Source organism: Theropithecus gelada, chromosome 10 (assembly GCF_003255815.1).
Source record: "Theropithecus gelada isolate Dixy chromosome 10, Tgel_1.0, whole genome shotgun sequence".
Classification (NCBI taxonomy): Eukaryota; Metazoa; Chordata; class Mammalia; order Primates; family Cercopithecidae; genus Theropithecus; species Theropithecus gelada.
The window spans coordinates 65183101-65323734 of NC_037678.1; the positions used below are offsets into that span (position 1 = coordinate 65183101).

The following is a 140634-nucleotide window of genomic DNA, read 5'->3' on the forward strand; positions in this document are numbered from 1 at the left end:
TGCACCAAGGCAAGCATTGGCTGTAGGATTTGGGGTGCATTGTGGGGTTGGGAAGTAAAACATAAATACCCATGTACTTTCAGCTCTCGAAACCTGTGGGAAAAGAAGCTCCTGGAAACTTAGACCAGAAAACAACTTGCAAGTGCTAGTCGTGGGAAACTAACATACCAAAGATAGGGTTCAGGGGCATAAAACACTGCTAAGCAGTGTCTGAAGGGATCTAGCAGAGCCTCAACACAGCCCACCGCAAACGCAGCATCGTAGCACCTAGAACAGGGTCTGGCGCCTGGTAGGTGCCCAGTAAATACTTGTTGTTGAAATCACGGAATGAATGAAGCGCTGAAGGCATGGCAGATGCCAGGGAGATGGGACACTCAGGAAGGAGGACTGGTTCCGAGGAAAGATAGAGTTTGAATCTTTGAATCTTTGCTCAAAAAGTATCTCTTAATTTTAGCAAAGAGGCTAAGACTTTTCAAAACCATCAAGTTCCGGCTTCTTCATATTTTCAATAGTTATTGACTTAGTTCACCTCTTTCATCTTGCATTTACCATAAACATCAAAAATAGCGTTTGGTTTGGGGCCTGATGACTTCGAGGTGATGATATATCATCAGCAGTGTTAGCCAAGGATCCAGCACGAGGAAGAGTGTAAGGAGGCCAGAACAGCAGTCAGAGAGATGATGGCCCCGGACGAGGGTGTCGAGAGAGGACAGAAGAGAAGGAAGGAGGTGGATAGTGGCTCACACCTGTAATCCCAGCAATCTGAGAGAGTGAGGCTGGAGGATCGCTTGAGCCCAGGAGCTTAAGGCTGTAGTGAGCCATGATCGTGCCACTGTACTCCAACCCAAGTGACAGACAAGACCCTGTCTCTCAAAAAGAAAAAAGAAAAGGAAGAGGAGAAAGAAGGAAGTCTTAGAGGCTTAGCAAGCCAGGGAAGAGGAGCTACAAAGGGTGAGGAGGGGACAAAGTGGCCAGAGAGTGGGCAAGAAAACCAGGAAAGAAGTGGATGCTGGGGTCACATATTTGAGGAAAAAGAGGTGGTTGATGGTCTCAGATGCTGCCAAGCTAACACCACTGGCTGTGCCCTCATGGAAGACCCTGATGACATTGGCCGGGGAGGTTTTGGTTGCCCACAGGGTCTGGAGCAGCCCAGAAGGGGCAGCAGGCCTGAGAAGGAGGGGGGCTGTTGGTAGAGGGGTGGAGGAAAAAGACAGGGTATATTAAGAAGGAAGAAGCGGGCTGGGAGGCCCCACGTTGATGAGATCCAGGCCTGGTGGAAGGCTCAGATTTAAGCCATCCCTCAGTGTTGGGCTGAGCTGCCGAGGTGAACACGTGAAGCCCTCAATGGGTAACTTTATCCCCATGTCCTAGGTGAACTTTGTGGGGTCCCAGATCCTCCCAGGCAGGAGGGCAGTGTTCCATCATGCCCGGGCCCCCAGCAGTTGTCCCACTTGACTGGGGCTGATGGTGAAATTCCCGAAGAGGGCAGGCGGGCAGGTGAGCCCGTGGGAGCCTCGTGGCATCCCGGGAAAAAAACATGGGGGTAGTGAGGATTATGACAAGAAGGAGAGACGCAGGGAGGGGTGCCCAGGAAGGAGGGGGACTTTGATGAAGGCAGAGGCATGGATGGGAGCTTTTGAGAATTTATGGGTGGAGAGAAAAGAGCCAGCAGAGAGGGAGAAATTGGAGAAAGGAAAAGACAGATGTAAGGCCTGGGAGGAGACAGGCAAAGGACAGCTGGCCTTGGACACAGGAAGGTGCAGGCAGAGGCATGAGGGAGGGGAGTGGCAGCGACCGGTGCCTCCACAAACGCCTCTGTTTTCTCCATTCAGCAGGAGCTGGGGTTGTCTGTAGGGCCCAGGGGAACAAGGGGGGATGGGGGCCCAGGCGGAACAACTGCTGCGGGAATGGAAAGGAGTTTGGGGACCAGTTGAGGGGTTGCTGAGCTGCACTTAAGACCCAGCCAAGGTTGGAGAAAATTAATCTGTGCTGGCGCCAAGCGGCCTGATGATGTGCTTTGTGCCTGCGGCACTTGGCAGCCTGGGGTGAATGGAGAAAACAGGCGGGTTTCTAAGCTCCTGCTCTTCCGCCATCTCATTGAATCTGCCTGGCAACCCCCACTGCCTCCGCTTTACAGATGAGGAAACTGAGGCTCGGGGAGAGGAGGCCACATGCCTGGAGTGTTGCAACAAGTGAGTGGGGACACAGGACCCAGTCCAGGGCCATGGACTCCCTGCTTGGGGCAGCCCCCATGGTCTTGCTACCTGCTGCTGGCACACACTGTGAAGAGCATTATGGCAGCCCCTGTCCTCACCATTGAAACACACAGGGAGCCTGTTCCCTTGTGTGCCCAGAACTGTGTTCGGCTCAGCTTTGCCTGCTCACTAGAACCTGTCAGGGAGGGACCAGGAGGGAGCTGCGGTTCAGAGGAGGCATGTAACTGACCTGGGGTCACATAGTATTCAGATATCAATTCTCCCCAAATTGATCTATATATTCAGTGCAATTGCAATCAAAATCCTAGCAGACTTTTGGTAGAAACTGATAAACTGATTGTAAAACTGATACAGAAATGCAAAAAACCAGCCGGGAGAGGTGGCTCACGCCTGTAACCCCAGCACTTTGGGAGGCGGAGGCGGGCGGATCACCTGAGGTCAGGAGTTCAAGACCAGCCTGGCCAACATGGTGAAACCCTGTCTCTAATAAAAATACAACAATTAGCCAGGCATGTTGGCGGGCGCCTATAATCCCAGCTACTCTGGAGGCTGAGGCAGGAGAATCGCTTGAACCCAGGAGGCAGAGGTTGCAGTGAGCTGAGATCATGCCCTTGCACTCCAGCCTGGGCAATGAGAGCCAGACTCTGTCCCCACTTCATGAAAAAAAAAAAAGAAAAGAAATGCAAAGGACCTAGAATAACCAAAACAATCTTGACAAAGAAGAACACATTAGGAGGTCTTATACTACCTAATTTCAGGACTTACTATAAACCGACAGTAATCTAGATAAAGTGGTATTGCCTGCAGTTAAATGGAACCTAATAGACAGTCCAGATGTAAAACCACACATACACAGTCAATTAATTGACTTTTGACAAGGGTGCCAAAGCAATTCAACAAGGAAAGGATAATTTTCCTCAAATGCTGCTGGAACAATCGAAAAACCACATGGAAAAATAACAAGGCTTAATTCTTATCTCACATCATATCCAGAATTTATAAAGAACGTTCTGGCCAGGTACAGTGGCTCATGCCTGTAATTCCAGCACTGTGAAAGGCCAAGGCGGGTGGAAACCCACCTTTTTTGTAGAGATGGCAAAACCCATCTCTACAAAAAAATACAAAAATGAGCCAGATGTGGTGGCACACATCTGTAGTCCCAGCTACTCAGGAGGTTGAGGTAGGAGGATCCTCTGAGCCGACTGCAGAGGTTGAAGCCAAGGATCACCTTGACCAGGGAGGTGGAGGCCAAGAGCATGCCACTCCACTCCAGCCTTGGCGACAGAGAGAGACCCTGTCTCAAAAACAAAACAAAACAAGAATGCTTATAACTCAATAATCACAAGATGCTCAAACTGATTTTTTTTAATTAGCAAGAATCTGAACAGATACTTCACCAAAGAAGATATATGAGTGACAGATAAGCACATGAAAAGATTCTCAACATTATTATTCAGAAGATGCAAATCAAAGCCACAATGAGATGCCACTGCACACTCACTAGAATGGCTCAAATAACAGACTGACCACATCACATCTTAGCATGAATATGGAGCACCTGAAACTCTCATACATTGCTGGTGGGAGTTCATAATGGTGCAATTACTTTGGGAAACATTTTGGCAATTTCTTATAAAGTTAAACACGCACCAGCCATTCAACCCAGCAATTCCTCTTCTATATGCTTACCTAAGAGAAACGAAAACATATGTCCACACAAAGACCAGCCCTCAAACAGCATAGCAGCTTTATTCATAATAGCCTAAAACTGGGAAAAAGAAAAAAAATGTTTGGCTGGGTGCAGTGGCTCACGCCTGTAATCCCAGCACTTTGGGAGGCCAAGGTGGGTGAATCATGTGAGGTCAGGAATTTGAGACCAGCCTGGCCAACATGGTGAAACCCCATCTCTACTAAAAATACGAAAATTAGCTGGGTGTAGTGGCGGGCACCTGTAGTCCCAGCAACTCAGGAGGCTGAGGCAGGAGAATTGCTTGAACCTGGGAGGCAGAGGTTGCAGTGAGCCGAGGTCACACCACTGCACTCCAGCCTGGGTAACAGAATGAGACTCCCTCTCAAAAACAAATAAAAATAAAAATAAACCGGGCAAAAAATAAATGTTCATCAGCATGCAAAAAGGTAAATAAATATGTATATAGTTATATAATGAAATACTACTCAAGAATGAAAGGAGAAAACTACTGATACATGGATTAATCTCCAAAACATTATGCTGAATAAAATAAGCCAGAAGCAAAAAGGTGCTTCCTGCATGATTCCACTATGTGCAACTCAGGAAAATGTAAATCTGATCTACATTGATGGAAAGCAGCTTATTGGTTGCCTGAGGCAAAGAGTGGTAAGAGATTTCCCCAGCTAGATTTCAGAATTACTATGGACCACTGTCTTATTTGTGCTTCCCATTTCCCCACTTTCTGAACGATTATCCTATACCTATTCCACCATTGTATATTGGGTGCAGAGTGGGGTTGAGGGGTAACTCATCTCTTGGGATTCACAGGTTTACTCATTGAGAGGGACTGTACTGGCAGGGATATGCTTAGGGAACCACTTCCAAGGAGCCTCACCCACACCTGCATATGGTTTAGATGACAAAAGTCTTGAGTTCAAGCTCGTACTGTACCAGCATGAGACTTCAGGGTCCTTCAGAGGGTGCACTGTATTTTGCATGTTAGAAGAATGTAAATAATTTGTGGTCAGAGGGAAGACTATAGTGCTTTTAAGATATGTCCACACATTTTTTCTTTTTTCTTTTTGAGACAGAGTCTCACTCTTTTGCCCAGGCTGGAGTGCAGTGGCACAATCTCAGTTCACTGCAGCCTCCACCTCCCGGGTTCAAGCCATTCTCCTACCTCAGCCTCCCGAGTAGCTAGGTATGTCCACAAATTCTTTGATACTCTTCTGTTTAAGAGGTAGAGCTTAATTCCTTTCCCCTGAGTGTAGGCTGGACTTAGTGAGTCACTAGTGAATAAAATAAAGTGGACGTGACAATGTACAGCCTCAGAAACTAGGTCATAAAAGTCACTGCGGCTCCCCAGTGTCCCCTCTCCCTCCCCACCCCCTTCCCCTCCCTACCTTTCTTTGTCATCATTCTCTCTGGGGGAATCCAGCTGCCATGTAAGAACACTCAGGCAACCCTGTGGAAAGTCCATGTGGTAAGGAAATGAGGCCTCCTGCCAACAGCCCTGGGAGGGAGCCATCTTGGAAGCAGATCCTTAGCCCCAGTTGAAGCCTTCAGGATGCAGCAGCCCCAGCTGTCAGCCTGACTACACCTCTTGAGAAAACCTGAGCCAGGAACACTCAGCCAGGCTGCTCGAAGAATTTGACCTCAGAAACTGTGAGAAAATGGTATTTGTCATGTTAAGCTGATTGCATGGGGGTAATTTTTTGTTACGTTGTAAAAGATGATACACTAAGTTAAGGGCATGGGGATAATTTTTGTTATGTTGTAAAAGATGATACACTAAGTTAGGAATTTGAATTTTCTCGCAGGAGCAACGGGGTGTAGTGGAAGGTGTTAGAGAAAGGAAATGACATAAAAAGTTCTGGGATTAGTGCTATGGTCTGAATGTTTATGTCCCCCCATAAAATTCATACTTTGAAATCCTAACCCCCGGTGATGGTATTAGGAGGTGGGGCCTTTGGGGGATGATTAAGTCATGAGGACTCTACTCTTATGAATGGGATTAGTGCCCTTATAAAAGGGGCCTGAGGAAAAAAACAAACAACTCCATTTAAAAATGGGCAAAGGATATGAACAGGTACGTCTTAAAAGAAGACATACATGTGGCCAACAAGCATATGAAAAAATGTTCCACATCACTGATCGTTAGAGAAATGGAAATCAAAACCATAGCGAGATACCATCTCACACTGGGCAGAATGGCTATTATTAAAAAGTCAAAAAATAACAGATGTTCCTGAGGTTGCTGAGAAAAGTGAATGCTTCTACACTGCTGGTGAGAATGTAAACTAGTTCAGCCACTGTGGAAAGCAGTTTGGAGATTTCTCAAAGAACTTAAAATAGAACTAACATCTGACCTAACAATCCCATTACTGGGTATATACCCAAAGGAATAAAATCATTCTACCATAAAGACACATGCACATGTATGTTCATCACAGCACTATTCACAATACCAAAGACCTGGAATCAACCTCAATGCCCATCAACAGTGGACTAGATAAAGAAAAATGTGGTAAATATACACTGTGGAATACTATGCAGCCATAAAAAAGAACAATATCATGTCCTTTGCAGCAACATACATGGGGCTGGAGGCCATTATCCTAAGTGAATTAATGCATGAGCAGAAAACCAAATACTGCATGTTCTCACTTATAAGTGGGAGCTAAACATTGAGTACACATGGACACAAAGAAGGGAGCAATAACATAGAGGCCTACTTGAGGGTGGAGGGTGGGAAGAAGGTGATGATGGAAAAACTACCTATCAGGTACTATGCTTATTACCTGGGTAATAAAATAATTTGCACACTAATGCCTCGAGACATGCAATTTCCCTATATGCCAAATCTGCACATGTACCCCATGAACGTAAAATAAAAGTTGGAGGCTGGGCGCAGTGGCTCATGCCTGTAATCCCAGCACTTTGGGAGGCTGAGGCGGGCGGATCACAAGGTCAGGAGATCGAGACCACGGTGAAACCCCGTCTCTACTAAAAATACAAAAAATTAGCTGGGTGCGGTGGTGGGCGCCTGTAGTCCCAGCTACTCAGGAGGCTGAGGCAGAAGAATGGCATGAACCCGGGAGGCAGAGCTTGCAGTGAGCCGAGATCGCACCACTGCACTCCAGCCTGGGTGACAGAGCGAGACTCCGTCTCAAAAATAAAATAAAATAAAAGTTGGAAAGAAAAATGAATGATTTTCTTCAAAAGCAGCCTGAGAGAGACTCCTCATCCCTTGCACCATGTAAGGACACAGCTGAAAGTCACTGTCTATGGACCAGGGAGCCTTCATCAGACACCAGATCTGCTGGTGCTGTGACCTTGGACTTCCCAGCCTCCAGAACTTTCAGAAATAACTATTTGTTGCTTGTAAACCACCCAGTCTATGGTAATTTGTTATAGAAGCCTGAATAGAATAAGTCATCTAGAAAGAATTTTCTTGGTCCCAAAGTGAAGAAGGGATTGGAAGTCACGAGATTCACAGAACACTGCATAGAGGTGGAGACTCTGAAACTAGGTGTCTGTGCCACACAGCTGAGTCAGGGAGTTGCACTCTGGGCAGAGGAAGAAGCCTGTGCTGGGGCAAGGAGGCCAGACATTGCCTTGTGTCAGAGGTGGTAGGTATAGGTAGAGAATGAGATTCTGAGCACAAGTGTGAATGAATGGTGAGTTGCTTAGGCCCTGGACAGGCCTTTCTACCCCTTCTGCGTCCTAACCTCAGCCAGCACCAGCAGTTGCTCCAGGATGTGTTGAGCACCTACGGAAATGCTGCTCAACTTAAATCCCCACAGTCAAGCCGGCCTATCCCCACTTGCACTGGGGATGCAGCAGTGAATAAACAGACAAAATTCTCTGCCCTCATCAAGCTTCCATGTTAATGGAAAAAGACAGGTAAAGAGCAGAAGGAGGTTAGGGGACGAAGACAGGCAATTAATTTTATAGGCAGTAAATATATACGTAGAGAGAAATACACAAGGTAATGGGGCATTACAAGTTGAGGCAGTTGCAGTTCTAAGTACTGTGATATCTCAGGCTGCTATAACAAAATACCATCTACTGGATGGTTTAAGCAATATTTATTTCTCATCATTCTGGAGACTGGGAAGTCCAAGATCAAGGTGCCAGCGTATTTGGTGTCTGGTGAGGGCCCTTTTCCTAGTTTGCAGATGAATGATTTCTTGCTGTATCCTCACATGACACAGAGAGAGGGATATGCTCCTCTCTTCCTCTTCTTGTAAGGGAACGAATCCCATTATGGAGGCTTAACCCTCATGACCTCATCAAAACCTAATCACTTCCCAAAGGCCCACCTCCAAATACTACTACACTGGGCATTAAGGCTTCAACACCTGGATTTTGGGAAAACACAAACATTTAGTCCACAGCAGGTGGTTAGGGAAAGGTTCACCGAGAGGGTAACATGTGAGCACTTGTGAAGTGAGCAAGTTGTCTACGTGGATATATGGGGGAAGCATTCCTGGTAGAGGGAACCAAGCGCAAAAGCTGTAAGGTGGGGTCATGACTTCCAGTGCCTCCACTAACCAATAAAGAGTTTTATGAAAATTAGAAAAAACAAAACAAAACACCAGCCTGGACTTGCACTTCCAGCCATGAAGAAGTAATAAGGACTGGAGTCACCCTCCTGCCATAAACTAGACAAAACACTGGAAACAATTGTTTACAGACATTGAACAACAGGCAGTAGCATAAGACAGTGATCCCTGAAGAACGGTAAGCAAATCAGGTTAGCTCTACAGTTCACCCAGCTTTCTGCCCGGAGGCATCTTAGGTGTAGGGAGGGGAAATTCAAATAGAGTCCAGCAGTATTGATGAGTTGATCTTTGAGACAAAGAACAAAGTTCAGGTAGGCTTAGGTGGCTATAAGTTGAGGGGCAGAGTACCTGACTGAAGGAAGAAAAATAGCTCCAGAAATCTACATGTGTCCTCTTGAATCACTGCCATGTGCAAGGCTTCACGTGTGTAGGGTGAAACTCCCTGAGGCCAGGCAAAGAAAGACTGAAGCATTGTAATTTGAACAATTCCCAGAATTCACACAGGTTAGGAACTATCCCATGAGTAACAGTTTTAACGGCTACCGTGGACCCACTCTAAAAGAGCTTAAACATAAGCCTTGGCCGGGCACGGTGGCTCACACCTGTAATCCCAGCACTCTGGGAGGCCAAGGCGGGCAGATCACGAGGTCAGGAGATCGAAACCCCGTTTCTACTAGCTAGCTACCAGTATAATTCACATCAATCTAATAACTGAGGATATATGTGGGAAAATAAGTAAAAAATCAGGATTTGGGAAGAGATTTCAAAGGAGACTTTAGTCCTTCCTTCCTGAAATTTAATGTTTTTTCAACTTGAAGTTCCTCCAGCTGCAGACATTCCTCAGCCCTCCTCTGTGCTGACGCTCAGAGGGAACTCAGATGCAGGCTCTCAAGATGCCCACGGTATGGTGGGAAATGTCCCCCCAAACACACACATGTGCCTGGCTGTTCCCAGGGGTGTGATCCTGTGAAGCTATGGGGGCTCTCAGGGGAGAGGCCCTGGGGCTTCATCAGGGAGGGTGAAGTGCCTGAGCCAAGAGAAGCCTTGCTGTGTGCCAGGCAGACCAGGTGAGAGGCGTTCCTGCGAAGGGCAGATTGAGCAAAGGCCAGGAGGCGGGGAGAGGCTGAGTCTTTCTGCACTGCAAGAGCTTCCTTGTGTCTGGAGACGGGGCAGAAGGAGAAGTCACCAAGAGTGTGAGGGTGTGGCCTGATCCAGAGCTTTGAAGCGGGACCAATTAACTTGAAGTTTATCAGGAGGGTGGGGAGGTGGGGAAGCTGGCTTAGTGGGGTTAGGCCAGCGAAGGGTGAGCTGCCAGGTGGGAGATTTAGCAAGGTGGCTTGGGTGGCCTCTCCAAGTGTAGACAGGAAGGGGGCAAGGCTGGAGATGGGACACTGGGAGGCCCAGGGAGCTGACACCCAGATGGGATTGTGGTGGTGTGCTGGAGGCACAGCCCTATGGTGGAACTGGATGTGGTCAGGAGTCAAGAAAGTGCCTGAGACTTGGTCTACTTGTGTTGAGGATGGGGAGCTGGGCAGGTGAGGAGGTCGGAGAAAAGAAGAGCAGTGTGGGAAGGGCAGGGAAGTGTCTAGTCCTGTGCTCAGGTACATGGATGTGCAAGTCCCAGTTCAGGAGAGAGCTCTATGCCCAAGAAGGACAATGAGTGGCCACAGATGTCCTGGGGTTGGAGGAAGCTGTCCTTGGGGAATGGGCAGGTCAGGAAGGGGTGGAGGACTGAGCCCTGGGAAGCATCAGTACTGAGAGGTGGATGGAGGAGAGAAACTGCCCAAGGGGTGGGAGAAAAGCCAGGAGCACCCAGTGTTCTGAGGGAGGAGAGAGTGGCCTCCCAAGCAAGGATGGGCACCCAATCAGGACCCCAATGGGCCAGGAGAAATGAGGAAGCAAAAGGGACCATGGGCTTTAGCAAGAAGGAGGTCTAGGGAGAGCTCTTTTGAGAACCATGGTGGGCTCAAAGTGGCTGGTGTCCCTTGCCAAGGATGGGGTATGTGTGGACTGGGAATGGAAACAAGTAAAGCCAAAGGTCCCTTTCCCAGAGTTTCTGCGGATGGACAGAGAGAGAAGACGGAGCATGGGAGGAACAGGTCACCAGAACACATCTCTCGTGCTGGAAAGCAGACTCAGGAGGGAAGAGGATGACTGTCACCAGGGCAACCATGCTGGCCATGGGATGTAAGGAGCAAAGGAGGAGATGAGAGATTTGGGAGGAAGAGTTGGCACAAGTTTAAAGGAAGGAGGTGGGGAGAAGGGGAAGCCTGGATTTCTGTCCCTGGAGATGGAGGATGAGAGCATGAGATGAAGCCTGGAGAGGAGGGAGGTTGGTTGGAGCTTGGGGAGTCTATGATGCTGGGAGTATGACTGAGTGGGGCTGAGGACAGGACAGTGAGTAGACAGGTCTGGGACAGGGGAGATGAGCACAGAAATGCAGAGGAGTTTGTGTGAGGGGACCTCTGAAGACCTGGGGTGGATCATGTGGCCCAGAAGCCCATGGAAGGAGAAGGGCAGAGGGGTGAGGATACAGCCCTGGGGAGCACTGATAGCAGAGATCAGGAGGAAAGAGAAGGGTCTGAGGAAGTGGCCAAGACAGAGCACACACGCGCACATATGCACATGCAGGAGCACACACACGGTGATTCTTGGAGACTTCCAAAGTCCCTATCACCCCACTTTCCCATGGGTAGTAAATGGTCCTCTCTCCCCCTGGACTCCTTAGAACACAACCTGGGGTTTTGGAGCCTTTGTCTTCAACAGAGCACTCAGGTGCTCAACGTATGTCAGGTGGTGTGAGGGAGGGAGGGAGGGATGGGTGGATGGATGGATGGATGAGAGAGTAGGTGGATGAATGGGTGGGTGGACATATGTATGGATGGGTGGATGGCTAGGTGAGTGAATGGGTGGATGGCTGAATGAATGGATGAATGAATAGATGAATGGAGAAATGGGTGGATGGATGGAGGCATGTATGGATGGGTGGGTAGATGTATGTATGGGTGGATGAATGGATGGATGGATGGATGGATGGATGAATGGATGGACAAAGGAAGACAATTATCCTCTCATCTTCACACGATGCCGCAGCAGAGACTGAGAGAGTGGGGGCCTTTAGCAGCCCCTCAGAGAAAGAGTTGGCAGGGAAGGGGAACAGATGGGCCGTGGGTGGCTCAGTAGGAGTAGTCAGAGACGATGCAGGGCTCCTGGCTGTAGCACCACACCAAGGAAGGCACTGACATTCAGTGTTAATGAGAACAGGAAAGAGGCCAGTTTGTAGTGTAGAGATGATTAGATGAGTTTGAGGTACCTCTGGAGGGGCCCAGTCAACACTGGCTCCAAATCTGTGGCATGCAACAGAGAATGGAGGTGGGGTGATTTTCAGATGCAGGAGGAAATTGGGGGGTGTCCTTACAGAGACCTCTATGCCCAAGGTGCATGGGGGCACCTCTTATGCAGAGGACAGTGCAGCACAAGACGAGGGAAAGAAGAGGACAGGAGAGGACAGGTGGACAAACCTTGGTCCAGAGCTCACCAGGCATGTTGTGGATAGATGGAGTTCATGAGAGTGACAGGGAGGGTGGGACCCAGCCCTGACCATGCCTTGGAGAGAAGTGACTCACACACATGTGCACCTGTGCCCACACGCAAAGAGTAAAACTCTCCAAGCCCCAGAGAGAGAGAGAGAGGGAGCTGACGGGGAAAGTGGCAGGCACACACACGCACGAGCATGTGCGCACACATGCACAGAGCAGCAATGACGCACAAACTTGAAGCAAAATCCAATAAGGCTCCTCTGGAGAGCGGGAGGGAGTGAGGCTGAGCAAGATGCAGGAAGAGGCAGTGTTGGCGGGGCACATCAATAATAAAGTTAAAAAATGAAATGAAGAGGGGGCGGCAGGACCCTCGGGGAGTGGAGAGGCAGGCAGATGCAGAGATGCATGCACACAGAAGAGGAGGGAAAGACGGGGGAGGACAAGCCTGACAAAGGGCCTAAGTACAGGGGTGCACAGTGGGACCCACACCTCCACACAGAGGCAGCCACAAATCGTGACCCTTGGGGCAAGGGCCAAATCTGGAGAGGAGGAGAATAAACGAGGGAGAGGATGAGGAAGGATGAAGGAAGGAGAGAGACAGACTCCCAGAGACCCGAAAAGGCAACACGTTCCACGGACAGACAGAAAAGAACCCACGTACTGTAGACGAATTCTGAGCACCACCCCCCGCCAAAACCCAGGAGAGGGCAAGGCAGAAGGGCAGTCCATGACAGATAAGGTTGTGGCGACCTTATCGTCATGTTGAAAAGGAGAAAACACCCATGTCCATCCACAGGACGGCTGGTCACCCACAGTGCAGCTCTATCCCGAAAGACCCAGATCTGTGAAACAGGGTGCATTCTGGGGTACGCTGGTACACTGGACCTCTGGGGAGAACGTTCCCCAAGGGTTGCTTGTCCCGCTTCTGTGGTGTAAATACTACCACCATGGCCAATTTCAGGCTACCATCATGCCATTGCTGAGCAGGACGAGGAAGAGGTGCCCACCTCGGCTCTTGCACACCAGTGACGGTGCACTCACATGTTCGTGGAAAGAACTCGAAGACTTATCACTGGGCAGACAAAGCTATTGGCAAAACTTACACAGGGTAAATGGTATTTATATTTTAAACAACATCCCACCACCACCAAATGCAGCTCTATTTTATTTAGATGAGAGGACTCATATAGGCTGTGTGGACAGGGTCACACAGAACTGGCCACAGAGGTTCCCCTTTTTGGGGGAGTTGGAGGTGGCATGCTGGAGGGAGAGAAAAGAGACTTCAGCCTTTTGTCATGCTTTAATTTTGTGAAAGCATAAAAAAATTTAAAAATTGTGTGCAAAGACAATTTCTTCACGTACCACACATAATTAAAAACTAATTTTTTAATTAGGAGAGGAAGAAAATGGAAGGAAAAAAAGGGAGCATGAGAGTGAGGAGGAGGGAGTTCTCTCCTCAGTCCGTCTGTCCTCAGTTCATCTGTTCCTCCCACCTCTGCCATAGTCACAGCCATTCAGCAAAGATAAATCGGATGCAGGTCCTGCCCTCAAGGTACTCACGGCCTGGTGGGGAAAGTTGCCCAACACACATATATCTGGGTGCTCCAGACACAGAATCCTCATCCAGTAAGTCAGGGGCCCCCAGGAAGAGCTTGGCAAGGACTCCTTTGAGGAGGACATGGGGCTTCCCAGGGCCTCCCATGACCCTGCTCAGCAGAGCTGCAGGATGAGAAGGGAGATGCTGGACGGGGTCAGCAAGAGGACGGTCACCCAGGCTCTAGGGGAGGCTGCCTGGGGGGCAGAGCACAGGGAAAGGGAGGATGGGGCCCTGGGGACATGGATATAGAGGACTGATGGACGCCAAGCAGGCTGCAGAGGAAACAGGAGAGGGGAGGCCCCAGAGGTAGAATCGAGGAAAGAAAGGGGGTGAGAAGCCAGGAGAGACTCCCAGCATCAGAGGCCATCAATGGAGAGAAAATGAGCTGTGGGGTTTGGAGGCCTCATTTCTCCCCACTGGCAGGTACAGAGCAGCTGCAGGGATGAGCAGGATGGGAGGGAGGGAGTGGCCACAGCCAGGGATGAAAGTTCCCACCTGCTGGTCTGAGATGAAAGAAGGCATAGGAGGAAGAAGGGAACAGGTCAAGGGAGAAGGAAGGACTCCTGGGTGGGCATGGGATGAGCTTGCCCACGTACTGAGACAGCCCAAAGGAGGGCGTAGGGGAGGGGACAGCTGTTGCCAGGGCAATGGCACTGCCTGGGAGCACACAGGATCAGAGGAGAAGACGGGAGAGGCTGCTTAGAGGAGGAAGTGGCCCTGGGCTGGAAGTGGGAGGCAGGCAGAGGGCATGGGGCCTGCCTGTTTTCAGTACTGGATTTGGGAAAATGGGGGAAACACAGGGCCTGTGGAGGACTTGGTGAGTCAATGCTTCTGGCAGGGTCTTCAGTGGGGTGCATGGTTGAATGCGTGCTGCTTCAGTAGAGGGATCTAGCGTGGGCCCAGAGATGTGGGCATGTGGGCATCTCTCCCTTTCACACACCACACACACTGTAAGGCACAGTGACACAAACACATGGGCTGCACCTATCACCCCATATTTTCATTGCAGATGATGAGTCTGCTTCCTCATGGACACAGATCCACCAGGATGTCTCCTAGGCTCTGGGAGCTGTGCGTTTTGTTCAGCAGAACATCCAGTAGGTGTTCAGTATATGCTTGTTGGATGGATGGATGGATGGATGGATGGATGAATGGGTGGGTGATGGATGGACAGATGATGGATGGGTAGATGAATGGGTGGATGATGGATGGGTGGGTAGATGAATGGGTGGATAGATGGGTAGATGGATAAGTAAAAAATGGATGGGAGGAAGGAAGGATGGAAAGAAAGGAGGGAAGAAGGAAGGAAGGAAGGAAGGAAGGAAGGAAGGAAGGAAGGAAGGAAGGAAGGAAGGAAGGAAGGAAGGCAGATGGATGCGTGGGTGGATGAATGGCCTATGGTCCAGGCATGGGATGCTAAGGCCTGCTGTGGCCAGGGCTGAGGAGTTGGGCTAGGGTCTTGAACAGTCCCTTGGAGGGAGAGTCAGCAGCACGAAGGGGAGACAGATGTGCCATGGGTGACAGGAGAGGGAGGTGTCAGGGATAACTCCTGGCAGCTGAGATAACTCCTGGCAGGTGGTGATGCTCAGTGCTGAGACTAGGAAGTGTGTGGCTGGCCCTGGGAGGTGACAGGTTGGAATGTGAAGATGACTTAGGGGTGAGAAGCTCTGGGTCCATATTGGTTCCAGGTCCGATTCTGCATTTCAGGGCAGAGTTCGGATGGCAAGTTAGGGATAGGGGTGTCAGCCAGAAGAGTGGGACCAGAACAAGGAGTGGGGCCTGACCTTGGAGGGCAGGAGGAGGAGGTGGAGTCGAGAAGGAGAGGGGAGGACATAACAGATCACAGCCTGGAGCTCAGCTTGCAGAGGGATGGGGGCAGGCTGGGCTGGAGTGTTTGCAGCTAGCTCGTCTGTAATAGTGATCATGGGGAAGCAGCTGCATGCCCATCCACTGAGTGGCATCAACCACCATGCACCTGGCCTCTGCACTACCACGCAGCAGAGCGCCTGAGACCTGGAAGCCATCTGTGACCCGCTGTTGTGTAGAGAAGCCCACCACAGAGCAGGCGTGCCTGGTTCAATATGACTCTCATTGAACGTCAAAGCCAAAGCCAGCACCACCCACAGGACTTGCCTTTTTTCGTGAGAAGATAACATATACAGAGAGTGGAATGATCTTCCCAAATCAATACTGTGATTACTTCGGGGGAGCAGTATTTGTACCCTGGGCTAGATGGGATGGAAAGTGGACTAGAACACCAGTCTTATGTACAACGCTTTGATTTTTATTTTTTACAAAGACAGTGGGTCCATGAATGACTTGTGTAATTAAAAGTTAATTTTACAGCCAGGTGCCGTGGCTCATGCTCCTGTGGTCCCAGCACTTTGGGAGGCTGAGGCAGGAGGATCGCTTGAGGGTTCAAGACCAGCCTGGACAACATAGCACGACTTCGTCTCTACGAAAAGATTTTAAAAAATCAGCTGGGTGTACTCTCTCCTCCTGCCGCCCAATATGCCGAAAGGAAAGAAGGCCAAGGGGACGAAGGTGGCTCCGGCCCCTGCTGTCGTGAAGAAGCAGGAGGCCAAGAAAGTGGTGAATCCCCTGTTTGAGAAAAGGCCTAAGAATTTTGGCATCGGACAGGACATCCAGCCCAAAAGAGACCTCACCTGCTTTGTGAAATGGCCCCGCTCTATCAGGTTGCAGCGGCAGACAGCCATCCTCTATAAGCGACTGAAAGTGCCTCCTGCAATTAACCAGCTCACCCAGGCCCTGGACCGCCAGACAGCTACACAGCTGCTTAAGCTGGCCCACAAGTACAGGCCAGAGACGAAGCAAGAGAAGAAGCAGAGGCTGTTGGCCTGGGCCGAGAAGAAAGCTGCTGGCAAAGGGGACGTCCCCACTAAGAGACCACCTGTTCTTCGAGCAGGAGTTAACACCCTGTCACCACTTTGGTGGAGACCAAGAAAGCTCAGCTGGCGGTGACTGCACACCACGTGGATCCCATGGAGCTGGTTGTCTTCTTGCCTGCCCTGTGTCAAAACATGGGGGTCCCTTACTGCATTATCAAGGGGAAGGCAAGACTGGGGTGTCTAGTCCACAGGAAGACCTGTGCCACTGTCGCCTTCACACAGGTGAACTCGGAAAACAAAAGCGCTTTGGCTAAACTGGTAGAAGCTATCCGGACTAATGATAATGACAGATACGACGAGATCCGCCGTCACTAGGGAGGCAATGTCCTGGGTCCCAAGTCTGTGGCTCGCATCGCCAAGCTCAAAAAGGCAAAGGCTAAAGAACTTGCCACTAAACTGGGTTAAATATACACTGTTGAGTTTTCTGTACATAAACATAATTACAATAACAGAAACTTTGCTTCAAAAAAAATGAGCTGGGCATAGTGGCACACACCTGTAGTCCCAGTTACTCAGGAGGCTGAAGTGGGAGGATCGCTTGAGCCCAGGAGTTAGAGGCTGCGGTGAGCTATGATTGTGCCACTGTTCTCCAGCCTGGGCAACACAGCAAGACCCTGTCTCAAAAGAAAATTAATGTTATAAAGGGTAAGAGGAGAGGCGGCAAAGGAGGAAGAGACTAGTAGAAAGACACGCCTTCCATTTGTCCATCCTCCTCTCCAACCTGAGACCCAAAAGGAAGCCAGGTGCAGGTCCTCTTCCCAGGAAGCTCCATGTCTGAGTGAAGAGAAAGATGCCCTGATACTCATGCCCAGGGGCTCCTGGAGGACAGGAGTCAGCCAGCAAAGGCCTCTGTGGGGAGGACCCAGGGCCTCATTGTCATCATTGCACCTGCCAGTTGCACACTGTCCTCTCACCCCGTTTCCTCACTCTTATCTAGTTTGGATTCCACAATCTCCTCTCTTTGTTGTTGAACTTGCAAAGCCTCAGCTCTTCAACTGCACAGACTTTGATTCTCCACATATTCTCAGCCTTCTTTGTTTTTTCAATGATGCCTTATTCTTAATACATGGAGGAGGAAGGAAGAAGAAGGAGGCCAGAGGTGGAGTAGGAGGACGTACCTGTAGGTTGTTCATAGGGAGACCCTGTCTCCACCCCAGGCAGATGGGAGCTCATGTCTGGACTTTACTGTGTGCAAAAAGGCATGGACAGCAAGCCACCCTGTTTCCCAGAGAAAACTGCCCCAGCAGAAAAGGCAGAGCAGGAGGAAGCGGCAGGAAGCTCAGGCCTGTGGTTCTGCGATATTCCAAGCAGGGTGAACAGAAACTCCCATAAAGGAAGCAGAGAATGATCACCCGGGGAAGTGGGAGAAAAACCAAGAGCCATCGGCAGCCTCAGGGACAGAGGAGAAGAGAACGGCCCACATCAGGGGCGGCCCGGTGGTGAGGTGGGACCAGAAAGAGCTGGTTGGGTTTGGCCAACGGGAAGCTGGTGGGGGCCTTGCCTGAGCCTGGTGGTGAGTTCAGGGTCAGCCACAGGCAACCACAGGTAGCCACATAGTGGGGCTGTGGAGGGAACAGCAGAACTCAGGGTTCCCTCCCCAGCACTTCTGTGGACAGGAGTTGGGGGGTGGCAGGCAGTAAGGAGACGTTAACAGAAGGCCAAGAACTCAAGAGAATTTCTCCCTGGACTGTGGGTTTCTGCAGGGCATAGCCTGGGGGTTGTGTCATAATCAGAGCACCTAGGAACTGTCCAACTGATGTTTGGTGGTGGAGGGATGGATGGTGAATGGATGGATGGATGTTGTCCAGGCACTAGATTCTGACATCTGGGCTGAGGCAGGGGATGAGGGGATGGAGAGGGATTATCTACCTGCCCTTTCGAGGGATATCTGGCAGGAAGAGGGGACAGACGGACCGTGAAGACAGGGATAAGAGCAGCCAGAGGTGACTTGGTGCTCCTGGCTGCTGAGCCCTGGGTGGCAGAGATGCTCAGTGCCTATGAGAATGAAGATAGAGCACCTCTAGTGGGTACAAAAACAATGCGATGGCTTGAGCTGGGCAGGGCTTCCTCAAGCTTGAGCCTGTGGCTTAAGGGGAAGGGAAAGGATCTGGGCTGCATGAGGGGCCAGGGGAGTGGCGTCAGCACAGAAAGCTGTGGGTGAGCACATCCAGGGAATGTATACAGAGTGAGCAGAAGACTCCAGATAGGTCTTGGGGCCCCATGGTGTGAGAACAGATGGAGGGGGAGTTAGGGAAGTAGAGAAGGAGAGATAGGACAGACAGACCACCCTTGGCACTGAACTAACTAAGCAGTTTATAGACAAATAAAAGAGCAGGAGACAAACAGCAAGGAGAGTGACAGAGAGGGTGGGGGCAACTCTAGTCACACCTCAGAGCAAGAGATGAGACCCACATGCATGTTCACAACAGTGAGACTGGAGAGGAAAAAGGACATGGGTCCTGGCACTCAGTAGCTGCTATGTGTTTGTGGACAGATGATGGATGGAGGGAGGGAGGGAAGATTGGATGGATGGATGGGAGAATGGATGGATGGATGGATGGATGGATGGATGAATAGATGGAGAGATGATGGATGGATGAATGGATGAATGAATGGATGGGAGAATAGATGGAGAGATGGATGGATGGATGGATGGATGGATGGATGGATGGATGGAAGGATGGATGGATGGAGAGATGGATGGATGGATGGGAGGATGGATGGATGGATGGATGATGAATGAATGGATGAGAGATGGATGGATGGATGGATGGATGAATGGATGGGAGAATAGATGGAGAGATGGATGGATGGGAGAATAGATGGAGAGATGGATGGATGAATGGGTGATGAATGGATGGATGGATGGGTGATAGATAATGGATAAATGAATGGATGAAGAGATGGAGTGGAAGGATGGGTGGATGGATGGAGTAATTCAAGGAGTAAGGATAAAATCAGATAAAAGAGCCAGAAAGAGAAATACTCCTATGTGACCACTTTGCTGGTCATCATTGTGATAATCAAAATTTCCTCTGGGAAAGGGGATGGAAACTAGGATCAGGAAAATCAATAAGAAATTTAGAACTTTAGAGCAAAACTCCACAAGCCTCAGAAAAGAGAGAGCTGCAGGGGAAAGTCAGCCAGCACACACACACAGCACACACACACACATACACACACACACACACAGATACACTGCAAGAATGACGCACAGCCTCAGAGCAAAATTCAATAACTCTCCTCTAGAGAGAGGGAAAGAGCAGAGATGAGCAAGACAAAGTCAGATACAGGAAGAGAAGGGGGAGTAGATGTCAATAAGAAAGTTGAAAACAAGAGGGGGCGCGAGCCATGCCAGCAGGCAGTGGGGGTGGTAGGCAGAGGCCCAGCACGGGCTCACAGGGGCACCAAACCCTCCAAAAGGTGCACCACTCCACACATGGCACCTGGGAGGGGCTCCATATACATTGGCTGGGTGGATGTGTGGATGGGGGTGATGGGTGGATGAAGTAACCCAGAGACTGGAAACAAAACCCGATAGAGGGCTTGGAAAGAGAAAGTTCTGGATGCCCTCTACTTCCCTTGTCCCTTTCACCCTTCTCTTTTTCTCTAGGAGGCTGATGACACCCATCAGGGAGGTGCCCTGCCCTCTGGCTTCCAGCTGGGCTTGGCCAGTGAGATGGCCAGCAGGAGATGATGGGGGAGGAGAATGAGATAAGGATGTTCATTCCCCTGGGTCACCTCAGGCTGGGTGGTCCCTCTCCTAGAGGTCTCAGCTCCCGGCAAGGCAGCCCCTCTAGGTGACAGTTTGTCTCTGGCGCCTGGTCATTCATTACTTCCACCCTTCACCCCTTAGGGAGTAGGGGGTGGTCACAGCCTCACAACTATTAGCTCTAGGTTTCTGCAAAATCCACATCCTGCAATATAGCACCTTTGTAAACAAACTCGCTTCAGATTTTCGTACATTTAAGTGTTCCATCCCTTTCCTGTTAGGACCCTGACTAACACAAGCCCACAGTGAAAAAAATAGACAGCAGACACACACACACCCCCTCTGCTGGGACCCATAAAGTGACAGCTACATCTAGAAAGAACAGGGAGGAATGAGAAGCTGAGAGGGAACAGGAAGGAAAGGAGACAGAAAGAGCAACTCAGGGCCCCGGGAGGCGGAAGGGAGAATGCACTGATAGGAAGGGGAAGCAGGGACACAGGTGTTCCTGGCAACCTCATTTTAATGACAAAAGAGTAGAAACCATCTAAATGCCCATTACTAGGAGAACAGCCAATAAACCATGACAGCTCTGTCTGCTGGAATACTATGCAGCTGACAAAAAGGCAGATGGACAGCTTTGTGTATTGAGATGGAAGGAGATCCCCAAAATATGCCAGGTCAAAGTCCCGCTGAAGAGCTCAATGCAATTTATATGGGAAAAAAATGCCCTGAGCCAAAACCTACCAAAAAAATCAGATTCTATCGGGGAAAAATATACATTTTTATGTTTAAAAATATGTATATAGCCGGGCGCAGTGGCTCACGCCTGTAATCCCAGCACTTTGGGAGGCCGAGGCGGGTGGATCACCTGAGGTCGGGAGTTCGAGACCAGCCTGACCAACATGGAGAAACCCCGTCTCTACTAAAAATACAAAATTAGCTGGGCGTGGTGGCGCATGCCTATAATCCCAGCTACTAGGGAGGCTGAGGCAGGAGAATTGCTCGAGCCTGGGAGGCGGAGGTTGTGGTGAGCCGAGATCGTGCCATTGCACTCCAGCCTCGGCAACAAGAGTGAAACTCCGCCTCAAAAAAAAAAAATGTATATAGTATAGAACGATTCCTGATAAAGTAAGAACTGGTTTTCCCCAGAGGAAATGGTTAGAGAACAGGATGGGAAGAGTGAGTGTCAAAGGAGACCTTTAGCCTTATTTGTAATACTTTGCTCTTTCTGCAAAGATGATGTGGTCATGTGTCACTTAAGTAATTAAACATTAATTTTTTTTCAAGACAGGCTCTTGCTCTGTCACCCAGGCTGGAGTGCAGTGGTGACATCACAGCTCACTGCAGCCACCTCAAACTCCTGGGCTCTGGTGATCCTCCTGCCTCAGCCTCCCTAGTAGCTGGGACTATAGGCACATACCACCATACCCAGCAAATTTTCTGATTGTTTTGTAGAGACGAGGTTTCACCATAAGTGTTAATTTTTTAAAAGAGAAAGAGAACAAGAGAGTTAAAGGAAAAGAAGAGATCCTCTAGAAAGACACAACTTTCATCCGTCTGTCTGTCTGTCCTGCCCTCCAGCCAGCCCCTTCTCCATGCTGAGCACCAGACATGCAGACTCTTTTCAAGAAGCTCAAAGAAAGATGTCCAAACCTAGCTGTTCCTGAGGGTCCCGGTGCCCTTGGCGGGCAGGGGAGCTTCTCCAGGGGAAGGGTCAGCAGGGCTGTCTGTGGGGAGGACACAGGAAGGAGGCCTGTGGAGGCCACAGCCAGGGGAACAGTCCCTCAGGGCAATGGATGTGGGGGTCCCAGCTCAGCAGGAAGAGCTGGCCGCAGACACAGTCAAGGTGTGAATGGACCCTATGGCCTGAGAGGGGTGGAAATGGCCCACAGAGTTTGTGGAGCAGGTTGGGGAAGGCAGGGCCTGGCCTGGGGAGCTCTACGATGCAGCAGATCACGGAGCAAGAGAATCCGCCAAAGCAAACCGGAGAGGTGGCCCAAGAGGTGGCAGGAACCGAGACCCTCACTGTCCCAGGAGCTTAGGGAGGAGAGGGAGAGGAGGAGATAATGAATGAGGGAATGAATGAGGGGAGAGGAGGAGACAAAAGATCCTCTTCCATTTGGCAAACAGGTCAGTGGAGGCCCCAGGTGAGCCCCGTGGTAGGCTCAAGGTCGAGGCAGGTGGTGGTCACAGAGGGCCATGGGAAGAGGAGAAAGAGACCAAAGTTCCATCCCAAACTCTTCTGTGGACGCAGGAGGAGAGAGCAGATGAGAGGGAGATGGAAACAAAAGGTCAGCAGAGGGAGGTGAACAAGTTTGCCTCCAAAAACCTGGGAGAGGGGAACATGGCGTTGCCAGGGCAACCACACGAATGGGTTAATGGAGCAGAGCGAAGGGAAGATGGGGTGGGAGTGTGGCTCAGAGGAGGCAAACCTGAAAGCTGGGGGCAGTAGAGGGGAGGAGTGCCCAGGGATGGTGAAGGGGAGCACAGGGGAAGGATTGGGAAGTCAAGGATTTCTCGCTGGGCTTAGAGAGTTTGCGATGCTGGAGGGGTGAGGGGGGGACGGGTGTGGAGAAGTGGACAATGCAGAAAGACACCACACGCAACACACAACACACAACAAAACACACAACACACACATGCATACACACAACTCACACACAACACACATAACACAATATACACAACACACACACCCACATGCACACACACATTACACACACACCCTGAGCGTGATGCTCGGTGACCCAACCCAGTCTTCTTGTGATATAACAACTGGTCCGTCTGCCCTGGACTCCAAGTTTCTTCAGGACACAGCCTGGGTGGGACTCTGGACTCTTCGCCCTCAGCACCGCACACACAGATGTTCAATTCACATTTGTTGAATGGGTACTGGGTAGATGGGTGGCCAGACACAGACAGATGAAGCAGGACAGGAAAGGTGGGAACCAACCTTGACCGTGTACACACACTCACGCACACACTGCAGGAATGATGCACAAGCAGCACCATTCAACAAGCTCCCCTGGAAAGCTGGAGGAGCAAGGCTGGGGGAGCGGGAGACAGAGGCACCGAGAGAGGGGGTGGTGCATCAAAGAAAAGTTTGAAAAGTCAAGGAAGGGGAGCAGAAGCCTGAGGAGGCAGACAGGCGGAGGAGCAGGCGTGCAGCCCACCTGCCGGCTCCCAGGAGGCGCTCACGTGCGTTTGTTAGGTGGGTGGTGAACCCCGCAGCACAGAGAGGGCAGCCAAGCCTGAGAAACGCCCCAAGGGAGAAAGCCCCCAGGGCGACACAGGTGCCTGATGACTCCCACACCTGCCCTTCCCGCCCCACCGGTCCCCCTCCTCCTCCCTGCTCCGGGCTGGGGAGACTGAGCCCTGTGGATGAGCCGTGGGCCTTCCAGCTTCGAGCTGGACCTGGCCAGTGGGGACCTCCAGCAGGAGAGTGGAGGGAGGAGGGAGGGAGATCAGCATGTCTGCTCCCATGCAGCTCAGGCTGCTATGCCCTCTGCTCTCAGCTGCCCTCTCAGCTGCCTTCTGGAAACTTCTCCTCCCTCGTTCCTTCGGATTCACTGGAAATCACAAGTTTGCTGCTCTCCTGGCTCCTGCGCCCCCTCCCTCGGCACCTTTGTAAACAGACCCTCCTGAGGCTTCCTGGATTGGAGGGAGACATCTGTTTCCTGTTGGGGCCTGAATGAAGATAGGAGCAGGGGCCAAAGGGCACCTCAGTCCTCCATGGAAGGCTTTGTGTTTTTTACAAATACAGTGCATCCTTAGAGCATGTATGGAGTTAAAAAATGATTTTCCAAAAGGAGACAGGAAGCAACAAGGGGAGAAAGAGTAAGAGGGTAGAAGAGCAGAGCTCGCAGATGCTCCGTCTGTCCTCATCTCCACATTCCCCTCGGTGCCAAGACCCTGACAGAGGTCACACCCAGGCCCCACAGAGCCCGTGGCCTGGAGGGGACAAGGACGACCACGAGCCTGGTGCTGGGTGCTCCCAGGGTAGTGCTCCCTGCATCCAGGAGGGCCCAAGGGAAGGCTCAGCAGGGAGTTCTCTGGGGAGGACAAGAGCCCAGGCCTTCTTTACAATGGTGGGGTGTGGGAGAAGGGGACGGAACCTGGTGGCCACTCCACCTGGAGCCTCTCCATCAGGCTGATGACATCTGGACTCTGCAGAGAGGGCCAGAGTGGAGCCTGGCCTGGATCAGCCTTGGAAGGGCAGGAAAGTGGCAGGGAGCAGGCAGGGCAGGGCCCTGGAGCACCGGAGTCCCACGCAGGCTGGAGGGAGAAACCCTCCAAAGGAATGGAGGAGGCCCAACTGAGAGGTGCAGGAAAGCCTGGCCTTGGTATCTGGGGTCCAGGGAGAGGCTGCTGTCCAGAAGCCAGCACTGGTCTCCAAGGGGCAGGGGAGCAAGAATGGACGGGCTGCAGGTTTGTCAAGGAGCAGGTAGGCAGCCTTGAGGGGCGCTATGAGGGGCTTAGGGCAGGGGTCCTCAGTTGCAGAGGGGAAGGGAGAGAAACCACCAGGTCTAATACTTCCTCCCCAGCTCATCTGTGGCCAAACAAGAGGAAGCCTATGAGGGCACACAGTCTCACCCCCACCTCTACCACCTCATCTACCTGCTGAGAGGGCCAGGGGGAGGGGAGAGGACAGCGGGGGGAGGGGGTGGGAGTGAGATTATGTGGAAAAGATTGTGAAGACCTGAGGCAGATTAGAGGTGGAGCAGGGAGAGGGGAGAGGTATCCAGACAGCTGGGTCTGGGAGTGGGGTGGGGGTAGGAGGGTGGAGAGTTTCATCCTGGCTCAGGGAGTCTGTGAAGCTGGTGGCACCAGTGAACAGACCCAGGGAGAGAACAGTGAACATGCAATGTCTGGGACTTGAGCTGAAGAGCCATAATGGAGGGGACACTGAGGTGAGGCAGTTTGTGGCAGGACCTTTGAATTCCTAGGAGTGGACAAGGAGGGAGATCTCAGGGAGGGAGAGAAGCAGAAGGGGGAAGCGCAGCTGCAGAGGTGTCTCTGCTGGAAAGCAAGGAAGAGGCAAAGGGGCTGGAGAAGCAGCCAGGAGTGACCCCACCCATGCACGCATGCACTCATACACATACACACACACACATACACACATGCACACACAGGTGCACACTCGTATGTATACACATATGCACACACGCACACATGTGCACGTGCACACACACTGTGATTTGCAGAGTGACATAAAGTCTTAGGAAGCCTCCATCAGCCATTTTGTAGTGCAGGCATAACTGCTCTGTATTCTCCCTGGACTCTGAGCTCCCACAGGCCATGGCTAAGGCTTTGTGACCTGTGACCATAGCAAATACCCCGTGGGTGCTCAGTGCAAATCTGTTAATAGATGAACAAAGGGATGGATGATGAGGGGAATGGATGATGAGTGGGCAGATGATGGGGGGATGAACAATGGGACAATGGATGATAGGAGATGGATAGGTAATGGGGGAGATGAATGACAGGGGATGGATGGATGATTGGGGATGGATGGATGATGGGGAATGTATGGATGATGGGAACATGGATGGATGATGGGGAATGAATGGATAATGGGGGGATAGATGGATGGATACTACTGGCATCAAAAACCTGACAACTGGGCTATGTCAGGGACTGAAGTGATTGGAGTGGGGAGGGGGCTGCTTAGCCACCCCATGGAGAGAGACTTGAAAGGAAAAGAGGACAGATGGGTAGTGGGCAGCAGGAGTGAGTGGAATCAGAGATGACTCGTGCTCCTGGCTGTGAAACCCCAGGTGGTGGTGAAGCCCGGTGCCAATGAGAACTGGGTGAGAAACGCATTTGGAGGATGGGGACAGGAAGTGCTGGGCTTGAGTGAAAGAGCTCAGTCTGTGTGAGCCACGATTCAGTGACAGGATGGGGAGAGAACAAGTAGGGTCTGGGCTGCAGGGGATGCTGGGGTGTCAATGCAAAGAATGACTCTGTGAACCTTGGGGAGCTGGTGAAAAGCTGGGGAGGGAATGATCCAGGACAGGAACCTGGGGCCCCAAGATGTGAGGGTGTGTAAAGCAGGAGGAGTCAGGAAGGCAAGAAAGAGACAGGAACAACAGGCAGCCCCTGGTCCCAGCTCAACAAGTATGGTGTGTTGGATGGATGGACTGGCAAATGGATGCAGAATCACTGAGAACAACAGAGAGGGTGGAATCCAGTGAAGACCAACATGTGTACACATGCGCATGCACACACAGCAAGACCTGGAGAAAGTGGGAAACTTCATGAGCTTGAGAAAAAGAGGGAGCTAAGGGGAAGCTGTGCGCGCATGTACGTGTGCACACACATACACACACACACAGCAGGAAGGATGCACCAACTCAAAGCAAAATTAAATAACACTTCTCGAGAGAGTGGGAAAAAAACACACTGAGCCAGAAGATCAAGACAGAAGCTGGATGAGCAAGATGATGTGTACATTCAAAAAATTAGAGCATGGGAAAGAGAGTGAGGTGGGGTCTTCAGAGAGACGGCCAGGCAGGCAGGTAAGACCCGGGCACGGACATGCACACAGACACCCTGACACACACATGGCCAAGCTTAAACCCCAGCTCCTGGAACAGGCTCAGTGCGTTTTTGTGAATGGGTACATTCACAAAAATGTGGGTGGGAGGATGGGTGGGGTAGCCCAGAGAGTGAGAACAAAAACCTGAGAAAGGCCCCAGAGAGAAGGAGTCGCCTGAAATTATCCTAATTTGGTTGTGATATCACTTTCCTGATGGGACCCTTTATGGTTACATAAACAGAATGGGGAACAGACAACACACACATGCCCCACACACAAACTCAAGAACTAGGGCCAAGTCCAGGGGAACTGGGAAAGATGAGGGAGAAATGAAGGGCAAATGAGGCCAAGGAGGGGAGTGACCGAGCACTCGGAGACCCCAAGAGACAGATGAATGCCCAGACAAGGTTTGCGGTGCCCTGGAGCCTGAGAGAGAGAGAGAGAGAGAGAGAGAGAGAGATGAATTTTTTTCCCATTAATTTGATAACTTAGTTTCCTCTCAGGAAAGAGAGGACTGGGGACCAGCAGGTAGCGTGGTGGGTACAGTGGAAGAGGCTTTAGTCTCATATGTAATGTTTTAATCTTTTAAGAAGAAAATGTGTTTGTATATCACTGATGAGATTGGAAAGTAAAGGTAATTTTGGTTAAAAAAAAAAAAAATAGAGGAATGACAGGAAGGGGAGAAAGGGACTGATAAAGAAGAGGATGAGGCCAGGCGCAGTGGCTCATGCCTGTAATCCCAGCACTTTGGGAGGCCGAGGTGGGCAGATCAGTTGAGGCCAGAAGTTTGAGACCAGCCTGGGCAAAATGGTGAAACCCCATCTGTACAAAAAAAAAAAAAAAATTAGCCAGGCGTATGCCTGTAGTCCCAGCTACTCTGGAGGCTGAGGTGGGAGGATCACTTGAGCCCGGGAGGTCGAGGCTACAGTGAGCTGTGATTGTGCCACTGCACTCCAGCCTGGGTGACAGGCTGAGACCCTGTCTCAAAAAAAAAAAAAAAAAAGAAGACAAAGAGGAAACCCACAGACATACATGCCTTCCATCTGTCTGTCCATCCCCTTCCCCACGCAGCCACACACATCCCTAGCCTTCCTCTGTGCTGACATCCACAGAAGACCTTGACATTAAGGTTCACACTCTGGTAGGGGAGAAAGGTGCCCAAACCAAGGAATGCCTGGCTGTTCCTTGGGGGAGCTCTTATTGGGGGTCCCAGGAGGAAAGAAGCCAGCAGAGGCTTCATCAAAGGGGACACACAGTGTCTTATTCTTGAAAGATGGGTTTGCGAAGGGAAGGAAAAGTGGTCCTTGTAGCCAACGGTGAAGACACCCACAGGGACCTCTCACATTGGGCAGATGAACGTGCGAAGGACAAGAGCCTGAAGATCTGGCACACAGGAGGTGGGTAGAGGGCCCTGCCTGAGCACCTTGGCTGGCACAGAGGAAGCAGGGGTGGCAACACTGAAGCCAGGGGCTCCCTCCACAGCTCTTCTGATGATGGAAGGAGAGGACAGAAGGGAGACAGATCAAGATGAGAGTTTCTCTACAAGTTAGAGAGAAGTGGGCACACTCCCCAGCTGAGAGCAGCCAGGAGAGAAGGGAGAATGGCCGTTGCCAGGGCAACAATACTGGCCATGAGGATGGAGAGGACCAAAGGGGAAGACAGGGGAGAGATGTTAGAGGAAGAATCGGCAAGAAATTAGAGTCAAATTGGAGATGGATATCTCTCTCTTCCCTGTCCAAGGGGGAAGAGAAGGTGTCTGGGTTTCTGGTCTCAGAGATGCGGGTGGGAACAAGGAGGGAGGGTGGGGATGTTGAGAGGTTTGATGCTATCTTGGCAAGTCTGTTGTGTTGCTGGGCATCTGAGTGGATTTGTCTAGCATAGCATCCACCACAAAATACTTAAAAATGGAATAACTGAATAAAGTAATAAGTTAATAAATGAATGAATGAATGAGGCAAACTAGAAGTTATATCGAAGCCCACTATGCGAGAGAGAAACAAATATGACCCACAGTGACACAGACAGGCACAGACATGGGTGTGCATTCACACACCCACACACACACACACAAAATGATGCACTCACAAAGGGGGCGTCAAACCTGCGTGGGCTCAGAGAGAGAACCCTGAAGCCAAGAGACAAGGAGGACAGGAGCTCGGAGCAAGGCAGGGAGGCAGAGAGGTGAGTGGAGGGCACAGAGGTGAGAGCTGTTAAGGAACCAACCTGAAAGGACATGTGCCACGCCTGCCACCCACAAGAATTTACAGAGCTCCTGCGTGCCAGACACTGCTGAATGACCAAATTACAGCAGGGAGCAGCCTAGACCCAGCCCCTGCTGGGTGGACATACATGAGTACCGTCTGCGTGAAGGGCATCTCTGCAGAGTGGACGTACATGAGCAGCATCTGCATGAAGGGCATCTCTGCAGCCCTGGGCAGGGATGACATGGAGCAGGCACTCACCATGGAAGGACCTGGGCCAAAGCGGGAGGACACAGTCCTGGTAGAGGGTTGGATGTAGGAAGGAGGTATGAAAAAGTGATACGTAAGACAGATGCTGGCTAGGTGCAATGGCTCACGCCTGTAATCACAGCACTTTGGGAGGCTGAGGTGGGAGGATTGCTTGAGCTCAGGAGTTCAAGACCAGCCTGGGCAACATGGCAAAACCCTGTCTCTACCAAAAATACAAAAATTAGCTGGGCATGGTGGCATGTGCCTGTAGTCTTAGCTACTCGGGAGGCTTAGATGGGAGGACTCTTGAGCTGGGGAGGCTTAGATGGGAGGACTCTTGAGCTGGGGAGGCAGAGGTTCCAGTGAGTCGTGATTATGCCACTGCACTCAAGCCTGGGTGACAGAGCCAGACTCTGTCTAAAAAAGAGAGAGAGAGATCACTCCCCCAAACACACTTTTGTGTGATGACAAAAGGGACATAAAGTCTTGGGAAGTCTCCATCACCCATCTTGAAGGGCAGTGACAACTCTTCTGTCTCCCCTCTGGACTCTGAGCTCCTGCCTTTGGGGCCTGTGTCCTCAGCAGAGACCCACTGTGTACTCAGTGCAAGTCTATTAATGGATGGGTGGGTGATGAGTGGATGGACAGATGGATGGATGCGTACAGTGGTCCAGGCTTCAATTTTCCAGGCCCAGGCTGAGGCAGGGGCTGATAAGATGGTGGGGGCTGGGGGGTGCTGAGCAGCTTTTGGGGAAAGATTACACAGGAAGAACAGATGGGATGTGGGCGGCAGGAGAGTGAGGACTCATAGATGACTTGGGGCTTCTGGCTGTGGACCCAGGCAGGCAATGACACTCAGCGCTAACGAGAACAGGGAGAGAAACACATCAGGGGTGCGGAAATGATGTGGTGAGTTTGTCATCCACTGAGTTTGTGATACCAAAGACAGCTGAGGATTGGCTTTGAGTATCCAACTTGTGAGCATGAGGGCAGCCTGGCCTGTGGGGCCATCAGCACCAAGGACTGGTGCAGAGGAGGAGGGTGGGGCTCAGGACATGCCCTGGGGCCCCAAGATGTGAAGGCAGGTGGAAGAAGAGGAAGAGAAGGAGACAAAGGCAGGGATGGCAGACAGCGTGCATTCACACATGCACACACATACACAATGGAACAGCCCAGGTCCTGACATGAAGCAGGTGTTTAATCAACCTCTTGTGGATGAATCAACAAATAGATGGAAAAGGTGTAAATGACAGTGACCCAGAGACCAGGAACCGCCCATCCCAAGTCCTAGGGGGAAAGAAGTGAGAGACTGACAGATGTACACACACACACACACACACACACACACACCGTGAATGGCTTGCAGACTCAAAGCAAAAATCCAACAAGGCTTCTCTGTAGAGAGAAAGGGAATGTGGCTTTGGAAGGAGATGAAAACCCAGGCATTGAGGGAAGGGAGATGGGACCCTCAGACACACAGCAGGGACATGGATACTGGCACCCTACAGATACAGGCACAAACTCACCTCTCACTGATTGGCACAGAGTATTTTAGATGGATGGATGGGCAGATGGATGGAAGAGTGGATGAATGGATAGGTGAATGGATGAGTGGATAGGTGAATGGACGAGTGGATGGGTGGGTGGATGGATGAATGGATGAGTGAGTGGGTGGGTGGATGGATGGAAGGATGGATACATGAAAGTGAATGAATGGATGGGTGGATGAATGAGTGGGTGGAGAGATGGATAGATGGATAAATGGAGGAGTGAATGAATGGATGGGTGAATGGATGAGTTGATGGGTTGATGAATGAGTGGATGAGTGAGTGGGTGGATGGATGGATGAATAAATGGAAGTGAATGAATGGTTGGGTGGATGGATGAGTGAGTGGAGAGATGGATAGATGGATAAATGGAGGAGTGAATGAATGGATGAGTGGATGTGTTGATGGATGAGTGGGTGAGTGAGTGTGTGGATGGATGGATGAATAAATGGAAGTGAATGAATGGATAGGTGGATGGATGAGTGGATGGGTGGATGGATAGGTGGGTGAGTAGGTGGAGAGGAGGAGGGGTGGATGGATAGGGGGTGGGAGTGTGGATGGATGGATGGAATATCCAGAGATGAGAACAAAACCTGATTGCTTCTCGGCCTTTTGGCTAATATCGAGTGAGAACAACACACGATAAGGGTCCAGAATATGAGAGATTCACAGATGTGCCCACACACATATCACACATCTACACTGTCTAGCATAGCATCCACAATAGGATATTTAAAGATGGAATAACTGAATAAAGTAATAAATTAACAAATGAATGAATGAATGAATGAGGCAAACCAGAAGTTACATCAAAGCCCACTATGTGAGAGAGAAACAGAAATATGACCCACAGTTACACAGACAGGCACAGACATAGGTGTGCATTCACACACTCACACACACACACACATGATGATGCACTCACAAAGGGGAGGCCAAACCTGTGCTGGCTCAGAGTGAGAACCCTGAAGCCAAGAGACAAGGAAGAAGGGAGCTCAGAGAACAAGGCAGGGAGGCAGAGAGGTGAGTGGAGGGCACAGAGGTGAGAGCTGTTAAGGAACCAACTTGAAAGGACCTGAGCCATGCCTGTAACCCACAAGAATTTATAGAACTCCTGCATGCCAGATAGCGCTGAATGACCAAATTACACCAGGGAGCAGACCAGACCCAGCCCTGGCCATCCTGGAACTGACCCTCTAGTACAGAAGACAGAAAGAAAGGAGGAGTAAATTAATGAGATCATTTCAGATAATGATAAGAGCAAAGAAGAGGATAAAGTAGGTTGGTGAGACTGAGTCCAGGGGTATGGTCAGGAAAGGCCTCCCTGAGGAGGTGGCATCTGAACCTAGCACTGAGTGACAAGAAGGAAGGACATAGCCTTGTGGATTACTGGGAGGAGAATCTTCCAGTCTGAAGGAACTGCAGGCTCAGCCCTAAGACAGGAATCAGCTCTGTGTGTCTGGGGGAGAGCAAGCAGGTCAGCAGGGCTGGAACCAAGCAAGTGGGAGGGAGGCAATGCAGGAAATGAAGCCAGAGCTGGGATCAGGGTCACATCATGTCAGATTTTGTGGAATATGACACAAAACTTGGATTTTATGAGCAGGAGGTGGCATGATCCTATTTACAAGATCCCTCTGGTTCTAGATGGAGAATGAGTTGGAAACAGGAGTGAAAACAGGGAGCCCACAGAGGAGGCTGGACTGGTGTCCCAGAGGAATGATGGGGGCTTGAGTTAACATGGGGCAGTGAAAAACATGGAATGGACGTGGGGAGCTTTGGGAGTTAAGTCAGTACTTACCAGTGGATTAAACATGGATATGAGTGATGAAAGAATAGGGGGCTCCAGAATGACTTCTAAGGTCTTAGAGTGGTGTCAGTTACTGATGTGGGAAAGACTGGAGAAGGAGCAAGTTTTGGGGAAGATGGAATGAGTTCCACTTTGGACACAGTGAGTTTGAGATGCCTCTGGGACATCCAAGTTGAGATGTGGAATGGGCAGTGGAGTCGAGTTCAGGGAGAGCTGGAGTTAGGAAGTCGTCAGCAAATAGATGGTGTCTCAACCCAGTGAGCTGATGGAGATCAGGAGAGGGTGTGGGTACAAAAGAGAAGGGGGCCATTTAGAGGTTGGGGAAGCAGCAGGATCCAACAACAGAGGCTGAGAGGAAAAGTACAAGAGTGTCGTATCATGAAGGCCAAGACAAGTGAATGTTTTGAGACTGAAGGAGTGATCAACCCCACAGGCACTGCTGATGGGACAAAGAAGATGAGGGCTGAGGAGTGACCACTGGATAGGACAAGATGGAGGTCACTGGTGATCCTGCCAAGAGCAATGCCAGCAGCAAAGTGGGGATGGAAGGCTAATTAGAGGGGCTAAAGAAAGAATAGTTGGGGATTGACTTCCAAGGTCTTGTTTTGATCAAAGACTTGCTCAAGTAAATGAGGTGGAATGGCAGCAGATGACTGCTGGGGAGTGGGATGGCTCAAAATTGAGATTTCAGAGCTGGCGCTGTCATTGTGTGGCAAGACCAAAGATGTGGTCATAGCTGAGGCCGAGCAAAGGACAATATTTTGGGCACCTGGGAGGTCCAGACCACAGTGTGGGCTACGCCATCCATGTTGGCATTGAAGTCATTCTTGATGAAGAATGGCCACAGAATTCAGAATAGAGAAGACAGAGAACCAAGAAACAAACAGTGATGGAGGGGGCACAAGAAGGGCTTTGGCAAATGACCACACCAGTGAGAAATACTAGTGGAAGTAAACAATGCAGAATTAAGGGTGATGTGGGGTGCCCTCCATGGTAAGGCACATGGTGGTCTTCTTTGCCAACACAAGGGCCCCAGAGAGAGAAGGAGTATGTGTAAGGGATGACGCTGAGTCCACATGGTCCAGATGGAGCAGCAGGTGCCTGAGGGACTTCGGGGTAGAAGCCTCCAGGAAATGGCTAATCACAGGCTCAGAATAAAGGTTAGGCAAGAGACAAAGACTCCGGAATCATCAGTATTTGTGTGGTTATTGAAACAGTGAGCAAAAGACGAGAAAGGGGGTCATGAGGAGGGCTGGGGATACAACCCTGAGGATGAGGGAGAGTGGCATGTCAGGAGAGGCCCTTGTTTTAGATTGTGTGTGTGTGTGTGTGTGTGTGTGTGTGTGAGAGAGAGAGAGAGAGAGAGAGGGTCTTGCTTTGTTGCCCAGGAGCACAGTGGCATGATCTTGGCTCACTGCAACCTCCGCCTCTTCACCTCAAGTGATCCTCCCACTTCAGCCTCCCGAGTAGCTGGCATTACAGGTGCCTACCACCATGCCCAGCTATTATTTTAGACTTGAGTGGTGACTGTGCCAGGTCCTGAAGTGAGGGCAGCCAGGCAGAGGCCCAGCTTGGAATATCGAAGTCAGGGGCTCATCTGGATCATGTGATGTTTGAGTGGCCACAGACTGACACATGGAGATGGCCACGGGGCAGCTGGACATCCATGCCTGGAGCTCAGGCCCAAGCTAGGAATCATCAACATAAGTCTTGCTGGGTTTTCAAGTCATAGGACTGGGTGAATCAGGATTCCCAAGGAAGTGAGAGAGAAACAGAGACAGAGAAAGAGAAGATAAGCAGACATTGAGCCAAGGGCTCACCAACATTTCAACAACCTCTAGAAGGAGTTGGTCATGCCCTCCAACTCCAGGGGCTGGTCATCGGAGGACATGAGGAGAGATGTGGAAGGGGCATCCCAGAAAGTGCTGAAATGCCACAGAGAGTCAGAGGAAGAGAAAAACTAGCATTTAAAATGTCCATGAAATTTGGCAGCATGGGGGCCACCTATGAGCTTGACCAGGGCAGAGGCGTCTGGGGAAGGGGCTGATGGGAGTGGGTAGAGGAAATGGGGCTAGTGGCGGGGGGAAGTGCAATTCTTTCCCAGAGCTTTTCTAAGAAGAAAGGAAAGGAAAGGAAAGGGGCTGTAGCTGGAAGAGAGGTGGAGTCACGGGAAGGATCTTTTCTAAGACCGGAGAGGCTTGCAGGCTGGCTCAGGAGACCCAGGGCATTTCCAAAAGGCAGCCATCACTCAAAAATGATAAAAATCCTGCCCTAGAGACAAGGAGTGTAGGGGTCGGGGAATCTGAGAGGAATATAAGGAAGAGAAACTGGCACACCCATGGGGCTGTTCACTCATTCATTCATTCAGAAAATCTTTAGTCACAGCTACCCGTTTAATCTTTAATAACAGCTACGGATTGCATACCTGGCTCTGCTGCAACAGCTTTTCCGTATTTGCCTAATCCTCGAGATACCCCATGAGGAACATGTCATCACCAGCTTCGTTAACGGACACGGGGACTTAGGAAGGTAACAGGTGTCTGAGTAAGAAGTGGAGGGTGAGAGCGGAGGTGGTGGGCCAGGGAGGACAGTCAGCAGGAAGTGGGGACAGATGGGTGGTGGGCGGCAGGCACTGGAAGAGTCAGAGATGACTCTGGGCTCCTGACTGCAGCCCCAGTGGGTGGTGACGCCCAACACTAATGAAAACAGGAGAAAAACACATTTGGGGACTGTAGCGACAGGCGGTGGGCTTGAGGCATCGGTGCAGGGACTAGCAAGTGCCAGCCTTGTGCCTTCATCCAGGCGAACTGCAGGGAGGGACTCCAGGGTCAGCACAGTGGGTAGGGGATGGGCTGCCCAGGGAGAAGGTGCAGAAGGTGGACAGGGGACAGGGAGCCCAGGGCAGGGCAGAAACTGCAGCAAAGAGAAAGACTCCAGGGCCCTTTACCCTGAGAGAGAAGTGCTTGATACCTACCACCTCACACCACCTTACAGGGTGATTCTGGAGCCAGACAGCCTGGGTTCAAATCCTATCGTCACTACTTACTTGCCGTGTGACCTGGGACAAGTCTTTTCACCTCTCTGGGCCTTGGTTTCACCATCTGTAAATGGCAATAATCATAGGATCTATACTTGTACTGTAAGGATTAAATGAAAAGCCCACGGAAGGCGCTTAGGACAGTTTCCAGCGTGTGGTGAGCACTGTGTAAGGATTCGTGGCTGCTGCTGTTCTATTCTGTCTTGTTTTGTCCTTGAGGACCAACAGCCTTGAGAAAGGCAGACAGACACAAGAGACCCATGATGTGACTGAGGCTTGTTATCAGAGAGACCAGGGTGGAAGCCACTTTCTAAAGGGGAAGCAGGAAAGGCTTCAGAAGGAAGGGCTATTTGAGCAGGGCCTCGAAGGATGCATAGAAGTTATCCAGGTGGAGAAAGAAGGAGTGTTCCTTCTTCCAGCTGCTCCCCGGGATCCCCTGAGTGCCTCAAGCGCACTCAGCTCTGTGCTAGGCAGGCGAGGAAAATCTCCAGAGAGAACTTGAGTGCCAGGCCTGCCCTCCGCCACGCCTAGCCTGGGTACCAGGCAGGTACAGAGAGACAGATAATTACAAGAGAAGGTGGGAACAGCAGCAACAATGGGGCGGTGCCCAGGGGTCATGGGAGCCCCAAGGCAGGATGACCACTTGCGGGATGACAGGAAGGGGTGCTGTGAGATGGAGGGAGCTGGGTAAAGGGTAGGAGGAGGGAAGAAGGGTGCATCCCAGGCCGAGGGGACAGCCATAGCAAAGTGTCAAAGCTGGGGAAGGCCACTTGTGCCCCCAGTGATCCTAACCAGCCTTCCCTCCCACATCCTCACCGCCTGCAGGCCTCCATAATTTCTCTCCCGTGCTTATTCCCTGAGTATCTGTTAAACATCTCGGGGGAGCCGCACCTGCGTGGACCAACCTCTTTCCTTCTTCCCCACTGCCACCCCAGCCCCTCACAGCCTCTGCACCTTCCTTCTTCTTTAATTGCTGCCAGAGAGCACGTTACCAAACTCCGCCACTGTGACAGATCACCCCCTTGCTCTATAACCTTCATTAGCTCCCTACAGCCCATGTAGTAAAGCCCAGAATTCCCAATGTCTGCTAAAATGGGGCAACAGCAGCTTTCCTGGCATTGGCCCAGGCTCTCCCCACAGCCAAGACCTCCTGTCAGGGCACTTTCTCACCCCTCAGTCCCCAGTGGACACGCCTCCCTCCTCAGCTCCCTCTCCCCGTTGGCTCCCTCTACCTCCCATGTCACCCCTCATTCTGCATCCTTCTGGACTCTCGCTGTCTCTGTGGGCATCTCTGTCTCTCCCTGGGTGTCTCTGCCATTTTGCCCCCCTTTGTCTCTCCCTCTGTCTCTCTCTGTCTCTCTATATCTCTCTCTGTCTCTCTGTCTCTCTCCGGGTTACTGTTACCCTCTGGGTTTCTGCATCTCTTCCTCTGTTTCCCCCGTGTCTCTTCATCTCTGTCTCTGTCTTTCTCCCTCCCTCTCTCTGTGTGTCTCTCTCTCTGTGGCTGTCGCCCTCTCCATTTCTCTCTCCCCCCTCTCTCCCTCCCTCTCTCTCTCCTCCCCTCGCCCCCATCTCTGTCTCTCTCCCTCCCTCTCTGTCTCTCCCTCCCTCCCATTCTCTCTCTGTGCCTCTTTGTCTCCCTCTCCATTTCTTTGTTTCTCTCTCCCTCTCTCTCTCCCCGACTCTGTCCTCCTGGAGTCTGTTCTATTCTGCTCACGCTCTGCAGCCAGTGGCCAGCACTTTGGTGCAGACCCTAAAGGCCCCCCAGGGCAGGCTGTGTGTCCCAGTCTTTGTGTTGGGCTCCAGGTCAGCCCCTGGAGGGTCTTTGTCCTGGCCCCCAACCCTGCGACTTTTGTCTTCTGTTTCTCAGTGCCTGTCTCTAGAATTAAATTCCATTTCCTTCCAATCCGTGGGTCAGTGCTGCTGTGCGTGTGGTGCCCGCACGCCTGTGTGTGTTCACACATCTGTCCTTCTGTCCACCCGCCTCGGTCAGGCCTGCTCTCCAAGTCTCTCTGAGTCACTCATTCAAATGCCAGCCAGGGAGCCCTCCCGTGTGCCAGGAGAGGGGCTGGGGGCACGATCGCCAGTGATACGAATGACCATAGTGCCATTGGAGAAAACGCTCCTGGCACTGGCCAGGTGCACAGCGTTTGGAAGAGGCGCTAGTGGCAGCTCCACGTCAGAGAGGAGGAAACTGACGCTCAAGGGTGAGGATGAAAGCAGTGACCCTGGAGGGAGACTCAGACCTACCTGCTCCAAATCCACACTCCATGCCCCTCTCTGATGTCCTCCTGCCCTCTACTGAGCTGGAAGGCTTGGGGAGAAACCGAGGCAGAGATGGGGCAGAGCTGGTTCGGGGTCAGAGTGTAGGTTGGGAGCCTCAGGAGAGTGCGGGGCTCTTACGGGTCACCCATCCCTCTGCTCACCATTCCCACCCCCACTCCCCGGAGCCTCTCAGCCATACTGTGAAGTCGCCACAGGCCAGCGGAGGGGCCCCAGGCAGAGTCCAGGCCTGCAGTGACAAAGCCCAGGCCAGGGCAAGGGGGCAGGGAGGACACAGGACTTCAGGGAGATGTTTGGGGTTCAGAATGGCAGGAAGCAGGACACTCCGGCTTGGGTGGCAGAAGCCAGGGGTCAAGCAGGGGTCTGTCCCACTGCGTGCTGACAACAGGTAATTGGTGCTCCCACGACACGGCCCACTTCCCAGCCCCTACGAGGGTAGAGCAAAGGGGAAGCTCCTCCATGGCCAGTCCCCTGGTCCCCTGCCCCCTCATCTCCCAGGCCACACGAGGAAAGCTCCCGGAAACAACCGTTTCCTGCTTCCACTCGCTGCTGGGAGCTACGTCCTCTGCCTACACTGCCCCCCTCCGCTCCTTAAGGCTCTGTGCCATTCTTTAGGAACCCAAAGACAAAGGGATGGGGACAGGAAAAGGGACTGGGGGCCACAGGCATGCACCTAGCACAGTCATCCCTGCATCCCAAAGCGGGCAGAGGAGGAAGGAGAGGGGAGGGAGGGCGGAGAACGCGGGGTCTCTTTCTGTCTCTCTCTCTCCCCGCAACTATTTCTTTCTAGCTTCCCCCACCCCGACACACACACACACTCACACCCACACGAAGGCAGAGAGGTAAGAGACCCTCAAACACACAGACCTTCCCGACAAAGACACTCAGATGCGCTGACAGACATACAGGGGCGTCCCAAGTGGGGACACTCAAGTGTTTCTGAAGGAATGAATAAGAGAGTAGCGAGTGGGATAGAATCTGCAAAGAAAGAGCGAGGGAAACAGTGCACAGACACAAGGCAGAGATCATGAAAAGCCCCCCAAAATGTCGGCGGCAGCTCCTCTCTCCCTGGTTGGTGGGAGCACCGGGGATTTTTATTTGTCTTCCTCTCCACGTTCTTTTTGGTATTTTCCACCTTTTCTACAGGGAACACATATGACATCTGAAACCAAAGGAAAACAATAAATGTCATTTCTGAAAGAGAGGAAATGTTCACGGAGGGGAACAAAGGCTGGCAGGGCTGCAGAGAAGCGGCGAGGGGAGGCGGGAGCACGTGCAGCCTGGCTCACACCCACCCACCGCACACACACACCCCTCAGCACCCACACTCACACACACACCACACACACACACACCACACACACACACCACACACACACCACACACACACTCACACACACACACATACAGCCCATTCTTCAGGCTCACAGCAGGAGCAGCGAGAGTGAAATTCCAGAAATCTCCAGGAAAAAGGGTGGAGAAGAGGAAGAAGGAGAGGCAGCCAGGAAGGCTGGAGGTGCAAGGACAGACAGACACACTCGCCCACCCCGGCACAGGCACACCTCAGAGGGACACCAGCAACAGGCACCAGCACCCCTGTTACTCCTGTGGTGCTGGGTGCAGTGTTCATGGTTTTTCTTTTTTTTAATGATTCCAAAGATAATAAAGCTTTCTGTGCTCATGGCAGATAATGAAAGACATGATGCTCCATTTTTGAATGAGCAAAAGAACTTATGAATGGGGGTGACCCGGGGGAATAGAGGGAGAGCGAGCTATGAGGAAACCGCAGAGAGGAAGCAAGGGAGACAAAAGTCAGTGGAGGGCCACACACACACACACACACGCACACACACACACACACGAGGATGCAGTGAAGGGCGAGATGGCAGTTCACAAAGGCGCAGAGAAAGGGAGGTGGCAGAAAGACAAGCTCACACACAGGCAGAAGGTGTCCAGGGAGCCAGATGTGTGGACACCCCGCCCCCCATATGCACCCCAGGATCTCCGGCAGAGCAGGGACAAAATCCAAGGAACCTTGAGAGACAGCAGGAAGCACGCTCTCCCACAGACACACACGGCCCGGCCCGGCATCTGCAGAGTGGGGTTTGTGAATAAATGAAAGTGGATGTGTGTGGGAACCCCCAGGGTGAGGGCAGCATGGTGACAAGAAAGGTGCCCAGAGACAGAGGGGTTCAGAGACAGACCAGAGAAACGGTGACAGCCTGAGAAAGGCAGAGTCCCTGAGAGGAACAGAGAGAGGGCCAGGCAGAGCCCAAGGGAAGAAGGGGTGGGCAAGAGTGTGCAAGGTACACACACCTGTGCACAGGAGCCTGGGCTACAGACCGACCTGGGGCCTACTTCCCGGCCTATACCCAGGGGCCCCTCCTCTCGGAAAATGGAACCCATGGAGGCTTCTATTGTTTTCTCTGTATTTTCTAAACATCCTGTCATGACGATGGAGCGTTACCTTTGCAATTGGGAAAAAAAACGCGTGCCTGGGAAGAAGAAAGAAGATAAAGAAACAAAAATGTCGCAGAGAGTGAATGGAGATGAAGCTACAGAGAACAAGTGAGGGGAGGCCATCAGACACACACGCACACAATACGCACACATGCACATATATACACACAAAAACATACACACATACGCTTACATACACATGCACACATACAATACACACATGTATACACACATACACACATGCATACACCTACATACACACATATACATACACATGTGTTTGCACACGGGGAAGGAGAAGCAGGGAGGCTGTGGGCAAGGAACAAGGAAGTGCCGGCAAGGTGGGGTAGGCCTCCAAGGCGCTGAACCCCAAACCCCAAATAGGCTGGCACCCACTCAGAAGGAGACTGGGGTGCGTTTGGGAAGACCTGCTGCTGTGTGCAGGCTTCCGGGGTTAGGTTGGGCTGCAGCCGGTTCCCCTTGAACCTACCTCGATCTGGGGGCAAGTCTGGGCTGAGCTGGAGGCCGGGCAGGGAAAGGGTCTCCTAGAGGAAGGTCCCAGAGCCCAGGAGCACAAAGCGGGGCCCCTGGGGGAGGAGGAGGAGTTTGCAGAGGGGGAAGAGGGCACGGGGTACACGGGGGCCCAGTCACCAGGCAGAGGACAAAGGCTGAACACAAGGACAAAGCCTTGGAGGAGCAGAAGATCCTGGTTTGAGACACAGAGACAGATAGTGGTAGAGACAGAGGACAGAGGAGGCAGAGGCCAGGCGGGGCCTGGGCGTGGGCACCTGGAGTACTTGGGATGAGCGCCGCTCTGGGTTTCTGACCCTGATGGGAGCAGAAGCAGCGGCCACAAAGGAAGCCAGCAGGGTCCTTACAGACAGTTGGGGTGGCCGTAGAGAGGGAGGTGGGGATTGAGAGCTGTCGGGGGTGTGGAGGGTGGAGGGGGAGTTCAGGAGTCCTCATGATGGTTTGTGGATGGGGGAGGGACAAGCCAGCCCTGGCCTGGGCAAGTGGGGTGAGGGTGGGACTCTCCAGCTCTGGGACCACAGACCAGGTGTGATGAGAGGGTGGGTTTAGCTCTGTGGTCTCCTGGGGGACATGGGGGATGTGGGGATCCCTCAGGGTGGAGTCCCAGGAGCAGTGAGACCACAGCGGGAGGCACAAGTGAGAGGACACGACCCCAGGATGGAGCCCCCCAGGCCCCCAGCAGGGTAGGAGCAGAGGGAGGGGAAAGAGACACACTCACAGACACACATAGACACACACACTCAGAGACACACAGACACACACACATTCAGGGACACACAGACACACATAGACACACACTCAGAGACACACAGACACACAAACACACTCAGACACACAGACACACATAGACACACACACTCAGGGACACACAGACACGCACACACTCAGAGACACACAGACACACACTCAGAGACACACACACATAAACAGACACACACAAACACACTCAGAGACACACACAGACACACTCAGAGACACACAGACACACACACATACACACAGACACACTTAGAGACACACACAGACACACATAGACACATTCGCAGACACACATAGACACACACAGATACAGACATACACTCAGAGACACACGACACACAGACACACACTCAGAGACACAGACACATAGACATACACACAGTCACAAACACACACACAGACACATAAAGACACACTCACACACAGACACACACAGAAACAGACACACAGAGACACAGACCACAGAGACACATACTCCAGAACACACACAGACACAGACACACTCCCAGACACAGAGATACACAGACACACACACACTCACAGACACACAGATACTCAGAGACATACATAGAGACACACACATACACAGAGATACACACAGACACACACACTCAGACACACAGATACACACTCAGAGACACACAGAAATACAGACACACACAGAGATACACACTCGGAGACACACAGAAATACACACACACTCACACACACAGAGATACACACACATTCAGACACACAGATACACACTCAGAGACACACAGAAATACACAGACACACACAGAAATACACACTCGGAGACACACAGAAATACATGCACACTCACAGACACACACAGAGATACACATTTGGAGACACACAGAAATACACACACACTCACAGACACACACAGAGATACACACTCAGAGACACATACTCACAAATACACACAGACACACAAAGATACACACTCAGAGACATACACAGAGACACAGACACACAGACACAGAGATACACACTCACAGACACACAAACACACATGCTCACAGACACACACAGAGATATGCACTCAGAGACACACACACAGACACACACAGATGCACAGGAGGCCAGAAGAAGGGGGAGAAGACAGCCTGAGAGAGGAGGAGGAGGAAGGGAAATACGTGGCATGAGCAGAGTCAGACATGGCACATCTGGAAAAATTGAGAAGGGAGGAGAGAGGCCAAGAGATGGAGAGAGAGGGAGAGAAGAGCAGGAGCCGAGAGAGACAGAGAGAGAGAGGTTGAGAGACAGAGAGAGATGCTGAGAGATGGAGAGGGAGAGACTAAGAGATGGAGAGAGACAGAAAGAGACTGACAGATGGAGAGAGACTGAGAGATGGAGACAGGCTGAGAGATGGAGAGAGATAGAGAGAGGCTGAGAGATGGAGAGAGACAGAGAGAGACTGAGAAGTGGAGAGAGACACTAAGAGCTGGAGAGAGACAGAGAGAGAGGCTGAGAGATGGAGAGAGACAGAAAGAGGGGGTGAGAGATGGGGAGAGAAAGAGAGGCTGAGAGATGGAGAGAGACAGAGACTGAGAGATGGAGAGAGACAGAGAGAGACACTGAGAGATGGAGAGAGACAGAGATGCTGAGACATGGAGAGAGACAGAGAGAGGCTGAGAGATGGAGAGACACAGCCGGAGAAGAACGGGAGCGGGCAGTGAGTAGCAGGCACTGGGAAGCTGCCCACCACCTCCCTTCCCTCCCTCCCAACCTCTGTCTCTCTGACAGCCAGGGCAGATTTCAGCAACGCCTTAGAGACACAGAACAGGCTGGAGGCAGGGGAAGAGCCAGAGAAACACACGCACACACACACACACACGCGCACACACACTCATACATGCATGCACATACACGTGCCCGGCCAGCACACAGGAGCGACTCGAGGGCTGCTGCCTGAAGGAGGGAGTGAATGCAGTGACTCACAGAATGAGCACAAAAGCAAGACCCTACAGAGAGGGGGCAGGCGGGGGTTCTGGTGTGTTGTGTGTGTGTGCCTGTGCGTGTGTGTGTGTGTGTCTCACATGCTCAAAGAATGACAATGACCTCCAGGGCTAGAGCAGAGAGAAAGTAAAGAGTACAGTGTGGTGAGACAGACGGACGGACAGACAGACTGAGAGAGGGTGCTGGCTGGCACTGTGGCACACACACAGGGCAAAGTATTTGATGCTCCAAAGGAGCAATGAAGCACCTAATGCTCCAGTGGAGGAAGGTGTGGCGGAAAGACAGTCAGACAGACACACACAGTGGGCAGGAAACTGGCCGCGGGACACTCAGAAGAGGAGGGGGAAGACAGAGAGGGAGAGGAGGAGGGGCCGAGGGGCCAGGACACACGGCCCCTTCTCTCATCCCCCACGAGTCCCTGTCTACAGCCGCCTGGGGGGAAGCTGTTCCTGGGTACAGGGGACCCAGAGCCGAGTGACTCACGACCTGACCTGACGGACAGATGGACACCATCAGCACACAGTGGGGCAGAAGCGCTCCTGGAAGCCCCTTCCCTCAGGAAGCCACGGTGGCAGGGGAGACACTAACTCTGCTTAGGGGTGGGAGGGATGGGGAGGGGCAGGCGGGAACAGTCCCCCAATCTGCAGGGGAGGTGACTTGGAGCCAGATGCCCGATCACCAGGGCAGGTTGGGAAGGGACACCTCACGCAGAGAAAATGATGGCTGCAAGGGCCAGGAGGGGTGAGAATGTGTGTGGGGGCGGGATGCTGTCCGAGATGACAGGCCATCTGGGCGGCTGGTGACAGAGAAGGGGTAAGGCTTGAGAGGCAATGGGGGTTGAGGCGTGCAAGGGTTTGACGCCCAGGCTAAGGCCTGGGATGGAGGGAGCCCAGGAGGGGTTGAAGCAGCCAGGGACACATGGCCAGACATGCTGGAGAGGCAGCCACAGGCTCCATGTGCACACCGGGAAGGGGAGGACAGAGCTAGGCATGGCCTCCCTGGGGACTGGGTGAACGAGGGGAAGGATTTCCGCTGCATCCTGGCCAGATAGAGCTCAGAGATTAGATTGTTCATTCAGTCGAGCCCCTTCTACATGCCAGGCACTGTTCCAGGAGCTGGAGACGCAGCACTGGACAAGACAGACATGGGCCTGCCCTCATGGGGCTCACAGCATAGTGACAGAGACAATAGCGTGAGAGACTGAAAGTAAGCCAAAAATCAACGTGTAAGAGGATGGCAGGGAGTGATCAGTGTTATGAGGACAAACAGCAGCGTAGGGGGAAAGAGAGTGCCAGAGGCCCATTCAAACAGTGTGGCCAGGTAGGACCTCTCTGGGGATGGGCAGTTCAGGCAGCAGGAACGGCCTGTGTATCGAAGGCACGGCAAGGGCAGGGTGACTGCAGCACAAGGAGTGGTGGGGTCTGCGGGCTGCCGAGGAGGGCGCAGGCTAGAGCCAAAGGGCCTTCCCTGAAGGTCGAGTGAGGGCCTTGGATCCACTTCCGAAAGGTGGGGCTCCTGGAGGAAGCTCCTGGAGGGTGAGGACTGAGGAGCATATCAGGACCCTGCCCAGCTCTGCCCAGCCCTGCCCCGTAGGAGTTTGTGGGTGCAGGGCTCAGGTACATCTCAAAAGTTCCAGACAAACTCTCTCAGTGGCAGGACGGCCACCAGAGGGGTAAGGGTGGGAGCTCCATGGCACAGACACGGGCCTGACGCATGCAGGAAGGGGAAGAAAGCTCCAGAAAAGCTCAGAGGGAGAGAGGGAGGGGCTGGAGAGCTCGGAGCAGCGAGGCAAGGCCCCCCACACCACCAGGGGCTCCCAGATGACGCACACACCAGCCCCACGCGGGGAGAGGGTCTCAGCTGTGCTCTGTGATGCAGGCCGCGCGCCAGGCAAGGCAGTGACAAGCAGACCCCGACAAAGCCCCCAAGAGGGGTCTCAGGGAAGAGGAGGGGGAGACGGACAGAGAGAGGGGAGTCGTGATGCCTCCAGAGCCCCCAGAGAGGGAAAGAAGGACACATGGATGGGATCACCCAGACAGACCCTTGCACTCAGGGAACTCCCCCAGCTCATCTCTGCACCCAGGAAGGACTGGCCGGCAGCCCCACACACTGAGACAGACACACAGACAGCCCCCCACAAACAGCTGCCATGCTGCAGGCCTCCCTCCACACGGGCAAAACCGGCCAGCCAGAAACCCACTCCAGGACACACAGACCACCACACACACCCCAACACAGAGAAACACACACACACAAATCAGATGCCAGGACTGCCCGACAGCAGAATGCATACACACACACATCCCTCGCGGACACAAAGACAGACGAACAGGCAGACCAGATACTCAGCGCCAGCACTCAGAGACAGACAGACAGACAGGCACAGGCCTGCAGCCCCTCTCTCAGACAGGCTGAAACACCCCCCTGCTGTGGAAAGAGTTGGGCGGAACAACAGGAGGCAGGAGGAAGGAGAGGGGGTCACTAGAAGAGAGAAGTCACAGCTGAGGAGGAGCGTATGAGCCTACGACCTGCAGCCCAGCGGACTCCACTGGCGCCTCCCCACCAGACCAGGGACCGGGGCCGCGGATCTGCCTCTGTATCCCTAAGTCTGCCCCCTGGGGGTGCTGGGTCGTGAGCATCTACCAAAGCCACGACCAAATTTGCCTGCTGTGAGCCAAGTGCAGGCCAGAGCACTGCACGGGCTGCTGCACTGCAGAAAGTGGCAGGTGACAGAGACTCCAAGGAGGGGACTAGAGCACACAGCCCAGGAGGGGACATGAACCCCAAGGCAAGGTACTGGGGTGGAGAGGAAGGGATGGAGCGAGACCCACTGGGAGACCACATGGACAGGACGTGGGCGAGGAGGGAAAGGGGACCAGCCCGGGCTCTGGGCTGGGTGCTGCCAGGTAGTGGGCACATGAGGCAGGACACCCCAGGCTTTGGAGAAAAAGGGGTGGGTGAGTCCATTGTGAGCTGCCCATGGAATGTCCGGAAGGTTGTATGCAGGGAGGCCTGGAACTCAGGGGATGGAGGTGGGGTGGTCCCTACAAAGGGGGAGCTGACGCCCAGAGTGGGGACAGTCACCAGGCGTGATGGGAAGGGAGAAAAGGACGAGGAACAACAGCATGTTAGGAGTCCTCCGGAAGCAGGGCAGGCTCAGGGGACCAATGTCAGATGCTGGAGAAGTCGAGGAAGATGAGAGCAAGGTCATGTCTGCAGGGAGGTAGGCGAGGTGCTGGTGTCAGCCATGTGGGAGGTCCAGCACAAATCGCAGCTGGAGTGAGTGAGAAGGAGGTGTGGACAGGAAGACAGCTCAGGATGGGGAGGGGAGGGATGGGGTGGGGGCTTGAAGCGGGTAAGGGGTTGCTCTGCAGTGGGAGAGATGGACCATGATGAGTGGACAGGTCTGGGCTCAGCTCAGAGATCCTGGCTAGAGACCCGATGTTGGCAGCTTATGTGTGGAGCAAAGGGAGTTGGCAGAAGGGAATGGGGGTGATGCCAGGGGCAGGAGGAGGTAGCCAGAGCTGGCATGGAAGCGGACAGGCCGGCACATGCCCAGGGTGAGAGCCAGCCTGCGCCCACCCCTCAGAGACAGTGAGGGGAGGAAGGAGGGGTGGGAGAGCCAGAGAGAGACACAGGGCTGGGCTCCCCTGGAACAATCTCGATGAAGCCCCCAGGAGTGGGAGAGAAAGGGAGGAAGGCAGAGGTGGGGGGAAGGAGAACGAGCGGGGAGGTGGTGGGTGAGCAGGGAGGTGGTGGGCAATCGGGGAGACACACACACACACACACACACACACACCACACACTCCTACAGGGACGCACAGAATAGAAGCAGAATTCAATAACAACTTGGAGAGGGAGCGGAGCGGGAGAGAGCAGGCAGGGAGGGTGGCGGGGAGGGAGGTAGGCACACGCGGAGCCGTCTTAGGAGGTGTTCAATAACCGCTGATGGAGTGCAGGAACAAAGACGAGGGGCTCCCAGAGGGAAGCAGCAGCTGAGAAAGTGGCAAGATAGACAGACAACATGTCACGCATACACACAGTGAGAAACACCCCGAGCCTCGAGCGGCGGGCGGGAGGGAGCCCGCCCTGGGGCCCGGACAGTCTGTTTCTTGCTCAGGGTGCTGGAGCCACAGGTGCAGACACAGGTGAAATTCATCAAAGCTTTCCATTTCAGATTTATGCGTCTTACGATATGTAAGTGAGATCCCAATTCTTTAAAATGAGAGGAAGAGGATAAAAGGTGGAGGGAAAGATGAATGCGTCAGACAGGGACAGGAACACACACACACACAGAGGTACCAATGATGCCCAGGGAAGAACAAAACCCGACCAAGTCAGAGGAAAAAGGAAATAAAATGGAACCTGACCAGGAGAGAAAGACCGACTCCTAGACCCCCACGTGGAAAAGGAGAGGCCCCTGGGAGACCTGAAATGCAGGTAGGGGATTTACAGGGCAGGAAGGAAATCGCCTTGAGCTAGAAGGGGGCAGAGGAGAGTGGCCGGGGGAATGGCCCGGCAGCGGTGATCTGCTGAGGTGGAGTGAGGCGGCAGGAGGCCCCCTGATAAGAAAAGGAGCCAAGCAAGATGCGGAGCCCAGAATGGGCCTTGAAGGGTTTGGGGCCGGGTGATGGGTGAGGGGCCCAGGAGGCAGCTTTGTTCTCAGGTCTCAGTCCAGAACCCTCAAGAGGGGAGAGATGGAGAGGAAGGGGAGAAGAGGGTGGGCGCTGAAATGGCCCCGCAGGAGGGTGCAGGGGGGCGGGTGAGAAGAGTGCAGGTCCAGGAAAGGGGTGGGGAGGTAGAAAAGGGCCCACAAATAACCCTTGGACAGACAGATAGATGGTTAGATGGATGGATGGACAGAGCACCCTCTCTTATCCGCAGAGCGAAAGCAAAGCCTCAGAGATGATGCAGAAAGAGACAAGGAGAGGTTTAGGGGAAGTGGAGAGAGAGACGGATCCTGGCAGGTGTGCAAGGGTCAAGATGGAGCCAGAGAGAGCAAAGGGGAGAGGAGATCTGTCTCTCTCTCTCCCCTCTACACCAGACACACACACATCACACACCACACACACACCCCACACACCACACACACACACCACATACAGCACACACACACCACACACACACCACACACACACCACACATCCACACACACACCACACACACACACCCCCCACACACACACCACATACACCACACACACACCACACCACACACATACCACACACCACACACACACACCACACACCACACACACACCACACACACACCACACACACCACACCACACACCACCCACACCACACACACCACATACACCACACACACACACCACATACACCACACACACACCACACACACACCACACACACACCACACATCCACACACACACCACACACACACACCACACACACACCACACACACCATACACACCATACACACACACCACACATGCCACACACCACACACACACAACACACACCACACACACACCCCACACACACCCCACACACACCCCACACACACCATACACACACACCACACACACACAACACACACCACACACACACCACACACACCCCACACACACCACACACACCACACACACCATACACACCACACACACACACCCCACACACACACACCTGTGTGCACAACTCACAGGAGCTGTTCTGTATGTGTGGACCCAACGAAAATGTAAAGGAAATGACCCCAGGGTGGGAGTGAAGGATCAGGTACGGTGGCAGAGACGATGCCCTGACAGCTTGTCACATACTGGTTCACGTGCACAGACCTATGAGCTCACACACATACAGCCAGGGCAGATTTCAGAGCGCCTTAGAGACTGGCGAGAACAGGTGGGAAGGAGGGAGAAGTGGAGACACGCGCACACACACACACACATACACACACACACACACACACACACACACACAGGCCAGTACACGGGAGAGATGAAGGGGTGTTGATCGAACTGAGGGACAAGTGCAAGGGAGTCAGAATGAACACAAAACCCAAGGCCTGCAGAAAGGGGGTCAGGCAGGGGCTGCTCTGACCCTCCACACACACACACACACACACACAGGTATGCACATTCTCTCACACACACACACACAGAGGCAGGAGCAGCTGCTCCGAGATAAGTGTTTTGGGAAGAGCTGTGAAACTGAAAGAAACAAACCCCCAGCCGATGGCAGCGACCCCCACACTGGAGCAAGGGGAGGCAGCTGCTGCCCACGCCAGAATCCCACCGACCTGCAGCCACAATGGGCAGGAGCCTCGGGGAACAATGAGGAGCCAGACCTGTTAGCTGCACATACACATGCGCACGCCTGGGAGGACCCTACGAGTATGTGTGTGTAGGGGGTGCTTAGGAAACGAATGGGAGATGGAGTCATGGCCAAACCTGTTGGAAAGAGAACAAGAACACAGACACACTCATTCATACACATTCACACGCACACACTCACTCACACACACTCATACACACAGTCACACACACACACTTATGTACACACATACACATGCACTTACACGCACACTCAGGCACATACACTCACATGCACACATACACACACACATACACACGTATACTCACACAGGCACATACACTCACATGCACACATATACACATATACACACATACATACACACATCCACATACACACGTATACTCACACACGCACATACACTCACATGCACACTTTCACACACCCCACACACACATACACGACTTTTCAGCCACTTCCTAATGGGAACAACTAATTAGTGCCTGAATGGGTTTGGCTAAAACCAAGAGGCAAAGATAGAAACAAAGAGACAAAGACTCAGACAACAGAGAGAACAAAATAAAAGACAGAGCCAGAAAAAGAGACGCAGAGACGGAGCCAAAGACAGGAAAAGAGAGAGAAGGAGACAGAGAACGACCCAGAGAGAGAAGCGCGCCCTGGCCACCGGGGCTGCCTCATGGGAACGGCTCAGTCAGGACTTTACGAAGGAGCAAGTGAATGAATGAAAGAAAGAAAGAAGGAGAGGCCTCAATGGGTGGGAGGGGCCTCAGCACAGCCCTCGCTGGATGCAGGCAACGGGAAGGGACCACAGGCCGCGGCCACGCCACACACATGCCACGCTGCACACACGCTGCACCACATCCACACCACCCAAACCACACAATACACAACCATGCAACACACGCACCACACACCGCAGACCACACTCACAACTGGACACAACTGGACTGTGATGGAGGGGACACACGAAGGGTGAGGAAGGGGGGACCCAGACCTGAGCATGCCACGTGCACATGCGTACACACACACTCACTCATACACGGACACACACACACAGATGCAGGCAGCCCAGAGAAAAGACAAAATGCCAGCAAAACCCCAGAGAGGAGAGGGAAGGAGACGGAAGGCCAATACAGGAGAGACAGGTGCTGGCTGTGCACTTGTCACCCTCTCTTGGTGTCTGTCTGTCTATATGTTGGCCTGGCCCTCTCTCTCACTCCATCCCATACACACACACACACACACACACACACACACACGCACACCGTGCTGGGCAGGAGCAGCTGCTGCATGGTGTTCTGGGAAGAACCAAGGGAGAGAGGGAAAACAACCCCGCCCATGGCAGTGACCCCAACGCTGGAGCAAGGAGGGGCGGGCAGGCAGAGGGTCGGGAGCAGCGAGCATGGCCCACCCTGGAAAGCTCACAGCCTGCAGATCTGGGAGGGCAGGAGACCTGGGGAAAGATGAGGAACCAAGACCCCTGCTCCCTGGCAGACACGCCGACGCACACAGGGACAGGTGTTTGTTGCAGGAATGAATGAATGAATGAATGAATGAATGAATGAGAGGACTCCGGAGAAAGAGACAAACCTGTTATGGTGAAAGAGACGAACACAAGCCAGGCACAGTGGCTCATGCCTGTGATCCCAGCACTTTAGGAGGCTGAGGTGGGTGGATCTCTTGAGCCCGGGAGTTCAAGACCAGCCTGAGCAACATAGTGAGACCCTGTTTCTATTTAAAAAGAAAATAGCCAGGAATGGTTGTGCACGCCTGCAGTCCCAGCTACTCAGGAGACTGAAGTGGGAGGATCACTTGAGCCCAGGAGGTCAAGGCTGCAGTAAGCCGTGATTGCGCCACTGCATTCTGGCCTGGCAGACAGAGCAAGACCATGTGTCCAAACAAACAAACAAACAAACAAAAAACATAGACAGATGGACACAGAGATGAAGAGGGAGGATGTAGCATGCGTGCGCGCACACACACACGCACACATACATACACACACACGCATCGTCTTGCTTTGATGCACTCACACAAGGACAAACTGCAGGAGCAAAATGAAGACGACAGACACAGAGGGGGCAGAAGGCGGGCAGCATCCACAGCCTGCCCGGCACGGCATTCGCCCAGGCCTGGCAAGACGAGGGACCCAGTGAATCTGTAGCCCAGGCACCATACTTTTGGGACCCCAAGAAAAGGTTTCAATTTCTTTTAAAATCAGAAGAAAAATGAACTTTTAACTCAAATAAAATGTTTCAGTATGTCCTATTAATATATTCGTGTTGATACCAATGCTATCGTAACATGTAATTTTTAATTTTCTTTTCTAAGGAAAGGGCAAATGTGCCTAGGCCCACAAAAGTCCTAATGGGACTCCAGGTGGGTGCCCAGCCTGCGACAAGACCAAGGTCAGGACAGATCTCACTGCAGGGAGTATCAGAGACAAGGGAACCCAGCAAAGGGGGTTATCGGGGGGCTTCCCAGAGGAGGTGGAATTTGCAGGCTGAAGAAAGGAAAGACGTTGGCCAGGCGCGGTGGCTCATGCCTGTAATCCCAGCACTTTGGGAGGCTGAGGCGGGCAGATCACGAGGTCAAAAGATCAAGACCATCCTGGCCAACCAACAGGGTGAAACCCCGTCTCTATTAAAAATACAAAAATTAGCTGAGCGTAGTGGTGCACACCTGTAGTCCCAGCTACTTGGGAGGCCGAGGCAGGAGAATTGCTTGAACTCAGGAGGCGGAGATTGCAATGAGCCAAGATCGCGCCACTGCACTCCAACCTGGGCAGCAGAGTTAGCCTCTGTCTCAAAAAAAAAAAAAAGAAAGGAAAGATGTCAGGCAGAGGCACCGTGAGCAACGCCTGCATGGTCGGGATCAGGATGCCACAGGTCAGCAGGAGCCAGGCCAGAACGGCAGGTGAGGGAGACACAGGGCTCTGAGTGGGGCCAGAAGCGGGAAGAGGAAGTGAAAGCCACAGCAGAGCGTAAGTGAGAGACAGCTGAGCCACCCAGGGCACGTGGCTCTGTGCTGGAGGTCCCCCTGCAGACACAGTGGGAGTGGACAGGTGAGTTGAGTTTTCGGAGGTTGCAGGTAAGATGTCCAGGGATGGTTGCTAGGGAAACTGTCCAGGAGGCAAGCCTTGAGGCTGAGGCTGGACCAGGATGGGGAGTGAGGAGAACACCCCAGAGGCCAAGTCCAGGAGCCTCTGGGACAGGGGAAGTGAGGTGAGCGAGAGATTCATGCACAGACACACGTGTACACAGATGCACACAAACACTGACATGGCGGCAAGAACAGGAGGGAGGGAGAAGGGGAAGTCAGGTGGGAGGTAGATGGACAGACACAAAGGCACAGAGATCTGGACACATGGACACAGGCACATGTGCCCATACACACAACCTGGGGGTGGAACAATCAAAGAAAGAGATGAGCATTTAATGAGACCACAGCAAGAGGCAGGCGAGAGGCAGAGGCTGACGCACAGACAGACAGATGGACACGGCCCCAGGATCCCAGGAGACACGCTCCAAGGGCTGGGTGGGAAAAGCAGCAGAAAGGGGAGGGCTGCGGGGAGTGAGAATTGGGATGGACCTCACAGACGACAAACAGATGGACAAAAAGTTTCTGTGCCCACCGCTCCCTTCCCACCCCCAATTCCAGCCCCTCTGTCTCCATCCCCTTTTCCTGTCTGTCCTGTCTGAATCTCTGAGTCTCTGCTCATCTCTTTTTCTCTCTATGAACCACAGCGTTTCAGAGCCTCCGAGAGAAAAATGGGAAAAGAAGACAGAGATGATAGAAAATGCAGAGAAGAAACTCTGTGTGTGTGTGCGTGTGTATGCGTGTGTGTGTGCATGTCTGTGCGTGTCTGTGCATGTCTGTGCGTGTGTGTGCATGCGTGCACCCAGCATGAAGTCTGGTCTGAAGAATGTAACTAGGGTGGGAGGAAGAGAGGGGACGAGAGAAGCAGAGGATGAACAAAGAGACTTTCGAAGCTCATAGGACGAAGCCTGGGAGGCCACAGGAGCAGGGACACGCATATGCCGCACACCCCTACACACACCACACACCACACACCCCCTGCACGCACCCTGGAGACATGCCCCAGACTCCAGATGGGAGGGGCGGCGCAGGGGGTGTGAAATGTGGTTGGTTGGTTTGTGTTTTCCTCTATCTTTCCTACTTTGCCAGAAAGAGTATATATTATTTTTTGTCATGGGGGAAACATTTTATTTTTCTCAGAAAGAAAAAAATGCATGCAGAATTAACAGTAAAACCAACTGAAGGCAGGAAAGGAAGGTTGAGGGGACATGGAGCTCTGGGGTAGCATTTCCCCTGGAGACACCTGGACACTACACAGGGCTGAAGGAGGGGACAGTGGGGCCAGGAGACTATGGCCCAGGCAGAGTGGATGACATCTCTTGCCTCTGCACTGCATCTCTGTGTGTCTATCTCTGTCTCCCTTACACACCGAGTACAGTACAAGCCAACCGGACACAGGCCCAGAGTGAGGAGGTCCCAACCAGAGAAGGAGCCAGAGACAGGAGGGGGAGAGACAGAGCAACTTTCCCACCTGCCTCCCCTGAGTTACCCATGTGGCCAGGCCTGGGATCATCAGGGAGAACGTCACCCAGTCCCTCAAGTGCTTGTTCTAGTGGGCGGGCTGACAACCTCTGCGGATTCCAGGGTATCAGGGAGAGCTCCCAGGGCCAGTCTGTGGCCTCGGAGATGTGCTCTGCAGGATGAATAGGAGTTTGCCAGGTTGTACAGCAGGAAGAAAGGGCATTCCCAGCTGTAAAAACAGTCTGGGCAAAGGCATGGAGGTGTGGGAGGGCCTGGGAAGAGTCAGAGATGGGAAGAGGTGGATGGGGAGAAAAATGTGAGAGGCAGAAAGGGAGGGTGGGGACTAAAGAAAGAGAGACAGCATCCAGGCAAAGAGGAAAAGAGAGAAATTAGCAACAGTGAGACAGAAAGACACATAGAGAAAGAAAAGGAAAATCAACCAGGCGCAGTGACTCACCCCTATAATCGCTACACTTTGGGAGCCCGAGGGGGCAGATCACCTGAGCCCAGGAGCTCAAGACCAGTCTGGGCAACTAGCAAGACCCTGTCTCTACACACACACACACACACACACACACACACACACACACAATTAGCCAGGGTATGAGGGCGCGCACCTGTGGTTCCAGCTACTTGGGAGGCTGAGGCAGGAGAATGGCTTGAGCCCAGGAGGTGGAGGTTGCAGTGAGCCACTGCACTCCAGCCTGGGGACAGAACAAGACTCCATCTCAAAAAAAGGGAGGGAGGGAGGGGAAAGGGAAATAAAAGAAAAGGAAAGAGAAAGAAAGAAAAAAGCAAGGAAGGTGAGGTGTGGGATTTTAAAAACCTACATATTAGGTACAACGTACGCTACTCGGATGACGAGTATACTACAAAATTCACCCATATATAATTTATCCATGTAACCAAAAACCACTTGTAACCCCAAAAGCTATTGAAATTTTTAAAACTTAAAAAAGAAGAAACAGGAAATTGATGTAAGACCAGAGAGGGCTGAAGAGGCACTGACAGACAAGAGAGAGGAAGACAGAGAAAGGCTCAGACGGACAAGGAAGAGGAGAGAGGCCCCGCCGTGGCGGGTCCCGCCTGTGCCGGTGCGGGGGGTTGGGGTTGGACCCTGCCACGCCGCGCATGCGCACTCCTGACCTGCCGCGGCAGCACGGGCGAGAGCTTTGTCCCCGGCGTGCTCGCACGTGGCCCTGCGCCCCCGGGCACACGTGGGTCCCACCGGGAGTGGCCAGCGCTGCGGGTGCGAGCCCAAGCTTACACGGGTCCACACGGGCATGCATGCTGTCCCCACCCACATCCACGTGAACCCAGCTGCACACCTCGGTGCCCACACCCCCCAGGAGCCCACAGGCTCATGAACCCCGTGGATCTGTGTTCACACAGTACACACACAGCCAGAGCAAGCGGACTGGCTCACCTCATCCCGTTAATGCCCAAGCACACACATCTGGGACACATCTCCATGAGCCCAGGCTCACAGACCACCTAGACAGCTGCTCACACACAAACATCCAAACACCATGTCTGCAAACAGAGCCCACGCACATACTCCCATGAACAGAAAGGCACACGCATCCAGGTACGCTCCCACCAGCAAGCAGAGAACACCTGCCACAACCTCACATCCAGATCATCTCTACTCCTGAGACACGCACATCCACACACACACCCCTGTGATCTCCAGATGCCACCCTGACCCGGACACTATGATTTGTTGAAATTCGTTTTTAATTAAGCGATGTTGCAGCCAGAGTTGACTCCAGTGTACAGGTGTGTGATGTGATGTATATTTGTGTAAAATAAATGTGTTCGTATAGACGGCTGCAAATCAACCTTCAAGACTGCGTGCTTTGGTGGTGGGGAAGGAGGGAGGAGGGGAAGGGTCTTTGGGTGTTTCTTCAGCATTTTCAGGACTTTTGTGGATCGATCCAGCACCCCTGCCCTGCACTCCTAGGAAACACGTGAAGAGCACACACAGTGGCATTCTCGTCGTGTATTTGTGATCTCCTCTAGGCAGGCCTGACAGCCCCACCCACTCCCCAGTGTCACTGCTACCATCCACCACGGACATCTGAGTCCTGAACTTGTCATGCTCGGGGAAGTCCTGTGATGTGCCTTGTCCTTCTCCCAGGTGCTCACCCCCAAACACAGGTGCAGATGTGCACAAACAGCCACATTCTGCCGTAGCTGTCTCCAGTCTGATCATGTCACCCCTGCCTTGGCCTGAAGCCCTCCAGCAACTAGTACTGCCCAAAGACCCCTCGAGGGGCAGTTTATTCTCGCATATTCCGCCCCAGCTCGCTCTCCAGCACACAGTAGATGTTCAATAAACTGTTGATCAAATTCTGAGGTCTGCTTGTGTTTAATCAGACAATATGCAAAGTATTTACAACCAATTCTGGATACCCCCACCCCCCCATGTCTGGGCCTTGGAATTTGGGACCCCCAGACCCGGCCCAGAGTCAGGGGTCCCCCAGGCCTCTGCATAGTCATCTGAAATCTACAAAACACTGTTAAAAAAAAAAAAAAAAAAAAAAAAAGGACAGTATTAAGACACCTTACACAAAGGGCCTTAGGCAGTTGGAGAGGGATTTGAGAGCTCGCTGGGGTGAGTGAGCCCAGATTTGACTGGAATGGACGGGAGAAGACTTGGGTAATAAACATGTACGAAAGGAAAAGTTGAAATTTCATAGGCAGGCACTGCTTGACCTCCTTCCCCACTGGCAGGGCCTGGCTGGCTCAAGAACCCTTGGCAGTGGGAATGTTATTGCTATGACGAGGGGGCCATGGTGAAATGTACATGTTTGGGGGACGGAGCAGGGGGGGCATTTTTACATGTTAAATATGGACGCACATGGAGACACACACACATGCACACGCACACACACACAGGGACCCTTGGCAAGATGCCACAAACTGTCAGCTGCCCCTTTACACATGGGCACACTGAGGCCCAGGGAGAATCTACCACACACCCTAAGGCTGAACAGAGCCAGAGCCCAGTCTCCTGACGTCCCAGGGCTGGGCTCACCATGGATGTCCTGCCACAGGGCCTGGACTGGAGCTGAGCAGTTGCAGAGGCCATGGCCACATGTGGGGCAGACGCTGCAGCCCAGAGAGAAAGCAGGGGCCACCCAAGGTTACACAGCCAGTCCTGGTGCATGGCAGTGGGTAACACGTCCTCTTTCACCCCTGCCTAGGCACTCTTTTCTCTCCTCATGAGTTAAAGGGTGCCAACTTGGGGAGGAGAACAGGGCCAGGAATTGAAATGCCACAGGACAAAGTACGGGGAAGGAGGCCAGGACCAGGGCCTCCTGGACTCTTGGCTCTTCTATGTCTGTTTGATTGCCTCCAGAGCCCCGGGGCTCACTCCCTTTCATGGCCGGCTGGCTCTGAAGGTCAAAAATCACCCACAAGCTGATTGAAGCCTCTCTCTCCACACTTGCACCTTTCACCCTGATTCCCAGCTCAGCCCCACATCTGCCTCCATGCTGTTCCCGACAGCTGGGCTGAGCGGGCAGCGGCAGTGGGAATCTGCCGTCTCGAATGCATCCTCAGACCCCTTGTCTCCTGGACTGTCCCAGTCCTTCCGTGATTCCTCCGACGAACTGTTGGTTCCTGAGGAAGACAGAGGGAGCACCAGGTTCCAAGCCCACCTCCACTCTGAACTGCTCCGTGGCCTTGGGCATGTCACATCCCCTCTCTCGACTGCCTCCCCATGGGTGAAATGGGGGCAAGGAAGTGATGATCTCAAAGGGTCCATCAGGTCTAAGGAGGGCAGGGTTTGAGGGGGTACTCATCCCACCCACCCACCATCATCAGGTCAGGCGAGGCCTCGTGCTGCCCAGCCTGGGAGCAGCGGCAGAGGGTCTGTCTCAGCAGCCTCCGCCTACAGGTGTTTCCAGAACGGATGGCGAGGGGCAGGGTGGCAGGCAGGCAGGGCCAGGGCCCTCTTTGGAAAGGCTCTTTGGCCAGCTCTCAACATAGACCGGCGGTGGCACAGAAGTGGGGAAGGAGTTCAGTGAGTGGAGTAGGCTGAGGCTGGAAAAGGGCACCCTCAGCCCCGGATCCAGCCCTTCTCCCGATTTTTCTTCCAGAGACCCACAGAGCTCCAGGAGGGAGTGCGGGGAGGAGCGTGCGGCTACAGCAGGAGCCGGACAGAGTCACTGTGCTGGTCTCGCACGCCTGCCGCCCTCTCGGGCCACCCTAGGTCCAGAAGCCCCTTCCATGCCACCAAAGAGGGAGGGGCCTCGCCCCTGACAATTCAGCCCCACAGAGAGAGGACCAACAGCAGGCAGGCAGAGCGAGGCAAGCCCCGAGACAGGGGCCACCCAGCCCAGAATCCAAGCCGAGAAGCCGGTCTGGGCCCGCCTGCACCTAGAGGTTCTCCCCGGGCTGGTACTGGGGCTCGGTGGACGTGAAGTAGTCCTCCAGGAAGGCCTGCAGGTACTCGAAGGTGGGCCGCTCCTCAGGCTCCTTCCGCCAGCACTGGCACATGAGGTCGTGCAGGGACTCGGGACACTCCGGTGGGCAGGGCATCCGGTAGCCCCGCTCCACCTGGTCCAGCACCTCGCGGTTCACCATCCCTGTGGGCAGAGCAAGGCATGGGGAGCCCGGCTCCAGTGAGGAAAGTGGGGTGGGGGAAGCTGATGGGGAGGACAGCGAGGGCTTCCTGCCTAGGACAGGTTGAGTGTGACCATAGGTAGGTCCTGTCCCCGAAGCTGAGAGCATGGACCATCGGGAGAGCCTAACATCAGATGCTCAACTTCTTTGTTGTACGGATGGGGAAACGGGCCCAGCAGCAGTCATGACTTGCCCAAGGCCACCCAGGCAGACGGGTTCGGGAACTAGAGACGGGCCATGAGGACCTTCTTACCAGGGTAGGGCACCCGTCCCTTTGTGGTGAGCTCAGTCAGCAGGATCCCAAAGGACCACACGTCCGACTTGATGGTGAAGCGGCCATACAGGGCAGCTTCCGGAGCTGTCCACTTGATGGGAAATTTGGCACCTGCAGGAACGAGAAAGGTCGGGGCAGCTCTGACCTCCTGTCACAACCACTCTGGTAGATAAGCACCATGAGGAATGACAGATGAGGAAACAGACTCGGAGCGGGACGTGACCTGTCCCAGGCCAAGCGCAGCATACCACACAGTCCCTGCTCACCTTGCCGGGCCGTGTACTCATTGTCTTCGATGAGCCGAGCCAGCCCGAAGTCGGCCACTTTGCACACCAGGTTCTCTCCCACCAGGATGTTGGCTGCACGAAGATCCCGGTGGACGTAGTTCATCCGCTCCACGTATGCCATGCCTGAGGCGATCTGCAGGTGGAACCGCGGGAGCCCAGCTCAGGTGCCACCCATGCCCTCCCAGGGCCACATAGCACCCCGGGGCTGGAAAGCCAACCACCCCTTCCCCACCGTCCCCACACTTCTTCAGGCAAGTGAGGTCAGTTCACAGTAAATGCTGTTGGCATCGAAAGCAGGAGCAGTGCTCTGCAGGAATAGGGAGCACAGGGCAGAGCGTAGAGGGCAAAGGTCAAAGGGAGGCACAAGATTAGATGCAGCCAGGAAAGCGAGGTGACCATAGAAAGAGGCCCCAGAGGACCCAGACACAGATGAGTGTCAGGTCCTGCCTGCTGCCCAAGTCTCTCTGAGCCTGTTTTCTCATCCGTCCAGTGGGAATAACAGCCAATCCTCGTCACTCCCGGTCGTGATGAGGATTAAATGAAAAAAAACACTTGTTGAGCACTGCCTGCAGCCAGCGCGAACACATGTCTGCTGAGCGCTACATGACCTTTATACAGACGACAACTGAGGCCCGAGGTCCCACAGTAAGTCAGTGACCCCTGATGCCCAGGTAAGGGCTTTCTGTTGCCCAGAATCACCACTCAGGGCACCTGTAAGCAGACCTGGTAAATACGTGCAGCAAGATCAATGAGTGTGGAGGCAATCAAGGTAGGCTTCTTGGAGGGGGTACTCAAGAGGCCAGAAATGGCTGCACCAGATGGGACTGGGTGCTTGAGGACCAAGGGTGTGGGGAGGCGGGAAGGGCTGACTCACCTGAGCAGCCATGTCCACCAGCTGAGGCAGCCGCAGGTACTTGCCCGTCTCCCCCTTGAGAAAGTCCAGCAAACTCCCTGGGCAGAGAGAGATCCAGCTCCAGCTCCTGCCCTGTCCCTCTGCCAGGATGCAGTGATTCCCAAAACCCGTCCTCCCAGGTGGCTGGCCTTGCTTTAACCAGCACAGCAAGGCCTCACTCAGTGCTTCTCACTCAAAAGGCAAGCAGGACGGGAAACAACCAGAAGTCCACCTCCAGGTGAACAGGGAAACTGTACTAATGCAGACAGCAGAGTCCTGCTCAGCGACAACAGGAACAAACCGCTGGGAGACACAACAGGGATGCATTTCAGGCCGAGCGTGGTGGCTCCTGCCTGCAATCCCAGCACTGTGGGAGGCCGAGGCAGGAAGATCACTTGAGCCCAGTAGTTTGAGACCAGCCTGAGCTACACTGTAAGACTCTGTCTGTACAAAAAATACAAAAAAAAAAAGTAGCTGGGCAGGGTGGTGTGCACCTGTAGTCCCAGCTACTTGAGAGGCTGAGATGGGAAGATCAATTAAGCCTGGGAGATCAAGGCTGCAGTGAGCTATGATCACACCACTGCACTCTAGCCTGGGCAACATAGCGAGACCTCATCTCAAAAAATAAAAAATTAAAATTAAAAAAGTAAAAAAAGGATGCATCCCAGATGTAAAAGATTCCATGTAATAAATTCTAGAATAAATAAAACAAATCTATAATGACAGAAAGCAGATCAGTGGGTGCATGGGTTTGGGGCTGGACGGTACTGTCCGCAAAGGGCACAAGGAACTTTCTGGGTGATGGAGATGTTACATAATTTCATTATGGTTAGGGGTACACAGTAAATCCACTTGTTAAAACTCACTGAACTGAACACTTAAAAGGGGTATATTTTATCATACATAAACTATACCTCCAAAAAGTGGAATTTTGAAAACTAACTAATTAGTTTAAAAATTACTATGGCTCACACCTGTAATCCCAACACTTTGGGAGGTGGAGGTGGGAGGATTGCTTGAGCCCAAGAGTTCGAGACCAGCCTGGGCAACATAGTGTCCCATCTCTACAAAAAATAAAAAATTAGCTGGACCTGGTGACACACACCTGTGGTCCTAGCTACTTGGGGGGCTGAGATGGGAGGATGGCTTGAGCCTGGAAGGTTGAGGCTGAAGTGAGCTACGACTGTACCACTGCACTCTGGCCCAGGAGACCCAGGATTTGGCTCTACCGCATTTCATCTTTGAAGATGCCCATTCTAGACATGAGGGGAAACGAGGCTCATGCCCCCTGCCCCTGCCCGGCCGCCCAGGCCTCACCCTTGCTCATGTACTCTGTGACGATGTAAATGGGCTCCTCCGAAACCACAGCATACAACTGCACCAGCTTCTCATGCCTCAGCTTCTTCATGACCTGGGCCTCCTGCAGGAAGGCCTCTGGAGACATCGTGCCAGGCTTCAGGGTTTTGATGGCCACCCTGGTAGTGCCGTTCCAGGTCCCTGTTGAGGAGGGATGCAGGCTGCCTCAGTGGAGCCTCTCAACTCCTATTGCACAGGGATCCAGGATCTGCTCGCCTGGGTGTTGGTGTCAGCTGTGGCCTCCACAGCCATGTGACAAACCCAGTCAAAGCCTGGGCCCTTTCTGAGCCTCAGTCTCCCCATCTGTACAATGGGTACAATGGCAGGGTGCTCCTCACAGGATTGTTACTAGGATTAAATGCTCAAGAACCAGTAGCTGTTGTCGGGACTGTGATTGATTGATTGATTGATTGATTGATTGATTTTTTGAGACAGAGTCTCGCTCTGTCGCCCAGGCTGGAGTGCAGTGGCACGTACTTGGCTCACTGCAAGCTCCGCCTCCCAGCTTCACGCCATTCTCCTGTCTCAGCCTCCTGAATGGCTGGGACTATAGGTGCTTGCCACCACGCCCGGCTAATTTTTTTGTATTTTTAGTAGAGACGGGGTTTCACGGTGTTAGCCAGGATGGTCTCGAACCACCCGCCTTGGCCTCCCAAAGTGCTGGGATTACAGGCGTGAGCCACCGCGCCCAGCCTGGACTGTGATTATTAAGAATGTCCAGGCCGGGCGTGGTATCTCACACCTGTAATCCCAGCACTTTAGGGAGCTGATGCGTGTGGATCATTTGAGGTCAGGAGTTCAAGACCAGCCTGGCCAACATGGTGAAACCCTGTCTTCACTAAAAATACAAAAATTAGCCAGGCGGTAGTGGTGTGTGCCTGTAATACTGGGTACTTGGGAGACTGAGGTAGGAGAATGGCTTGAGCCTGGAAGGTGGAGGGTGCAGTGAGCCGAAATCACGCCACTGCACTCCAGCCTGGGTGATAGAGTGAGAGCCTATCTATAAGTCCTTAAAAGCAGCTTATTAGCATGACAGATAGGGGACCAAGGTTCCAACTCAACCGGTGTCACTCCTGGGTTGGTCATGTTCCCTCTGGCAGGACTTTGAATGTGCCTCATGTGTTAGCATGCAATGTGTACTGGTGGAGGCCAGGGGTGACGTGGAGCTGGCCCAGGGACTGCGGAGGCTGCTGCCAGAACAAGAGGTCACCTCTGGAGCCCACCCATCCCAAAAAGTGAGACACTGTCCTAAGCATGAGGGTTTGGGGGTCAGGCTGGCCAGAGCCTGACTCCCACCTTCACCTCCAGCCAGCAGAGAGACAATGGGAGAGTCAGTTCCCCTCTCTAAGCCTCAGTTATCTCATCTGGAAAATGGGGATTCCACAGTGTCTATTGGTGGAGCTGTTTGAGGACTGAATGAGATTTTAACCACTGGGCCAGCCCCACCGTGAGGGCTCAGTAAGTAATGCGGTTATCGTTTCACTACTATCTGCTTTTCTAACTGGGGGCTCTGGGGGAAGCTGTATTCTAGACCAGCATGGTTAATCCAGGTTCTTGTCCCAGCAGGCCTCAAGGTTCCTTTGCTGTGTGACCTTGGGCCCATTCCTCCCAGTCACTGGGCCTCTCTCCGAGGGTTAGGGCTCAGGCCCACCTCTGTGGCCCTCCTGGCTCAAGCCATCTGCATGTGGCACTTCATGAGTCGACCTGGAGCACCCAGGGAGGAAGTGAGGCCCTTCCCAGGGTCATCACCACTCACCGAAGCCAGAAATGAGTTTTGCAGCCACCAGAATGGCTGACGCTGTGCATTCACCCAGGTTTCGCTCAAGTCCTCACTTTGTGGCTGTGCTCACACCCTGGCTTCTCACCCCTTTCCCCTCTCACCAGCTCAAAGCCCACGCCTCCCCCTTCCAGACGGCCTGACCTCCAGCCTCCAGGCCTCTGTCCCTGCAGTGCCTTCCACCCAGGAGGCCTCTCTGCTGTCCTCCATCAGCACTCTGGAGGGTGGAGAGTGGAGGCAGTGGGACTGAGCGGAGATGCGGCTCAGATGAAACCACCTTGAAAACAGCACACCGTGATCCCCGCTAGCACCATGGGCTTACGGGCTTACAAGTGCTGTCTCTCCTCCACCCTGGCCTCCAGTCCCTCTGTGTGAGCAGAAAGCAACCGGTGGACGAGGGGCCTGGGTTTTGTCAGGGCTGCACGGTGCTCATGCTTTGCTGTTTCTCCAGGGTTAGACAGGAAATCGCTAACTGGCTCAGACCATGCCAGAACTAAGCTTCCCAGCACCTCCTCCCACGAGCCAGGCTTCTCTCTCCATGGCTAACAGCTGGTGTGTGGACAATGCACTGGGCCAGGGCCTCCACAGCCTCCCATAGGTCCCACTGTCACCAGCCCCATTCATAGTCGGGAAGACTGAGACTCCGAGTGAGGCCACCGGGCCCAGCCTACACAGCAGGTCTGTGCAATGCCCAGCCCTGTGCGGATCTTGGAATCAGGTGCTATGGTTTACACGGTCTGGGGCACAGCGCTTGGGGGGCCACATCCCAACTCGGTGCCAGCCACTGCTGGGGGGCTCCAGATTTACAACAGGGCCCCGTCGTCCAGCAGAGGCAGCTAAAGGCAAAGGGACCAACAGAGCCCAGAGCTGCCACACGGGGTGGGGGATGGATGCCTCTCCCGAGGGCAGGGGCCAGGCCTTACCCATCCACACCTCGCCAAAGCAGCCCTGGCCCAGCTTGACCTCCAGCCGCAGCGACTCCCGAGGGATCTCCCAGGCATCCTTGGCCAGGCCCTGAGTCTGAGGCTTAGATGTGGGGCACACAGTGGTGAGGCGGTGGCACAGGCCATCGGCGTGTTCTGAGGAGGAGGCAAGAGGAACAGTTAGGGGCGGCTTCTGCCCTGGGGCCTCCCTGCCCCTCAGTGTGTGTCACCCTACATGCCAGATGCACGCAGATTTCAGGAGACACACAGGGCGCCCTCAAAGCCAGGCATCTACATCTATGTGCACACAGTCCCACCCCCACACAGGCCCACAGTGCTTTATGCATCTGCTGAGTCAGTCATTCAGCAGACAGTAGGGGGTGCCAGGGACCCTGTGGGGAACAAGTCCAGGGAATCTACCCTCAGGAACTCGGAGTCCAGGGAGGAGCCCCAATTCCCTAATCACCTCCCAGGACCACAGACATGAATGTGACTGGAGGAGAGCTGTTCGCGCAACAGCAGGAGGGTCCTGGGATGCTTCCTGGAGGAAGCAGCAACTGAGCTTGGATGTGCAGGAGGGTGAGGAGTTAAGCAGGGAAGAGCCCTCCAGGCAGGGGCACAGCCAGAGCAAAGGCTCTGAGGAAAGAATAGCTGCAGGGCTGAAGAAGCGGAGGCAAAAGTAGCTGCAGGGAGCAGTGGGGAAGGGCGGCACCAGGCAGAGGTGGGGAGGCAGCTGGGATTAGACCACTCGGGGGCTGGTGGGGGTCTTTATCCCAAGATTCCAAGACAGCCCCTGGAGAGTTCTGATCTGAGGGAACGGGGTTCAGCATAAGCCACACAGCGGTGGCCGAAGAGACAAGAGCGTGGTGGGTGATCCCAGAGGAAGTCAGGAGGCCGAGCTGAGAGGAGGAGGAGACTTGGGGTGGGAAGTGGACCAACACCTGCACACAGAGGCCACGCGTGCCACAGACACACGGGCACACAGGCACCCACAGGCACCCACAGGCCCCGACACTGCAGTCAGCTCCGGACGCCCAGGTGGGTGGGCTACAGCACTGCGCCCACGCCCGAGCCCTCACCCAGCACGCAAGCCCCGCGAGCTCCCTCTGCCGCTCTCTCCGTCTCTGCTGCAATCGATCTGGCCGCCCCCTCCTCCTCTCCCAGCAACCGGTTCAGACCGGTCCTAGGGCTACATAGACAAACGACACCAGCCTCCGTCCCCTCCCTTCCAGCTCACTCTTGGGCTCCTCAGGGCAGCCCCCTCCATACCAGCCAGCTGCAGAGCAGGAGCAGGGAGAGACGGGGACTGGGAGGAGGGGGTCGGGGGAAAGAAGAGGAAGAAGAAGGAGACAGAGGAAAGTAGGGAAAACGGAGGAGAGAGGAAGGGAAGGGGGAGGGAGAAAGTGGGGAGGGGAGCAGGAAACCTGGCATCACAGGATAACAGAAGACCCCACCCTTCTAGGCTCCAAAGCCCCTCCCCAGGGTCTGCAGCTGAGGCTCTGCCCGCCCGCCCTCTGAGGCTGGCTCACTGGAGTAGTAGGCCACCAGCTGCTGCAGGCTGTTGAACTGGGTGCGGGAGGTGATGTAGAAGCCGCCGCTGTCCAGCTTGCGGATCTTGTAGTGCTTCACGTTGAGGCCCTTGGCGTTGTCGAAGTCGGACACTGAGAGGCAGTAGGCACCTGCAGGGCACAGAGGGGAGCCGTGACCGCCACGCCCTCTCCCCCGCAGGCCGCAGCACTCAGCGCTGCTCTGGACACCGTTCTGTGCCTGCCTGATATTGGAGGGAAGGGAGGCCCAGGCGGGGCCCCCGGCCCACCCTGTCTCTCAACAGCCAGCCCCAGCGCAGCCACAGAGGTAGGGCCAAGGGACCCAAGAGACACTTGATTGGAACGTTCTGCCACACACCCTTGGCCCCAGCAAGACCCCCATATCTCAGGTGGGCATCCTAGCTATGGAACTTGGAGGGGTTGCTGGCTCTCTCTGGGCCTCAGTTTCCTCCTCTGCACAATGCGGGTGCTCCCAGGGCTGCTGGGAAGATTCCATGCCACCACATATAAAAGGGCCAGGCACACAGTAGGCACTCAATAACTGTTTGCTGGGAGCCTGTGAGTGGCTCCCTGTTGCTGTGTGGCCCTGGCCTAACTGCTTTCCCTCTCTGGATCGGCTCACGGGGGCACTGTCCGTGTCCCCCCCCCACCTCCTTTCTGAAGACAGGCCCAGGGTCAGGCGGGAGGGGGTGGTTGGCAGAGGCTGGCTGTCGTGGGCAGGAGACCACTGGCTGGGTGTGGCCTGAAGGCTGCCTGGGTCAAGCAGGGCCAGCCCTGGTGCCTCCCCTCTTTCTCTTGAGCCTAGAAAAGCTTTTGGCCAGAAAAGTTTCCTCCCATCCAGCAGGCCCAGGTAGGACCAGAGGCCAAGAGATGCCCAAATGGCATCAGGGAACAAGGCTGAGCCCTGGAGGCAAGGGCAGAGGCTCCAGTGGCCAGGAACGGCCTTCCCAGGAGCCTGGCCAGGCAGTGCATAGGCATGGGGGAAGCCCAGCCCTCCTAGCCCACAGACCTCCCCTTTGCAATCTTCAGGAGGAGGTTACGATCCCAGCGTACAGAAGAAATGAGGTCCAGAGAGGGAAGTGGCCAGCCTGGGGTCACCCGGCGAGCCAGAGACAGGGCTGGGGCTCAAACCCACACCCGAGGACTCAAAACCTGCCTTGGGCGACCGTGATTTTCTACTGACGGCCTGGCTGGTGCATGTGGAAGCCACAGGCCTGAGACTGAAGCCAACCCTGGCCATATGTGCATACACATACAGGCATGCCCGTGCCCAGTGGCCACATGCTCATACAGGTACACGCTCCCCAGGCCCTCGGGCACCAGACAAACCAAAACAGTCCATTCCCACACAGCGACACACAGACAATTCCACCCCACATGCACACACACACACACACACGCCCAGACGTACACACAGCGTGCACACCCGCACACGGCCGCACAACTGTACGTAAATGCACGGCTCGACATGGATGCTCTGCTCCCCATCTCCCGCTGAGCCCCAGGCCCACAGGAAGCAGCCCCGCTTGGTTGCCATGGTGATGGGCACCTGCAACCCACTCTCAGAGGGGCTGGAGAGAAAGGGGATGGTCTTCATTCTCTGGCTCAGGGGAGGGACATGAGAGGGGCAGGGATCAGGACTGCGGTTGGGGGAGGGCAAAGCCAGCCTCCAGAATCCAGTGCAGCCCAGGGACCCCTGGGGAAGGGGAAGAAGCGGGGCTCTTTGTAGCAGCACCTACCCTGGGAACAAGCCTGTTACTGTGTGACACTCAGAAAAACCTCCAGACAACCTATGCCCATCTTTCATTTGAGAAAACTGAGGCCAGAGAGGCTAAGCCTCATCTTTCTCTGGACATCTGGCCACCGCAGGTTACTCAGCGTTCCTCAAATGCACCTCCCTGACTTTGATCCTGCCGTTACCTCCACCTGGAAGGCTCTTCCCTCCCTACTCCACAAACCAAACTCCTGCTCATTCCGAAACACCCAGCTCAAACCACTCACAGAAGACTCAGTATCCATTGGCCAACGAGAGTGCTCGTACCTTTTGTGGTCTCACTTTCTCGCACGAGGAAGGTCCCTCTCGGGTTCTCCGCATTGAGCAGTAACCGCTCTGACTCCCGTCTGGTGATCTTGCCAAAATACCACCTGGGAGTGGGAGGACGGAGGATGTTGCTGACTGTCCGGGCTTCTGCCCACTCACAGCACTTCTCCGTGGATATGGCTGGGGCGCTGGGCAGCCAGACCTCCCACCCCAGCCCAGGAGAGGTGCTCTGCACCGGCAGTGTCCAGGGACGACGGGTAGAGGCAGCCAGAGACAGTACTCACTCCTCGGCCTGGATGGAGTCGGAGGGCGCCACGTAGTTGCTGGGAATGTAGCCTGTCTGTCCCGTGCTGAGCGAGTGGGCCAGCCACCAGTCTCCCTCTCTGAGCAGGGACAGAAGGAGGGAGAAAAGGAGAAGGGAGCCGTCAGCCACAAGCCCAGCACCCACCATCCTCATAGGTGCTGTGCTCAGGGCTCTAGTGGCTGAGGGAGGCCCAGGGAGGTGGTGGGGCCAGCATGAGTCCCCGCAGCATGCCAGGTCCAGCTGGCCTGGAACTCCTCCCCTCCCTGGCCCAGACGCCTTTTTGCCGAAGCTGGATCAGATGGACTTTGTCTAGGACCAGGGCAGGACCGGCCTTAGTCATCTGAGGCTCAAATCCACAGGGGAGGAGTCCCGGGACAGGAAGAAAGTCGCTTCCTTTCAGATGTACCAAGACATCTCAAGATGAGGAGAGCTGCCTTGGGAGGGAGGGAGGGAGCCCCCTGTCTCTGCGGGCAAGCAAGGTTGTAATAGAAGAGATTCCTGCCTGAGAGAAAGTCAAGTGAGACTTGAAAGTGTCCCCATGCTCTGAGATTCGGAAGCCTGCTCCTGGGAGCTGGTGAGACCTGGGTGGAGGCAAGCAGGGGCCCTTCTGGGACCCAGTGACCATCCAGGTCCCAACCCTGCAAACGAGAGCAAGGCTTGCCTCTGTCCCAAATCACGGGTCACACCTAAAGGGCTCCTCAGTTGAAAACTACAGGCCCCCTCCTCCAGCCTACCCATCTGCAGGGGGAAACTGAGGCCAGAGGGGGCTGGGACTTGCCCAAAGTCACACAGTGAGCCCTGTCAGAGGGGGTGAGGTGGCAGAGCCCCGATGCCCAGGGCACTTCTATGCGAAAGTGAGGAAAAGGGGGGGGGCGGGTGATGGGGATGGGGCAGGAGGAGCTCCCGGCGTGGTCGGGTCCCCTGGGCCTGGGTGGGAGCGGGGAGGGGCGGAAGTACCTTTGCAGCCATCTGAATGTGAACCAGGTCTGGCTGGAGCGGGGGTCCAGAGACACAGAGGAGGGAGGAGAGAGCGAGAGCCCAACAGGAGAGAAGAGGCAGAGATGGGGGTGGTGAGAGGCGGAGAGTGGCAGAAAGAGCAGGGGAGAGAGCGGGAGAGCCAGGCGGTGCTGGGGACAGGGGACGAGGGGGCAGCCACAGAGGCCTCACATCCAAAGCAACCAAGGGGACAGGGACAGGGTCCACAGGGAGTGAGGAGAGGTCAATGGGCAGGGAGACCTGGGAACTAGGGTCCAGCCCCCTCTCATTCCCACTGTACAGCTGGGAAGACTGAGGCCAGAGAAGCAAAGGCCTCTTTGCTCAAGGTCACACAGCCAGGCCGGGGCTCCTGACTCCCAGATAGGAGCGCCCCCTACAGGGTGCAACAGGGCTTGACAGCTTGCTAGGCTCTTTTCAATCCAAGGCCACTTTTGCACTTCACCACGACCCTGAGAAGACACGCTGCAGGCAGGGTGGCCCCCACCCACCACCAGGGCCCAGAGAGAGAAAGGCCCTTGCCTACAGTCACACAATCTGAACTTAAACCTGGATCCCTGGCTCCCAGTTCTTCTGAGCTGCCCCTGGCCATATTCTTCAGCCCATATAGAAGATGGAGAAGTTGAGGCCAGGAGGGAGCAGAGCTTGGGGAGCTCTCCAGGGACCTGTCGGAGGACAGGTGAGCACCTGAGACCCTGGGGTTCTGCCAGAAGTGAGCCAGAGGGTGTGGTGTCCCCTCCTGATGGAGTGAGGCGAGGGCGTGTGACTGGGGCTGTGTGGCCTGTCTTCGGCTCTGTGATGGCTGGACACACACTCAGGCAGGGAAGTAAGCTATGTGGGGTTACTGGAGGGAGGACCCTGGAGTAAGGGGGCAAGATCCACCTCAAGGAAAGAAGCCTTTGGATGTCCCAAATCCCCACCTACCTCCTTGTTGTATACCCACCCGGGGTGTCCACACTTGTCTCTCCCACTGACCCTCAAGGCCACCCTGCAAGGGAGGAAGGCAGGGCCCCCAGATGAAGAAACTGTGGCTCAGAAGTGTCAAGGGATCAGCGCAGGGGCACACAGCACCCAGGCCAGAGTAGCCCAGCACTTTATTTATTTATTTATTTATTTGAGATGGAGTCTTGCTTTATCGCCCAGGCTGGAGTGCAACAGCGTGATCTCGGCTCACTGCAACCTTCACCTCCTGGGTTCAAGCGATTCTCCTGCCTCAGCCTCTCAAGTAGCTGGGATTACAGGCGAGCGCCATCAAGCCCAGCTATTTTTTGTATTTTTAGTAGAGACGGGGTTTCACCATGTTGGCCAGGCTGGTCTCGAACTCCTGACCTCAAGTGATCTGCCCGCCTCGGCCTCCAAAAGTGCTGGGATTACAGGCGTGAGCCACCACCCCCGGCCAGCACTTTCTTTAGAGAGTTGGGGAAACTGAGGGACAGAGAGGTGCAGGGACTTGCCCAAAGCTACAAAGCAAGGACTCAAATCACAGAAAACAGCTCTCTGAGATCTTTCAGTTCAAAGCCTCCATTTGGGGGAAAACGAGGCACAGACAGGCCAGTGATTTGCCACACGGTCAATCAACGGCAGAGCAAGAGTGGGAAGCAGTGCCCCTGACTGTCCACAGCCAGGCACAGTAGGCCTCCCCAGGCCCCAGAGAGGCTGAGACCTTTGGGAAAGTCAGTGGCAGATGAAAGAGGAGGCTGCAGGGCTGGGGCAGAGGACAGGCCACAGCGGGAAGGGGCCAAGGTCTAAGGCCAGATGCTAAAAATTGAGGCCGTTTGACAAAGCTACCGTCTGCAGGCTGGCCAGCCTCTGGGGAGCCTCCAGTCACCCACTCAGAGTGGAAGGCTGGCAGGAGGCCTATGATCGGAGGTCAGCCAAGCAGGGCCCAACAACGAGAGGAGCGCAGCCGACACTACCCAGATTTCAGTGAGCAGGGTTCTCACTCCCCAGAGTCAGCCCACCTGTGAGTCTGGGGTTTCATGGTCCAGTCCGGGGGTTTCATTTCACAGGGGACAGGGAGAGAGATGAGATGCACTCCAGTTTTACTGAAGGACCCAAGATCCAGTCTCAGCCTGGCCCCTGATTTAGAGGGGTCTGAGGGCATGAGCTCCAGTGCTGGACTGCCCTAGACACCATGCCAGCTCACCACTTGCTGGCTGTGTGATCTTGGCCCCTCCACACCACACTCACCAGTCTCAGTTTCCTCATTTGCAGGGTTAGCCATGTCTCCCTCCCAGGATATAAAATGGAAGAACAGACAGTGCATGGTGGCTCATGCCTGTAATCCCAACACTTTGGGAGACCGAGGTAGCTGGATCACTTGAAGTCAGGAGTTCGAGACCAGCCTGGCAACATGGCGAAACCCCTTCTCTAATAAAAATATAAAAATTAGCTGGGCGTGGTGGTGTACATCTGTAATCTCAGTTACTTGGGAAGCTGAGGCAGGAGAATCACTTGAACCCAGGAGGCAGAGATTGCAGTGAGCCAAGATTGCACCACTGCACTCCAGCCTGGGTCACAGAGCAAGACTCGGTCTCAAAAAAAAAAAAAAAAAAAAGCTATATCAGAGCCCAGCACAACATGCATCAGTTGTTAGATCTGGATTTAGCTAAAAAATAAAACTAGAAACAACTAAATCGATATTTCCACAGTGCCCCTTCCTACTCCCCAAAACCTTTTTTAAAACCAAAGCAGCACAGTCCTGGTCTCCAATAAAGATTTGCTGTGTGACCTTGGGCAAGTACCCTGCCCTCTCTGGGTCTTAGTTTCCTCATATGTAAAAAGGAGACAATATTCACAGAATCTCCCTTGCAGGCAAAGTGTGTAAACAGTGAGCGTCAAGCTGGGCTCAGAGTAAACAGAGATAATGACCGTGATGATCATCTGAGCCTCAGTTTGCCCACCTGTGAAATGGAGGTATCAATCCCCATCTTCCCATGTCAGGGGCTTGGGAGGCTCAAACCTGCCTCTGGTGGCTACGGTCGTCAGTCACAGCGGCATCAAGCCATCAGGGTGAGGAGTTCTACTGCATCCAGCACCTTCCCTGGGGCCTGGTCCTCATAAGGCGGGCAGCAAGCAGGGAAGGAAGGGAATCGCGCATTCCTGCCCAACCCCTTGCCTTCCCACCCGTGGCTAGAAGAGGGGCCAAGAGTCCCAGAGCTGTGATTTTTCACAACTGCTGGTCACCAGCTGTGTGGCCCTTAAGCAACCGACCTCACCTCTCTGAGCCCCAGGATCCTCTTTTGGGGCCCTAATCCTTGGGTTCCAGCCAGGGTGGCATGTGGCTCAGGGGCACGGCAGCTTTGGAACCCAGGACATGTGCCAGCGTGGGCACTGACGTTCGCTCCCTTGGGCTGTTGGGACTGGTTGGGAGGGCTCTGGGGATGGCCGCTGAGCTGGTGCACCACGGCTGAGGCTGGCCGGGCGGGCAGTGAGCAGGAGGCCAAGTTTCCAAGCCCCAAGGCCTGGGGCACATGGTCTGTGGGGTGAGGGAGGAGCGAGGCAGGGGTGAAGCCAGCAAAGGTCTCTGGAGGAGAGCATGAAGGCAGGGCCCCAAGGCTCTGGACTCCCGAGGTGCCCCCTGCCGCCATGAGCAGGGCAAGGAGGCAGAGGCCAGTTGAGACGCTGTTGCCCAGAAGCGCCTGCCAGAAAGCTCCTGGAATTTGGGTGGGAGGAAGGGGCAGTTCAGGGAGCAACCGAGAATCAGACCCAGAGGAGTCCTGACTCCTGAGACTCGGATGTCAGGTCAGGGAGCTTGAGGCAGTCAGACCTCAGCCCCAGAGGGCTTCCTCATGCCCAGGGCCACACGGTACCCAGAACACCAGGACCCAGGGCCACGTGGCACCAAGATCCATGGCGGGGGGTCTCTGGGTCTGCTACTGTGAGGACTCCCACTTAGCCAGACCCCATCCACAGACAGGTTCCTCCTCTCTCTCTACTGCCCTGACAGCCAGCTCAGTCCCCACACGTGCCTGGGCCCCATACTAGATTCAGAAAGTCCCTCACTCTTACAGGGTGGGGGAGGCACTACACAGTAATAGGCCCTGAGCACTGATGGCGGAAGGATGTGCATGCAGGCGGGACCCGGGTGAGGTGGGAGACTCGAACACCTTAAATTCAGGTGGCCCATCTCCTACCAAGCCCCGCCCCCAAATCCCTTTCCCTCTCCTCTTCTACTAATACCAGCCCCCACCTACACCCCACTCCTTCACTTCTTTTTTTTTTTTTTTTTTTGAGACAGTCTTGCTCTGTCACTCAGGCTGGAGTGCAGTAGCATGATCAGGGCTCACTGCAGCCTTGAACTCCTGGCTCAAGCGATCCTCCCACCTCAGGCTCCTGAATAGCTGGGACCACCAGCACGCACCACCACACCTAGCTAATTTAATTTTATATTTTGTAGAGGCCAGATCTCCCTATGTTGCCCAGGCTGGTCTCAAACTTCTCGGTTCAAGCGATCCTCCTGCCTCAGCCTCCCAAAGTGCTGGGATTACATTTGTGAGCCACCGCGCTCAGCCACCATCTCTGACGTCTAAGTGAAGGAACATTGGAGCACTGTGATATGAGGAGGGGCTCCCAATCCACCCACCCCCATCTCCCAGTCTACCCAGGGTCTTCCCTGAATGAGATTCCATCACTTCCAGGCCTCCTGGCAGCCCCAGCCTCCTGGCCAAACCTCCCCCAGCGCACCCCCCTGGAAGGCAAGAAGAGTGGAGGGAAAGGGCTGGAAAAAGGCAAGCATGGGGCTGCCCTCTGACTCCAGGTGAAAAAGGCAGAACCAAAGTTATCCAAGCCCTTCCTGCCTCCACACCTCTGCCCCAGCTGTCACCCAGTCTGAGACGCTTGGTAGAGACTCCACCAGGACTTCAAAGCCATCCCGCTGGCGCCCCTCCCCTGCACAGGCCCCTCCTGCCTGTGGCCTCTGCTGCACCTCCACTGAGCCTTTCTGAAAGGACCATGGGTTGGAGGGCCAGCCTAGTCTTCCAGCTCTGCCACTACTAGCCATGTGACCTTGGGCAAGTCATTTCACCTCTCTGGGCCTCAGTTTCCTCATCTGTAAAATGGTGCAAGTAAGACTTCCCATTTCTCAAGGCTATGGTGATGCATAAATAAAATAACGCGACTTCAAGCACTCAGCAGGCTCACATAGAGAGCACAAGAAATGGTGACTTTGTCACTGCTGTTCATTCATCCTGTTCACCATCACCTGCTGGGCACCCGCCACTGTGCTGAGTTACAGGTGCTATGGGGACCCAGAAGTGAGGTGCACCAGAGAGCTGCCCTCCAGGAGCTCCCAGTTTAGGGGGGAAGCAGACACAAGCAGCTGGTGACAATAAGAAAACTGTAGCTTCGCACCAGGACTCTGCCATGCAAGGGGGGAGGGGGAGCTGGGAGAGCCCCTCCCCTTCACGCACCCCCCCTCCCCCGCCGCCAAGAGCAGCTTGAGGAGGGCGGAAAGTTGCTGCTTCAGTTCCAGTCCTGGCTTTGCTACTTGGCAGCTGTGTGACCTTGGACAAGGACCTTCACATCGCTGAGCCTCAGTTCCTCATCTGCAAAATGGAGACAGCCCCTCCCTGATCACTTCAACCCTGGCTAGACTGCAGAGAGGAGTCAATACGAGGACACGGGTGGAGACGACTGGCATGGCAACTGGCACCTCTGTTCCCTTTTGCCCCCTGAGAAGGCAGTCCTGCACTGATCTTGAGCCATGAACAGGAGTTCTCCAGGCAGACACCGGAGAAAGGGCATTTCAGGCAAAGGGAAGAGCATGCGCAAGGCAAGTAAGTGGGGTATGAGCAAGCCAGACACGCTCGGGGCAGTGGAAACTCCCAACTTCCTTAGCCAGGCCTTCGAGGACACCCAGGGATCGATTCTCCTCCGCCCTCTAGAACCTCCCTGCCTCTCACACCCGCGAAGGCGTCAGCCCCCTCCAGCCCGGCCCCCTCCCGCAAGCTGCCCTTCCACCACTGCCACCTGCCAGAGAACTTCACTGGCTTTCCTTCGAGGCCTTTGACCCTCCCAATCCCTGTGGTCATCACCAGAGACAGGCCCACAGCAGGGGCTCCAGGAGCTGACTCTGGGCTCGTCCACTGCCTGACTCTTGGCCTGGACTGGGGCCATGGGCTGTCTCCCTGGCCACATGCTGGCTCCAGGAGGGCGTGGCCAAGGCCTTCTCCACCCAGGCCATCCCAGTCACAGCACTGGGTCCTGCATGCAGCGGACACTTGGGTGGGCTGACGGGGCAGAATGGGAGGGTGAGTGAGTAGGAAGGTGGATGGGGAGGAGGTGTGCAGGAGAGTGCAACGGAGGGGACCCTGATCACAGCCTGGGGTTAAGGTCCAGGACCTAATCAATTGGTGGGGGGGAGAGGAGAAGCTGGGAGGTGAGGAGCAGCCAAGAGAGCCAGAGATCACAGGCAGGGAGTGGAAGCACATGCAGACAGCAGCCCCCACCCCCCGCAAAGCACCCTGCCCAGCCCGCCGCCCACAGAGCATGTACACACCTGACATCCACCTTCCTCCTAAGGGCCAGCAAGAGAGAAGCAGAGAGAGGGAGAAGCTGAGAGAGGGCTGGAGGGAGCAAGCGAGAGCCAGGGATTGGGAGGAGTTCCCCACGGCTGGGGGAGCGACAGCAGGTGCTGCCCAGGGCGAGAGTGCAGCAGGCGCCCGGCTCCGCACTGCCCTGGGCTCCGCACTGCGCTGCCCTGATGCCAGATCCTGCATGAGCCCCTGCCCGCTTTGAAGTCCCACCACCCAGCCCTGAGGGGCAGTAGGGAAGGGGGCACTCACGTGTTGTTGACAATCTGGAGCCGCTCGCCTTTCTTGAAGGACAGGTCTGTCTCCGTCCTAGACTCATAGTCATAGAGGGCCACAAAGGTGGTCACTCCACCTGCAGAGAGGGGTGGGGTGTGTCAGAATGGTGGAGCCACACCCAGGGAAGGCGTGGGCAGGAGGGCCCTGTGCCCAGGAGGAGTGGGGATTTGTCTCCCACACACCACAAGCGCCCAGCCCAAAGACACGGTCAGGTTCAGTGAAGATGGGCCTGTGCATGTGTCCACTGCATCCGTGTGTCTGCGCATCCCTGCAAGGGCATGTGGGAGCGGGAGCATCCCTTCCTCTCCGTGTCCGCCCCCGGGGCTTTGGGCAGTGCTGGGTCCCGGCTTATCTGTTTGGTGCCTGTCTTGCTCTAGGACCAGAAGTCCCCAATAACAAGCATCTTTGTTTTGTTTCCAGAGCCAGGCACATAGTAGGTGCTCAAGAAAGAGCTGTAGGCTGAACAAAGCGGTGAATGAAGAACACTGCCCCAGGGAGACTTGCTCTCTCTCCGTAAAGTGTGTCACTCTGGGCGCTCCTGGTGTCCAGGAAGATTTGGCTCCAAGTAACTGTCCCCTCAAAAAGGCCCCCGTACCCCCTTCCACCATTTTAAGCTACAGCCTCCACCTCCACACATCCCCCAGCCCTCCCTCCCTGCCTGTTTTGTGTCTTGGCCGCAGCGCCACTTCTAACACCCTCCACAAGCTGCCCTGTGCTTCCTTCCCCCAGGTGGGTTCCGTCTGCACCGCTGGGGCCTGGGCAGCAGAGGAGCCCCAGCCTGTAGTAGGAGCTCCATATATACTTCTTGAACAAATGAATAGTGTGTCTGTGGGTCTGTTTCTCTCTCTTGGGCGTGCGTCTGCGTCTGAGGGGTCCAGGCCTGTCCGTGTGTCTCTGAGTGTTCGCATGTTCTGGATGCACCCGTGTGCATCTGTCGTCTGGGCGGCCACGATGGTGACTTCCAGCTGAGCATGTGTCTGTGTCTTGCGTGTGTCTTTGAATGCGCGTCTGACGGCATGCGCGTGTCTTCATCTACAAGTGTGACGTCACCTGTGCATGTATGTGAGTTTGTATCTGGATACATCTGCGTTGGGGATGTGTCCGCGGGTGTCTGTGACCCTGTCTCCACTCTGCACGTGTGCGTGTCTCGGGCAGGGGTGTAGCCGTGTGTGTGGCCCAGCGTGTGCGTGTGGGGAGAGTGCACGGGTCTGAGTGAAGTCTGCGTGGAGGCTCTCCAAGCGGCCCTCTCCGGGGCTGCGGTGACCGCAGAGCGCCAGCAGAGGGCGCAGGGGCGCATCCTGGCGCGGGCCCAGCCGGGGCCGCCCGGTGCCCAGTTCCCCGGGCGACCCCTCCGCCGCACGTGGGCCACGGGTCCCGACTCATTTCTGGGCGGACCGGGGCAACGAAAAAGGCCTGGGCGCCAGGCAGCAGCTTCAGGCCCGGTCCCCGCGCCGCCCCTCTCTCTGGGCCTCAGCGTCCCACTAGGTTCCCTTCACCAGACCCCGCGTCCTCTGCGCCTGCTCCACCCCAAAGGCGGCGGCGGCGGCGCGGAGCGCTTCACAGTGGGTACTGCCCTCCCGCACACCCAAGTCACCCAGGGGCGCTTCTCCTGGCTAGAGTAAGGGCCTGCGCAGAGGAGGCGACCCCGGGCACACAGCCCCGCCGCCTCCCCGCCGTGGCCCCAGGAGGGCGAGGACCCAGCGCCGCCCGCGCACTGACCGGCCAGCGGGCCCGCCCTCTGCGGGGAGGTGACGGTGTCCGAGGAGTTGAAGCCTCCGAACAGCTTGGGCTCGGCGGCCGCGGGGGCGAAGGCCGCGCTGGGGCCGCGGTGGCCGTCGGCTGAGGCTGGCTTGCTGGGGGTCTGGGAGGCGGGGAAAGCGCCCCCGCCAGCGCCATGCGCGTTCTCGGCGGGCTCCAGGCTGCGGCGCCGCTGGCTGGCATCCTTGGGCTTGCTCTTGTTGCTGCCCATGGTCCTGGCTGGAAAGAGAGGAGACACTGGAACAGGCAGGGTTGCCGGGGCCCCTTGGCCGGCCTCCCTCCCACCCATCCCACAGATGGGGAAAACGAGGCCCAAAGAGAGGCACCAGGGCCCGGCATGGTGGCTCACGCCTGTAATTCCAGCACTTTGGGAGGTCGAGGCGGGCGGATCACTTGAGGTCAGGAGTTCGAGACCAGCCTGGCCAACATGCAGAAACCCCGTCTCTACTAAAAAAAGAATTCAAAAATTAGCCGGGCATGGTAGCACGCGCCTGTAGTCCCAGCTACTCCGGAGAACCGCTGAACAGGGGAGGCAGAGGCTGCAGTGAGCCCAGATCCTGCCACTGCACTCCAGGCTGGGCGTCAGAGGAAGCCTCCGTCTCAAAAAAAATAAAAAGAAAAAAAGAAAAAACGGGGGGGACGGGGGCACCAGCCTCTTTGGGAGAGTTAGCCTCTCAAAACCTCAATGGCTTCATCTGTAAAATGAGCGTAAGGATGGCATCCATCCACAAAAGGCCTCCTCGGTCCAGGGCCAGGAACGGAATAAATGCCTCATAATCAGAAGCCCCGACCTTACCCACCCACCTCCCCCTGAGTCACTGTTTCCCTCCCTCCTGGCAGGGACAGTATCTGAGCCACGCCTATGTCCCGGGCACCTAGCACATGGAGGGGGCTCACTGAGGGTTTGTTGAATGAATATGTGGCTGACAGGAATTGCCTAATGCTGGGGAAAGGTGCTAAAAGTGGCAGTCAAGGCCGTACAGCGGGAGGTTTGAAGCAGAGATGACTGGCAGCTCACTCCAGCCACAGGGCCTTCGTGCATACCATTCCCACTGCCCAGATGCTCTTGCCTGGCCACTTCATCGGGGTAACTGGTGCTTCCTTCCGTTCTCAACTCAAAAGTCCCCTCCTCGGGAAGTGTCCCCCAAACCCTTTCACTGGGTCCCCCTGACTTCTGTCTCTCTTTGATAACATGTGGTCCTGTTTTGTTTTTGTTGTTTGAATTCATGTGGTTATGTGACTACTGTCATGGGCTTTTGTTCATCTTGTTCACTGCTGTGCTACCAGTGCCTAGCATGGGGTGTGGCACACAGTAGGTGCTCAGTAAACAGCTGAACGAATGAATTACTATTTAAGAGCTAAGGGACTTTAGAGCCAGAAACCTGGGAGCTCCAGAGAGAGGGAAACACAGAAAAAACCAAGTTGAATACTCCCCCTGACACCCACAGTCCTGCCACCACCCTCTGCCTCCCACTTCCCCATCCGCAGGCCCTGGACCCTGGCTGGTCCCAGCTCCCACTCAGACTGGCCTGGGTCTCCCCACCCATCTTGAACCCTGATAGGGCCATCATCTCACCTGGTAGAAGGCAGGGGCTATCCCAGAGGACCTGGGAGGCAGCCTGGAGTCTTGGCACAAACACCAGGTGTGAAGTCAGGGGTCTCGAACTAGAAGCCCTCCTCCACCTCTCCCCGCTGTGTGTCCCTAGGCAAGTGACTTCCCCTCTCTGGGCCTCAGTGTCCTCATCTGCAAAGCAGGGATAAAGCAGACATCTCAGCACTGTTTTAAGGATGTCGTTAGAAAGAGAAATCCCAATGGCATCCACTCTCCAATCACTGTCCATCAGACTGTGGCTCTGGCCCAGTGCTGAGTCTCCTAGACCTAAAGTACCCTTCAACCCTCCCAAAGCTCTTTCAATCCTCTCAAAGCAAGAGTGAGGCAGGGTATGGCATGGCGCTGAGCGTGGCTCTGGAGCTAGGCTCTCCACGTCCAGATCCTGGCTCTAACCCTAAATAACTATGTGACCTTAGGCATGTGACTTCACTTCTCTCTATGCCCTGTTTCCCCATCTGTAACGATGGGGTCATTGTGGTAAGTGCATGAGGCACTGTAGAGTGCTAGGGGCATAGCAGGTCACCCTGCACCTCAGCTGTTATTGATATTGTGTGATCCTGGACACACCAGGGAGGTGGGTTCCAATTATTCTCTAGGGAGGCAGAAGGCCTGGGAATTAGTCCAGAATTTCCTCTGAGAACCCATGAGTGGGGAAAACACCCACTGGCTGGGTCCTCAGGCAAGACTGTTTGCCCTGAGCACCCAGTCCAGCTATGAGATGCCCCCTGCCTGTGTGAACTTCAGCCTGTCCCCTGTGTCCACGGGGCCTCCAGCTACCCAGCTGCACAATGGGGATATGGCTTGCATGCTCCCTGGGGACCACCCAGCTCTGAGAATGTGGGGTTGGGGAGACCCTGGGGAGACCTGCTCAACAGCCCAAGGGATTACCACAGTCTCCTGAGGGACACGTCAATGAACCTGGGGATAGGGAAAGTCAGTTTCTATGGCAACCCATTCCATTGAGGTCACGGTGCCCATCAGCACTCACCCAGCTGGTGTCCCGCAGGACCTGCTGACCTGGTTACCTGCAGCCTGAGGCTTTTTGGGGGCCCAACCAGCCCACCCCCTAGCCACTTGCTTCCTGGTGCAGCATTTATAGTACCTACTAGCAGGCCCTGTGCTCCTCACTATAGGGGGACATAGAGACGAATTAGCCAGGTCCTGCCTCAGGACCCCAAAGCAGGGGACTTGTTTATGTGACTTTGAGAGGAAGTAAAAACTTTTTTAAAAAATTTTATGTAGGAAGAACTATTTAAGAGCCTCAATTTTCTTCAGAATAAAATAAATGTTGAGGAGTGAGCTCCCTGTCACTGGAGGTAATCAAAGACAGGAGAATGGGTACTTGCCTGCTGTGCCATGAAGGGAGACAGAGAGCCAGGGCTAGACCTTGAGGGCCCTTCCAGTATCAAGGATACATATCCCCTCTTGGAAGAGGACAAGAAGAAAAGACACAGCCCCTGACCCCTGCACTCTTACATGAACACGAAGACCACTCCCCACTGGGGCACTCAGAAAAAGCATAACAAGGACCTTTAAGACGAAGCTAAGGGGACCTGAGCCACCAAGTACAATGTTTGTTGCTTTGTGGGACAGTTTTTTTGGTCTTGGTGCTTGGTCCTGGTGTTTGTGGAGAGGCAGACGGTCGAGGTTAAGAGCTGGAGTGCTGGACGGACTCCCTGGTTTGAATCCTGGCCTGCCGCCCTTCGCCTCAGTTTTCCTCTCTATCGATCGGGGATAACACCCATGTCAGGGCTGCTGGGAGAATCCGTGAGGGAAGTACACGGAACACGCTCAGGATGGCGCAGAACGTTGCCAGGCCTCCGTAAATGGTAACTTTTATCATTCAGAGTGGACTCTTTGGGAACTACCGGAAGATTTAAAAAAAGAAGAAAAAGAAAAGAAAATGCCCCGGAATTCTGCCCCTACAAGACAACCACCTGGGTGTGGTGGTGCATTTCCTTTCAGCTTCACAGCAACGCAAGACTCAACAAGCTGGGGTCCACCCAGTAACCTCCACTGTGCACCTGCGACTGGCAGGGCCAGGCAGGATCCATCTCCAGGCCCCCAGAGACCGGGATGGGCCTGACACCCACTAGGTGCTCTGGAAATATTTGCAGAATAGACAAAAGACTAAATGAGCATGGATGTATAATTTGCATCCTGTTTTGTTCCTGCAATGCCGCACTGAAAAGACTAAATATCATTCCGTGGTATTCAAACACTCCCAGAGCTCAGACCTTGAATTGGACCTTGCTCTAAGTACTTTGCAAACATTGACTCATCGGCTCCGCATGATAATCTAGGAGGTAAATACTAATCACGTCTTTATCTTACTGTTGAGGACATTAAGACACAGAGAGGTTGAAGAACTTGCCTGAGGTCGCACAGCATGGGTGAGTGAAAAGGGGCCAGGGAACTACACTGGGCAGGTGGGAATCAGGGGCTGCTCACCGGGTCTGGTGGGGAAACTCACGGGCCACACCTCCTACCTCCGGGGACTCTCTCTCACAAAGCAGCCAGATGGCCTTGGCAGAGGCGTGAGAGGATAAAGCAGCCCGCCCCAGTCCAAGAGAAAGCCTGAGAAAGCTCCAAGCAGAACGTGCTTGAGCAAGAATGGCCCACTGAGGGTCATGCGGGTAGCATTGTGGCCCCCACTTTCCAGATGAGGAAACTGAGGTCTGAGATACCCAGAGCAGATTCTACACTGCCGCCTCCCTCTTTTCACTTAGTCTGTTAGTGTGTTCGGAGCATCTTCTCAGGCCACTTTGAGCTCTCTCATTCTTTTTTTTTTTTTTTTTTTTGAGATGGAGTCTCACTCTGTTGCCGAGGCTGGGGTGCAATGGTGTGATCTCGGCTTGCTGCAACATTCGCCTCCCGGGTTCAAGCAATTCTACTGCCTCAGCCTCCTGAGTAGCTGGGATTACAGGTGCCCGCCACCACTCACAGCTAATTCTGGTATTTTTAGTAGAGACTGGGTTTCACCATGTTGGTCAGGCCGGTCTCAAACTCCTGACCTTGTGATCCACCCGCCTCGGCCTCCCAAAGTTCTGGGATTACAGGCGTGAGCCACCGCGCCTGGCCATGCCTCGCTAATTTTTTTTGTATTTTTAGTAGAGATGGGGTTTTACCATGTTGGCCGGGCTGGTCTCGAAAGCTGCACAGCTATTCACTCGATGACTCAGTGAGGGTGGGAGTTAGTCTCGGGGGGCTGCTTCCATGCTGTGGGACCTCAGGAGAGACCACCCTCTTCCCTGACGCAGAGCTCTGTCCTTGGGCTTCCTGATTCTGCGGCCCAACCGACAAGTCACCATGAGTTGCTCCTTGGAGAGAGGCCAACCTCCCCTCATCTCTTCCGCCACTTGCAGCCTCCAAGGTAGAGATAGACCCTTGCGGGGGTCAAGGGGAAGCAGTGGGGGCCCTGTACTGGGGCTGCCTGAGGTTCTCAGGGAAAGGTGGCCCCTTTCCTTTGGGAAGTCACTCCTCACCACGGGCTCTGAACTCCTCAGCAGACAGGGCCCGCTCTATGCCTCTCTCCCTCAAGAGGTGGCGGGTTGCTGCCATACGAACTTTTCCCTCAGTGTTCCCGGTGCCTTGAGCTCAGCAGGTCCCCAAGTGGCCTAGCACCTCCCGCTAAGCCTGCATCCCCCCCACCCCCATCCCCATCACTGACTCAGCGACACCACTGCACGTCCCATCCCAGTCATTCCCCAGGTGTTCGCAGAGCACCTGCCACGTGCCAAGCCCTGTGCGGGGCTCTGCCTGTGGGGAGCCCTGGGGCAGCTCCTGAATCTTCCTCAAGCGCATCCCTCCCCGCCACGCTGTCTATCTCCAGTCCTTCAGGCCAGGGCCCTGTGGTCCTGGGCCTGGACACAGCAGTGTGGGTCCCTCCAGCCCACCCTCCCCCCCGCAGCCAGAGGTGGCTCTGTAAACCTCACAGACAGCCGGGCCTCCCCCGCCTAAAACTCTCCACGGAAAGCCACTAACAACCTACGTGTTCCTCAGAGAGGGGCTGGTTAAATAAAGGGGCTGCAGTCACCAAGTGGACAGCAGTGCAGCCATTATAAAGAATGAGAGCTGAGAGTGGCCCGAGAAGAAGCCCCAACACACTGTTTCAGTGAAAAGAAGGCGGTGGCAGTGTAGAATCTCCTCTTGGCATTTCAGGGCCTCAGTTTCCTCCTCTGGAAAAGGGTTGTCAGCAATCAAACATGATAATGCAGGCAATGAGCTTAGTGTGGTGTCTGGCCTGTAGCAAACATGAGCTGCTATTATCTCTGTAAAGAAGATTGCGCCTGGGCAACATAGTGAGACCCTATGTCTATAGAAAATTAAAAATTAGCCTGTAGTCCCAGCTACTTGGGAGGCTGAGGTGGGGGGATCACTTGAGCCCTGGAGTTTGAGGCTGCAGTGAGCTATCATCACGCCACTACACTCCAGCCTGGGTGAGAGAACGAGACCCTGTCTCAAAAAGAAAAAAAAAAGAAGAAGAAGAAGAAGAAAGAAAGGAAATTGCACACATACATGCACTCTGCCTGGGCGACAGAGTGAGACCATGTCTCGAAAAAAAAAAAAAAAAAAGAGTAGAATTGGATTGTTTGTAACACAAAGGAATGATAGATGCTTGAGGTGACGGATACCCTACTTCCCCTGATGTGATTATTACATAGTGTATGCCTGTATCAATATATCTCCTGTACCCCATAAATATGTACACCTACTATGTACCCATACAAATTAAAAATTTAAAAAAACTTTTAAAAAAGAAAGCTCTGGAAGGATTCCAAATTCATCACAATGTTTCATCTCAAAAGTGTGGGATGGGGAGAGGAAAATCCCTTTTCACTTTACACCCTGTATCAGTTGACATTTAGAAATGACTTTGTCATGATTTTCTAAAATGAGAATTTTTTTAAATATTCAAGAGCTTCCCATCATAACCCTGTGGATGAGGCCTAAAGCCATCACCTGGGTCCACACGGCCCTGCAGCTGGTGTTGCTGCCGTCTCCCACAGCGTGTCCCATCCTCCCACGGCATGTCCCATCCTCCCACGGCGTGTCCCATCCTCCCACGGCATGTCCCATCCTCCCACGGCGTGTCCCATCCTCCCACGGCATTTCCCGTCCTCCCACGGCGTGTCCAGTCCTCCCACGGCGTGTCCCGTCCTCCCACGGCGTTTCCCGTCCTCCCACGGCATGTCCCATCCTCCCACGGCGTGTCCCATCCTCCCACGGCATTTCCCGTCCTCCCACGGCGTGTCCAGTCCTCCCACGGCGTGTCCCGTCCTCCCACGGCATTTCCCGTCCTCCCACGGCGTGTCCCATCCTCCCACGGCGTGTCCCAGCCTCCCACGGCGTGTCCCAGCCTCCCACGGCATTTCCCGTCCTCCCAGGGCGTGTCCCGTCCTCCCAGGGCGTGTCCCAGCCTCCCACGGCGTGTCCCATCATCCCACGGCGTGTCTCATCCTCCCACGGCGTGTCCCAGCCTCCCAGAGCGTGTCCCATCCTCCCATGGCATGTCCCAGCCTCCCAGAGCATGTCCCAGCCTCCCACAGTGATTTGCCCAACCACAGGGCACCACACACTCTCTCTCACCTCCTGGCTCACAGATGCTCGGAACACACTGCTGTTCAGCCACTACACACCAGCCCCTTCCTTCCTGACACTGAAGAACATCATCTCCACCTCTTCTAAGGGTGGAGAGCAGGCCAGGAGCTTAGGAGCTGAGAGAGAGGACTCCAGTCAAACCTGGGTTCGAGTCCTGGCTGCACTTCTTAGTAGCTACATTTTCTTGCGCAAGTCACTTTACCTGTGAGTTTCCTGCCCTTTAAAATGGGGTTAGAAACCTAACAACTGAAAAGTACGAGAGAGAGTTCATGTGGCAGGAAAAGAATAAGTGCACGATAAACAGCACACGATGTTGTTTACTGTTGTTATGATCATTCCAGGGAATAAGAGGAGTCAGTGGCAGGTCCTTGAACACCAAGCACAAGGCTGGGCACTTTAGCACTTTACACACGGCTGGTTCTTAATTGTCCCAACAGCACAACGAAGCAGGGACTGTAACTGCACCCATTTTACAGATGGTTCAGAGAAACTAAAACCTTGTCCAAGGCCACACAGCAAGTCAGTGCAGCAGAGCTGGGATGCTCACGGTTCAGGAGAGAGGTGTCAGAACCTACCTCTGGTGCCCCGCCCACCGTGCCAATGACCCCACAGCCCAAAGCAACACGGGGGTCAGACGGCAACCTATGACCTCATCGCCCACATCTTAGACCCTCCAGGGAAGCAGAAGCATCACAGAGCAGTCAAAAACTACAGGTGGAGCCGGGCGCAATGGCTCATGCCTGTAATCCCAGCACTTTGGGAGGCCAAGGCGGGTGGATCACCTGAGGTCAGGAGTTTGAGACCAGCCTGGCCAACATGGTGAAACCCCGTCTCTACTAAACATACAAAATGAGCTGGGCATGGTGGTGCACGCCTGTAATCCCAGCTACTTGATAGGCTGAGGTAGGAGAATCACTTGAACCAGGGAGGTGGAGGTTGCAGTGAGCAGACATTGTGCCATTGCACTCCAGCCTGGGCAACAAGAGCAAAACTCCATCTCAAAAAAAAAAAAAAAAAAAAAATTCAGGTGGCCTGGGACCAGAATGCCAGGTTCAGATGCCAGCTTGCAACTTCCTAGCCATGCAGCCTCGGGAAATGGGAACTGGTGTGATTTTTCCTACATAATTTGGGGCTCACTGTGAGGAAAGCATGGCATCATATTTGTAAAGTACCTGGCACATAGAAAGTGCTCAATATCTAATTAGCAATTATTATGATTTCTGTGGAAGATCTTGTTCAGACACTTGCTCTCTTTTGCAGTCAATTTCATAGTTAGGCCTCCAAAATGCCTACTATATGCGCCATGCCCTGTGCATGGTCCTGGCGGGGCTTGTCTGGTGGAGTTGATTAGGAGCCAAGGCCTACAAATGCCACTTTACAGGGAAAGAACCCAGAAAAGACAAGGATATCACTATGGACTGAATGCGTTTCCCCCACCCCAGATTCACATGTTGAAGCCCTAATCCCCAGTGTGATGGTGTTTGGAGGTCAGCCTTGGGAGGTGATTAGGTTCAGATGAGTCATAAGGATGGAGTCCTTATGATGGGATTAGTGCCCTTACGAGAAGAGGAGACCAGAGCCCTGTCTCTCTCTGCCATGTGAGGACACATTAAGAAGGTGGCCGTTTGCAAACCAGGAAGAGAGTCCTCATCAGACACTGAATCTGCTGCCACCTTGATATTGGACTCTCCAGCCTTCAGAGCTGTGAGAAATAAATGTTCATGGTTTAAGCTGCCCAGTCTATGGTATTTTGTTATAGCAGCCTGAATGAACTAAGATACAAGTCCATCAGTTAACCCCACTCTAAGATACTTGTCAATACAATTAGCTTAGAAAAAGAAGGCTGGGTGTGGTGGCTCACACCTGTAATCCCAGCACTTTGGGAGGCTGAGGCAGACGGATTGCTGGGACCCACGAGTTTTCCTGGGCAACATGGGAAAACATCATCTCTACAAAAAAACACAAAAATTTGGCCAGGTGTGTTGGCTCACGCATGAAATCCCAATACCTTGTGAGGCGGAGGCAGGAGGATCGTATGAGACTAAGGGGTTTCAGACTAGCCTGGGCAGCATGGTGAAACCCCGTTTCTACAAAAAATACACTAAAGAAATTAGCCAGGCATGATGGCATGCACCTGTAGTCCCAGCTACTCAGGAGGCTGAAGTGAGAGAATCGCCTGAGTCTGGAAAGTTGAGGCTGCAGTGAGCTATTACCGCACCAGTGCACTCCAGCCTGAGCAACAGAGTGAGACTGTCTCAAAAAAAAGGAAAGAGGCCGGGCGCCGTGGCTCATGCCTGTAATCCCAGCACTTTGGGAGGTCGAGGCAGGTGGATCACCTGAGGTCAGGAGTTCGAGATCAGCCTAGCCAACATGGTGAAATCCCATCTCTACTAAAAATACAAAAATTAGTCAGGCGTGGTGGTGCACACCTGTAATCTCAGCTACTTGAGAGGCTGAGGCAGGAGAATCATGTGAACCCAGGAGGCAGCGGTTGCAGTGAGCGGAGATCATGGCACTACACTCCAGCCTGGGTGACAGAGTAAGACCCTGTCTCCAAAAAAAAAAAGAAGACTAGAAAAAGAAATTGAAGAATAAAATGGAATTAGAAAAGAGAAAGTAAGAGTATTATTATTGGCCAGGTGCGGTGGCTCACACCCGTAATCCCAACACTTTGGGAGGCAGAGGTAGGTGGATCACCTGAAGTTGGGAATTCGAGATCAGCCTGGCCAACATGGTGAAACCCCGTCTCTACTAAAAGTACAAAAATTAGCTGGTGTGGTGGCACATGCCTGTAATCCCCACTACTCTGGAGGCTGAGACAGGGGAATCGCTTGAACCCAGGAGGCAGAGGTTGCAGTGAGCCAAGATTGCGCCACTGCACTCCAGCCTGCGCAACAGAGCAAGACTCTGTCTCAAAAACAACACCAAAAAAGAGTATTATTATAGTATTTGGTATAGGTATAGATCTGGGAAATCCAAGAGAACCTACTGCAAAACTATTAAACCAGAAGCAAATTAAGTAAAGTGGCAGGGAATTAAGTTAACATTCCCAAATCAATTATGTGTATATACACCAATTGCAATTAGAAAATAAAATGAAAGAAAGCTTAGCATTATAAAAATATTGGCCAGGTGCAGTAGCTCATGCCTGTAATCCCAGCACTTTGGGAGGCCGAGGTGGGCGAATCACAAGGTCAGGAGTTCGAGACCACCCTGGCCAATATGGCGAAACCCTGTCTCTAGTAAAAATACAAAAATTAGCAGGGTATGGTGGTGCGTGCCTGTAGTCCTAGCTACTCGGGAGGCTGAGGCACAAGAATCACTTGAACCCGGGAGGTGGAGGTTGCAGTGAGCCAAGATAATGCCACTGCACTCCAGCCTGGGCGACAGTGCAAGACTCTGTCAAAAAAAAATTATTCATAAATCAATCTAAAAGTTCAATGTGATCCCAATTAAAAAAACCCAACAAGATTTTTTTTTAACTAGGCAAGTCAATTTCTAAATTTGTAAGTAAAAATATTGAGTAAGAGTAGCCAGAGAATTCTTAAAAAGAAGAGTAATGAGGGAGAAACAGCCCAACCAGACAGTAAACCTTACTACAAAGATACAGTAATTAAAACTGTGTGCTATTGGCACATCAGTAAATCAGGGGAACAGAATAGAGATTCCAAAAGTTGTCCTGAAACATATGGGAATTTACTATATAATGAAGATGGCAGTTTGTACCAGCGAGAAAAAGGTGGATGATTTTTAAGATGGAGTTAGGACCAACAGTCTGACATCAGAAAACAAAGCTGGATCTCAGTCTCACTATATATGCCAATAAATTACAAATCAATCAGATTTAAACCACAAAATACTCAAACCATAAAGCTGTAAAAAGGGGAGGAGCCAGGTGCGGTGGCTCACACCTGTAATCCCAACACTTTGGGAGGCCAAGGCAGGAGAGCTGCTTGAGTCCAGGAGTTTGAGACCAGCCTGAACAACACGGCAAAATCTCATATCCACAAAATATATGTGTGTGTGTGTGTGTGTGTGTGTGTGTGTATGTGTGTGTGTGTAAAGGGGGAAAGATAATAAATTTTCTTATCTCTGAATGGGGAAAGCATTCCTAAACATGACATAAGACGTAGAAATCATTCTTTATTTATTTATTTATTTATTTTTATTTTTTTTTTTTGAGACGGAGTCTCGCTCTGTCGCCCAGGCTGGAGCACAGTGGCCGGATCTCAGCTCACTGCAAGCTCCGCCTCCTGGGTTTACGCCATTCTCCTGCCTCAGCCTCCCGAGTAGCTGGGACTACAGGCGCCCACCACCTTGCCCGGCTAGTTTTTTGTATTTTTTAGTAGAGACGGGGTTTCACCATTTTAGCCAGGATGGTCTCGATCTCCTGACCTCGTGATCCGCCCGTCTCGGCCTCCCAAAGTGCTGGGATTACAGGCTTGAGCCACCGCGCCCGGCCAGAAATCATTCTTTAAATGATAAATCACTCTATATAAAAACTGAAACAGTTGTGTAGCTCAATAGTAAACAAGTTCAAAGGACAAACAACAAACTAAGAAAAATAATTGCAACTCTATGATAGGTAAGGGTGTTTTTTTTCTTAGCATGTATATAATAAGCTCCCATAAAATAAGAAGAACGACAACATATAGTTTGAAGAAAAAGCAAACAAATGGCTCACAAACATATGACAAGATGCTCAACCTCACTCATAAGATAAATGCAAATTCAAATCATACCAGCCACCCAACAACAGCAGATACACGTTCTTCTCGAGTGCACATGGAACATTCTCCGGGACAGACCATATGCTACACCATAAAACAAGGCTCAATAAATTTAAAAGGAGTGAAATCATACAAAGTATGTTTCCAACCACAATAGAATGAAGTAAGAAATCAATAACAGAAAGAAATTTAGAAAATTAAAATATGTGAAAACTAAACAACACGCTCCTCAATAACCAGTGAGTCAAAGAATAAATCACCAAAAAGCTTAGAAAATACTTAGAGATGAAAGAAAATGAAGATGCAACATATCCAAATGTAAGGATGTGGTAAAAGAGAACTTAAAGGGAAATTTCTAGCTGTAAAATCCTATATTAAAAAAAAAAAGAAACCGTCTAGATGTGGTGTCTCATGCCTGTAATCCCAGCACTTTGGGAGGCTGGGGCAGATGGATCGCTTGAGCTCAGGAGTTCGAGACTAGCGTGAGCAACATGGTGAAACCCCTGTCTCTAAAAAATAAAAAAATTTAAAAAATCATCAGGCGTGCTGGCACCTGCCAGTAGTCCCAGCTACTCGGGAGGCTGAGGCGGGAGGACTGCTCGAGCCCTGGAGTTCAGAACTGTAATGAGCCATGATCATGCCACTTACACTCCAGCCTGGGCAACAGAGTGAGGCCCTGTCTCAAAAAATAAAAATAGGCCAAGTGCAGTGGCTCACACCTGTAATCCCAGCACTTTGGGAGGCCGAGGGGGACGGATTACCTGAGGTCAGGAGTTTGAGACCGGCCTGGCCAACATGGTGAAATCCCATCTCTACTAAAAATACAAAAATCAGCAGGGCGTGGTGGCGGATGCCTATAATCCCAGCTACTCGGGAGGCTGAGGCAGGAGAACTGCTTGAACCCCGGAGGCAGAGGTTGCAGTGAGCCGAGATCATACCATTGCACTCCAGCCTGGACAACAAGAGTGAAACTCTGTCTCAAAAAAAAATAAATAAATAAAAATAAAAAGGAGAAAGATTTCAAATCAATAACCTAAACTTCTACCTTAAGATACTGGGAAAAGAAGAGCAAACTAAACCTAAAGCTAGTACAAGGAAGGAAAGAATACAGATTAGAGCACAAATTAATGAAATAAAAAATAAAAAGCAATAGGGAAAATCAACAAAACCAAAAGGTGATTCTTTGAAAAGATCAACAAAATTGACAAATCTTTAGCTAGATTGAACAAGAAAAAAAGGGAAGACTCAAATTACTAAACTCAGGAATGAAAGGGAAGACATTATTACTAACCTTAAAGAAACAAAGATTATAAGAGACTACTGTGAATAATTCTATGTCAGTAAACTAGATAACTTAGATGAAATTCCTAGAAATAAACACAAATTATCAAAAATTAGAAGAAATAGGCTGGGAGCGGTGGCTCATGCCTGTAATCCCAGCACTTTGGGAGGCCGAGGCGGGTGGATCACCTGAGTTCAGGAGTTCAAGACCAGCCTGGCCCACATGGTGAAACCCTGTCTCCACTAAAAATGAAAAACCAGCTGGGTGTGGTGGCACGTGCCTGTAATCCCAGCTACTCGAGAGGCTGACACAGGAGAATTGCTCGAACCCAGGAGGCGGAGGTTGAGGTGGGCCGAGATAGTGCCATTGCACTCCAGCCTGGGCAACAAGAATGAAACTCCATCTCAAAAAAAAAAAAAGAAGGAGAAGAAGAAATAGAAAATTCGAATAAATCTAAAACAATAAGGAGATGGAATTATTAATTTTAAATTTTCTCACAGAAGCAGCCCAGGCCCAGATAGCTGGACTGGTGAATTCTACCAAATATTTGAAGAAGAAATAATACCAGTTCTTCTCTAGGAAATACTTCCCAACTCATTTTCTGAAGCCGGTATTACCCGATCCCATAACCACACAAAGACATCACAAGAAAAGAAAATTACAGACCAGTAACTTTTATGAAAATGAATATATGTATTACATACATATAAATATTCTACAAAATACTAGAAAACTGGATCCAGCAACAAAAAACTTTTGTTTTCCAAAGAACAACATCAAGAAAGTAAAAGGACAACCCACAGAATAGGAGAAAATATTTGTAAATCATATACTTGTATCTACAATATATAAATATCTCTTACAGTGGCTCATGCATGTAATCCCAGTGCTTTGGAAGCCAAGACAGGAGGATCTCTTGAGGCCAGGAGCTTGAGACCAGCCTGGGAAACATAGTGAGACCCCAACTAAAAATTAAAAAAAAAAATTAGCCGGGCGTGGTGTTGCATGCCTGTGGTCCTATCTACTCAGGAGGCTGAGATGGGAGGATTGCTTGAGCCCAGGAATTTGAGGTTACAGTCAGCTATGATCACACCATTGCACTCCAGCCTGAGTGGCAGAGTAAGATCCTATCTCTACAAAATAAAAAAAAAAATTAAGCCAGGCACGGTGGCACACGCTTATAGTCCTAGCTACTTGGGAGGCTGAGGCAGGGGGATCACTTGAGGCCAGGACTTCTAGACTAGCCTGGGCAACATAGTGAGACCCTGTTGCTAAGACAAAAAAAAATAGATTACATTAATAATAAAAGTAGGCAAAGAACTTGAATAGATATTCCTCCAAAGAAGATATACAAATGGCCAATAAGCACATGAAAAGATGCTTAATGTCACTAGTAATTAGGGAAATAAAAATCAAAACGGCTGAGTACAGTGGCACATGCCTGTAAACCCAGCACTTTGGGAGGCCGAGGTGCGAGGATCATTTGAGCCCAGGAGTTCAAGACCAGCCTGGGCAACACGGTGAGACCCTATCTCTACAAACTAAAAAAAAAAAAAAATGAGCCTGAGCCAGGTGTGGTGGCACACACTTTTGGTCCCAGCTGCTCAGGAGGCTGAGATGAGAGGATTGTTAGAGCCCAAGAGTTGGAGGCTGCAGTGAGCCTTGGCAACAGACTGAGACCCTGTCCAAAAAAAAAAAAAATCAGAACCACCGTGAGATGCCACTTCACAGACACTAGGATGGATGACTAGAATCTAAAAGACAAATGTTGGCAAGGATGTGGAGAAACTGGAACCCTCAGACATTGCTGATGGGAATGTAAAATGGTGCAGCTGCTTTGCAAAACAATCTGGCAGTTCCTCAGAAAGTTAAACATGGAATTACCATATGATCTAGCAATTCTACTCGTAGGTACACACTCAAGAGAAATGAAAAACATATGTCTACACAAAAACTTGCACATGAATGTCCAGAACAGTATTACCCGTAATAGCCAGAAAGCCCAAATGTCCATCAACTGATGAATGGATAAATAAAATATGGTATATCCATATGATAGAATATTATTTGGCAAGAAAAAAAGAATGAAATATTGATCCATGCTACAACATGAGTGAATCTTGAAAACATTATGCTAAGTGAAAGAAGTCAGCCGCAAAAGAGTACACTTGAATGATTTCATTTCTATTAAATGCCCAGAATAGGCAAATCTATAGAAACAGAAACTAGATTAGTTGCCGCCAAGGTCTAGGGGAGGGAAGTTTAGGGGGAAGTGGGGAGTAACTGTAATGGGTAAAGTTTCTTTGTGGGGTAATGAAAATGTTCTAAATTTGACTGTGGTGACGATTGTACAACTCTGTGACTCTACTAAAAACCACCGAATTGTATACTTTAAATAGATAAATTGTATGCTATGTGAATTTTATCTCAGTAAAGCTGTGATACACATTTTTCAAATAAACTACACTGGGGGCCACTGTTCACCTATCAGCTCGGCAAATTGCACCTATGCAATTTATCCCCAAATTTGGTAACATCCTATGCTGGTGAGAGTGAGGAGAACAGAGGGTGTGGGGACACCAGCGCAATCTCTCTGAAGGACAATTTGGCAATACCTATCACAATTACACACCCACTGACCCTGCAGTGTGGAATTAATCCTAAAAGAACACACAAACACAAGGCATATGATTGAGGATATTCATTTGTGGAATTGTCTAGAACAAGCAAAAGACTGGAAACAATCAAAATATCTGTCCTTAGTTAAGTACAGTGTGACCACCGTACATGCAATGGAATACTACGCAACCATGAACAAGAAAAATGCAGCACAAATAAATGACCTCTGAGGTACACTGTCAAGAGAAAAAAGTCAGTTGAGGACAGGGTAGACTGTGTGCTATCATTTGTCTAAAAAAGAGAAAAAAATTTCTGGCTGGGGGTGATGGCTCACACCTATAATCCCAGTACTTTGGGAGGCTAAGACAGGAGGACTGCTTGAGCCCAGACATTCGAGACCAGCCTAGGCAACATAGTGAGACTCTGCTTCTACAAAAAAATAAATAATTAGCTGGGTGTGGTGCATTTCCCTGCAGTCCCAGCTCCTTGGGACGCTGAGGTGGGAGGATCGTTTGAGCCCAGGAGTTCGAGGCCTCAGTAAGCATGATTGTGACACTGCACTACAGCCTGGGCAACAGAGTAAGACCCTGTCTAAGACACAAACAAAATTCTTTGCAAATGTGTAATATTGAGTCAAGTGCGGAAGCTAAAAATATCAACACCTGGCATTCCCATCATTATTGAAATTCACATTATGCTAAAAAAATTGTTAATATACATGCTTATATATGCCTGGATCTCCCTGGAAGGATACACCAGAAATTTTTTCAAGTGGTTGACTCTGGCAAGGAGACCTGGGTGTGAGAGAGACTTACTTTTCCCTGTCGTGTGTGTGTATGTGTGTGTGTGTGTGATGTTTTTTCTTTCCTTTTTAAAGAAAAAACACAAACTTACCTGGTTTCAAATCCTGGTTCTGTCTCTCATAGCTGGCCAAGTTGCTTCACTTCTCTGAGCCTCTGTTCTCTGTTCTGTAAAGGGAGGGATAATAGGATTAATATCCACCTTGCAAGGTTGGTGTGGAAGATGAAATAAGACAGCACAAGCTCAGGGCCTCCCCCTGTGCCTGGCTCCTAGTAAGTGCACAGTCCCTGTTTGCCATTCATCTGTAACTATGGACACTGCAGTGCACTGTAACAGGGACCACCAGAGAGCCTCAGAGCAAGTGTTCCAAGGACCAGCATCCCCTCTGGCTGGGAGAAACTGGGAAAGGCTTCCTGGGGGAGGCAGCATTTGTGAAGGGCTTCGAGGACAAGAAGGATTTCCACAAGTAGAGATGAATGGGGGCCACATTCTTGGCAAAGGGGGCCACACAAGCAAAAGGCCAGGAGTGGGAAAGCCCTGGACAGTCACTCAATGGTGCACTGCCAGGCTTCTCCAACAAGGCTTAGATGAGCACCTACTGATGCCATAGTGGGAAAGACAGTCAAAAGCCATGTAGCTGGGCTGGCCGAGGGAGGAACTACAGAAAGTATCGTGACAGGGATAACGAGGGGCCAGGTCCACAGGCTCATAGAGCAGGCCGGGAAATGGAGGCTCAGAAAGGGAGAGGGGCCATCCAAGATCACACAGCAGGTTCCCAATTTCTGAACATAGCCTCTCTCAGCTTCACCCTCTCCTTGTCCTCTAGACCTGGAGAAGAGAAAGTCCAGAGGGGTCCTCCGGCCATGCCCTCATCAGGGGGTGGACACAGAGGCCAAATAAACCAGGGGCCCCACAAGGAGGAGGGATGGTTGGTCCTCAGAGGATAACAACAGCTACAGCGTCACCATCACGGTGTTGCTGGGTGGCACGCACCATGCTTAGGAACTCAGTGAACCACCCCAGCCCTCTGTGGCGGGCCCTGATTTGCAGATGAGGAAACTGAAGCACAGAGAGGTGGAGCTGCTTGCCTGATGTCACACAGCTCATAAGACACAGCACTGGGAGGCAAACCCGGACTATCTGGGTTCCACCGTCTCGTACCCCAGAGCCCATTCCTTAAAGGAGGCCCCAGCAGGGCATCCTATCAGTGATCACATCCGCTCAGAAGGGCCCAGGGTGGAAGCTGTTCTCAGCCAGTCCTGGAATGCCTCCTGATAACAATGCCCCAGTGGCGGGGGAAAGGTGGGAGGCGGGCCAGGGAAGAGCAGCGGTGGGTGTAGTGTCAGGCCTGTGCGGGGATGAAGGGGGAAGGCGGCGGGCAGGGACTTGGCCCTTTGGCAGCCATCCTCTCTCTGACGGGAGAGCAGAAGGGCTTGTCAGGCACCTGCCCAAGCCAGGTGGGGGCATCATGGTTAAGGGGACCCTGCTGCCACCACAAGAGGACTCTGGGCACATGGACTGAAGTTTCCTTCAGTACCATGGAGATGCCCATAGTCACCCTCAGGTAGTTGCAAAGGCTAACAGGTGAATCCACGCCAAGACCTGGGCACACAGGCCGTGCCCCATGAACAGAGGTCCCTGCTGTGCCCCTAACCTTAGATTCTCACTGGTACTGTTCAGACTTCTATTCTCACCAAGACCCTGCTACACAGCAACAATCTGCCCCTCTTTCCAGGTGGGGGCACAGAGACGGACTCAGAGAAGCCAAGTGAGATGCCTGGGGCCCGTCCAAGACAGCAGATGGCCAGCTGATGCCCCAGGCCAGTGTGGGCACTGCTCCCCAAGGCCACTCTCCCAGCTGGAAATTACCCCAGGGACTAAGCAGAGCCCCATGGCTGGCCCATTTTCCAAGAGGGGAAATGGAAAGCCAGACAGGGAAAGTGGCTGGCCCAAGGCCACAGAGCCAGGAATAGGGCAGGAATAGGGCAGGGAGCAGCCACCAGGGCCCAGGCCACTACAACAACTTTGGGGGTCAGGGCCCCCTGCCAGCACTGGCCGCATCCAGAGACAGCAAGGCTGAGGCTGGGAGAAGTATGAGAGGGGGCGCAGCCTGCCCATTTCACAGATGGGCACTGCCTTCCTCCAAGCCCAACACCCACTTCCTGCCCCTCACACTGGAGTGGAAGCTCCCCGTGGGCAGGGATCTTCCCCTGCTTCTCTTTTTCCTTCCTGCTATCAAAAGAATGACCTGCTCGGCTGGGCTCGGTGGCTCATGCCTGTAATCCCAGCACTCTGGGAGGCCGAGACGGGCGGATCATGAGGTCAAAAGATCGAGACCATCCTGGCTAACACAGTGAAACCCCGTCTCTACTACAAATACAAAAATTAGCCGGGCGTGGTGGCAGGCGCCTGTAGTCCCAGCTACATGGGAGGCTGAGGCAGGAGAATGGCGTGAACCCGGGAGGCGGAGCTTGCAGTGAGTGGAGATCCCACCACTGCACTCCAGCCTGGGAGACAGAGCGAGACTCCGTCTCAAAAAAAAAAGAATGACCTGCTCACCCGCAGTGTTTTTCTACAAGTGTAGAAATGCAGAAAGGTACAGGCTTCACAGCAAGGGATACGAACACTGACAGCAGCGGTGGCTGATATTCATGCATCACCTGCCATGCGCCACACTCATCACCCCATCGCACAGATGAGGAAACCGAAGCACAGGCAGGTTAAATGGTGTGCCTGAGATCCCAACTCTTAGCAGCCAAGTGACAACCCCTAACCCTCTGCATGTCTTCCTAACCAGGACGGCCACCCAGGGCCCTGGAAACACCCAAAGGAAGGAGCCTGGGCTCCTCCTGGCAAAACCCAATGTTACCAGCTGCTCTGGTCCAGGCCAGGGGTGGAATGGGGTGTGCTGACGGGAGTGCAGAAACCCATGCTTCTCCCCATCAGCTTTTCCCCCTCACATCCTTCCGCCTGGAGTTCACGCTCCCCTCCAAAGCTGCCAGCAGCCTGTAGCAAGCTGTGGCCACACTCGTTTCACACACAAGGCCACGGGGGCTCCAGGAGGCTGCCCCAGCCAGAGGGCAGACAGCCAGGATGCCAACCAGATCTGAGGGACACCAGAGCCCACCCTCCCCTACCTCCCCTGTGAGGAGCACAGCAAGGGCAGCCCAGGAGGGAGCCTGGGTGCAGAGGCGCAGGCGGACCAGAGTGCCAGGTGGGCAGGGCCTTGTCCAGAGCGAGGTCTGGCCAGAGTGGGTTCCGGTGTAACTGGGTCACTGCTGGCCCTTGGCCTAGGCACGAGGGGGCCCAGGGGAGACCCCCAGAGGGATATGTTCAGCAATGCAAGTCACGAAGGCCTGCAAAACTGAGAGCAGGGCCAGGAAGCTTTTCTCAGGCCCCTGGGAGCTGGAGGTCAGGGCACAGTGGCCCTTCCCCCAGTGTCTTCTCAGGGACAGTCATCTCCAGCTCCAAAGGGCCTGAGGGGCAAGAGGAGACCTTGCCCATGGTGGCCTTCCCAGAGGAGGGGATATCTCAGCTGAGGCCCAAAGGCTAGGCGGTTTGTGAAGAGAGGGTGGTGAGTGTGACCCAGGTAGGTGGGACGGCTTTGACAGGGCCTGCAGCTGGGACCGCTTAGAGAAAGGTGAGGGAGCTATGTCCATTTCAGTCCTGCAGCCTCAGTCTCCTCAGCAGCAAAATGGGGGAAAGACAGACACATGGGGGTGGCTCCCTCTTCCCTATACCCACTTCCCACCATCTCTCCCTCCTCCAGGCTCCCATGCCCCGGAGTGAGGTCACTGAGAAGGAGACAGTATCTAGGGACTGGTGAGTTGGAGGGGTGAGGAGGCTTCACAGACCTCCCCACCCCACTCCAGGTACCATCCCTATCTATCTGTCTATCAGCAGGCAGCCCCGTCTCAGGGTGGGTAGGGCAGCTCACAAGGCTGGGAGGTCACAGCCCCAACCCCCGGGAGCCTTTGTGGGCCCTTCTCCTTGGCAGATGAGGAGGCTAAGGCTGAGAGGGGGCTGCCAGCCCTTGGTCACACAACAAGGCCAAGGCCTGCCCTGAAATAAGAGTGTGGGCTGAGGGCAATGGCACTGAGGATAAGATTCTGGGGGCACCAGGCCCCAAAGCACTGAGCTGAGGAGAAACTGGTAGAGGAGACAAAACCTTGGGCCGGCCTGCTGAGGGCTAACCACCACGTAGCTGAGGGAAGGCTTCCATCAGAATCACTGTGCGCCGAGAGCAGCGGCTTGCGCCTGTAATCCCAGTGACTCGGGAGGCCAAGATGGGAGGATCGCTTGAGGCCAAGAGTTTGAGACCAGCCTGGGCAACAAAGTGAGACCCCCATCTCCACAAAAAAATAGAAAAAAAATGTAACCGGTCATAGTGGTATCCAAGAGTTCCAGCTACTCGGGAAGCCGAGGTGGGAGGATGGCTTGCAACCAGGAGTTTGAGGCTGCAGTGAGCTACGATTACACCACTGCACTCCAACCTGGGCGACCGAGTGAGACCTTGTCTCAGAAAAAAATAAAAGAAGAACAAGAAGAGCTAACCTGGGCTTCAGCATCTCTACCCGCACACAGAGACCCCAGGATCTCTACCCGCACACAGAGGACCCGGCACCTCTGCCCGCACACAGAGACCCCCGGCACCTCTGCCCGCACACAGAGACCCCGACATCTCTACCCGCACACAGGGGCCCTCAGCAGCACCCCCACCCCTGCTCAGCGTCAGGAAAGGACCACAGGGAACACTGAGGTGGCAAGTTTTGCTCTCTCCCAGTGGTAAGTCATCTCTCCCAGAGCCCCCAGCTGCCCCACCCTGATGGAGGTCAGGGCACAGTGGCCCCACCCTGATGGCTGATGGCTGATGTGCTTTGTGGAGATGGCCGCCAGCCGGCCCCTGCCCACAGCACCCGCTGTTCCCTGCCAGCTGCTCTGGGAACACACAGTGCCCCCTCCTCCACGCCCACACCCATGCAGTATCTCCCTCCAGGGACACTGGTGGGCAGGAGCGCCTAGTGGCCAGGCCCCTCCACACAACCCAGTCTGAGCTCCAAACCCACCCCCTGGCCCCGTTCAAGCCTGCAGGTGGCCTACCCCTGGCGGTGTGGTCACAGGAAGGTCAGCCTCCCTTTACTCATCCATGAAATGGGGTCTCTGGCAGGTCTCAGAGGAAGGAGACAGCATCCGAGACTACGGTGATCGTAAGATGATAAAAACGCTCTACACTCCAGCCTGGTGATCACAGGACCAAGGTCAAACTGGGGTGGAGGGGGCCTGCCACAAGCTCCCATCCCTTGACCCTCCCTTAAACTCCTAACTACCCTCTAGCCTCCAAGCCTTTGCACATGCTCTTCCCTCCCCTAAGCTCCACCACCCACCTCCCCTTTCCCTGCCCCCCATGAACTACAGTGTACCCTTTGGGCCTGACCACAGGCAGTGTCTGACCTTGCCTGCCCCCCCCCTCAAGCTGAGAGAGGGACCCCCACCCTTTTCTGGGCTTACATAGCCTCCACCACATAGGGATTAAGAGCTAGACTGCCAGGATTCAAAACTCAGCTCTGGCCCTTCCTTGCTGTGTGACCTTGGGAAAGTTACTCCACCTCTCTGTGGCTCCACTTCCTCTCATAAAATAGTGATAAACATCATCTACTTCAAAGGACTGTTGTGAGGATTAAATATGTTTGTATCTGTGAAGCACACAGGACTGGGCCCAGACCCTAGCAAGTGTGCACTAAGTGTTTGCTATCAGTCAAAATAGTAGGAGTAGCTATTCCTTGTTGAGCACCTATGTGCTGGGCCTGTGTTAGGCATCCTACTTGAATGATCTCACAATAGCATGACAGTGGTGGCTATTACGAACCTCACTTTATGGCAAGGAGGGGAAGCCCAGAGACATCAGTGGCACCATCAGAGTATATCTGGGAGAGGAGGGGACTTTTGCTGATATTAAGAAGTTAGCCATTAGGCAGTGGCTCAAGCCTGTAATCCAGCACTTTGGGAGGCAGAGGCAGGAGGAGCACTTGAGTCAGGAATTGACTCAGGAATGACCAGTCTGGGTAACATAGAGAGACCTCATCGCTACAAATTAAAAATTTTAAGAACTTGCCAGGTGTGGTGTGGGACCTGTAGTCCCAATTACTCAGGAGGCTGAGGTGGAAGGATCGCTCAAGCCCAGGAGCTTGAGGCTGCAGTGAGCTGAGATCGCACCACTGCACTCCAGCCTCGTTGACAGAGTGAGACCCTGTCTCACAAAAAAAAAAAAAAAAGAGAGAGAGAGAGAGAGAGAGAAAGAAATTGTTAACTTATTTTATATGGACTATAGTTGTATGGCTACTTTTTAAACACAAGAGTCCTTGTCTTTTAGAGATACACACTGAAATATTTTACATATGAAATATGATGCCTGTGATTTGCTCTAAAACGACACAAGATAGGATGGGATAGAACAGGTGTGGAGGAGGCGGGACTGGCCACGGGTAGTGGTGCTTGGCTCAGCGATGGGTTCATGGGTCTCATTCTATGAACATGCCTCCAGCATAGAATGGGAAAAGCAAGACTAACTTAAATGATGCAAAGAAAAAAAAATGCTTGGACCCTTAACCCTCCCAACAACTACCCCTTCCTTGCTGTGTGACCTTAGGAAAGTTACTGACTTTACTGAGCGAACCGCCACCCCCCAGACTAATGCAGCAGCCACCTCACTGGTCCACCCGCCACCACCCTCACCCCCTAGTCTGCTTTTCACACAGCAGCCAGGTGCACCCGGAACCCTCGTGTGACCCCATCTCGCTCCAAGTCCAAAGCCTGCATTTTAGATGGCTCAGGGGCCCTCCCTGATCTGCCCTCCTCTCCCTCCATTCTTCCCCTGTTCTTCCCCTTTCTCACTCTGTACCCCTGGCCCCCTTCAGTTTCACCAGCACTCCAGGCTCTCCCCTGCCTCAGGGTCTCCGCACTGGCTGTTCCCTCCCCAAGGAGCTGCATGGCTCCTTCCTCCCCTCCTTTGTTGTGAGCTTCTTTGAGGTGTGAGGCCTTCCCTGGCCACCATCTAATTGTGACCCATCCTCCACGAGCCCGCCAGCAGACCCACCCGCTTCCCTGCATTATGGATTCGTGGCCCTTACCCCCTTCTTATGGGCTATGTGTGCAGTTTCCTTATTTGTTGTGTTTTTCTGTCTCCCCCTCTAGAATGTGAGTTTTGCAAAAGCAGGGATCTTTGGTTGTTTCCTTGCTATCTGCAGCCTGTAGAACATTGTTGAGCACAGAAAATATTTGTGGGATGGATAGACAGATGGATGGGCCCCACCCAGGGCCCCACAGGAATAAGAGGTGGCAGGCCTCAGCCCCAGATCTGTCCAGTCTCACAGCCTATGCCCCGCCACTGTGCCCTTCTGCCACCGGCCTGGTCCATCTCTGGGGCAGAGCTTCTGCCCACCCTGGCTTACACAGGGCATAAGCAAGTCTGAGACAACTCTAGGCCCTGATCCCCGCCCAGCACAGCCCAGGCCGGGAACTGAGGTCCCAGGGGATGTTTGCTGAGTGAGCAAAGAGTGAGTGAAGAGTGAGCAAGGGGCCGTGCGCGGGCCAGGGCAGCCAGAACATGTCTGGTCCCGTGTCTGCGGCGCAAACATGCTCAGGGACAGTAGGCTCAAACCGGCTCTGCCAGTGGGGCTGGGGTGGAGACGGCAGGCTGGGGCGGACACCGACAGAGATGGAGGGGTGCACTGGGGATGGGGCCTGCAGCCCAGAAAGGGCAGAGGCCCAGCAGGGGGGCCAGGAGCTCCTACCAACTCACACCCTGTAGAGTACAACTGTCCCAGCCCTGGCTGCTCTTCAGCTTCCTCCCAGGCAGAAAAGGGGCTTCTTTCAGACCCCAGCCCCTGGCCTGCACTGTAGGGGCTTGTATCCCTTCCCACCGGGGCCTGTGCAGGGCCTGGAAGCCCTCCAAGGAAGCATACTGCCTGGAAGTGGGTAGCGCCTGAACAGGGCAAGGAGAGGTGAGCACTGGGCTGCGCAGAGACCGCCCGGCACGGAAACCCTGATCTGTCCCAAGGTGCTGGGGGGCCTTGAATGCATCCACGAGCCCTTCTGGACTCTGTTTCCCGGTGTGGAAAGTGGCGTTGGGATGGATTCCAGGACTGTGAATCCCAAAGTGCTGAGTTACCTGTAAGAGGCCACTCAGCCCTCCAGCCCCTCCCCGAAGCCCAGCTCTGGGATGACCATGGCCAGAGCCCGGGCGCACACACATGCCCTTACTCCCCACAAAAACAACAGTAATCAAAATCCTCACTCACTACTGAACACATTGTGCATGCAGGGCATCGGGCCAGCACTTCACACTCAGCCTCGTCGGCTCCTCCTGCCAGCACTGCAAGGTAGGGACCGTTACTGTGCCCATTTCACAGGAAGGGAAGCTGAGGCCCAATTCACATGGCAAGTTGGAGTTCAGGCCTCCTGGCCCCATCCCCAAGGTCACACTGTGCAGCCTCCATCTCCCTGAGACAGGTACTGTCCCAGGTATGCTCTGAAGTCGCTGGCTGGCGTTTAGGGGACAGAGTCCATATTCCCCAAGTCCATAGCTCCCCTTGGTCCTAGGGAGGCTGAGACCCACCCCTGCCCCTCTGTGTAACCCAGGCCATGGGTGTGCCACTCACAGTCTCAGTATTTTCACCTGTAAAATGGGTAGAATCCTGCCAGCTTCACCTAAGGTACATCCAGTATCGGAAGCTGCAGGACCCAGAGGACTTGGGCCAGCGCTCAGGGCCAGGTGGGGAAGCCCTGGGGCTGTGTAGCTCCAGATGCATGTGGGGAGGGCGGCCCACATGGACCAGAAGCCCACCGTTGTCTATGAGGGGATGCTGCCCTTCACCACCAGCTGCCCAAAAGAGGAACGATGATTCCTCTCGTCCTGCTGTTCCCCAGCTCCAAGCCCTGTCAGTTTCACCTCCAACACACTCTGAATCCACTTCCCTCCCTCCCACCATGACCACATCCTCAGCCAGACCCAGCCTCCTCCTCTCAGGCTGGCTAATATGGAGCAGGGAACCCTTCTGAAATGTCTGAACCCTTCGCTCCTGCTTAATACCACCCACAGTACCCACACTCCTGACACAAAGGCCGAAGTCGTCACAGAGGCCTCCAGGGCCCTCAGTGGCCTCCACCAACCCCATCCCTCCCCTCACTCTATTCCATCCACACCGGCCGCCTGCCCCTTCCCTGAGAAGCTAGCATACTCCTGCCTCAGAGCCTTTGCACCTGCTATTCCCGCACCGGCAGCACACTCCACCCGCACCTACACTTGCCTCCCTTGTGAGCCTGAGCCCACACGCAGGCCCTTACTCCCCACCAAAACAACAGTAATCAAAATCCTCACTAATGACTGAACACATCGCATATGCAGGGCATCGGGTCCCCAGCAGGAAGAGATACAGTCTCCTACAGTGCATCGGGAGGCTCACTCAACTCTCTTGCCTCCTTCAGGTCTTCAGGACTCAGCCACCTGCTCAGACAGGCCTGCCTCGACCACCTGTTTCTTGATACACCGGCCAACTCTGTTCTCCAAGTCTCAGCTCCAAAGCCACTTCCTCACAGAAAGCCTCCGTCAAACCCCAGTCTCAGTGAGGATCTTCAGCTTCCGCTTCCTAGCATGGATGATTACAGCTCTGCTGACAACACTCACTGTGTAAGAACCCGTCTCATGGGGACGGAGCCACTTCTGTCTTTCCTATAGTTGAATACTCTGCAGCAGGTGTAATATTCAAAACAATGAACAGCTGGGATGCTTGGGTACCAGCGGGTCAGAACAGACACTGGCCAAAGGCACACAGCCCAGCATGGAGTGAGTACCTGATCATGGATGGATGGATGGATGGATGGAGGAGTAAGCAGGGCACCCACAGTGGACCTGGGACTTGCCTGAGAAAGTGGCCCAGAGAAAAGAAGGGCCCACCCGAGCTCACAGCCAGAGGTTGGCCAGGGCAGCCGCAGCCAGCCCAGCCTCTCCTCCTGCACAGCCCAACTTTCGTTTCCCACCCTCTGTGTCTGAGGAAGGTCCTTCTCCCAGGGGAGCTGAGTGAAGAGAAGGGGCAAGCAGTCCCCTGCTCCCCAAGTACGGGGGCTCTCAGGCTCCATCCGCCCTCCACAAAGGGGCTTTGTCCTCTGTGCTGAGAGCCCAGGGTAGACCGGAAGCGGCCCTCCACAGCCCAGCAAATCTCAGTCCGCGAGCCGGCTAGAGCAACAGCTTTAGTCACAGACCCCTGAGGCGGGCAGAGTGCTGGCACAGCTCTTCACAGGATCATTTCATTTTCTCAGGAGCTGTAGGAGGGAAGCTCTAGTGTGACCCCCATTTTTGCAGATGGGGAAACTGAGGCTCTCAAAGGCCAACGTCTGCCAGCCAGCAGGTAACAAAGCCTGGATTCTAATCCAGGCTCACCTGGCACCAGTGCCAACAGCCACGGCTCTCAACTCCCCCTGTCTAGAGTCCGGACCCTCTGGGTTCAAGAGGGAAGAGGGGGTCTTTATAGAGGCCATCAGGCCTAGCCCTTCACCCGAGTAGGGGAGCTTTGCCCTGGTGAGGTTTACCCGAAAAGGAAGAGAGGCCAGGCCCTAACCCCACAGCCCTTGCCCAATGCCCCAGGCACCTTGGGAATCTGCCAGTTGGGCTGCAGCACATCTCCACCACTTCCTGCCAGGTGGGCGTCTTCGAGAAAAGGATGGACAGGCAGAAGGACCCAGGGGCAGAGGCTCCCACCCTGCCCCCCACCACTCCCCTGTCCATCCCAGACCTGGCCATTTCCCCTGCCAGTACCCCCCTTCTCTCCAGGCCCATCTGTTCTCAGTGTGGCCACCAGGGTCACCTCACTGAAGCCACATTGACCCTGAGTTAGGCACTACCCAGAACGTGGGATACATGACTCTCGTCCAGTAGCCCCTCCTCACTGCCCGAGGAGCAGGCCCCCCACGCCCTCTACCCACTGGCACCAGCCAACTGACCCAAGTCCAGACTCCATGGCTCCTCGGACCTCCAAGAGGCACCTTCAGGCCCTTTGTCAAGCTCTATCCCCCGCTAGAGGTCCCTCCCATTCTTCCATCAGAGTATCTCCTCCCCCAGGAAGTCTTCCCCGACCCACTCCCTCCAAGGACCCAGGCCAGCCTCTACCTTTGCCCCAGCGAGAGGTTTTTGATCCCTGTCTTGAACCCTAGCCTCTGTGGGCTGCCTTTACTTGGCAAAAGTAATTGAGCCCCTGAGGCTGATCTGATCCTTCCCTGTCCTCCACACCTGCAGCAGGAGTCCGGCCTCAACCTGCTCTGCTCTCATCAGCCCCAGGCCCAAGCCTGAGTGCCTTGTGAGAGTGTGAGGCTCTGCCTGATCAGCCAAGCCACATTTTAACCCCCCATACACGCCTGCTGCTTCCCACCTCCCCGGCTATCCACACCTCCTGGCTACTACCTACCCTCAGGCTTTTGTGCACACGGTACCTTCTTCCTAGCCCACCCTTGCCCTTATTTTTTTTCTCATGAGCTCCTGCTCACCCTTTAAGACCCAGGCCAGGTATCACCTCCTCCGGGAAGCTCTCCTGGCATTGTGCTGGGCTACCATAGTTCATATGGCCCCTACTCCGTGGTGCCATAGGAAAATTATTGGGGTCTGTGTCTGGCTCCCCCAAAATATAAGCTATGTCCCAAGCACATCCTTAGGGTTCCCAGCAGCCATCACAAGGCCCAGATATCACCGGTGGACAAGCGAGAGTCCAGCTGCCAACTCCCTACCCAGAGAACCCAGGGGCAGAGCCCAGGAGCCGCTCCCAGTGACAGCACTGAGTCCTATTTTGCCCGTGATGCCCACAGCTCTAAGGTATGGGTGGAGTGGGCGGAGGGGGGAGCTCTCTGCAAATGGCCAACTGGTAACCAAACCCACTCCATTTCTAAAACTAGGGCACAGGAGAGAAACGGGAACAGCAGTATTGTCCCCAAATAGAACTATGTCTCATCTGGTTCCGGGGCCTTCGGGAACACCTGGCGGGGTGGGGGTGGGGAGGGCAGGAGGCTGCTCCCGAGGCTTCAAACAGAAATCTAAAGTTTAGAGGGCAGGGGAGTCAGCATCACCCAAAATCACCACAGTTGGCGCTGAGGTCCTGCCCACTTCACGCAGCACCAGTCCAAATCCCCACATTATGGGGTCCTCTCCCACTTCACCCACCTGGCTACAGGGTGCTCCCCAAAACTGTGCCACCTCCAAGCCTGTGCTCATGTGTATCTTCTACCCAGGATGCTGTTCGCCCCTCCTGCCAGTCAGGATCCTACCCGTCCTCACAGCCATGCCCATTAACAGTGACACTGTCTATAAGCCTGGCATGGGGAGAATGAGCACATCAAGCCTTCCCAACAGCCTGGTGAGGAAGACTCCTGACCCCATCTCATAGGTGAGAAAACCAAGGCTCAGAAAGAGAAGCCAGGGCCGGGCGCGGTGGCTCAAGCCTGTAATCCCAGCACTTTGGGAGGCCGAGACGGGCGGATCACGAGGTCAGGAGATCGAGACCATCCTGGCTAACACGGTGAAACCCCGTCTCTACTAAAAAATACAAAAAACTAGCCGGGCGAGGTGGCGGGCGCCTGTAGTCCCAGCTACTCGGGAGGCTGAGGCAGGAGAATGGCGTAAACCCGGGAGGCAGAGCTTGCAGTGAGCTGAGATCGGCCACTGCACTCCAGCCTGGGCGACAGAGCGAGACTCCGTCTCAAAAAAAAAAAAAAAAAAGAAAGAAAGAGAAGCCCCACCTGGGGCACGCGGCAGCAAAGGCAGGCAGACGCAGTGATGTGGCAGGATCTGGGTGCTGGCAACCACAGGGCACCCAGAAGGCCTGGTGGGGATTGGTGCAGCCTCCCAACCAGGCCCAGCCTTGAGGACTTGGCACAACTCAGGGAAAAAGTCCACAAGGCACAGCCCTGGCCTCCCAGGCAGAAGAGAAAGCCAGACCTCACCTCCCCAGCCCCTGCCCCTGCCTAGGGTGGCTTCTAAGAAACTGAGGGGCCACACTGGCGAGGCGTGATGGAACTGTCTCCCCAGAAACATGCACAGAGCATGGCACAGATGAGAAAATGGAGCCCTGGAAGTCCGTCCCTGCAGCTATTTGTTGAGTGCTGCCTCCAGGCCAGGCCTTGAACTAAATGCTTCATGGAGATGACTGTACCCAGTCCCCAGCCCAGCCCCACCGGATGCACGCTTGTTACCCTCATTTCCCAGATGAGGAAACTGAGCCTCAGCGAGGGGAAGCAACTGACCCATAGTCCCAGGGCAAGCAGGTGGACAAGGAGGCTGCAACCCAAACTGAAGGCAAGAAATTAGGACCTTGATTGAGTCCCTTCTCAGGTTCCAGGCCTCAGTTCCCCCTCTGGAAAGCAGAATGTGCCCCAAGAGACTTCTGGCTGTGACATCACATTGTGACCTGGTGGATGTTATTTCCTTTCTCTCCATCTTCCCATCTGGATAACGGGGTGGTCTTTCCCTTCTTCCCCAGGTCAATACAAATTACAATAAAATAACAACACGCATCGAGCACTTACTATGTGCTGGCATTGCTGGGAGCATTGGACGCAAGACTTCATCCTTGGAACAAGCCCATGGGGTGGGTTCTACCACTAGGCTCATTTTTCAGATGGGGAAACTGAGGCACAGAGCGGTTAAACTGACTCACCAAAGCCACACGGCTAGTGGGTGACAGCAGTTGGGGGTAGAGGAGAAGTCTCCCGGTCTTCACGCTGCCCAGTGAGGAACTGTGGGGAGGGCTGGAGGGCTGATCAAGGGTCTGTGGAAGCAGAGAAGGGCTCAGCCCAGATGAAGCGGGGCAGGCCTGGCATGCCCAGATGGCCCTGGGTTCAAATCCATGCATTGGATGACCTTGGGCAAGCCCCTGGCTCCTGAGCTTCCTCTTTGGTGAAATGGGGCCGGGACCACTACCCTGTGGGGCTGCTGTGAGCATGAGACAACCATTTGCCTGGCACTGCAGAAGGGCTCAACTCTGTGCCGGAGGAACGAACGCTGGCTGAAAGGACCACCAGGGCTCACCGTGGCTCACTGCTCCTTCAGGGTCCCGGGCGTGTCTGGTCCTCCCTTCAGAAGTGGGAAGAAAACTGGCCTAATCTGCCTCTTCTCTGATTCTTAGAAGGAACCCTCCAAGTCCCTTCAGAGCTGCGTGACCTCAGGCAAGTCACTTTACCTCTCTGAACCTCCAAATCCTCCTTTTGACAATAAGTCATGCTTTTCACAGGGCTCTGGGAGAGGGGTTCCAGACTGAGGAGACAGGCTCGGTGGGGCAAGAGTCCAGTTCCATTTGCCCAAGCAGAGAGAGCACCTGGCATGACCCTGACTTGAGGTCACAGTTTCCTCATCTGCCACACAAAGTTTATGACAGTGGTTCTGCCTATCTCAGCCCTGCTGGTGCTAGGGATGCACAGAGGTAACTGCGGGAAGTTCTTGGTAAACTGTAAAGGGCTGTGCCCTTGTGAGTGATGATTACCATATTCCCTTACAGGCAAAAAGAATCCTATGACTTGCCATCTAAGGCAGAATGTGTCAGAGCCATGAGGAAGGGCAAAGAAGGGACAAGGTGAAGTTCAGCGGCAGATGTGGGGTCAGTATGGACTCATGGACTCAGTGGGACTGGGAGGGTGGTCACGAAGGCCTTCTGAAGCCAGAGGCATCTCAGCCACTGGAGGGGTACTGAGAGGGAGGGCACATCAGGCAGTGGGAGCTGCAGAGGCAAAGGTGTGTGGCCCGACAATCCCAGGCAGGCAGGAAGATAGCTACAGCCCTTGATGTGCAGCCTAAGCCCATCCCTGCCTCTCTCTGAGTTTTAGCTGCCTCCCAAAAAACAAGAGCAGGAACAGGTCCTGCCTCTCAGGTCAAACAGGCAAGGATGCTCAAATAGAATCCACCTTTGAAGAGAGGGGCCCATTCAGTGAGGGGGAGGAGGGAGGCCAGGGTGAGGCATCAGGGCACTGGGAGGCTATGCTAGGTCACAGGCAGGCAAGGGCTAAGGCAGGAGCCAGGCTCAGGGAGGCTGGAGGGAGCTGGTGGCTTCCAATGGATCCAGCCACCAAGTTTGTCTGTCTCTAGTTAATCTTCCCCCCACTCCCTTCCCCACAGAACAAGCCAACCACAGACAAAGGTGGCCGGTCACTGCCCTGGGGATTTCTGGATCAATCGACCTGCAGAGGCCCAGGATTCCTGCCTCATCAGGGAATCACCTTTCTAACAGGCATTCATAAATATCACACACTTCCTGAGTGCAGGCCCCGCACCCAAGCACTTGGCACACATTGGCTCACCGGATCCTCATGCCATCTTGTCAAAGCTGGTGCCAGCCTCATCATCCCCATTTCACAGATGGGGAAACTGAGGTTCTAAGCTGTAAAATCATACACAGCAGACAAGTGGCCAAGCCAGGATATGAACCCAGAACCAACTGCCTTCAAAGGCTTTGCTAATTCCATTACCCTTTATGGCATAAGCACCCTTGAGCACCCAAGATCCCAGTACTCCAGGTCCGACTGGGGAATCCATCAGCCAGAGCTGGAACCCAGAGAGTCAGGGTTACCTGCCCCCAGCAACACACCCCTCCTATACCTGGGAAAAGTTTTAGCCACACTGGGTACACACTTAATAGGAATCAGATCCCCACAAATTACTCAGCAACCAGAAATCTGGGCTCACACCTCACTTTGCTGCGCTCCTATGGCCCCAGCTCTTAGCCTCTCTGAGCTTCAGTTTCCTTTTCCATGTAACAGGAATAAGAGTTTGACTGCTCCCAGGATGGAGCAAGGGACACGATGGGTCACCTTATTATGATCCAGCTCAGAAGGGCATGACATGAAGATATCAATATCAGATAAGGTAAAAGTCAAGGCCATGAATTTGGGCAAAGCAGCCTAAGAGAAGCTAATCAGACCCCACAGGGAAGCCATGCTTCCCGAAGCCACTCCAGCTTAATTTCCACTCCCAGCAACTGGATTCTGCCTGTGTCGGCCTCATAGCCCAGCAGGTCCAAGGGTTCAAAAGAACTCATTCCTAAAGTTTCTCAGTGGGTCCACAGATATCACCACCCACCCACCACAGACATCCCCACCCCTACAGGAGCATCTAAGAGGACTCCACTGGGCCTGCCCCTGGAACACTCCCCAGCTAGGATTACCATCACAGAGCCTCAATGGGAGGAGTCCTCACCATACTGAGGAAACTGAGGACCAGACAGGAAGGGATTTGGCCAAGATATTCAACTTCTCCTCCCTTCTGGCTTCTCCTTTTACTCTGGAACTTCTCTGGGTAGTTCTAAGGGAGAAGGAAGACCAAAGGAACAAAGGTTGGGGGAAAGTCACTTGCTCAAGGACCCAGAGCAAGGAGTAGGGAGATGGAGGTCTGGCTCCCAGCTCTGAGATCCTCCCCAGTCATCTATCCCTGACTCAGCCTTACCAGGCTGTACTGTGGGAAGGAGGAGGCTGGCTGGCTGGGGAGAGTCCTGGATCAAAGACAAGAGCTCTGCATTTTTTTCCCAGCTTAGATGATTTGCCCTGGGTCTTTCTGGCCTCAATCCCCCCATCTGTGAAAGGGGAAGGTCAGAATAGATCAAGAATGACAAACTCATGGCACATATACAATACTCTCTTATCATCTGCCCATGGCAGACATGACTAATCTATCACAGCACTCTTTCCCATGAAGCCAACACTAAGCCTCAGAATGCTTCTCAACACAGCACTCTAGGCCAGGGGGATGAAAGCTCAGAGCCTTTCCTATACTAGATAATATCTGAGTCCCCAAGAGGGAAAAGAATGGGGAAAGAAAAATATAAAAATTTCCAAGCACCCAGTAGATTTGAGCCACTGGGAATACATTAGCTGATTTAATCCTCACAAGGGAGGTGTGCAGAGGCTGAGGTTGAGAGAGACTAAGTGACTTGGCTTTGGACAAACAGCGGGGAATGAGGCCTTGAACACAGAGGAGGCCTCTACTGGGTATCCCTCCCCCAGGAACAGAGACACGGAGCCAGCCACCAGGTGGGGACCTAAGGTACAGCCTCATACCATCCTCTTGTTAGCCTTACTAGGTACAAGCCCTAGGCCCATTTCACAGCTTCAGAAACTGAATCACAGGACAGGGAATCAGCTGCCAGAGGAGGCAGGACTTGAGCAGGTGCCTGGCCCTCCCCCGCCTCCACTGATTGAGTCCCTAATGTGTGCTAAGCACTTTATTTCTGTCCTCTTGGGACATCCTGGGAACCATGACTCACTATCCTACTTCAGGGATGAAGAAACTGAGGCTCCCCAGAGGAAGTGGCCCCCAGGAGTTCAAGGGGAAGCCAGAGGGGTTTTCCATGGAGATAAGGGGTGGGAGCCTGGGAGGGGAAGGAAAGGGCTGTGGGAATCCGAAGGGAGATAGAGATGTGGGGACACACACCGAGGCAGGAAATGAAGCTCCGGCAAAAGGCCCAGAGCAGGGAAGTGGCAGCCTTTTTCAGTGGCTCTACTGGACTAGGAGTCCAGAGCCCTACAGCCAAGGCCTGACCCTGTCACTTGGCAACTGGGAGACCCTAGGCAAGTGGCTTTCCCTTCCCGGGTCTTAGTACTTACAACTGGAAAATGGGGCCAACTGCACCGAAGGCAGGCTTTGAAGAAGCGGGGCTAGGCTAGACACATGGCATTCTCCCCCGTTCAGCCTCTTCACACACAGAGAAGGCAAAGAGAGTGCAAGGCAGGACCCAAAGTCACCCTGCACATTGGCAGCCTTGGCTGCCAACATCCTCTCCTGAGCCAGCCCTGCCCCAACCGGCATCTTCAGACTCAATGAGATCAGCCAGGCAAAGGCTTGACCACAGAGATGGCAGGGCCAGACCCAGAGAGGCCAAGTGACCTGTCCAATGCAACAGTGCAAAGCAGGTCCCATTTGCCAAGTACCTACCGGTGCCAGACACTGGGCACACAGCCCTCCTTTAACCCTAATCTAACAAGGAGATAGCTATTGTCCCCATTTTCATGACAAAGAAACTAAGTCTCTCAAAAGATACAGTAAATGATCCAAAGACACACAGCAAGTGGGACGGTTGCAACATAAACCCAGGCCTGTCTGACTCCTGAGCCCTTATCAAATCTTTGGTCCCCATGTCTCGGGCTGACCCCTCCCTGCTCCCCACCTCACTCCCAGCTTCCCGCCACCCAGCATTGCACTTCCCACACCCCCGGCTCTCATCCTCTCCAGCCTTGCTGCTAGTGAACTTCTACTCCACTTCCAAAGCCCAGCCTCAAATACCCGATCCTCTTGAGACCTGATCTAGGCCTCCATAAAATACTGGAGTCCAGCCCACAAATCTAGTTCTATCGCCAGATCTTTCTATTGGTCAGCTCTGTACCTCTGGCCTCCAGCCTGAGGCTGTTCACACAGGGGACACCAATCAGCCCCCTGTGTGACGATGAAGGCCAAACTCCTCCCCAGGGCCCACAAGGCCCCAGCATGGTCCGGCCCTGCTGATACACCCGCTCGTTCTACCTCTTACCCACTCCCCTTCATTGTGTACACTCCAGCCTCACAGCTTCTCCCACTGATTCTCCATGACAGCACACATCTTGGCACACACCCCAGGGCCTTTGCACGTGCACTTCCTGCTGCCTGGCAAGCCCTTTCCCTAACTCTATGCCTGGTCAACCCCTACATGCCTCCTTCAAGATTCCTCTGTACCCCAGGCCTCTCTCCCTGAGCCCTTATCATATCTGTGATTATACAGTAACTCAACTGGCAACTTGTTTGCAACTTTGCTCACCCTCCAGATTCAAACTTATGGGAGGCCAAGGACCTGTTCCCAGGCTCCCAGCAAGTATCCAACCAGGCTGACCACACCCCACCACCCCAGAGCCCCTGGGAAGGGAAAAAGAGCTCCCTCTCCCCTTCTTTGCTGAGTGAACTCTTGCTAGTCCTCAGCTCAGGCCCTGCCACCTTCTAGGAGCCTCCAAGACTCCCACAGCTCCCACTCCCTACTAACTCCAGCACAATACTGCTCAGCCCCAGTTCCAAGTTCCTGGTACACAGCAGGTGCTCAATACAGGGGTCACAAATGCTTATACATGGGGAGGTCTGAGAAAATGGGGTCAGCTGAGGACCAGAGAGATGGGCATAAGGTCCCTCAACAGGTCACCGAGCCATCTCCTCTCCGGTTCCTGGGGCTTGAGGGAGCCAGACATCCCTCCACCCCACCCCCCAGGTCACAATCAGAGAAGCAAAAGCAGGAACCAGGCTGAGCTGTGGGTAAGTCATGCTCCAAGAAGAGCTAGGGGACAGGGAGAGACAGCCAGGGCCCTTCTTCCTAGAAGAGATGGGCCTAAGCTAAGCCTGGTGGGGCAAGGGTAGATAAGAAGCACCTGGAGGAGAGGGCGCTCTGGGAGGGACACTGTTTAGAAGCAAAGGCCCAGGGGCACGCGGGAGGGCCTAGGCAGGCAGTCAGCTGAGAGAGGTGACACACTGTAAATCATTTCCTTGGGTGGAAAGACCACATCACCACATCACCAAAAAGGCCTCGTGGCTTTCATTCAATCCCTCAGCACAACAGTCTTTTCCGGCCCTGCTGTGTGCGCAGTCCTGTCTTGGGAGCCTCCACTGCCCCATCACTGGAGGGATGCAAGGGCAGCCAGACTGTGGTCTCTGAGGTCGGGGCTTTCATTCCAGCTTGCAACTGTATGGCCTTGGTCAAGTCACTTCCCCTCTCTTAGCCTCAGTTTCCCCATCAGCAAAATGAGGATAAACAACAGTCCTTACCTCCTAAAAGGTGTTCAGTAGATGTTGGCAGCTGTCATTACCATTGGCCCAGTTTTATACGTGGCAAAACTGAGGCCAGAAGGGAAAAGTGAGTTGCTTACAGTCAGTCACCCAGCTGCTGGCTGGCAGGATGGTGCCAGGGCTGTTTCTTTCTCAAGGCACCAACCCATCTTCTTCTAGGATGAACTGGCCAGCAACCTCACATCTCACTCATCTTTCTCAGCCAATGCGTCCAGTGAACAATTCATTTATTGAGCATCTACTACATGCCAAGCCTCTACCTGCAGAAGTGCTTAGAATCTTCACCTGAGGATTCTCATTTCACGTATGGGGACTTAGTGGGGCAGTCTCTTGGCCCAGGTCACTGGGCAAGACAAGAAGCCTCAGTGCCTTGACTCCCCAGCCAGGGGGCTGAGAAGAGGGTCTGCAAAAGGACCAGCCTGGCCCACCCTAGAAACCAAGTCTGATCCCAGCTGCACTGTGGCTGTGACTGGGCCTGGACTTACCCCAGGTGACCCAGCAACCACTGCCCCAAATTGTACAGAGTCCATGAAGTTCAGGAGGCCTTGCCCAGGGGCACACACAGGCTCTGTCCACTCCTAAGTCCACCTGAAGGACACAGGTGCTGAAAGGATACCACAAAGGTGAGCCCCTTCTGTTCACCCCATCCTTCCACCAGCCCAGCAATTCCAGCCAGGCCCACCTGCCACCAATGAGGACCCCAGTTCAGAGAGGCAGGCAGTTGTCTGAGGACACACAGCAGGGCAAGTGGCAGCCCTGGTGCAGGACTCAAACCCACCCCCAATCCCAGCCCAGGCAGACAGGTGGACCTGGCCCGGTGGCCAACACCCAAAACTTTTGCCAACTTCTGAGCCGGCTGGTGGCTGGGCCTGCTCTGGGGCGAGGCTGGGGGCTGTGGGCAGTGGAGACTAAACGCAGTCTGGCCCAGTCCCTTCCAGGCCGGCAGCACCAGGCCCTACCCGAGGCCCCATGAGGGCAGGGAGGTCCTGGTGGTTCGGCCTGGCGCCCTGACCCCGGGGCCCCTCAGCCTGCCCTGCCGAGCCCCTCCACCTCCCACCCTGGGCCGGGGGGCGCAGGACCGGGCAGCCCAGCCAGAGGCGGCGCCGACTGGCTCAGATTTCAGATTTGGCCTAGACCTGGCCCGGGGGCTAGGGCCCAGCTCACCCGCTTCTCTGGGGGATCCTATGGGGAGCACTAGCTGGAGGGGGTCCCCACGCAGCCAGGACCCCTGCGTCCCCCCGCCCAGTCCCCTCCCCCCGCGGCATCACAACAAAAGGCCGCGCTGGGCATGGCCCTGTGCGCCCGCCCGGCGCTCGGGTATCGCGGCTTGGCCCGGGGGGTGGGAATTGGGGGGTGGACAGGAGCCCCCGCGGGCCCGCGATCCGACCCAGGTGGTCCAGGGCGGGGGCTCCCCCGCGCTGGCCGGGACGGGGGGCCCGCGGAGGGGCGGGGGACGCTCACCTGGGCCGGCGGGCGGGCGGGCGCACCGGCAGACGGACGCACGGAAGGGCGGACCGCGGGACGGCCGGCGGGTAGGGCAGACGGCGGCCTGGCCGCTCCGGCTCCCAGGCCGGAATGGATTCCGGGCTGGGAGAGACAGATCGAGAGAGAAAGGGAGGAGGAGGAGGAGGAGGAGGCGGCGGCGGCCCGGGGAGGGGAAGAGGAGGGAGGGAGCGCGCGAGCTGGGAGGAGGGGCCCGGCAGGCAGCCGGGAGGAGGAGGAAGGAGGAAGCGCGCGGGGACGGATTCCCCGCCGGTGACCCGGGAGAGACCCAGGCACGGCCGGGGTCCAGGCGGGGTGGGGACACCGGGCAGAGAAGCCCCGCCTCCCACTCCGCCAGGGCGTCCCACCCCGCGGGCCCCATCCGCCCCCAGGCCAAAATGCCCTCCTCGACCCACCCACCCTCTACGCCCCAAATCTGCCTCTCCCGAAATCACAATTAGTAATAATATCAGCGGGCGCGGAGCGCCCGCTCTGGGCCAGGCGCCAGGCTAAGCTGCTCAGGTCGACTTCAGGGTTTAATCCTAACCACCACCTGGCCTGAGTGGCGGAAGATCGCCCCACTTTACAGATGGGGAAACTGAGGCACTGACAAGAACCAGGCCCTAGACTTTAACCTTGACCTGAGTTTCTCAAAGTGGGGGCTGGGGCAGGAGGGACAGGGTGGGGAGGAGCGACCTTTATTTTAATAGTTGTGGGTTCATTTTAAGTGCGTAAGGAAAAAACATCCCTGGCAGCCCATTGGAAGTACCCTAGTTCCAGTTATTACTGCTTAGGAGGGGTTGGCCAGGGCATCGGAGTGGCACTCACACTTCCAAGTAAGTAAAGAGGCTAAGTATCTCTGAATCAGGGCAGGAAGTGTAGCGGAAAAACGGGACATTGAGGAAATGCTGCTTTAGGCCACAAAGACTCCCCTATCACCCCCTGGCACAGGCTCCAGGGCTATCCTTTTGGGGCTGGGCACCCCACCCTTGGCTCCTCACCTGTCCTGGAATCCTAGCACAGGGAAAGGTGGACCTGGGTCCTGCTTTAAATATCACACCTGCCTCCATGTTCCTTCTTTGAAAGTTCTCCCATTTCACAGATGGGAAATTAAGGCCCAGCCAGGTCAAAGACAAATAGAAGCCTTTGCCAGGCTTCTATTCCCTGGGCAAAGGTCCCTGCTGAGAGGAGCCGGGAGGAGCACCCTAGAATGTGGAAGGCAAAGGCCTCTGGGTACAAAATACCTTCCAGGAGACCAGGAATGAGCAAAGCCTTACTCTACACTGATCTAGGTTCGCATCTAGGCTAGCTGCCCCTCTGTTGTGGGGTGGACAAGTCCATCAGCTTCCCAGCCCAGCCCCCTCACCTGTAAAACCGGAGTGAACGTGGCCAGAGAAGATTCCTGGGAAGGCTGAAACTGACCAGTGTGAGGATGGTCGGATTGTGCTAGATGAATAGTAGCTCTTCCGGTGATAAACTGAGGCCAAAGGGGAAAGGGGCTGCTTGAGGTGCCACAGCCAGTCAACAGCAGAAGCCAGGCGAAATGGCTGCCCTTGTTTGCAAGGCTGGCTTAAAGATTAACCGCAGCTTCTCAGGGCTAGGCGGGCCCCCGGCTGGAGAAGCAGGTTTCTCAGCCCTCTTCCATTCCTTAGACATGTCTAAAGGCCTTTACTGGCCGTACGGGGCTCGGGGGGAGGCAGGTATATTCACCCAGTGACACGCTGGAGCTGGCCCTTGCCTACTTGCAAGAACCGACTGTGCTCATCTCTTCCCAAGTCCATATTCGAGAATGTCACACTGGTTAGCTCCATGTCAGCCACAGTGGGAGTATTTACCCCTTGGACATCAGAATACGCTACCAATCAAGCCTCTTTTTCCTTCCACAGAGCTGGTTGTTCAATATGTACCAGCACATCACTAAATTCATCCCCAGGAGTTCAACAGAAAATTCTGGGCTTTTCGAGAACTGGGATGACAGGGAGCTTAAAAGTACAGATTTTGGACCAGACCCAGGTTCAAGTCTCAACTCTGCCACTTTGCAGATAATGTAAGAAGCCTCAGTATGCCAACCTGAACAGTGGGCTAAAGATATCACAGCCCCCAGAAGACGCACGTAAGGATGAAATGAGGTGATGCCCCCATAGCACATGTGAAATCTCATTCTCATTCATACCCTACACGCTCTTATCAGAGAGGAGGCAACTCAGACAAGTAAGGGTTCTGCAGGCAGATGCAGCTTCGCACCTGAAGCTACCGCCGGCTTCAAGGGCCTGGCTCAGCGGCTGAGGTTCTCAGGAGGATGTGGCCAGCACAATGGTTTCATTATTGAGCGTTTGAAGCGCTCTTTATTTTTAACCACCCCTCTGGGCTTTTGCTCAGGCTGTAACCCCTGCCAGGAATGCTCAGCCCCTGTCCCTGGCTACCTCGCCTTGTTCTTCAAAGTCCAGAGTAAATGCCACCTTCTCCACAACATGCTTCCTGACACACCCTGATGGAGGCACGTGCCAAGTCCATTCTGAGTGTGTCTGTCCCCACCCTGAGGGCAGTGACCAAGGCCTGGCCCATGCCCAGCACAGAGCAGGCACTGCCCAGTTGGCCAGGCAGCATACACTGACTTAGGACCTACAGACAAGAGTTCAAGTTCCAGCTCTTCCCTTCAGTGACTATGTGAACCTGCCTTCTCTGGGCCTCAGTGTACTCATCAGTAAAACGAGGGTAACAACCCTGGCAAGCTCCAGGATTATGCAGTTGGGAGTTGCGGGTCTGGCCTGGTGGATAAGTGACTCTTTGTGCAAATTATTTTGCTTAAAACATTCTTTGTTGGTAAAGCAGCAACTCACTGCTTAATTCCTGCAAATCATCATTAAAGGACAGCAAGCATTTATTGACTACCAACTGTATACATGGCCCCAGACCAGTCTTAGAACACCAACAGGAACCACTTCCCAACCCAAAAGCACCCAGCAGATGATAGATGCTACTGACGTCAATATTGCTGAGATGGTGAGTGCTGGTCGTATAGTCCTCTGTCTCCAGAAACCTCCTCTTCCCTCCTTCCCTCAACCTGGGTGGGTCAAAGCCACAACTGAGGGGAGGGTGGAGGAGGTAGGGTGAGGCAGTGAACCCACCAGTCAGAGTTGTCCCATCACATGGGATTAGAGGTGCTGCCCACACCACACCTAGTGCCCTGGTGACTCTGGCTCAATGGTGGCTGATCTGCCATGCCCAGCCCCAGCTCAGCTCACCCTTGCTGCAGCAGCCAGGAAACTGGACCCATCACAGGCCTCAGTGGGAAATTCCAGACCAGCTCCGCCATTCTCCACATGGTGTGCTGTGAGTGGTCTAGTTGAAGCCACCAGGCTCAGGGCTACAAGATAGGGTTGGGTGAGGGATGGGCTCTAGCCTGAGGCTGTGGAATGGGCTTGGCACCTCCCCTGGCACTGCACTTCACAGTTTCCACAGAGATGTCCTGCTGTGCAGGCCCTGGTCCCCTCCCCTCCTCTACCTGCCTCCTGCTGTCCCTCCACAAGCAGTCCCTGTCCTGAGGCCTTTGCACGTGCTAATCCCTCTGCCTGGAAGGTTCCCACCCCCTGGCCCTTGGCTGGGCTGCACTCATCCTTCCTCCTGCAGTGGTCGTTTATTGAGCATCTACTATGTGCTAGGGTCTGCGCTACATGCTGGGATACAGCAGTGAAAAAACCAAGGCTGGTCTCTGGTCTCTAACTTAGAGGAGTCAGGGATGGGCAAGTACAGGGGCTGCAGGGCCCAGAGTGAGGCCCCTAACCCAGCATGTGTGTTGAGGAGAGAGTTGTCTATGGAGAGTTTAGAAGCGTGGGGAAATGGTTGCCAGGTGAAAATGAGACAGGGAGGCAGGGCATGGTGGGTCATGCCTATAATCCCAACACTTCGGGAGGCTGAAGCAGGAGGATCACTTGAGCCCAGGAGTTTGAGACCAGCCTGGGCAACACAGTGAGGCCCTGTCTCTACAAAAAAAAAACCTAAAAATTAGCCAGATGTGATGGTGTGCACCTGTGGTCCTAGGTACTGGGAAGGCTGAACTGGGAAGATAACTTGAACCCAGGAGATTGAGGCTGCAGTGAGCCATGATCGTACCACTGTACTCTAGCCTAGGTGACAGAGCAAGACCCTGTCTTAAAAAAAAATAATTATAATAACAAACAGGACAGGGCCAGTGTGCAGGTAGAGGGACAGCATGAGCAAAGACAGAGATGGGGATGCCGCTGCGTCTGGAACTCCATGCAGAAGCATGTGGTGTTTGCAAAGCACAGCATGGCGGCTGGGCTGGAGTCAGGAAAGTAAGGTGGGAAGGGTGGCAGGGGAACCTGAGGATCCCTGAGTGCCAGTCGTGGCTTCCGTCCTGGAGGTGGTGGGAGCCATGGAGGGTGGTGAGCAGAGCAGGGCCTGGGGAGATGTGGAGTGGCAGCCACATTAGGGGACAGGGAGGGGGCAGTCAGGAGGCCTCTGTGCTGAGGAGCAGCAGGGACCCAGTTAAGGCAGAAGGCCTGGCTCACACAGGAGTGTGTGCATGGGCATATATCTGTGTTCCGGGAAGTGAGGCCAAACTGGCCGAAGGTGGGAAACCAAGACAGTAGAGACTCCCAGCCACATGGGAGTCAGGAGCCAGGAGCCGATGAGCTTGTTCTCCCGCAGCGGCCAGCGCCGGGAGGGGCGTCCATAACATGGATGTCAGAGGCAGAAAAGAAAAATCTGAAAAACTATCAGAGCAAAGAGGAGACATGATCCTGGGGCAGAAAAAAGACATTAGGGAAAGACTTAGGAAGGCTGACTAAAGCATGGACTTCAGTTATAATAATATATCAGGCCAGGGGCAGTGGCTCACGCCTGTAATCCCAGCATCGAGGCTGAGGCGGGAGGATCACTTGAGTCTAGGAGTTCAAGATTAGCCTGGGCACACAGTGAGACCCCTGTCTCCACAAAAAACAACAAAAAATTAGCTAGGCATGGTGGTGTGCACCTGTATCCCAGCTACTTGGGAGGCCGAGGCAGGAGGATCGCTTGAGCCCAGGAGGTCAAGGCTGCGGTGAGCTGTGATCATGCCACTGCACTCTAGCCTAGCAAACAGAGTGAGACTCTGCCTCTGAAATTTTTAAAAATAATAATAATGTATCAATATTGTATTGATTCATTAATCATAACAAATGTGTCCCCGTCAGGGAAGAGATGGAGACAGCAGCACCTGAGCAGGTGGCGCCCGAGTGGTGACCTACAAACGGTGTTAACCACTGAGCACAGCCCCACACACTCAAACCCCACAGCCAGACCTTCTGGGCTGTGTGGCCGGTTCTCAGATGGGCACCTCAGGCTCAAAAGTGTCTCTACCCAGCCCAGAATCTGGAGACAAAACACTGACGTCAAAGGCAGAAAAGACCTGTCCATGTGAAAATGGGGGAGACGCCTGGCCCCACTGGGCTCACGTGACGGCCAAGTGCCAAGAAACTCAGCCACTCATCACCTCACTCACCTCAGGCTGCAGAAGAGGCCCAGAGAGGGACAGGCATTCTCCCAAGGTCACACAGAGAGTCGCTGGCAGGCAGAGCCACCACCCCACCCCAGCCCAGGCCTCCTTCCGCCACATCCCAGAATGTTTGTGAGAAAAGATGAAAGGAGGCTGGGCCCTTGATCTGCCTGGCCTGACGGGAGGACAGAGGGCAGCCGGAAATCTGCAGCTAGAGCTGTGACCCCACAGTCCACAGGGGGCGAGAAACCCGCCGCACAGAGAGGAGACGGTCACGACGGGAGGGCTGAAAGAATCATTGTAAAAATAATCACCACGGCTCACAGTCCTGGTGCAAGGAGTTTCCTGAGCAGGGAATTGCTTCCAGGGACCCTGGAAGTAGTATCTAGTTCATTCTTCACAACGCAACAAGGTAGGAGCTATTGTTATCCCACCGTACAGATGAGGAAACTGAGACTCAGTGAGGTGACATGACGTGGTGAGGAAGGGCAAGAACTTGAATTTAAACCCAGGCAAAATTCAAGCCTTCCTGGCTGGGCGCGGTGGCTCACACCTGTAATCCCAGCAGTGTGGGAGGCCGAGGCAGGTGGTTCCCAGAGGTCAGGAGATTGAGACCAGCCTGGCCAACATGGTGACACCCCGTCTCCACTAAAAATACAAAAATTAACCGGGCGTGGTGGCGGGTGCCTGTAGTCCCAGCTACTCAGGAGCCTGAGGTAGGAGAATTGCCTGAATCCAAGAAGCAGAGCTGAGATTGCAGTGAGCTGAGATTGCACCACTGCACTCCAGCTTGGGCGACAGAGCGAGACTCCCTCTCAAAAAAAAAAAAAAAAAAAAAAAATTTAAGGCTTCCTGGATCTGGAACTCCGGCACTGCCGTTCTGTGCTACCCGGGTCTGTGAACCTCGAAGCTCACGTATTTCATATCCAAGAGCGAAAGGCCGGATCCACAGGGCCGGGCAGGGAACCACTGCAGCCCCTCTGAGCACTGGCCTCCACCTCAGTGGAATGCCTCCATCCTCCACATTTCCTAGGCATTGGGAAGATACAATGTAGCAATGCTTTGTGGGAGTACTTTGAAAAGTAGATAGAACAAAAAATGTTCACACTATACTCCACCCTCAAGGAGGGGGAGCATGACTCCCCAGTCCCTAGGTGTGGGCTGTGCTTGGTGGCTCCCTTCCAAAGAATTCAGGGTGGAAAGAGGGGTGGGGGTGGTGCCTTTGCAGTGCAGGAACCTTACCTGGCTATCTCAGCCAGGTGATCAGGGCCAACAGGCCTGCTGATAACATTTGCCCTTGAAATGATGTGATGAGAATGGCATTTTACCTCTGTGGTCTTTCTCCTCAGAACCCAGAACCCCAGTCTAGCCATGAGAAAAGCTTCAGACAGATTCCAATAGCGGGGCATTCTACAGAACACCAGACTAGGCCAGGCACTGTGGCTCACATCTATAATCCCAGCACTTTGGGAGGCCAAAGCGGGAGGATCGCTTGAGGCCAGGACTTCAAGACCAACCTGGGTGACATGGCAAGACCCTATCTCTACCAAAAAACAAATTTAAAAAAAATTAGCTGGGCGTGGGGGCACATGCCTGTAGTCCCAGCTACTCAGGAGGCTGAGGTGGGAGAATCGCTTGAGCCTGGGAGGTGCAGGCTCCAGTAAGCTATGATTGTGCCACGGTACTCCAGCCTAGGTGACAGAGTAAGACACGATCTCAAAAAAATAAAAAACAAAAAAGGTCAGGCGTGGTGGCTCATGCCTGTAATCCCAGCACTTTGGGAGGCTGAGGCAGGCGGATCACAAGGTCAAAAGATCGAGACCATCCTGGCCAATATGGTGAAACGCCATCTCTACTAAAAATACAAAAAATTAGCTGGGCCTGGTGGCAGGCACATGTAGTCCCAGCTACTGGGGAGGCTGAGGCAGGAGAATCGCTTGAACCCAGGAGGTGGATGTTGCAGTGAGCCGAGATCACACCACTGTACTCTGGCCTGGCAACAGAGCAAAAATCCATCTCAAAAAACAAACAAACAAACAAACAAAAAACACAAAAAACAAAAAACAGAACACCTAACTAGTACTCCTCAAAACTGTCAGGGTCATCAAAAAAAGAAAAGTCTGAGAAACTATCAAAGCCAAGAGGAGACATGATCCTGGAAGAGAAAAAGGACATAGGGGCCGGGTGCGGTGGCTCACACCTGGATTCCCAGCACTTTGGGAGGTCAAAGCGGGTGGAACATCTGAGATCAGGAGTTCGAGACCAGCCTGGCCAACATGGTGAAACTCCGTCTCTGCTAAAAGTACAAAAATTAGCCAGGCATGGTGGTGTGTGCCTATAATCCCAGCTACCCAGGAGGCTAAGGCAAGAGAATATCTGGAACCCAGGAGGTGGAGGCTGCCGTGAGCCGAGATCGTGCCACTGCACTCCAGCCTGGGCAACAGATAGAGACACCATCTAAAAAAACAAAAAAAGACACTAGGGAAAAACTAAGAAACTCCATATCAAATATGGACTTTAGTTAATAATAATGTATCAATATTGGTTCATTAATTGTAACAAATATACTATACTATCATGGATATTAATAATAAGGGATTCCCTAGAAAGCCCACTTGAGAAAAAAAATTAATATAACAATATAAGGGAAATATCAGGGAAATTTAGTGTGGGGTATGTGCCATGTTCTAAAGCAAAGGGCTGAATTTTCGGACAGGGAGGAAGCTAAGACACTTGTCTGTAAACATTTCCTTCTAAACCCGGGGAAACTTAGGACCAGAGAATAGAAGTGACTTGCCCAAGCTCAAACTGCACGTTTATGACAAGTTTAAGATCAAGCTTTCTCAATGTCACAAGAATTCAGTAACAGCCTACAGTATACAAGGCACCAGCCTAGGTCCTCATCATGGTGAAGGCTGGTGGGGAGGTTCAAAGATTTGTCCATGGGTCAACACCTCCCCACGGCCAGGTCCCCAGGGACACGGACTCTGCCCTTTGAAGGCTCCAAGCCAGAGGACGAAACAGACCCTGAAATGCTATGAGCAGGAGGGCCAGAGAGCAACACACTTTGGTATCCAGGAGACCCAGCCCCACTGCCTGCAACCCTGCAACCTCCCTGAGCCCCACTGAGCTGCTCAGTAAAATGGAACTAAGGATGGTGCCAATTGTCAGTGATGCCGAGAAGTACAAGGAGGTGAAATGTGAGACCCTGTGCATTGTGGACTCCCAAGAAACAGTGATTCTTTTTATTTTTAAGTGTGTTCTGAGTGCTACAGGAGTTCAGGGGTGGGGAGCATTTGTCAGTTTGCCTTGATAGGGGATTCTCGGAGAGTTTACCAAACGAGGGACATTTAGATTGAGTCTTGGCTGGGTGCAGAGGCTCACACCTGTAATCCCAACATTTTAGGAGGCTGAGGCAGGAGAATCGCTTGAGCCCAGGAGTTTGAAATCAGCCTGGGCAACATAGCGAGGCCCCGTATCTACAAAAATGATTAAAAATTAGCCAGGTGTGGTGGGTGTGCCTGTATTCCCAGCTACTCAGGAGGTTGAGGCAGGAGGATCACTTGAACCCAAGAGTTTGAGGCTGCAGTGAGCCATGATTGTGCCACTACACTCCAGCCTGGGCAGCAAAGCAAGATCCCATCTCCAAAGTAAAAAAATAAAATAGATTGGGTCCCGAAGGATGGAAAGGAGTTTGCCACACCGGAAGGATGTGAAAGCTGCGGCCCCAGCTTTCAGTTCTCACAGTCTGGTCCGAGAGAGAAGGGGACACGTCAAGCCACCCTCCCAGGGGATTCCCACGCAGCAGGACTTCCCCATTTCCTGGCCTGGATGGCTCCTTCCTAGCCTCCCTGGCCTCTGAGATTCACCAGTGCCTGAGCCAAGGGCACAGGCAGCAGCGGAGGGGGAGGGGTGGGGGCAGGCACCAGGGCTGAACAAACCCAGGGCTCATCTGGAAAGGAAACCAAACCCTGCCTCCCACTCACCAGCTGAGTGTCACTTGTAGAACTTCCTCCTTCTGTTCCTGTTCAGGAATTACCCAGGCAGGGCTCTGTGGCGGGACTCGGGGACAGGGGCTGCCCCAGAGACAGGACCTGGAGCCTCCTCAGTCTGCTCTGGCCACTCCCAGACTCACCCCCATCTGGCTGGTCGGCCTGTTCCCAGACCCATTTCTGCCCTCGGCAGGCCAGGTCTCCTCCCTCCTCCACACACCTGCCCACGAGGTACCATGGTCCAAACCCCACTCTCCCTTGGCCCACCCCCAGCCCCTCCTAGAAATCTTCCACAGAGATCCCTCCCAATCTTGGCTTCCTTATGGTCTTTATCCATTCAGGCCTGCATGTCAGCTCCTGTGCTGGAGCTGGGGACAGATGAGTGAGCAGCGAATGACCAAGACTGGCACCGTCCCTGCCCTTTGGAGCTTAGGTCTCTAATCCCTATGTCCCGTGTGTCCCGCATGCTTCATCCACACCCGGGTGGGGAATCGGAAGCCAGGACCGCAGTCCTGAGCAGCCTCTGAACAGTGTGGCCTTGGGCAAGTCCCTTCCCTTCTCTGGCCAGTGTGGTTTCCATAGCTGCTAAGGGAAGCAGTGTGATGTCCAGGGGGCAGGCAGGAGGGATGGTGATGACTGCTCCACCAACCCTGCCTGCCCCAATGTAATGTCCTGCAAATAAAGTTTCCCTCCAAGTGGAACTGGTAAAATGCACACACGGGGCTCTGACTCATCAGAAGTTTTTTCAGAAACAAATATATAGGGGTCAGTGGGAGGGACCTGCCAGGTGGCTGAACATCACGGTTAAGAGCAGACCTGGGTTTGAATCCTGCCTTGGTAGCTGTGTGGCCTTGGAAGTCATTAACCCCCGACTCTCATTTCTCTCACTGGTAAAACGGGGATACTTGTACGCACCTCATATGGCTGTGTAATGATACACATGCTAGATACCCAGTAAATGCATATCATTATTATTTCTGGTACAGCCGGAGAAGTCCCTTAATAAAGTAGATAATTATGACAGCCTTAAAATTAATAATGTAGATCCATATAACCTTTATTTTCTTTTTCAGTTCTTTTGAGAAAAGGTCTTGCTCTGTCGCCTAGGCTGGAGTGCAATGGCACAATCACGGCTCACTGCAGCCTCAGCCTCCGGGGCTCAGGAGATCCTCCCACCTCAGCCTCCAGAGTAGCTGGGACTAGAGATGAGCGCCACCACACCTGGCTTGTCTTTTCTTTCTTTCTTTCTCTTTCTGTCTTTCTTTCTTTCTCTTTCTGTCTTTCTTTCTGTCTTTCTTTCTGTCTTTCTCTTTTTCTTTCTCTCTTTTTCTCTTCCTTTCTTCCTTCGTTCCTCCTTTCTTTCATTTCTTTCCTTCCTTCCTTCTTTCTTTTCTTTTCTTTTTCTTTTTGTTTTTTTTTTTTTTTTTTTAAGAGATAGGGTGTCGCCATTTTGCCCAGGCTGATCCTGAACTCCTGGGCTCAAGTGATCCTGCCACTTCAGCCTCCCAAGTAGCTGGGACCACAGGCAACTGCCACCATGCCTTGCTAATTTTTTTTTTTTTTTTTGTAAAGACGAGGGTGTCCCTATGTTGCCCAGGCTGATCTTGAATTCCTGGGCTCAAGTGATCCTCCTTCTTTGGCCTCCCAAAGTGCTAGGATTACAGACGTGAGCCACTGCACCCGGCCTATGAGTTATTTTTAAAGTGCCATCTAGCGCCCTCTACTCACACAGATCTTTGCTTCCCAACTAGTTGGGAAGCCCAAGTATGAGGCCTAGTCCACGGCCCAAGGTTCCTGGGGGCCAAAGTCCTCAAGGCAGCTGGTCATGCACTTGGCCTTTCCACAGCCCCTCTGGGCTGGTCCCTCTGGGGGCACCTGCTGGGGATGCTCTGTGACGTCTGTTGTGCATTTTGTACCTGTCCTGGCACCATTGACGAGAGAGTGCTACCCCCAGGAGGAAGTGCCCAGTTCTTCTCCATGACGTTCTGGGATGTCCCCTTCCCCTTCCCCTTCCCCTTGACCTTGACTCACCCTTTCTACATCCACACACGTTCCCAAGGTAGGGCAGAAGTGGGTAATGAGGAAGGTGGGCTCCTTTGCACTGGGCCTGGGCTGAGCACACAGCCAGTGTTAGCCTAAGAGGAGTCAGCCAACTGTCTGGTGGTTTCAGCTTCACTCTATCTTAGTTCAGGTTCTCCTGAAGCAGAGCCTGAGACTATTCTTTTGGGAAGTGACCCCAGGAAGCTGGAGCAAAAGAGCAGGAAGAGAAAGGCAGGGAAGGAGAAAAGCCAATACATGGAGCACTCTGGAGGTCACTGCTGTAGGCTCGAGAAGGGACTACCTACCCAGCTCCATGCCAGATCTCCCTCCCCAGCCCTGGCCTCCCTCCAGAACTCTGGACCCGTCTGTCCAGTCATCATCCAGACCTTTCCCTAGAACATCCCCCTACGCCGGCACAGTATCCCAGAGACTCCACTCATCCCAGGCAGAACACATTCTCTGTTCCCTGAAACTGGCCCTCCTCCGGGATCCCACCCTTTTAAGAACTTCAGCCAGAGGCGGGCGGGGTGAGGTCGCTTACACCTGTAATCCCAGCACCCTGAGAGGCCGAGGTGGGAGAGTTGCTTGAGCAAGGGAGGTTGAGGCTGCAGTGAGCCATGACCACTGCACTCCAGCCTGGACGACAAAGTAAGATCCTATCTAAAAAAACAAAAAGAACTTCCACCAGAAACCTGGCATCCCCAGCCTCCCTCCTTCACTCCAATTATCCCCTCCTTTCATCCCCTCCCTAGTACTAAGGTGGGGCCTGGCTCATCCAGATACCAGCTGTGCCCCTCCCTAATTCATCCTATAACAGTCCTCGTGGCCGAGCTCAGTGGTCATGCCTGTAATCCCAGCACTTTGGGAGGCTGAGGTGGGCGAATCACTTGAGGCCAGGAGTTTGAGACCAGCCTGGCCAACATGGCGAAACCCAGTCTCTACCAAAAATACAAAAAAATTAGCCAGGCGTGGTGGTGTGCACCTGTAATCCCAGTTACTCAGGAGGCTGAGGCAGGAGAATTGCTTGAACCCAGGAGGCAGAGGCTGCAGTGAGCCGAGATCATGCCACTGCACTCCAGCCTGGGTGACAGAGCAAGACTCCGTCTCAAAAAAATAAAATAATTAAATTTAAAAAAAAAAACAGTCCTTGTGTTCCTCTTTCCAAATCACAGCTCTGGTCCTTCAGTGGCTCTCCAGGGGCCTTAGGCCAAAGCTCACACTTAAGAGGCCACCAGGTCCCCGCCAGCCTCTCCAGTCCCATCTCATCTGCCTGCAGGGCTAAACGGCTGAACCTCCACCACCCCGCGTCCCTGCCCCTGCCACTGTCTCTCCAGTGGGCCCTGCTCCTGCTTGCCGTCTGCTGGGATGTCCTTCCTGTCTCTAATCCCCCGCTCACTCCTCTTCCATTCTTTGGTCCCTCCCCTGACCCCCCCCCACCCCGCCCCGGGGCAAAGCTTCGTGGATCCCATCTGCACTCCTCACAGTGGATGTTTCGCCAGCAGGGAGAGGGTGGGCTGGGTCATCATCATGTTCCAGCATTGCTCAGACCAGCTCTTGACGCTGAACAGGCCCCAACACTTGTTGGGACAGGAATCTCAGGCCTGGATTCCCCAGATTGGCTGGCGCCATGCCAGGCCCATCTCAGCCCCTGTCTGAGGCTAGCACATTAGCTTGGCTTCCAGAGCAGGAACTGAGCCAGCCACCCCGCCCCACGTCACACCCTGAGTCTGGCCTCACCTTCTCCCAGGGCCCCGCCAGCTCAGGGAGGACTCCAGAGGCAGGGATCCCCAAGGAGCCCGGAAGGAGCCCAGCCCCAGTGCTGGCTCAGGCCTCAGCTGCCTGGGGCCACAGGCTGTGGCTGTGACCTCTCCTATCCAGATGGTTGGATCTGGGGGAGGCTCCTTCCCACACCCCAAATTTGAACCAAGCCTCGGGCCGCTTGTGGTCTGTGCTTAACTTTGTACCACAGCTGCATCCCCGTCATTAAACATCTTTAATCATCTAATGGTGCAATTAGCTCCCTGGGCCTTAAGCTGGCTCCCCTGCAGCCTTCTCATTCCTGGAGGTGTTGGCATCGAGGTTTCCAGGTCCTTCTGTTCAACTCAGCAAACACTCAGGGAGCTCTGTCTGTGGAAGCTTGCCCTGAGAAGTACCCAGCACATGAAGGGCCAGCCTGGGCAGCCTCCCCTCCCTGCCACAACGTGGGCCAGGGATAAGAGGAGGCATACATCACCAGCCAGGCCCCTCTACCTGCCAGACAGGCCCAGAGAGGGTGAGTAACTTCCCCAAGGCCACAGAGCCCAGGTCTGGAGATCTGCTTGAGGCCTTGGGACCGGGTGAAGCATTTGCTGAGTGTCTGGTGGTGGGGGCACGTTGGTTAATAAAATGCACACGGCCCCTGCCTTTGTGGATTTCACAGGTTGGTGTGAGAGGCAGTCGGTAAAAAAAATTGACCCAATTGGTGCAGAAATGCAGAATGTGCTACCTGCTAGGATGGGAGTCAGTGAGGGACAGGGTGAGGAGGAGGTGAGGAGCTCTTAGGACAGCAAGTCAGAAAGGCTTCCCAGAGGAAAGTAGCTAAAGCTTGGTTTTTATTGTTCTTATTGCTTTTTAGAGGGTCTTGCTCTGTTGCCCAGGCTGGAGTGCAGTGGTACAATCCTGACTCACTGCAACCTCAAACTCCTGGGCTCAAGTGATCTTCCCGTCTCAGCCTCCCAAGCAGCTGGGACTACAGTTGTGCAGCTAAACCTTGAAGGATGAAAAAGAGTGACCATATAAAGATTCGGGAGAGCTGGGCACGGTGTAATTCCAGCACTTTGGGAGGCTGAGGTGGGAGGACCACTTGAGCCCAGGAGGTTGAGGCTGCAGTGAGCTACGATCGTGCCACTGCACTCCAGCCTGGGTGATAAAGCGAGATCCCATCTCAAATAAAATTAAAAAGTAAAAGAAAATGATTTGAGGAAAAGAACATTCAGGGGAAGGCCCTCAAGGTGGGAACTGGGTATACTGGATCTGGATGGAGAATGGGTGGAGGAAGATTAATGGGAGATGGAACCAGAGCTTTTCACAGGGACTGGAGCCTCCTCCGGTATGAGAAGGGGCTTGAGCTTTACTTCCAGGCTCTGGGGGACCACAGTGGATGTTAAGGGAGGAGACAGGTGTTGGTGACAAGATGTAATGTATTTTTTTTTTTTTTTTCTGTAGAGACAGGGTCTCCCTTTGTTGCCCAGGCTGGTCTCGAACTCCTGAGCTCAAGGCATCTACCTACCTTGGCCTCCCAAAGTGCTGGGATTACAGGCATGAGCCACCAATGCATGTTTTTGCAAGGCCCTGCCGGCAGCTGCATAAAGCGGGATTAAGGGAGGTGGGTGGAGGCAGGGAGGTCAGCAAGGAGGCTGGGATATCCTCCAGGAGGGGGTGAAAGTGCTGCAAGCCTGGCAGGGGAGGTGGCAAGAGTGGATGACTTGAGCGCATTAGGAGGAAGCTCCGACAGTCCCTGCTGATGGATGAGGGGTGTGGGCACAGAGAGGGCAGCTCAAGACGGATTCTCAGGCTTTAGGTGGGTGAGTGGAGGTGCACTTACTGAGATGGGGAAGTCTGGGTAGGAGCCCACTGAGGCCAAAAAGTCACGAGTTTGGTTTTGGCCAAATTATTTTGGGCAAACCTGTTAGATATCCATGGAGATGTTGAAAAAAAATGAATAATTTAACCAACACTTTTGAACACACTGCATCAGTTGCCAAGTGCCTTATATGCATTAACTCATTGCAACCCATTGGAAAAGGTGCTACAGGTTCAGTCTCCCTTATCTGAAATGCTTGGGACCAGAGGTGTTTCAATTTTGAATTTTTTTGGATTTTGAAATATATATATATATATATATCCCTAATCCAAAAAATAAAAAATGAAATCTGAAATGCTCCAGTGAGTATTTCCATTGAATGTCATCTCAGTGCTCAAAAAGTTTCAGATTTTAAAGCATTTTGGATGGCATATTTTTGAATTTGAGGTGCTCAATTTGAGGTGCTCAACCTGTATCATTATTCCCATTTCACTGACGGTGAAACTGAGGCTCAGAATATGATGTTTTGTAAAGGATGAGAAAGCCACGCAGAGCCCTGGGGAGTCCTCATGTCTAATAGGCTGCAGGAAGAGGCCTCCAATGAGGGTTCTAAGCTTTCTGGAAGGATGTTGTTCTTGGATTAGATGTTGCTGGGAGACCACGTGAGATAAGATAGGGTCAATAAAGTGTCCAGGGCATTAAGCCACCAATCACAAAGCAGCACCAGCTGACCTCAGAGAGTGAGGCTTCAGGGCAATAGAGGCGGGAGCTAGACTGCTAGATGTCCTGGAGGGAGTGGGAGGAGAGAAGGTGGAGGGAGCTAAGCCTGGCTGGGGAGGGCAGGAGACAGACAGACACTGCTTACAGGGACAGAGGGTCCCAGGATGCTCCCCTGCCCATCTAGGGCCAGAGACTCCAGGGATTTGTCAAAGAGATGGACACTTTAGAATAAGAATTTCCTTTCTGAGTCTAGGCGTGGTGGCTCACGCCTGTAATCCCAGCACTTTGGGAGGTTGAGGTGAGCAGATCACCTGAGGTCAGGAGTTCGAGACCAGCATGGGCAACATGGTGAAACTCTGTCTCTACTAAGAATACAAAAATTAGCCGGGCGTGGTGGCGGGCATCTGTAGTCCCAGCTACTCAGGAGGCTGAGGCAGGAGAATCGCTTGAACCCGGGAAGCAGAGGTTGCAGTGAGCCGAGATTGCACCATTGCACTCTAGCCTGGGCAACAGAGCCAGACTCAGACTCAGAAAAAAAAAAAAAAAAAAAAAAAAAAAATTAGCCAGGCATGGTGGCGCACGCTTGCTGTCCCGGACTACTTTAAGGCTGAGGCACGAGAATTGTTTGAACCTGGGAGGTGGAGGTTGCAGTGAGCCAAGATCATGCCACTGCACTCCAGCCTGGGCAACAGAGAGAGACTGTCTCAAAAAAAAAAAAAAAAAAAAATTTCATTTTTGGTATTGATCAGCAGCTGTGCACTTCCGAGTTAACCTGTGTATTATCGAGGGCTATTTCTTGCCTGTGGCAATTCTCCAATGGACTGAGGACAAGGCAGGGGTCAGGAGAGGGCAGGGTGCCTCACTCTCCCCTCTCCCAGCTCGGGGTGTTCCCACACACACTCGGACTCGGTCAGAACTGAGAGGGCTACCGGGCAGCGCCCTTATGTTCCCAGAGGACTCTGGACCTACGGGAGAAGAAGAAGACCACAGCCTTGGGTGCCAGGATAGGATAGTCTCTCCTGGCCATGGACAGGCGCCCTCCAAGCTCACAACGAACATTAACACTTTCCCCACCCCAGAAGTCCAGAGGTAGGGAGACCTCCGCCAGCCCCTGCAAGTGCATTCTGGGGAGACCCAGGCCTAGACGGGAAGGGCCTTGCCCAAGGTCTCATCCCATTTGTCCATCACCTCCTCAGTGCCGCCAGATGCGAACCCTCCAGCATGGCTACCTGCCCCCAGAGGCCTTCCTTGGCTCTCCCCTAGGCTTGGTTAGGCCCTCGCCTGTGTTCCCAAAGCTACTCCCAGGCTTGCCACAGCCTATGGTCATAGTCTTTCTGTGCGTCTGCCTAGCCCCACTGACTGGAGGCAGGAGCCGGATCTGACCCACCTGGCATCCCAGTGCCCAGCATAGGGGTTGAACAGGGCCAGGGTGTGGGTGTATTTGTTGAACCCACCTGAGCTGAACTGAATCACTTGGGCTCTTGCTAAGGGCCATAAGCCTGGATCTTTCTCTGGCTTGAGAAGCAAAGTACCACATTTCAGATTTGGCATTTCTATCAGGTGACTACATAGGAGCAAAGACTCAGGGTCCTCAAATGATAGGAAACCACAGAGAACATCAGGCATCCTGCCCTCATCTTCCAGAGAAGGAGGGTGAAACTTAGAGGGACGAGGGTACGAACCACAGGCCCGCCAGCAGTGGGGATGGGTCATACTCAGATGGCCTCGCCCCTGCTCCTGGCTCCCTTTCCATAAATGTGAAAGCCCAGGTTTCCTGATCTGCACAACTGAGTTGGACTCAGCGGTCTCTGAAAGCTCGGCCACTGTCCAGTTCCATGAACTCACAGGCTCCCAGCCCCGCAGCGGGGGGAGGAGAGGCACTTTCAAGAGGCTGTTTATCATCTTGTTGTACCCCCTTGAGCTCTGGGAGCAAAACATTCCCAAGAAACAGGGTGATTCATTCACAGCACCACTTGCCAGTTCCAGAGAAAAGGCAGCCCGTAAAACACACTCTGTGACTTTTAAGGAGGAGGAAAAGATATATATATATATTTTTTGGAGACCTGGTCTCTCTCTATCACCCAGGCTGGAGGGCAGTGACACCATCACAGCTCACTGCAGCCTCCACCTCCCTGGGCTCAAGTGATCCTCCCTTCTCAGCCTCCTGGGACTACAGGCGTGCACCACCATGCCTGGCTAATTTTGGGTGGTTGTTTTTTTTAGAGCTGGGGTCTTGCCATGTTGCCCAGGCTGCTTTTGAACTCCTGGGCTCAAACAGTCTTTCCGCCTTGGCCTCCCAGAGTGCTGGGATTTCAGGCATTAGCTACCACACCAGGCCAGCATTTTTTAACAAAATTTCTCTTTAGCAGAAGATGGCCAAAGAAGCTGGGACACGTATTTTTTTCCTCCCAGAGAACCAAGCTTTTTTGGGAGGAATCTATCATCATTCAAGCCTAATTCTCTCAAAACACAAGATGGTACCTTCTAGCAACACAAGAGATGACATCACTTTTTGAACAATGTGATAGGCTGAACCTGACAACAGCCGCTCTTATTGTTGGTTGATTGGATGTGGGTTAAAACTAAATTCGATTGGCTGTTTTGTTGTTCTTGACATGAATCCATGTCAGAACCCCGAGTGTCAAGGAGAAGATGAGAAACTCATACTGGCTCCTCTTAAATTAAGTAGAGGGAAGCTTGTGGAATGTGTTGGATTAGAAATCTTGCCACCCAAAAAGCCATGGAGGGAGGGAATAGGTGAGTCTGGTTAGGGATCCTGGGTGTAAAATGTGATAATTGCAGCAGGGCGGATGGCAAGCCTCCATGATTCAAAAACCAGCCTGGAACGACTCCAATAATACAAAGACAGATGGAAAGCACAGTCTCTCATTTTGAAGTCACAGGATATCTATGCCCTGAATTTGGGCCTCCCATAACATGAATGCTATACTCAAGTTCTTAAAAATTATACTTTGAGCTCCCAACCTGCAGCTGGGTGGAGGTGGGAGTGAGTTTGACCTCTTTGCCCAAGTGGGATGCAGTAAGAAAGCTCTGGAAACCTGGGTTCTAGTTCCATTCTGATTCCAAAGAGCTATGTGGCATTGAGCATGTCTCCAACCCTCTCTGGGACTCAGTTTCCCCTTTTGTAAAATCTTAGGGAAAAGAATGGGTTAGAGAGAAGAGGTAACCCTTGAGGTATGGGCTTTGGGGTCATAGTGCTGGCTTTTAATCCCACCTTTCTTAATGAGGCAAGTTGTTTAACCCTTCTGGGAAAACCCTTCAGTTTTCTAAGGCAGAGACAATAATATCTACCATAATGAATTCGCTTACAAGTTAAATGACATAATGTGTCTCAAACACATAGCTTACGTCTTGACCCACAGGAAAATTGTTTTAAGTTTTTGTTTTTGTTTTGGTTTTGTTTTGTTTTTTAAATAGAGACAGGGCCTGACTATGTTACTCAGCCTAGTCTCCTGGGCTTAAGTGATCCGCCCACCTCAGCCTAGGAAAATATTTTAGGAAAAAGCAATTTACAAATAGTGAAATGCTCAGATCTGAAGCATTCAGTCAACTTTGATGACTGCATATCAAGGTATAAAACATTTCCAGCAGGTGATCCCAGCACTTTGGGAGGCCAAGGGGGTGGACCACTTGAGCCCAAGAGTTAATGACCAGCTTGGGTAATATGGCAAGACCCTGTCTCTGCAAAAAATACAAAACGTTAGTTGGGTGTGGCAGCACATGCCTGTGGTCCTGGCTACGCGGGAGGCTGAGGTGTGAAGATCACTTGAGCCTGGGAGGGAGAGGTTGCAGTCAGCTGAGATCCCACCACTGCACTCCAGCCTGGGTGACAGAGCAAGACCCTGCCTCAAAAAAGAAAAGAAAAAATTCATCATCCCAGATAGTTTTCTCATGCCTTTTCCTAGTCAACCCTCTTCCCAGAAGTAGCCACAGATCTGATTTCTATCACCACAGGTTAGTTGTGTCTATTTTAGAATTTCACGGGAATAGAACCAGACAGTATACAGATGTTCCTTAACTTGCAGTGGTGTCACATCCTGATAAACCCATCCTAAATAGAAAATATCATTAAGTCAAAAATGCATTTGGCAGGGGAAAGGACAATGGTTAGGTAGAATGGTTAGAGTTAGGTAGAATGAATAAGATCTAGTATTTGATAGCACAAGGTGACTACAGTCAACAATAATTTGTTGTACATTTTAAATAACTACAAGAGTATAACTGGACTGTTTGTAACACAAAGAAATGATAGATGCTTACCTCAATGTGATTATGACACATTGTATGCTTGTATTAAAATATCTCATGTACCCCACAAATCTATATACCTACTATACCGACAAAAAAAAAAATTATTTTAGTGCATTTAGGCCAGGCACAATGGCTCACACCTATAATCCCAGTGCTTTGAATGTCATGAGTTCAAGACCAACCTGGGCAACATAGTAAGACCCCACCTCTACCAAAAAAATACATTTTAAAAAATTAGCCACGCGTGGTGGTATAAGCCTCTAGTCCCAGCTACTTGGGAAGCTGAGGTGAAAGGATGGCTTGAGCCCAGGAGTTAGAGGCTACAGTGAGCTATGATCATACCACAGCACTCCAGCCTAGATGACAGAGTGAGACCCTGTCTTTTAAAAAAAAAAAAGTTTAAAAAAATGCATTTAATACGCCTAACCTACCAAACATCCTAGCGTAGCCTAGCCTACCTTGAACGTGCTCCGAACACTTACAATAGCTTACAGCTGGGCAAAATCATCGAACACAAAGCCTATTCTATAGTGATGTGTTGAATATCTTAGGTAATTTATTGAATACTTTACTGAAAGTGAAAAACAGAATGGTTATATGGGTACTCAAAATACGGTTTCTACTGAACGTGTATCTCTTTCACAGGATCATAAAGTTGAAAAATTAAAGTAGAAAATCATCCGTATTCATATTGTGCATATCTGTAATCATTTCTTTCTTTCTTTTCTTTCTTTCTTTTTTTTTTTAGAGATAGGATTTCATTCTGACACCCAGACTGGAATGCAGTGGTGCAATCATAGTCCCCTGCAGCCTCGAACTCCAGGGCTCAAGGGATCCCTCCACCTCAACTTCCTGAGTAGCTGGGATTACAAGCTTGAGCCACCATGCCTGACAGTCAATCATTACTTGATGGTGTGTAGTATTTCATTGTATAAATATGCTGCATTTCACTCATTCTATTGTTGATGAACATCAGGGCTATTTTTAGTTTTTGACTACTATGAATAAAGCTGCTATGAACAATCCAGCTTGAATTTAGCACAAAATTTTTGTGGACAAATATTTTCGCCTCTCTTGGGTAATATCTAGGAGTGGAATGCTGGCTCATAGCTTAGATGTATGTTAAAATTTTAAAAGAAACTCCAGTTTTCTTTAATTTTTTTAACTTTTAGGTTTGGGGGTACATGTGAAGGTTTGTTACATATGCAAACATGTATCATGGGAGTTTGTTGTACATATCATTCCATCACCCAGTTATTAAGCCCAGTACCCAATAGTGATCTTTTTTGCTCCTCTCCTCCTCCCATCCTCCCCTCTCAAGTAGACCCCAGTGTCTGTTGTTTCCTTTTTTCTGTTCATAAGTTCTCATCATTTAGCTCCCAGAAACCCCAGTTTTCTAAAGTGGCTCTACTGGTGGGGGATGGTGGCTCATGCCTGTAATCCCAAGGCTTTGGGAGGCCAAGGTGGGAGGATGAATTGAGGCCAGTAGTTCAAGATCAGCCTGGGCAACATAGTGAGATCCTGTCTCTACAAACAATTTAAAAATTAGTCGGGGGTGGTGGTACGCACCTGTAGCCCCAGCTACTCTGTCAGAAAGCTGAGGCAGGAGGATTGCTTGGAACCAGGACATCGAGGCTGCAGTGAGCTATGATGGTGTAACTGTACTCCAGCCTGGGTAGAAAAGCAAGACCTTGCCTCTAAAAAATATATAAATTTGGAAGAAGATAGAGGTGGTGGCTGTACAACACTGTGAAAGCACTAAAATGCTGCTGAATTGTATGCTTATTTAAAATGGTCAATTTTATGTCATGTGACTTTTACTCCAATACATTAAAAAATAAAAACAAAACTCTTCTCTAGATCTCTTCCTCACTGATGAGCACAGTTTTACCATTAGTGGTTTAGTCCTTTAGACAGTGAAGTGGGCAAGGAGGAGTGGGGGGAAATGAAGTCAGAGAGGCGAAGGAGGTGAAGTGGTTCTTGCAGGCTCTGTGGGTCCCAGTGAGGACTTTGGCCTTTACCTGAGTGAGATGGGGACAGGTGATGGAGGTGATCTCACAAGTTTTAAAAGGATCCCTCTGGCTGCTGTTTTGAGAACAGACTACCCGTGAGGAGGGTGCTGCAATATCCAGGTGAGATAAGGGTAGTGAAGTGGTGAGATAGTGTCATTGTGGATTTTTAAGGTTGAGTGGCAAGGAGATACTTAAGGGTCAGAAGGGGAGTGTGACAGAGAGAGGGAAGTTAAGAATAACTTCAAGGTTTTTGGCCCAAGCAACTGGAAGAATTAAGATGTTCTTTAAGACACAAATAAGTGAAAGATATCCAATGTTCACGGATTGGAAGAATTAATATTGCTAAAATATCCATATTACCCAAAGCAACCCACAGATGAAATGTAATCCCTATCAAAATTCCAATGGCACTTTTCACAGAAATAAAAAAGAAAATCCTAAAATTCATATAACCCACAAAAGACCTCACATAGCCAGAGCAATCTTGAGAAAGAACAAAGCTGGAGGAGGCATCACACTTCCTGGTTTCAAATTATATCACAAAGCTACAGTAATCAAAACAATATGGTGCTGACATAAAAACAAATACATAATCCAATTGAAAAGAGCAAAGAGCCTGGAAATAGACCCAAGCATACATGGTCAACTAATTTTTGACAAGGGCACTAAGAATACACAAAAGGGGAAATATAACCTCTTCAATAAATGGTGTTGGGATGGGCACAGTGGCTCAAGCCTGTAATCTTAGACCTTTGGGAAGCTGAGGCAGGAGGATCACTTAAACCCAGGAGTTCAGGACCACCCTAGGCAACATACTGGGACTCTGTCTCTACAAAAAATAAAAAAAATAGCTGGGTGTGGTGGTGTGCACCTGTAGTCCCAGCTACTTGGGAGGCTGAGGCAGGAAGATAGCTGGAGTCTTTGGCTGCAATGAGCCATGATTGTGCCATTGCACTCCAGCCTGAGCAATAAAGATATTCTGTCTCAAAATAAATAACTAAATAAATAAATAGTGCTTGGAAAACTAGATAGCCACCTACAAAATAATGAAACCGAACCCTTATACTATATACAAAAATCATCTCAAAATAGATTAAACACTTAAATATAAAATCTGAAATTGTAAAACTCCTAGAAGAAAACAGGGAAAAAGCTTTTTAAAATCATATATATGTAATTTATTTATTTGTTTATTTTTTGCAGAGATGGTGTCTCACTAAGTTCTATGTTGCCCAGGCTGGTCTCAAACTCCTGGCCCCAAATGTCTTCCCAGCTAGGCCTCCCAAAGTGCTGGGATTATAAGTGTAAGCCACCACAGCCAGTTGGGAAAAAGCATTCTGACATTGGCCTTGGCAACAATTTTTTGGATATGGCAACTAAAGCACAGGCAACAAACACAAAAATAAAAAAAAAAATGGACTGCATCAAACTAAAAAGTTTCCACACAGCAAAGGAAATAACAAAATGAAAAGACAATCTACAGAATGGAAGGAAATGTTTGCAAATCATATATTTGATAGGGCATTAATGTCCAAAATATATGAGAAACTCATACAGGGCCGGGCACAGTGGCTCAAGCCTGTAATCCCAGCACTTTGGGAGGCCGAGACGGGCGGATCATGAGTTCAGGAGATTGAGACCATCCTGGCTAACACGGTGAAACCCCATCTCTACTAAAAAATACAAAAAACTAGCCGGGCGAGGTGGCGGGCGCCTGTAGTCCCAGCTACTCGGGAGGCTGAGGCAGGAGAATGGCATAAACTCGGGAGGCGGAGCTTGCAGTGAGCTGACATCTGGCCACTGCACTCCAGCCTGGGCGACAGAGCAAGACTCCGTATCAAAAAAAAAAAAAAAAAAAAAAAGAAACTCATACAACTCCATAGCAAAATAACAACCCAATGAACCCAATTTTTTAAATGGTCAAAGGACCTAAATAGACAGTTTTCCAAAGAAGACATACTAATGGCCAACAGGTTCTATGGAAAGGTTATCAACATCACTAAATAATGCAAATCAAAACCAAGAGATGTCACCTCACACCTATTAGAGGGGCTATTATTTTAAAGACAAAAGGTAACTGTTGGCAAAGATGTGAAGAAACTGGAACCCTGGTACTCTACTGATGGGAATGTAAATTGGTATAGCCATTATACAAAACGGTATGGAGGCTCCTCAAAAGATTAAAAAAAAAAAACAAACTACCAAATGATCCAATAATCCCACTTCTGGGTATTTATCCAAAGGAAATTAAATCAGTATCTCAAAGAAATGCTACATTCCTATGTTTATTGCAGCATTATTCATAACAGATAAGATACAGAAACCACCTAAATGTTCATCAACTGATGAATGGATAAAGGAAATGTGGTGTATACATACAATGGAATATTATTAAGCCTTAAAAAAAAAAAAAAGAAAAAGGAGGCCGGGCGTGGTTGCTCACGCCTGTAATCCCAGCACTTTGGGAGGCCGAGGCGGATGGATCTCGAGGTCAGGAGATCAAGACCATCTCGGCTAACAGGGTGAAACCCCGTCTCTACTAAC

General features: G+C 53.0%; 1 protein-coding gene and 1 pseudogene across 5 annotated transcripts; one reads left to right on the top strand and one right to left on the bottom strand.

The window, feature by feature from the left end:
- The first annotated feature begins 16099 nt into the window (after positions 1-16099).
- On the top strand, positions 16100-16924 carry LOC112633420 (annotated as a pseudogene).
- Positions 16925-56176: 39252 nt separating this feature from the next.
- Positions 56177-117555, bottom strand: SRC (SRC proto-oncogene, non-receptor tyrosine kinase). 5 transcript variants are annotated; one of them, XM_025400246.1, is made up of 14 exons: positions 117362-117555; positions 94788-94861; positions 79626-79793; positions 78011-78264; positions 76268-76367; positions 68470-68568; positions 68186-68289; positions 66127-66276; positions 64598-64753; positions 61859-62038; positions 60524-60600; positions 59629-59782; positions 59342-59473; positions 56177-59051 (listed from the first exon to the last, which is right to left on the bottom strand). In XM_025400246.1, exons 4-14 carry the CDS (start codon positions 78258-78260, stop codon positions 58843-58845), a joined length of 1611 nt encoding a protein of 536 aa, XP_025256031.1. In that variant the 5' UTR covers positions 78261-78264; positions 79626-79793; positions 94788-94861; positions 117362-117555; the 3' UTR covers positions 56177-58842. The 5 variants fall into 5 exon arrangements, with proteins under 5 accessions (XP_025256031.1, XP_025256030.1, XP_025256028.1 ...); XM_025400245.1 differs by lacking the exon at positions 117362-117555 and adding an exon at positions 115975-116250; XM_025400243.1 differs by lacking the exon at positions 117362-117555 and adding an exon at positions 115975-116250 and having other exon boundaries at positions 78011-78268.
- Between the last annotated feature and the right edge of the window lie 23079 nt (positions 117556-140634).

Coding starts and splice junctions, on each gene's coding strand:
- SRC (XM_025400246.1), bottom strand. CDS start 78,260: ATGGGCAGCAACAAGAGCAAGCCCAAGGATGCCAGCCAGCGGCGCCGC. Junction 62,039..64,597: donor CTTTGGCGAGGTGTGGATGG/GTAAGGCCTGGC, acceptor CCTCCTCAACAG/GGACCTGGAACGGCACTACC. Junction 60,601..61,858: donor CACAGAGTACATGAGCAAGG/GTGAGGCCTGGG, acceptor CTCTCTGCCCAG/GGAGTTTGCTGGACTTTCTC.